At 43.4% G+C, this 144179-nt stretch overlaps 1 protein-coding gene across 1 annotated transcript; it reads right to left on the bottom strand.

Moving 5' to 3' along the window:
- Positions 1-33108: 33108 nt before the first annotated feature.
- On the bottom strand, positions 33109-95454 carry EMB3011 (RNA helicase family protein). Its single transcript, XM_086500965.1, has 16 exons — positions 95084-95454; positions 72487-72675; positions 72342-72403; positions 72126-72264; positions 71783-72010; positions 71551-71696; positions 71357-71457; positions 71165-71273; positions 70884-71061; positions 70565-70794; positions 69734-69913; positions 69567-69638; positions 35854-36030; positions 35713-35774; positions 35272-35424; positions 33109-34945 (listed from the first exon to the last, which is right to left on the bottom strand). The coding sequence occupies exons 1-16, from the start codon at positions 95202-95204 to the stop codon at positions 33352-33354; spliced, it is 3741 nt and encodes a 1246-aa protein (XP_086357091.1). The 5' UTR covers positions 95205-95454; the 3' UTR covers positions 33109-33351.
- Between the last annotated feature and the right edge of the window lie 48725 nt (positions 95455-144179).

A 144179-nucleotide genomic window follows, 5' to 3' on the forward strand; every position in this document is an offset into this window, starting at 1 on the left:
GTGAGAGATAGAGAAAGTAAGAGAGAGAGAAATTGGTACTGCAGTCTGCCCGCCAGGAGGTCAGAGAGAGAGAGAGTGCATGGCGGCTGCAGTTGAGGGTGGTGGGGGTTGGCTGCATGGCAAGCGGACGGTCTGTGGCATCCGTAAAGAAAGTGAGGGAGTGAATCTTCAGGGCACGCGAGGACCTGCTGCATGCAGGAGAGAGATAAAGAGAGAGAGAGATGGTTGGCACCAACTTAGCGGCTGCAGTTGATCTTCTATATGCAGACCTCTCGAGAGGTAATTGCAGACCGAGAGAAAGAAAAGTAGTGCCAGCGAGAAGTAGAGGGAGAGAGAGAAAACACGGGTTCAGAGAGAAATAGTTGTGGACTGAGAGAGATTTGAGAGAGGGGTGTTCGATTGCCTGAAATATTGAGATAGAGAGAGTGGGAGTAAGATTTAAGGGTATGCATCTATGATCAAAGTCAGACCAGCTAGGCCAAAAGAGCTGGTTGAGAATCTGTGGCCCAGGCCGGCGCATGCAGTGTGTGTGAGTGTGGGTGTGTGGTGGAGGTTTGTTATTTTCAAACCAGGAATGTACAGGCCGTGAAGAATATGCTGGCATGTAATTAGAGCCTTAAAAGGCTGGAGGAACTGAATTAGTGCTCAATACTGCATGGCGGGCTGCCTCCCAAAAAAAACAAAGTTGCATGAGGTCGCCCTCGCATGCATAGCTACTGTCATTAGTTGTAACAACTGTTGTAGTTAGTTGTCATCATCCACTGGCGCTGGCGTTATAGCACTGTAGATGATGGTCGACCTTGCGTGGTTATGGATTTCCTGCTTGGTACAGAATGAGTTTCCCTCGACAACTACTGCAATCAACAAAATTCGCTCCCTCTCTATGCCTTGTCATCGTTCACTTGCCGCAGCTCCTTGCTGTCCTCAAACGGTTCTTCCCCATGCATGCACTTAACAACCTAATGCTACGCTTGCAGATGTCTCAAGTGTTCGTAATTTTTATTTATTTTTATTTTTATTTTTAATTATTGTTATATATATATTTTTAACCTCATAGGGTTGTTTCACACAAGTCATTAAAGTGATCTCGGAATTTTGGTTTTCTTTTCACGTTCAAGGCTCATTGAATGTATCTAGGAAGTCTATAGCAGCTGCTATGTCCATCCGAACTCAACTTCTGCGACATTAGAAAAAAACATTTCTCTAATTATTCATATTACTACTTGAGTTATTCTTCGTCTTCTTCTATTGCACCTGCTCTTCGTAATATCCTATCTAGGGTTATGCACTATTCCTTCTTTTTTTTTTTCATTGAGTGTCTCCTTATAATTTAGTTTAATCCATTATATTATTATGTTTTAATCAACATAATTATACTAACAATTGCTATAACATGAAAACAAAGAAGGGGCTCTCTTTAATTCCAAAAATCACTAATTATATCATGCAATCAACAATGATTATTGCAAATTGAAGCAATTGACAGAATCTACAAACGTAAGAAAGCAAAATACTTAGCTGCAGCTTGTCAAAATATGTAGTCTTGGAGCGTAGCCTATGCTCTGATACCACTGCTACAGTTGGAAGCCTGGCTGCCTTGCAAAATACTCGAAATAGCACATAGCAAGACATAAACGAATAAATATACATACCTGTCATCTCGCGCAAATCCATAATCGTGCACAACACAAACAGAGAGAGATACTAGAGAGCGGGAGAGGGCAAGAGAGCGCGTGCAAGAGCACCTCCTAGAGTGGAGTGCTACGCCAGCACGGTGAGAGAGAAGAGAGGAGAGGGGAGAAGAATACACAGACACTGGGTGCAATCTCCCCCCGTGCAAGAGTGACCATTTTCCTCTTGCACGTATTTGTTATATAGATTTCTTGAATGGTCAAATTGGTTACAAACTAGCCGGCCGGTCATAAATGGCCAAAGCTCATAAAAGAGCACTTGAATAATAAAATGTACATGATATACATATCCATTCGCATAGGCCAAGCTGGGTCTAGTCTTTTCCATCTGTCAGCTGCAATAAATAATAAAATATCAATTCTATAACAAATGAAGCTATGCTTTTCCTTCTACTGACATTAGTTTGCACTAAGCTCATTGGCTACTAATGTCTCGACCTAATACTAACCGTACCTTACTGAAAGCAGAGTAACCATGTGTGTACTAATATTGAGATGATTTTTAGTTTGGATTGGAAATGAGGTAAATTTCCTTCTAAAGCTTAACGAATAGAGCTCAGCATTATACATTAGTGGCTGATGTGGTATGCATGTTGGTTTTTTTTAGGTAACATTCCTGGCTGATGCGGTATACTTGCTGGATATGTTTTACTAACCTTTTGCTGGATTCTTAGTAAAGGAATGAATTTAAGAAAAATCAGGTCACTATGCAGGCCATACCATTTGTGTACTGAATTGGGTTTCTTAGGATGCCATGATAAGATGACTTGATTTATAAGTGTCGGATGCTTTTTAGCCTGACATGGTTATGCTTTCAAAGCCTTAAACACCTTTGTGGACCCTGCCTGAGGCAGTATAGGGTCTCGACCTAAGAATAAGGTCTCGACCTTGGGTTGATTGGCTGGGTAATTTTCTTCAATTATTGGTATGCTAAGGAAGCTATTCTATTCTTATTACTGACATTGGTTTTCTCTAAACTCATTGGCTACAAATGTCTTGCCCTAATACTAACCTTACCTTGCTTAAAGCAGAGTAACCATGTATGTGATGTTATAGAGATGAGTTTAAGTTTGGATTGGAAATGAGATAAACTTCCTTCTGAGTCTAACCGAATAGAGCTCAGCATTATGCAGTCTTGGTTGATGAGGTATATATGTTGGATATTTTTTGGTAACATTCGTGGCTGATGCGATATACTTGCTGGATATGGTTTGTACTGGCTTTTTGTTGGAGTTTTAAGGGTTTTTACATAAGCTCGACTTCAGATATAAAACTCTTGGGCTTTTCATATATATGACATAGATAATATATTTATCTTTGTTTGCTTCTCACTAAACATGCTGGTTTCATTAGACTCCTTAGTCTAGATCTAAAAGCTCACTTTACCTTGTTTTCTGGACCGAAACTGGTTATGGTGCTGATATGGCGCTATGTTTTGGGTTGAATTAATAACCAGATTGTATTATTGTCTCTTTGTTGGAAAGTGATGGTCTCTTTGCTGGATGCTTACTACCAATTTCCTTTATAGACCTTGCCTGACCAGAATAGGGTCTCGACCTAAGCATAGATATTATCAACCTTGGGTTGATTAGTTGGGAAATTTCCTTCTGGTGAATATCCTTTGTTGGTATGCTAATGAAACTGATCTTTTCCTACCACTGACATTGCTTTACACTAAAATCATTTGCTACATATGGATCGACCTAATGCTAACCTTATCTTGCTTAAAGCACAGTAACAATGTACATGTTGATAAAAGGATGAATTTAGTTTGAGGAAAACTTCCTTCTTAAACTAACTAATCTAGCTCAGCATAAAGCATTCTTGGTTGATGCGGTATACATGCTGGACATTTTTGGTAGTGGCTTTTTGCTGGATTCGTATGGTTTTACATAAGCTCGACTTCAGGTATAAAACTCCTGGTCTTTCATATATATGACATAGACTCAGTATGTATCCTTGTTTGCTTTGTACTAGACATGCAAGTCTTACTAAACTCCTTAGGCTAGATCTAAAGCTAACTTAACCTGGTTTACTGGACCCAAACTGGTAATGATGCGGATATGGGGACTACTGTTTGGTAAGAGATATTTCGGGTTTAGCAATAATAGCCTAGCATAGGGCTTCATGGATGTTGATGTATACATGCTACATAGATTGGATTACTGACTCTTTGCAAGATGGTTACGGTCTCTTGGCTGGACTTTTTCCTGTTTTTGAGTACTAAAACTCCTAATGCTTTCAGTTTTTTGGATATTCTCTACATAACATTATGTCTGGGAACATAGACAAGAGCTAGACCAGCTAATGGCATATAGAATTTCATAAACTAGGTTATCTTTTAACTTTCTGACTCAACGTGTTACTATAGCATGTGCAGATTACTTCAGGTATAATCATTGTAGTTGGACTCTCGGTTTTTTGAAAAACAATGATGGAATCCAGCCACTTGAGGACCGGAGGTCGCTCAAGATTATGGCAGTACCTGTCAGGGTTTCATATGTATAATTTTTTTAAAAAGAGAGTTTAATTATAATAATGCCAAAAAATGATTTTTCTACTATTATCAAGTTATACAAAGGTATAGTATGAGTACTTGGATGAGTACTACAGTTGATCCGATCAAGAGAGCACATATCTCAAAAAAGCTTAAGGCAGCTAGGGTAGATATATAGCCTCATTTGCGGCAAAGAACTAGGCATGGTCGAGGCAGAGAGCATATCTTAATTGAACCTGCAAGAATAAGGAGATAAATTATAAAAATGCTTAAATAAAAATCATTGGCAGTTTGTAGGCTGTTGAAGCTCTTTATGAAGTTGTAATTGACTACCAAAGTCTTTTTGAATTTCATTTTTTAAAGATAAGTTTATTTGCAAAGAAAATTGAACCTTTGTGACATGGATAACAACTAGGATGCCCATACATCACCTGCATACAGAGCCAATGCTAACAGAATGTTATGTTGTTCTATAGGTGCAGGTGAGGGATACTCTCTTTGGTTCAGCTTTTTGGTTGCTTTATGGTTTGGAGGATTAGGTACTGGTTCGCAGTTTGTAAAGGAATTTCTACCCTTTGGATGGTGACTTGTACCAACTTGATGATATTCATTTATACAAAATCATGCTATCTAAGGTTTGTTTTGTATAATAAACCTTGTATTTATTTGGGTACCTTGGTCTTTGAACATATGTATGTTCATCTGTGGGTAGTATATGTAGATAACTAAAATGCACACAATCTCATCGTGGCCTCATCTAGTAATCCTACTACCTCCCTAATTCACAGAGTCTCATTTGACAAATGGGTCAAAGTTTTGGTCAAAAACAGTAAGGAGGGAGTTTTTGTCATTACCAACCTTATTGCAAATGTCCCAACTATCTCTAAAGCACATAAAGAGGATTTGGCTAAGTTCTCGTCTGATGGTGTTGAACTTGCTAACCTTCTCAGAAAGCAGTGTGGACTCAACCCAAGTTTTGTCATGGTCCCGACTATTCCGATTCTCCCTTCTACCAACAGTCTTTTCTGTAGGGATGCAGCAGCTGCAGAAGCTGTTAAAGAATTTCAAAAAAAATTATGTTCTCTAAGTGAAACTTTACTTTTGGAATTAGTTCCTAAGGTATCCAGAATCTTTCCTTTTTAACCAATACGACAAGTGGAGGTTGAATCCTTAGGGGTGGAGCACAAACTTTGGTTACTCCCTAATAAAGGTTTTCTGGCTCCTATCTCAATAGAGACCTGGGTTTTCTTGGAAAAGCTACCTACTGCCACAATGGAGGACTCTCTACTGAAGATACTCAAAGGAGTCCAATGTTTAGACAAAGGAAAGCTAATTAAAGCTCCATTCAACATGAATTTTTTGGATTCCAAGAAGTGTAGTTCTAATGTAGGGCTTTATGTGAGAACCAAAGGACGCATGGAATTCAGTAAAAACAATGCTGATTATTATGCAGAATTAGTATGGAATATTTACAGACCTTATCTCAAGTGCCTTGCAGTTTTCTTGACCATAAAGAGTCATGTGAGTCTAGCATCATATGGTTCGACCATGCAGTTTGGTATGCCATCAACAATCTGGAATTTATATTCCCAAAAAAGCCTACATCCTTTCATCTTACTCTCATCTGTTCTTGATTAGGTGGACAAGCCAAGGAGTTAGTTTTGGCACACATTTCCTTCATACAATTTTGTACTTTGATGGTTGACATGCTCAAAGAGCTTGGGGCAAATGAACCAGGAATGCTCCTTACTACTTATGGTTTGAGAGTACTTGATTGAAGGTAGCACAAAAAAACATTATACCTAGTTAGCTTGGCATGAACAAAAGAGAGAGAGAATTAGAGAAATTGACAACAATTGAGGACCGGATTTACTTGGAGCTAGTCCCCCCTTCAAAAGGCTTTTGTATTATAGATTCTCCCTTGAAGAGAGACTTGGTATACTACATGCTTTGTGTTCCTTGAGACCTTCTTGATGCCATGAAGATGGTAAGATTTATGCACCAATATTATGCATGTAACTAACTTGCAAAAACATTAACTTGTCCTCGGTCTCAATCCCAAGACCTCAAACACCTTCAAAAGTGGAGAGAGCTAGCAGGGAGTGACGAAGATGAAGAGAACAAGATGTATCCCTACAAGAAAGAAGTAGTCTCCTCACATATAATCATTCTTAGAGCATAGCTTAGCATAGTGATAATGAAGATGGAGAAATTGATAAGCATTTCTTTGAGCATAACTATTGGTTGGATTTGCACTCCATAGCCAAGGGGTGTTGGTGTAGGCTCTCCACTTCTCAAGCTTGGATAAGGAGATGAGTTGTGTGCACAACACACAATGGGGGAGTGTGTGTGTGGTTTGTGGTGTGTGTGTGTGTGTGTGAGAGAGAGAGAGAGAGAGAGAGAGAGAGAGAGAGAGAGAATTTGATTTTGCTACTTTACTCTTGCTACAAGACTATTGGCTCAAGATTTGGGCTAGCCAATGAATGGCTCTAGTCATAACAAGCAAGGGGTGTAGCATTTTGACAAGTGTCCTCCTTTCCCCCTTTCAGAGAAAGATCTTAATTTATATAATTGTAGCATTTGGGCAAGTGCCCTCATTTCCCCCTTCAAGAGAAAGATCTTAATTATTTAATTGTAGAATTTGGACAAGTGTCCTCTTTTCCCCTTTGAGAGAAAGATCTCAATTATGTAATTGAATCTAAATTCTCATTGGACCTTTCTATAGGTCATCCAATAGGATTCAAACACATTATGAGGGCAATATTGCTAGGGGCTTGACATGTGCCTCTAATGCCTCTTGAGTCTTGGGCTTGCCTTGAGTGTGTGAGTGTGTGAGAGTGTTCTCTCTCATGCCCCTACCTTTAGGGATCATCTTTGACGTGAACACCTCAAGCACCTTAGTCATTAAGCACAACAAGCACCTTAGTCATCAAGCATGACAAGCACCTCAATCACCTTAGTTATTAAGCACAATAAGAACCTTAAGCACTTGCCTAGCTTGCCTACGTCTAAAGTACCTAAAGGTCCTAGGTTTAAGGAGTTTTAGCACTAACCTTTGGAGGCCTTTAATGAAGCTAAATTTAAAGTCTTTTAAGCTCCATTATCTGCTCATTTCTCTTTGGTATACCATCTCCTTTTTGGACCCTCAATGAGATGTAGCTTTCTCTCCTTTGGTCCCGTGCTGAGATAAGTCTAAAAGCACATACCTATATTTTAACTCTTGTTTCCATTCATTTTTCCACATTAAATGATCATTTCAATATGAGAAAATCATTTGGGATAGGTAGATATTAGATTTTATGACATTACCTCTCTCATGAAACCATAGTCATCCTCGACTATGAGGTAGAGAAGATAAAACCTTAGTCATTAGTCTATGGTTTTTAGCGGGTAGAGGATCCCTTTTTACCCTACGATATCATTCCAGAATGGATGACTAATCCATTTGGTGCTTGGCCGGGAGACTTAGATGCCGCAAGCATGTCTGCTCTTTAGTCCATATTATACTCCCAAAGTAGAGTGACAAATTCTACTTGGTGTTTGGGAGACGTCATCATCACAAACATGATTCTAAGCATGCAAACTACTTAAATTTATGCACAATAAAAAGAAAACTAGTCATATAAGACAAAATCATTGTTCATTTAAAAAGAATTTACATTTTCTTACTCTAGTGTAGCATTGTAAGGCATTGGCAAGGTTCATACTATCTTTCTTACTCTAGTGTAGCATTGTAAGGCATTGACAAGGTTCATACTATATAGTATCCTTAAGCTGTGTTCCTTTTTTGAATTTAATAAGATATTGTTGGATAATCTTACCATGTTTAGTACCTTGTCTTCATGTCAAAGGATGGATTTGGGCTTGAGCACCTCTTCTTGATCTTCGATCTCGGGCGGGTCCTCAATTATTGGTTCTCTTGGTGGCTCTCCTTTGTAAGGCTTAAGTAAGCTCACATGAAAAGCATTGTGTCTGAGGCCAATGATTGGGCAACTTTAGTTGATAGGCCATCTCGTTGATTGGTTTTAAGATTTGAAAAGGACCATAGTATCTTTTTTCTATCTTACCATAATACTTTTGGTGGCCCATACAATTTTTGCCCATAGTTTGCTTCAATCAAGATGTGGAAAACTTGACTAGGACCCAATCATTTTCCTTGAAAGTTAAGGCCCTTCTGTTCTTGTTAGCAACAGTGTTGTGAGATGGATATAGCCTCCTTAATCTTTTGAAAAGATTCTTGTAGGTCTCGGCTATACTCGTCAGCAGCAGCGAACATCTTCCCATGTACCTTAAGTAGCATAGGAATTTTAGGTCTTCTCTCAATGATCTCGAAAAGGTGCCTTCCCTCTAGTAGTATGGTAACACTGTATGCATACTCTACAAGGGGTAGGTACTTCTGCCATTGCGAGCGTTGATCTACTTCTATAACATAGGTCTTGAGTAGATCTAGAATTGTAAGGTTAGCTATTTCACTTTGGCCATCCGTTTGTGGGTGATAGGCTGAAGAGAAATTTAACCTTGTTCCTAGATTTTCAAAGAGACCTTTCCAAAAATTACTGGTCATTCTAGGATCACACTATGGATGTTGGCAAGCCATGGTGTTTGAAAATCTAGGATAAGAAAAGGGTTTCCATTTGATATGCCTTAATAGTATTTTTGACATGTATAAAGTGTGCTTATTTGCTAAAGCTTTCGACTATTGTCCATATTCTTGTATTCCCATGGATAGACTTGGGTAATCTAAAGATAAAATCCATGGATATTCTCTCCCATGGTGAATTCGGAATTGGCAATGACTGGAGTATTCCAAGTTGCTTCCCTCTATCATACTTGGTCTTTTGGCACATCACACATTTTGAAGCATATTCTTGTATGTCTACTTTCATGGTAGGCCAATAGAAATACATCTCTACTCCTCTAGGTTGAATCCCTCTATGTTCCGCATATGGAGGAGCATGGGATTTATACATTACTTTCTCACGAAGGGAGTTACTAATGCATAGCCTATTGCCAGGAGAAGATAACTATCCTGCAAGGTGAACGGTTCTTCTATCTTCCCTAAGGCAAGGGCTGAAATTATATCCTTGAAATCAGGATCATTAGCATACTTGTCTATCATAGAAGATAGATCATTGTGAGTTGCTATAGACGCTGCATTTACTCTTGATCATCATGATAGTGCATCTGCCACTTGATTGTGCTTACCAGCAATATAAGCAATATGAAAATTAAATTGCGAAAGAAAATTTTCCCACTTCATTTGTTTGTCGGAAAGCTTGTTTTGCGTCATGAAGTACTTAAGACTTTGGTGATCCGTTCGTAGGATGAATGGAGTCCCCAAAAGATAGTGCTTCCATGTGTCAAGGGCATGTAGAAAAGCTAGTAGCTCCTTTTCTGCCAAGCCCCCTCTTGTTAGGAATAAACAATGGGGTTCCCAACTAACTAGCAAGTAGCTTGATGTTATCCCACAGCCAGCTAAGAAGACCCACGAACTCCCCCTAGACAAGATGAATACCCCAAAGGGATTCTGCCGAGTCAAACACTGGTTCCCATGGCACCACACACACAGTGGTCCTGTTGAATACCAGGGGGGAGTTTATCTACAATTTTGGCCCCTTCAAAGCTCTCCATAAATCGGATTGAGTAGAATCCCTTGGCAAGGTATGTAGTGTTTTCAATAGCCCCTCCATGTCCAAGGATTTGTGGTCCTTGGATCCATTGATTCAACTCAAATCTGCTAGGGACTCTCCCATTGAAGCCAAACACGAGCGTAAGCTTGGCTTGCACGGCTAGTTGCTTTTTAATAAGTGCTGGCAGGATCACAACAGTGATGGCCTCTGTCACCTCCACTTGCTGTGACAAAGTCTTCTTTAGAGTGATAAATGGTTGATCTGCCAGCCCTTCTTCAAACTGCCCACTGCATTATGCTTGGGAACAAGTTCTCTTGCAACCGTTGGGGCTACCTTCAAGCTGTCTAGTTTTCTCTTAACTCCTGTTCAAGCCGGCCTTCAGCATTCTTTAGATTCTCTTGGCCCGCCTCACATTTTATCTTGGTAGCTGTGGATCCAGCGTAGTCTTTGGAGCTACAACTCTTTAGGATGCTTGCAAATGAGATACTTGGTCTCCTAGCAACATAAGTGATTGATCCCTTGGTCACCTCCGTATAAATCGGCCCCTGGGGCATGCCTGTCTTGAGGGCACTCACCTTGACGTTGATCTTTTGCGTAGAATGGACAGGCTCTTTTCCTTTGTCTTTAGCATTGAGGACCGAGTCCTCCGAGAGGGCGTTATTGGCCAACTGTGTCAGATCCCTTACCTGAGCTGCATCCTTCATAATGGCATCTTGTCGCAGTGCCAAGTCTTCCCCTTCGTCCACATCAAAAACTTCATCCTTCGACGGAATTTGCCTAGCCGCTAGCATTTTCGAGAACTTGCTAATGTCTTCCTCAATTAGTAAAACCTTCCGTGTTATGAAAAAGAAGAAAAAAGGGGGGCGGGGGGCAGCTTATGAGGCCAACAAGGACACAAGCTTTCACTCTCCAATGCATAGACACCCAGCCTGCACACCAACTCGCCATCGCTAAACTAGCTCACCGTCGTGACGTTACTGTTTTTCCAAACGCTCGATTCATGGATAGAAGGCGTCATGAGAGTTTGTTAGCAAGACTCTTAACAAATCAGGAATTTGAAGGAAAAGTCTTTCTACAAGTCCCCATCAGTGCTCCGACCACGCACCGTCTACACACCCTTCCTGCTATTTATACCTGCGTCTGCCTCTGCACAGGTCCAGATGATCTCCTTGCATCTCGTTAGGGACGGCACTCGGAGTGGATTTCCTTCTCGGTTTTCCCTCGGCACCACTACTTGCCTCCCTGTGTCTCTTGCAGGGCCGTCGAGCATCGTATTCAAGATACAAAGCCAGACACTGCTTTCATTCACCACCATCAGTAGACGATGGTATCTGAATCAAGAAACGTCGTCGTCTCTCTCTCTCTCTCACAGAAATTTTCTCATGTAGGAAAAGTCTTTCTCAGTGTTTTTCATACAATGCATAACATCGTGAGCTTCTGCTGGAGAGGCGCCGCATACCTAGCTAGGTACGATTGGGGGCAGGGGACCCCCCCGCCGGCCCGGTGGGGGGGCCGGGGGTCCCCTGCTCCCAATCGTACCTAGCAAGGTATGCGACGCCTCCCTCACAGAAGCTCATGATGTTGAGGTAAGTCACAATGTGGGAAATATTGCAAAAAATTGTTCAAAACTTCCTCTCTCTCTCTCTCTCTCTCTCTCTCTCTCTCTCTCTCTCGTGTATGGAGAGTTCTTTTCATTTTTGAAAAACTTACTAGAATGTCCCCAAAATTTGTGGAAATTCCCAAAAGACCCCTCAAATTTCAATTTTAGTTTAGAACACCTCTTCAATTTTATCAAAATATTCAATCTTTTGCTCATTAATCTTGAAAACATTTCTCCATATGCTTAAATTTGTATAGCAATATTGTCTCTCCATCGTTAGGTTATACTAGAAGTATGATTTGTGGTTGTATTGTGGGCTCTCAGATCAAATAGTTCATTATTTGTAGACACAAGTGACACCTATTTGTCAGCTTATTTCATAAATATGTTTGTCTAGGATACTTAAAGATCTATATCATAAAAAATGGATAAAGCATGTGAGATTGGAGCAGGTACAAGAGTATTTTGCGATTTTTGTAATTTGAGAGGTATTTGGGGAATTTCCACAAGATACATGGGCATTTATTTACTCCCCAAAAACATGAAAAATCTTGTTTAAGGTCAAAACTTGGATGTTCTCTTTACCATTGGTTGATGTAACTAGCACTCGGGCATCTGAGCTCATAGCCACCAACTTAAACCAAACTTGATAGAGCTCACACTCCTATCTTTAGATGTTTGGAAAAGTTCTACCGCCAAGGGAATACGACCCGTGCTTATTGTACTCCATATAAGAAAGGAATGAACATGAAGAGACTTCTTACAACAAGAAATTCCTTCACTACTAAATCTTTACTTTGAAGATTTGTTACTCTCAAATCCTAGAGTTGAAGCCTTAATTTTAATAATTGTTGTTTTCAATCACATCCATGTTGTGACACTACAAGAGGTACTTAATAGTAGCGACGCTCGAAGTGCGACGGTCAAATGTGAAAAACCACGGCGTCGCTAAGTTACAAGTAACTTAACGACGCCGTCAGGGCTAAAAAAAATAATCGAGAGCGTCCGAAAACTCAGATTTCATATCTGAGTTTTCGGTGCGCGCTCAAGCAAGCAAGGTAACGCGCTCTCCCTCTCTCTCTCTTTCTTCTCCACACACACACACACAAGGAGAGGAAGGAGAGCCAGGTATGCTCCTTCCCTCTCCTCACTCTCATGTTCCCTTCCCCTCTTTCTATCCCTCTCTCTCTCTCTCTCTCTCTCTCACACACACACACACACACACACACACATTGTGTTTTTGAGAGAGAGAGAGAGAGAGAGAGAGAGAGAGCACGAACATAAATAAAAAACGCACACACATGCATAAACAAAAAATGCACACACACATTGAGAGGAAAAAAGAGAGAGAGCATGCATAAACCAAAAACGCACACACACATGCATAAACAAAGAATGCACACACACATTGAGAGAGGAAAAGAGAGAGAGAGAGAGAGAGAGAGAGAGAGAGAGAGAGAGAGAGAGGAAGAAGAGAGTCTTAACATCGTAGGAAACTATCCCAAGAGACCTTAAAGATCTAGTCGACAAGAGTTGAACTCAAGACCTGTTATTCATGAGGAAAATGGCATAACCAATCTATCACATTTCGGTGATAGAAAAGTTATACCATTTTTCTCCTTTTTTTATTGGCGTGCACACACACCCACACACACACACACCAGAGAAGAAGAGAGTTTAATTTAACGTTGTAGAAAACTAATTAAAGAGACCTAAAGATCTAGCCGACGAGGAGTTGAACTCAAGACCTGTTATTCAAGAGGGAAATGGCATAACCAATCTACCACACTTGGGTGATAGAAAGGTTATACCATTTTTCTCTTTTTATTGGCACAAGAAGAGAGTTTTAACGTCGTAGGAAACTATCCCAAAAGACGTTAAAGATTAAGTTAGATGTAGACTTACGTTAAATTAGATTTAGGTTTATTTAAGTTAAATTAGATTAGATTTATGTTTATTTTTAGTTAGATTTACGTTTGATTAGATTTAGGTTTATTTACGTTAGATTTAAATTTACGTTATATTAGATTAGATTTAGGTTTATTTACGTTATTTACCTGTTATTGAAGAGGGAAATGACATAACCAATCTATCACACTTGGGTGATAGAAAGGTTATACCATTTTCTTCTTTTTATCGTTTAAAATAAAGCTAGATTTAGATTTACGTTAGATTAGATTTACGCTAGCCAACAGGCAGCAATATTGCAACCCAATAGACGTGTTCGCAGGCACTCTGGTCAAGCAGCATATGTGAGGCCACAAGATGTAGCCTCTGACAGCTCGGGGGATGATCATGCAGACCACATTCCCAACGAGGCAATGTTTGAGCCCGAGATTGATGAAATGATCGAGACGATCATGGATTCAGAAAGGCTTGTCTATGATGATATGAAAAGTGAAGGCGATACGCCATTGTATAATGGAGCACGTGTGTTTACATTGAAAGCGCTCCTGGTTCTTCTCAACATGCAGGCAAAGTTTGGATGGAGTGACACTAACGTCACAGCGCTTTTCAAGTGATCTATTACAATTAGTTTACTTTAATAAAACTCTAAATGTATAATGATCTGATAGATTTTTAGACAATTGTATCGTATTTTTATGTTGTGTAGATTGCTCAAAGAGCACATACTACCAGCTGATAATATGATGCCAGATTTCCGAGAGGAAGCAAGAAAGATTTTTCGAAACTTGGGGATGGATTACAATTCAATCCACGCTTGTCCTAATTGAGGTGTGCTACGGATTCCTGCAGATTGCGCAGCCTGGAACATATAGATGGAACATGGTCGGATTTTGCCAAGGAAGCTCGAAATTTGCACTTAGGCCTGGCTATGGATGTCGTAAATCCATTTGGTCAAAGATCAACATCTTACAGTGTATGGCCCGTTCTCATCGTCAACTACAACATTCCCCTGTGGTTGACTACGAAGAAGGGGCACCTATGGCTAAGCTTGATTGTACCGGGGCGATATAAAGTGAAGAATATGGATATGTATCTTCGTCCACTATTGGACGAGCTACAACAATTGTGGATTGGCATAGACGTGGTGGATATGAGCCGACACACAGGTCGACGGAATGCTTTAATCAGAGGCATTCTAATGTGGACCATGCATGACTATCCCGGACTAACAGAATGCTCGGGTGATTTATTTACACTCCTCACTCAGACAATGTAAATGTTGGTTTTTTTCAAGCTGATCTATTATCATGTGTATACATGCAGGGCTTCAAACAAGCGGATATAGAGCATGTGTCACATGTGGACCTAGACTGAATGCACGTAGGGCGCCCTCATTGAAGAAGAAAATCTACGAAGGTCATCAAGCGTATCTTCCAGAGAATCATGTGTTACGCTACGGCTTTTTGGGAAGAGAGCCACCGAGGATGTCTGCACAAGCATGGTTAGAGCAGAAGGAGATGTGTGATGATGGATTGCCCCCAAGGATGAAGAGACTATCTCTATGGTACGAGTTACCATACTGGCCCCAACTCATGATCAATCACTTGCTCAATCCAATGCACATATTCAAGAATGTGGGTAATCTACTATGGGATCATCTGACCGGCAAGAAAGATGCTTTGGGAGCCAGGGTTGACGTTAGAAATGTGGATCGTATGGAGAAATATTGGCCGCAAACAGCGTTCGATGGATCGATAAAACTCCCTAAAGCACCATGGATTTTCATAGGAGCCCAAGAAAGCAAAGCAAAAGAAACCATTCGATCTTTGCGGTCCCCCACTGGCGTAATGCACTCGCTCGAAACGTGTTTTACTAAAGAAGGAAAGCTTACCGGTTTGAAGTCACACGACTGGCATAAAATGTGTCAAGTATGTTCATAGTGGAATATATCATAGTGGGAATTGTGTAACAAATTCGTGTGTGGACTTTAATATCATTGCTGCACGTGTTTTGCAGTTTATTTTATCGGTTGCCATTGAGGGATGTTTGTCTCTTGACGTCTATAACACAATCTACAAACTTGCGAAGTTGGTGCAATGGATCTCACAAAAGGAGATCAACGTAGACTCCATACCATTCGCCAAACTAAACATTGCGGAGTTTGTGTGCATGTTTGAGAAACATTTTCCTACTACCATGCTAACCATTCAGGTGTATCTTCTTGTTCACATAATTGATGAGGTGGAAATAGCTGGCACAGTACATTCCAGATGGATGTTCTTTTTAGAACGTTTCATGAAAACGCTCAAGGGATATGTGCGTCAGAAGGCACGTCCGGAGGGTAGCATGGCAGAAGGTTGGCTGGTATCAGAGTCCCTAGTGTACATTGGAGAGTGGCTAGACGGATTTGATAAAGCCCGGGATATACTATGGCGAACCATAGATGATGAGCGCATATCTGGGATTGTCATGTGAAATATCGTTGTTGAGAAGAAGATGACGGAAGATCTAGAGACTAAAATCAACCGATATTGCATGCTTCACAATCCAGTGATGCAAAAGTGGATTTCACAATATGAGGATGCAAAGCAAGAGCGACAAAGGACATGAATCGAGTGGAGACGGGGAAGACGACCGCCGATGCACTATCCGACGGGTCTGGAGAGCCTACCAACATTCATGAGCTTAAGATGATTGCACAACCAATTGAAAAGCACACAACAGTGCGGTGAAGAAGCGACTGAGGAAGAGTGGGAGTACTCTCGAGGTTGTGCGACCAAGGTAAGTTTGCAATGTATGACTAGTGACTTTCTAGATGTTTGAACGGCCACTCATAATCTTTGTTGGTTGTAGTATAAGTCATACACAGCAGCATGGTGTAAAGGTCGATATTTTAGGGTGGAACGGATCGACAAAAAACGTTTTACTCAAGATTGTGGAATCATGGCAAAATTTGAACAGTGTAGTTGACGACGGTCCTCTGATGCAGATCCTGTGGTGGCGGAACTCACTTACTTCGGCACGCTACAAGAGATTTTGAGGATCGATTATAGAGGATTTTTTGTCGACTTGTTCGACGTGCAATGATTCAAGATAATCATGGAGGGTCGCAACGCTACTGTGTGTAGAGGAGAGTCTGGTTTTCTTGAGGTGGATTCAACTAAGAAATGGACTGACCTAAGAGACACTTTCGTACTACCCGAACATTGTGAACAAGTAAGTATATAAATAGTTAACATCTCATTTTAGAATTTATGTGCTTGGAAGCTCTCATGTAAGTTATGTGGCTCTGGTAGGTGATATTTCATCCTACAAAGTCTACATCAAACTGGTGGTACGTCATAGAGGTAGCCCCTCATAGTACACAGACGTATGAAGGCTACCATGTGCCAATCACAGCGGCATCAATGGAGGAGATCAGAGAAGATGCTCAGTCAGAAGCCGTTGAGGTGGTGCCAGACGAACATCAAGCTGCTACTCTCTATGGGGTGCATGTAGAGGATCTACAAAATGAAACGGAGGACATCTGTTTAAACGGAGAGCTCTATATAGATATAGGAAGTTATGCTAAGCTATGCGAGGATGAGAGAGAGATCTCTTAAAGCCATAAATATTGTATTTGAACAATTTTGCTACGTTTTGTAAAAAATATGGCTCTCTACGTACCTTCCATGTTGTATAACGCTCTTTTGATTTTGCGCTCACATCCTGGGCAATCCATGGCCACATGCAGCTCCACCACCTGGTTTTTCAAATGTAAGATTTGATTGTGCTCTCTCTCTCTCTCTCTCTCTCTCTCTCTCTCTCTCTCTCTCTCTCTTTCGATTGAAAATTCTGAGTTATCGACTTTCCTCTTCCATCACTCAAGTTGAATAGAAGAAGAACACGTCATTGCATCATTGTATTTAATGGTCTTTGTGTCCACTCCAGGTATGTATGCTCTAGGTATGTTCTCACAAGCAGGGACGACGAGCACCTCCTCCTCTCACCTCTCTCTCTCTCTCTCTCTCTCTCTCTACTTGTCCATGTTTTCTACTTCATTCATTCAATATTAAGTTTAAATGTTCGTGTGTTTAATGCAGGTATGGATGATGAGGAGTTTCTTTCTTCTTTGTCACCCCAGCAAACAGTGGTACGTGGAGCGTCATCGCTCTGACGCACCATCGCGCGTTCCTACTCCATCTGCATCTCCCTCTGTTTCGGAGCATTTAGCGCGCTCCAAAGCTTCAGTGTCGACAAGACGATCTTCACACTCGTTTAGGCGCCGGCGCTCTAGTGGTGGCGATGGCGGTTGTTGTGGGGATGCCTCCACCGATGCTTCGACACCGCCTCGTGTTCGACGAGGCTCTTTACCCTCCCCTTCTTTGTCCGTCCCGACACCAGTCATGACATCTCCATCGACACCAGGTTTTGCACGGTTGACTGTCGTTCCCCGCAGCTACACACCACTAGCTACTCCTCCAGGAGTCACTCCAGTGGACACTCCTCGCTTCGGGGCTCAGACTCCAGTGGAGACACCTGACGTCCGTACCCCCATTGACACGCCGCTAGAGACCCCTGCCGGGACACCTAGGTTCACGCCTCTGCGGCGAGAGGGCTTGCCTTACTCCGTTGACTTCAGCGGCGGCGTCATCTTGGATGATGAAGGCAAGAAGGTGATTTCGCGCATGTGCGGTCTTTGCTCTCGGTGTTTAGACACTACATACTAAACACCTGGAGTGAAGTACCGAATGATTTAAAAGACAGAGTCATCAGCATGCTTCATGACGAGTTTCCGTTCCAACACGGGATGATCGCTTCAATGAAGACGTGATGAAGGTTTGAATGCGCGAATACTGCAAGTACAAGCGTTCCGAAGTGCAAAAAGCAATCAAGCATGGGTGGAACAGACCATATTGGCTGGCCAAAGAAGATTGGAAGAATGCGAAGAGAGCAGCGCGCGAGAATCTCGACAAGTGGAAGCAACAAAAGGAGGCAGCCAGAGCGCGAGGAGAGGCAGGGAGCTCGCACCACTTGGGGAGCGGCGGGTGGGCATCATTTGCGGCCGATTTTGTAAGTGTTTTCGCATTGCTCTCTATGTTTGATAGTTTAGGGTTTGTGGGTTTTTAAATTCTAACATAATGGATTCTTTGTATGTTTTGACAGTGGTCGATGAGACAGGACGTGATCCCACACCGTATGAGCGTGAGTACGTAGGCACGAAGGGTTTAAACGCCCTTATGGACATTGTGAGTTCTCGTGGCGGCATGGTTAGTAGTAGGGTTTATTCTTTTCTATTTTTTGTATTGTTTTATAAACGTCACTATATGTTTATACTTACAAAAAGCTATCTTATCGTTTTTTTTTGCAGAATCCGACAGATGGGCCGCTTGGACGCGATGAGACGTCTGATTAGACGACGTCAGTTTAGCCATAGCTAGATAGCATTAGTTTCTTTTTGTCATAGCTTATGTATCATGAGACGACTTTTATAAGTCTTTTTGAAAACCATGATATTTTTTAAATAATGACAATGGTAAAAAGCTATCTTATCGTTTTTTTTTGTAGAATCCGACAGATGGGCCGCTTGGACGCGATGAGACGTCTGATTAGACGACGTCAGTTTAGCCATAGATAGCATTAGTTTCTTTTTGTCATAGCTTATGTATCATGAGACGACTTTTATAAGTCTTTTTGAAAACCATGATATTTTTTAAATAATGACAATGGTTTGTAGCTATTACATTTGCAAATTAAGTTTAACAATCAAGTGATTTTGCCTATGTGTACAATTGTCATTGATTTACTTTCATCAATTCACGCTTGTCAATTTTGTATCTTTATTTTGCAAACAATACGCACTATGGATGATGGAGTTAATGGTTATATTGTCTTGTGGGTGACTATTTTGGGTCTATATCTACCTTTGCACTTTTTTTCAAAGGTGAATCAATTAATGAAACATTCAATATGGTTGAATGCCCTGCCACCAAAAAACTTTTCTCTCGGGCGTCACTATGAACGTCGCTATATAAGGCTCTACAGCGTTGCTATAAGCGTCGCTATAGATGGCTCTGCAGCGTCGCTATAATCGTCGCTATATAAAGCTCTGCAACGTCGCTATAAGAGTCGCTATAGATGGCTCTGCAGCGTCGCTATAATCGTTGCTATAGGTGTCGCTATATAGCGACGTTTATAGCGGCATATATAACAACTGTCATAGCGGCGCTTCTAGCGATGTCCCCGGATCGACGCTAGTAGCGACGCTCTTAGCGATGCTGAGGGTGATATCAACCCAGTGTATTTCCGTCGCAAAAAGCGTCACAAGAGCACACAACCTCTTGTAGTGTGATTGGTTTGCTTTTTGTCTTGCGCCCCTCAAGGCATTAGTTTTAATTGCAAATAAGTGAGGGAAAAAATTGAAGCTTGTTTGATCTTAAGAGATGCCCCTCTCAGGGGTTTGTGCAAGAATTATACAATTTACGCTTTTATACAATTTCAATTTACATCAGAGTTGCGAAAGCGTTTTGTATAAGGGAAGAGTTCTGAGCACCCGACCTAGCATGGAGTTTAAGCCATGAGTTAGACTGCATCGAGAGGTTCTTAGCAATTAGTGCTACCCCCCCTGAATGTGTTTGAATGAAAGCGTATTCAAGAAAATGACCAAGTGGATGGTGAATATATGTGTACATTGCATTGCGGGAAGAGATAGTTAGATAGATTATCGTCCATGGAGGTCAGATATGACCTATGGGACAAAAAAACAAAACATTACAAAGGGTTTTGTCTACAGAGAGGAGTTGTTAAATAGATCTCAGTTAAGGAATGAGGGTCCAAAGAAGGGCAAAAAGGATGAAACCTAAGGAGGAGGACAAGTGAGGGGGTAGCCAATTTTGGAGCTCGAAACTCCTGGACAATGGCTTTATCTCCTCGTTAAACTGTCCATTTTCCTGCAGTGCGCGCTTCACGCACTTTTTGGAGTTCTACCTTCTTTAGCTTGAGTTGGGCGGGTGTAAGATCTTCTGCAAACCAAAGAGTGGTGCCTTTGAGAAGCCTCAATTGCTCGAGGAATTCGATTCGATCCGCTTTGTTACTGAAAGTGGGGACTGCATGGTTGGTGCGGTGTTCATGCGCAAGGGTCGTGATTGTTACTTGATTCCACTGTACTCCTACAGGGATTCTTGTTTGAATTTGGGCAAGGGACTCATTGAACTTGAGGTCCCTCTCCCCTGTCCAATCGCTTGGAAGCCCATCAATGCAATCTTTCGATAGACCTCCTCATGTACTTGACTCTTGAACTCCTTTGTGACCATGTTCTCTACTTCCCCTTTTGCTTTAATGAGCATGGCTTCCATTGGCTACGTTTGTTTGTTGCCTTCCTCCATTGCACCGAGACAAGCTTTGATCGCAATGAGTCTCTCTTTCAAATCCTTGTTTTCCTTGTGAAGTTTCTTGAGTTCATTCTGCAGGTAGGCAGTACCGTCGAACTTTAGGGGTGTCGCCACAACCCCGACGAAAGTCTTGCCTCGAGAAGAGGCTCAAGTGGCAAGGGAATGCCGGCTATGATAGAGCCACGTAGTGCTAATGTGACTTAAGTAAAAAGCGAGAGCTCTACCTGGGCCCAACGAGGGTGGCACCTCTGTGTCACGGGTCGTCGAGTAGAGGATTGGAGGCAACGGACCTAGAAATGAACAGCTTGCGTATAAGCGTATCAACAGACAACTGGTGCAAAAATGCGTAGAGATCGACTTAGGGGTGGAGAGGGGGGGGGGGGGGGGGATTTGCATCTAACCTCCTCTTGAGGGCGCCACCCCTACGTCCATAGTGGAGCAAGGAGGGTTCACGTTAGCAACGAGCGTTCACAATAGAGGAAGCTAGGTTGAGAGAGAGAGAGAGAGAGAGAGAGAGAGAGAGAGAGAGAGAGAGAGAGAGAGAGAGAGAGAGAGAGTGGAGGATGAAATAGAATGCATAGAGACCCAAGATAATGACAAAAGGGAATCTTTAAATGCCCCATCTGAATGAAACAAGCAAACCATGAACTAATACAATAACAAAATCTGTGTATACCATAACTTAAAAATATAAATGACTAAGTAGAAGCATGGGACCCTGTGTGGGATCAACATGTCCACCCATCCACATCCGCTCCTATTATGGACATAGAGAATGTCACTTCATCAAGAGTGAGCCAGAACACCTCCAACTTACCTAAGCCAAACATAAGACGAGGCCATTCGTCTCCTTTCATGAACTCGAGCTCTAAAAGGATTCCAAATGCTAATAGGTGGTAGGAAATCAATACGAACCATACCATTTTAGATTACATGCTTCCTTGGTGCCACACCGAATATTTAGGCCAAGTCAAAACAAGATTCCCAATACGTTAGTTGTGTAGTTCATTCAACCCCCGACCATTAGGAGAAATATGAACCTTGCATGGGCCTTGTAAGGAATCCTAATTTTTAAGGATTAAGGCTAATGGTGTGTAGGGTTAAGGGGACAAGGGCATTCAAGAAGCTAGTTTTGAATAGGCTTTTCTAGCCTTTTTTTTTAGACACATGTAGGATGTGGACCTAAGAGGTCACCTTCTCTCTCTAGCTTTTTGAAAGTGAAGGGAGTAAAGAGGTGTGGCCACATCATCAAAAACGTGGATCACTAAGAGCCAAAATTTGACTTTTTTAAAAAAAAGTTATTTTTACGTATTTTTGACTTAAAACTCCCCCCCAACATATATCCATATCAAAAAAGTATTTTTTGACATTTTTTTAAACTTACAAGCACTAAAAGTCCAATTTTTCAAAAAAAAAAACTCCAAAAAAAAAAAAAAAACCTTTCTTCTCTCTTCCTCCTCCCTCCTTTCTCCCTCTCCTCTCCCTCCCTGCCCCTTCTCTCCTCCTCCTCCCCTCTCTCCCTCTCTCCCACTGTCCCCTTCTCTCCTCCCATGTTCCTCCCTCTCCCTCCCTGCCCCCTTCTCTCCTCCTTCTCCACTCTCTCTCTCTCTCCCCCACTACCCCCTTGTCTTCTCCCATGTTCCTCTCTCTCCCTCCCCCCTCTCTCTTTTCATCCTTTGCTTCCTCATGCAACAACTACCATGGTGCTCAAGGACATCACAAATCGTATGCATACATATTTGCTTGTTCGCAACGTTTGCATCGAAGGCCGCACGTGAGGGTGAGCAGAGGTCATCCCAGGAACGTCGTAGCATCGGTGAGATGAATGTTGACGATTCTTCAATATCTTGCCAATACCATCACATATTTGAATAAAACACCCCTTTATGCAAGGTAACAATATACTTCTTACTTTTGATTGTGTTCTTCTTATCATAAACTTTGAAGTCTAAGGTGTTGCCTCTACTTGTTTTGTAGTGCTTGGCACAAAGGTTGCTTTTATGCACAAATAGTGAAAGGCTGCAGGTTAGAGAGGCCAAGTGTCACCACTTTTCCTCTAAAACAGTCTTCTTTGTTACATCTTGCAGGTAGGTGCTTCAAATCCATGCTTATTAGGGGTGGTAGTCTCATCCTAATGTATATTTTTATATTGTTTATTCCCAGCTAGATAGAAATACTTGCAAATTTGTACAACATATACTTAACAAGTGTCTTCATTATATAGCTTGCAAATGTTGAATTCATACATGTTTTTGTTACAAGGTGACCTCTTGCTATGCTAGTTGAGTGGCGTTGTTTGCAAGAACGGCTCAAGGAACTGGCATAACATGAAGCTTTTACGGTGGCACAAAGCTCTCCTCAGCGGCAATGTGGCTCCCACTATACCAAAAATCATTATGCTGACATGAAGAGATCCCTAGTAGGACAATGCAAAAACTTTTCATCAGCAGCAACACACTCTTTCCTAACATGAGGGCACTCCTACCAAAGATATCTTTATGTGATAGATCTTGACGGAATAAGCCTCGATTAGATTCCTACCATGCACTTGTGACACCAGACCTCTCCTTGAACCTTTTGATTTCTATGATTGTGGGAAGTCTAAGGGTGGTCTATTTTCAAATTTTTAGCAATAACTTTTTTTAAAAGGAAATTTTGGTTATTTTAAAGTTTGTACACGGTCTAGGAGTTCATTCTGATTGTTTTCCTTCAGTTTCAATTTTTGATCGAGGGCACTCCTTGGAAGCCACTTTTGAAGGTGTTAGGGTGAGATTTTGAGAAAGTTTTGTATGTAGGAAATGCAGTCCTTAACACAATAAAAAAAATTGGTTCTCTGAGTATTTTCAGATTCCATGGTTTTAATGCCCGTTCGAGCCCGTAGATTAAGGAAAAAGTAAGAAATGTCTGTTTTACATCATTTTTAAAGAAATTGCCAACTTGCACGTTGATTTTTGGAAAATCCGAGTAGGATATGATTTTTTTGCATCACACGATAGTCGGAGAGCGCGACGAGATGAACAAATTTATGTGAGACAAGCCCACACAGATTCAGAGCCAATTGAACACTAGAAGCTCTTGAAAACAGCCTAAAAGTCCATGCATAAAAATAAAGCCTGTACTTGTCATTTTAGGGCCCCAGGGACCCTCAACATGAGAGGCCACAAGGGCGCGCAAATCAGCAATCCAAAATTTGGATGGCTGATTTGCGCGCCCTTGTGGCCCCTCATGTTGAGGGTCCCTCGGGCCCTAAAATGACAAGTACAGGCTTTATTTTTATGCATAGCAAACTCCCCCCCCCCCCCCACAATGGTAAATAGCTAAACATTGTATCATGCCATGCATAAAAATAAATCTTGTACTTGTCATTTTAGGGCCCCAGGGACCCTCAACATGAGGGGCCACAAGGGCGCGCAAATCAGCCATCCAAAATTTTTGGATGGCTGATTTGCGCGCCCTTGTGGCCCCTCATGTTGAGGGTCCCTGGGGCCCTAAAATGACAAGTACAGGCTTTTTTTTATGCATAGCCATGAGATAGAATTGGGCAAATTGATGTATTCATAGCAAACTCCCCCCCCACAATGGCAAATAGCTAAACATTGTATCATGCCATGCATAAAAATAAATCTTGTACTTGTCATTTTAGGGCCCCAGGGACCCTCAACATGAGGGGCCACAAGGGCGCGCAAATCAGCCATCCAAAATTTTGGATGGCCAGTTTGCGCGCCCTTGTGGCCCCTCTTGTTGAGGGTCCCTGGGCCCCTAAAATGACAAGTACAAGCATTTTGGATGGCCAGTTTGCGCGCCCTTGTGGCCCCTCTTGTTGAGGGTCCCTGGGCTCCTAAAATGACAAGTACAAGCTTTTTTTAATGCATGGCCATGAGATAGAACTGGGCAGTTTAATGTGTTCATAGCAACCCCTCCCCCCCCCAAATGGCAGATACCTAAACCTTGTATCATGCTTATCAACCATTTTTTACTTCCTTGTGTCCATCCCCTGTTCTTGGAAATATCTTGGTCCCTATTTGTGCCTGGATGGGCATTCTACGCGCCGTTGTGGTCCCTCTTGTTGAGGGTCTCTGGGGCTTCAAAATGACAAATAGGGGCTTTGTTTTAATGTATGGCCATGAGATAGAGTTGTAGTGTTTGATGTCCGGAGTATTCACTATGTCAAATTTTCCTATATCATGTCCGTTCACCACAATGGATTGAAAGTAGCCCTTATAGGCCTTACCTACACATGTTTCTGTAACTTTACAAGAATATAAATTCCCTTCTGTTGAACACATGTGCTATGTTACATATACTTTAGTGAACTCGCAAGGTCAAAGGCCTCACAAATTTTGTGCACTCAGAACATTTAGCACTAGAAATCAACCAAACAAGGAGCCAATTTTTACTTCCTTGTGTTCACCTCGTGTTCTTGGAAATGTTTTGGTTAAGCCATTTCTTTGGTATTTAAAACCACATGTGACCCCTATTGTTATAGTATCCGACCAAAGGTTTCTTGATTAGCAGTTATATAGGTTCGAGTGATACATATCTTCTATGTTAACAATGCATGTATCTATAATTTATGTTTACACTTTCTCTATCCAAATGAGCTACATAGTAAAAATCAAATCCGCAATTCAACAATTAAGTTCACAAGGTGATAGATATTGGTATGATCTTTAACAATACCAAATAAATAGCTACCAATAGCGAATGAATAGGGATATTTAAGAAGGTTTGATACCAAAAACTTGTCAACACTACTCAAAAAGGTGGAAACTCAAAGGCTTTATAATATATATGATGAAACAAGAATCAATAATAATTCACCCCTATATATCTACACCTCCATCTCAAGTTGTCATTTCTCTAAGTCAAGCTTGGCATAGGAATAGTATGGAAACAATAACATTTTGGAAAGCAAGAATTTAGCTTTCTCAACTTTTGAAATGTTGCTATTGATATATATTCAACATCCCCAAATGAGGACATCTTGACAAAGGTTATGATCCACTTAATAAGAATAACCATTAGTGATTAAACTGAAATCAAAATATTGCATGAATTTCTTCATGGTAGAATGATTAAGACTTGAAACTTCAAACATCTTACAGACAAATCAGAATATCCAAAAAAATCAACAATATTTCTCAAATCTGTATGAAACTCCAGTAATCTAAATAAAATACTCTCACTCAGTGCGACACCATTTAACAAAAAGAAATATTTATATTGCATTTATAGAGGAATCCAGCCTCATAAAAATAATTACAAATGGAGACAATGTTGTTGCTGTTAGGCTTCTCTTACAAGCATTTGTCTTTCTCATCTAGAGATTCATATACACGAGTATTTGTGTGTCTATGACACTAGGGAAGATAGTAGTACTATAGGGATGGCTTTTCTAAGAGCTCCTAGAGAGTACCTATTGGTTCAAGATTCTACAAAAATCCTACTATTCTTATCAAAATCTTTTAACACGGTAGTGAAAGGTTCCTCACGGAACAAAAATAGGGTGATTTCCATCTCTGCACATGGTTGCTTGCTCATGTCCTCTCAAAACAAGTTGACTCTGTAAGTAAACAACAGATTATGTGAGCACAAAGTTATAAAGTACACAATGATATCATTCTAATAATCTAATGACAACTATACAAAGAATAAATTATAAGAAAAATCTTTGATGACTCTCCATAGATAACACAACTTACTTATATTGTGAGACTCAATCACATGCTACAAAACTATAGATGGCGCACCAAAGTCATCAACAAAATAGCACCACCCAATGTTATGAGGTGTGAAGCCTAAACATTGAAAGCCATAAAGAGGTTAATTCCCTCCAGCATGATAAACTTAAAGATGGAGATGATCTTAAGCTCTGAATGTAAGCTACAAGGGTAGTTTTCTCACCATTCTATCTTTATGTTGGAGATGAATCCTTGCAATGCCCATGCACTATTCACACCTCCTGTTCTTGTGGTATGCAAGTCATGTGAGTTGATGCTTTTTCCACCTTCGGGAGTAGAGGTTTCCATGTAGTGCGAATGAATGAAAGTAGAAGGAGGAGAATCTTGTTTCATGCTGTAATGGAGGTGGGAGAAGGGAGAGGAGCTAGCTTGGTGTGGAACTATGTGGTGGGCAAGGGGAAGAGATGGGGAAGAAGCTTGCTTGGTGCTACAATGGAGATGGGAGAAAGCTAGTAGAGAGATAATGTTGGACTATAGGGGGTGCATGTGGTTGTTGCAGCCATGGAGAGCTTGAAAAAGGGTTTGTAGAGAGAGAAAATCACTTTTAGCTATAGAATAGGTTTGGAAAGACTTTGGAGGGTGGAAAATGATGTTTTGAAATTTTTTGAAAAATTTTAATTTTTTGGAATTTTTTAGTGCACGTTTTTTACTTTTGGAGGTCAAAAATACTTTTTTGACCATGAAATAGGTTAAGGGACCTTTTAAGGAGGGAAAACTTGAAATTTGAAATTTTTTGAAATTTTGAAATTTTTAGTGTATTTTTAAATCCGGGCCAAAAAGTGGGGGAAAAAAGGTCAAAGTGGTCCCCCCCCCCCTCCCTTTCCCCTAGCCACCTCCCTTACCTTCTCACTAGGTAAGAGGCCATTAAGAGGTGTAAAGCTACCTTGTCCCCCTACTTTTTTGAGGGTATAGAGTGTGTCCACCACCCTCTTCCTATTGGCTGGCCTCTAATTAACCTTAATCCCAAAGGGTCCCTAGAGGGTTCATATTTTTCCTAATGCGCACTAGCCATGTAGATCATCCTAATAGGAAAAGAAGATCTAAGCTCCACACCTCTGATCCAACAAAGCCCCATGTCATCGACTCTTTTGTCTAAGGCTAAGGGATGAAAGAAGCTTAATCTTGTATCAATAATGTCATGAGAAACATAACACATGAGTCCAATCAAAATAGAATTGTGTATATGTACAAACAATCCTTTCCAAAGCAGTCAGACTAAACGAAGTCTCTACCCTTACACATCTTCCGTAATCCATCAAAATCACTTCAAAATCCAATCCAAAAACCATGAATCATAATTCAATCCCATCACATGGGTGAGCACTCAACCCTACTTTGGGTGATGTACATCCAACCTGTAAAACCACTTTAGCACGTAACATGGCTGCAAAATTTTTGATAGCACAACCACCATAACCAAAGAAAATAATCGAAGAGCCACACCGGATTTCACAATCAAAAATCACAATCAAAACCATGAGAGGGATCCTCAACCCTTGACCATAAATCATATTCCTCATTGAACCAACTCCCACACTCAAAATTTTTGACTATACATGCTACAGTCAAATCGAGCCAATGCACATGGTCCTTAAAGAATGAATTTTTATGCGTTAAAAAAAGTTCGACCAAGAATCAAATATAATTTTAAAATCCCATTTTGATAATGTTTAACCATGCATAAGTGAAGTAGTATTACCACACCTCGCCCTCCTTGCACATACAACTAGCGTTGACCTAGAAGGATGAAAAGGAGTACACGTATGCACATAAGACATCCACATCCATCCTTGAAGTTCCATACATCATATGCCATCAACACATCGATCCAATTATGATGCAAAACAGTCCCATCACTTTGTTCAACCATATACCATAATTTCACATGTAGGTAAAAAATAACTTTTTTCTATGATGACATGCAAAAGAAAGTGTTTGACCTCATATCAATGCATCAAGCTCATATCTATAACATAGACTAATACCTTATCACATCAATGCACCCATATAAGACTCATGCTAACAGTCGTGATGTAAAAACAAAGCCACTTTATACAAAACTGCCCGTACGGTTTGGGTTGACTAACCATATATCCAAACATAAGTTTATGGTTATCAAATACATGGAATCAACTCATTTAAAAAATCATAAAATATATATGGACCACTCACCAAACTCGTGAGTCTATATCATACTCTCCCTAGGTAGCACCCCTACATGTATAGGTAATCAATCCCGTACAAAGAACGATTAGTAACTCACACTCATGAAGTGATACTGGTGATCTAAATATATTTATCAGCAAGTATAATCAAGGTTTTAATTTGGTTGAGTGGGTTTTCTCATGCGACAAATTTATATAGTGGTTCTCCAAGGAGCTTGGAGTCCACAATTTTGACTTTGCAGTGGGCAATAAGTTGTACTTTGACCATAACTCTTCGATCGGGATGAAATTTCACGTGACACATGAAGGATAAAATGCTCTAAATGATGTATTTAATCTTTGATTCGAAGGACGCGAGCTGATTCATAGCGGTTTAGGAGATACGACCAACACAGTGTCCCTACCGTGTATATAACGTGAAAGCAAAAAGTGCTTTTTATGCATCTGCATGATCATAAATACACCGTATGCATGTATCAGCATGCTAAACATGATGAAACAAGCATGCAACATCCTTGTACATATTCAACAAGACCATACATGTCTATGTATACACAAAAGCAACCACCAAGAGCATAATTTCTCGGGAAGGGAAGTGGAGAGAGAAAGAGATGATGGCTATGCAATTTAGAGCTTCTTACTGTGATCAAGAAATAATTAACGATGGTCATTGATTTGTCGTAAGAAAGTGGTGATAAGATCTACATAGAGGATCTCACCACGAAGTTGATGTAGAGCGAATACATCATGAAAGAAGAAGAGAATATAGTAAGCAAATAGAGAGAGGTAGTTCCTCTTCTTTTTTTCTTGCAAGCAAGAGAGAGATTCTTATAAAGATGGTGATGAAGAGCTTGCACCACTCCATATAATATGTATGTAGAGTTTCATTATATTCTATGCAATTGGCGACATTGAAAATTAAGTGGAATAACTCCTTTTATAACTCACCGACTAGCTCGAGGGATGGAGAGCTTGCACCACTCCATATAATACGTACATAAAGTTTCATTTCTATGCAATTTACAACACTAAAAATTTAGTAGAATAGCTTATTTTATAACTCACCGACGGAACTGACTGGAGTGATTCTCAAGGCAAATCTGAGCGTCCTCTCTTTTGCCAAACTTAGCCCCTGTTATTTGGGTTTTTAGCTAAAAACATGACAACTTTTGCACCTAAAGTTTGAGGCCAATGGCTCGACCCTCCACCAACCCCTTTACAATTGAAAGCAAAGCATTAAAATATTTGAACAATTCATGTAAGATCACCCTAGTATAGTCAAATTTCTTAATTTCTTACTAGAGCTTGTATGCTGAAAAATTCATAACAATTATATCCCCTTTTTTTTTCCTTCAACGAAGGCAAATTTCAAATGGACAATAACCCATCTAGTAGGCTCCCAAGGCCTTCCCACAAGGCACCAACCATAGGAATTTTGAGCCCTTGATCTACAATCACCCTAGAGTAGTATGTGTGGCTAATTTTGGTTTGGGCTCATTAGATGGAATTAAGGGAGATTCCATCTTTGAGCTTCAAAGGGAAAAGGAGTAAGCCACTTGGCGGAGAAAGATGTTTTGGAGGAGAGGGAGAAAGTGTATGCGTGCCACATAGGACAAGTGGGGGAGGACCAATGGAATAAGGACATGCACAATAATGCTCTCTCTCTCTCTCTCTCTCTCTCTCTCTCTCTCTCTCTCTCTCTCTCTCTCTCAGGCAGCTGTATCTCTCTTTTTGTTGTTGGAGGAGTTCTAGGATGCAAGGCATGTGAGGCTGCCAAGACGGTGCACAGAGAATGGCAGAGAGGAAGGGGGGCTTCTGACGACGAGTTATTTTAAGAATATAGGCCATGGTATATTGCTGGCTTGCATCACTTATTTTGCCCCTTCATCCGTTTTGTGATGAATTAGTAAGAATCTGGAAAGATTCTCTCAAAGGTTCAAGGGGAAAACGAGAGGAGCCGGCACGTGGTTGAATCTACGTAGTTGGAGAAGGAAAGTGGGAGATATGGCACGTGGACTGAAAAAGGTTTTTTTTCATTGTAGGTTTTCACAACACAACGTGTGAGATGTGGGCGATGCAATGGCGTGTTGCGATAGGAGCAGGTCGTCGAGGAGATGAAGCAACCGGGTGTATTGCGTGCTCACTGGCGTTCTTGATTTGCTCCATTTGGCTGCGAGGGGAAAAAGCGGGAGTCTTTTTCAGTGTTTTTCACACAATGCATAACATCATGAGCTTCTGCTCGAGAGGCACGCATTCCTAGCTAGGTACGATTGGGGGCAGGGGACCACCATCTAGCCCCCCCACCGGGCTGGCGGTCCCCTGCCCCCAATCGTACCTAGCTAGGTATGCCGTGACTCCCTGACAGAAGCTCATGATTTGATGTTGAGGTAAATCACAATGTGGCAATTATCGTGAGAATTTGTTCAAAACTTCTTGCGTGTGCATATTTGTCCTAGAAATTTACACAGTGAAGCTGACATATAGGCAATTCTAGCAATGAAGTGATCTTGCACACAAGCCTAGTTTGTTGGCCACTTATGACATGATCAAAACCATTGGGGACCATATAATGCTAAAACAAGGACTGTACTTACATAGAGGTGTTATTACCTATGAACTTGTATAATCCCATATGCCAATGGCTTCTCGGTCTCTCCTTTTTCTACTTTTATTATTGTATTTTTGTTCTTCGCTTTGCCTTTATAACAATCTATTTATTCCAATCTTGCACATTGCATGTTTTTGGTTGTGAGATATTGCTACTGGCTCTACTCTTTTTGTTTTTCATTAGATAGAATCTACACAAGATCCCTTATGATCTCCAATTAGCATGTCCATGCACGTCACCATCTAAAACCAACCTTAATGAGTAACATTTAAACTCATCACATAGATACTATGAAACTCAAGCTAAACCACTAGGCTATACGCCTTGCATGCCCTTAGGCCTCCCTTAAGCACTAAAAAAAACAAATATGCCCCCCCCCCCCCCCCCCCCCCCCCCCCCCCCCCCCCTACCCTATCCCCCCCCCCACCCCCCCCACACCCAAACTAATTAATTAATGCCTTTGTGAAAAAGTTGTTTCGGGGACCTACTGGCCTAGTCTCAACATGAACAAAGTACTTCCTAGAAATGATAAAATACCTAGTGAAATGTCTGTTGAAAATGAGGTGAATTTTGCTTTCAAAGAATGGTATTTTAGTGCAAAGCTATAATCCAATGTGAATTAATATATTCAATCAAGTTGGGCTCTAATGTAGCGTAAATCGTATAAACCAAATCCAATTACTCATGCATCAAGGTAAGATACAATATTTTTTATTCTTTTTCCGACACACCAAAGGACCCACAGGGGGAGGTGCTTATCCCTTCCAAAAAGCACTTCCAAAAATTAGCCATGTTACATGGTCGGGCAGGGGTTGCGTACCGTCGACGGGCTAGAGCCACACGTAGGCATCACCATCGCTACCAAATTGATGCACCACATGCTGGGAACGACGTAGAGAATTCGTAGCAACCAACTTGGACCTCCTCCTCAAGTGACCCACCCTAGGAGGAGGATGCAATTGAGTGTCCAAGGGCAAGAGCCCTAGCAACCTGTCTAGAGTGTGACCCAAAGGGGGATTTGAACCCAAAACCCATAGGTTGAGAGGCCAAAGCCTTACCATTAGACCAACTCTTTGGGGACCACCACAACAAAATGCAAATGAATTTATTGATGCTCAATTTCGGTTCTTGTTAAGTAACTAGCTAGAACTCATTGATAATGGGGAGAACTTTTTACAATTTGAAGCCAAACTCGCTCACATGGAAAAGGGAAGATTCCTAGTGGGCACAATTTTGCAATGTAAACAAATCTACTTGAATAACATGTGCAACATGCGATTGATTACACACAGAACATATTCTACTTTGTGGTGATCAAGTGCATGAAACTTGTATACCAAACCTCCGCATACTTAGTATAACATGTCAAGGGGAGTTGGCCTAGCAGTAAAGGGAAAGGCGAGGGGCTTTAAGCACCCCCACGCACCCGCCATGGTTCAACCCTTGCAACATGTGGGTGTTGTAAAACTAGCCATTCAAACTGAAAATAAAAAAAGACATAATGCACTCAAAACAATCTTTTGAGTCTGTGCTCCTTTTTATTGACAACATGGGGGCTTTCTTTATAGGTCTAGTTCTTATCATAGCAAGCTGAAAAGTCTTAGCCAAGGTCTTTACTCAAAGATCAGCAAAAACAACTAGCAGTCTTTGCTTGCAATAAATTTGGGTTTGAGATGTTAGTAGGTTTAGAAGGCCATCTTGAATTCTCACCTTGCTCGATATACCCTCTCTCTCTCTCTCTCTCTCTCTCTCTCTCTCTCTCATGTGTGTGCATGCACGGGTACGCTTGCGCGCACACCCAAGCTTAAAAGGTGCAAATATTATTAGGTGTAGATAAATATCCAACGGCCACACCCCACCAAAACTTCCATACATCGACTAGAAAAACCGAACAGGTAGACACCAACAATTAGTTCTTCCTCCTCAGCATTCAGTTCCTCAAGAAGTCATTTGACTTCTTATGTCAAAAAATCTGACATTAATTTTCTTTCGCTGCCAAAAGATTTGACATTGAGTATGTGCAATAACCTGTACAAAGAATGGTTCAAGAAGGTACAAATAGTGAAGCCACCAACTAAATGATGACAAATAGTCTACCTGTGTATAAAACATACATTACACCCTACATTGATTGACAACATTCACAACCCAAATTTCCTTATTGATGGTATCTTGGACTGCTTCATTCCAGGGGTGACAATAGATTGACTATGTAAAGTACGAGCGTTTTTCTCTTTCTCTAGCTTCTTGGCTAGCAAATCCAGCTGTTTCTTTCGTAGCTCCTCCATTTCCTGCTCCATGACCGTCTTCTCCTCATTTTTCTTGCGCCTCTGCTCAATCCGAGACGTATTTGAATCCTTGACAGAGAAAAACATTGGTCCCAGCTCAGCTAGCCAAGCAGGCTCAACGGCAGTGACACACTGCATGTACTCCTTGGTTGTGAGGACCAGCTCATGGTAGACTATGTACTCAGGTGTATAACCAAGCCCATACAAAGAACTACTTGCATGCAAATGGCAAGGCATTCCCGTTCGGCAATTGACATAGTCTCCTACACCTTTCAATCGAGCAGCGTTATGAAAGTAAGCCGAACAAATCGCCTTGCGAACCACATCCCAGTCCGATCCACAGGAAGAAAGAGGGATTTTTTGGGCCTTCAGTATATCCAGAAGCTGGGAGCGCACTTCCCGCGCTTTCCTTAAACCTTTCACCTGTAGAAAATGATCATTGCACCAGTCACCACGATATTGATTTGCTTTCCACTGCTTGTAGACATTTAGCAAGGTGAGATGATCACTCTCGGGCACAAAAAACTTCTCTCTAGCTGCATCGCTTTCTTCGGCACGATCTTTAGGCCTGAAAAAAACTGAAGGAACAGAGAGCATCGATACGACAGTCAGAACCTCATTCAAGCACTGCAGCTCATCTCCCATTAACAACATTTTCGCCAGGGGAGGATCGAGAGGAAATTCCACCATCTTCCTCCCACAGGGTGAGAGGTTACCCACATTATCCAAAGCGCCAAGAACCCATAACTGATACATGGAGTTCAAAATGTTATCCTGTGGAGGAGGATCCATGAAGTCAAAATCCAAGAGATTTTCTATGTTTAGAGATTTGAGTAGCAGGACTACATTTCCCAAATTTGTTCGTTGGATTTCAGGAACAGGATTGGGTAGCATCTCATTTAGATATGCCGTTTCTGTGTAGAGACGATAGCAAGTACCAGGCCCAGTCCTACCGGCCCTACCTGCCCTTTGATTGGCTGCTGCCTGGCTACAAGGAAACACCTGAAGAGAATCCATACCCATCCGGGGATTGTAGACCTTGAATTTCCCATATCCAGAATCAATCACATAAAGAATCCCATCAACGGTGAGAGACGTCTCTGCAATATTCGTAGCTACAACACACTTGCGCACACCCTCTTCCGCTTTCTGAAAAATCTTAGCTTGCAAATCAGATGGAAGTTGAGAATAAATAGGCAATATCGCCAACGGGGCAGCAGAATTTTTGGCACTGGCTTCCAACTGCTGCATACGTTCTGCCAACGAATAGCAAGCTGTTTCTATTTCATCCTGGCCAGTCAAAAAGATGAGAATGTCACCCGCACCACACGTCATATGAATCACCATAGCTTGTTTTACAGCAGCGTCAACGTAGTCTTCAGATGGAGTCTTGCTAAACATGATATTCACAGGGAAAGTACGTCCTGGTATGTGGAACACGGGGACACTGCATTCAAGGACAGTCTTTTAGCAATATGAGTGACTAAAAATTACACATTTTCCATATACACAAGTCAAAAATTAATCGCAAATACATTTTGTTTCTGGCACGCACAAATCTTAGAGCACATACTTTCAACTTTAACATCCACGTCATGCATGCCCAAAATTGACTCACATGAAGCAAACTACGCTCGCGCACTTAAAATTGGAACACACACTACCAATGAGAATGCACTTCATTGAGGGCGGACTAATTGCCATCCAGAAAACATTGCAATTTGACATAACTATGTGCAACACATCTGGTATAATGAAAAAGTGACAACTTACCTCCCAAAAAAGTCCGAGAACTTTTGGGCATTAAGCGTGGCAGAGGTCACAATGAGTTTAAAATCTCTGCGACGGGCCACCACTTGTTTCAATATCCCAAACAGAACATCGGTATTCAAGGATCTCTCATGTGCTTCATCCATGATAATAGCACTACAAAACTCAACCCTCCACATTCTTAGACGAAAACTTTACAGGTCATATAATATTTAACCAGCAACTTGACCTAACATATACAAAGAAAAAGAAGAAAGTAATGTAATTAAGCTTCCTAATAATTAGCCTTTATGGGAATTATTTGTTGCTTTTTTGTCATCCCAAATATGAAGTCAAATTCCAAAGAAAGTAAAGTACGACAAGCTAGGACCGAAGTAGAGGTAATAAACTTGACATGATGTATATGTACCAGGAAAGCAGAGAGCCTGTCAACAAAGGAACTACCTGTACTGATCAAGATCAGCTTCACGTAATGTCTCACGCAAAAGAACCCCGTCTGTCATGTACTGCACATAAGAAACCGCCATTACTTTCCTTCATTTCTGAACATTGTCGTCACTAATTACACATACAAGTACGCCATACCTTAATGATTGTGTTTGGCCCTGTCACATCTTCAAAGCGGATGGCATATCCAACCTTGTCCCCCAGCTCGCAGTCCATCTCTTCGCTCACTCTTTTCGCAACACTCATGGCTGCTACCCGCCGTGGCTGGGTACATCCTATCATGCCATAAGTTGAAAGTCCGTCCTCATGCAGATACTGTAAAACAAAGATCCATAATATAAAAAATTCACATGGTCCATAAAGTTTTAAATTTGGTAGGCTGCATCAGCAGCAATTACCCCCTAGATTCAAAAGGCTACAAAAAAATCGTTAATGTTGTATGGGTTTTCTTGCCGGGTAAGCGTGTGTGTATGCGCGTACGTGTGCCTGGGTGTATGTGTGTGTTTTTTCTTGGTTATAGTTCAGGGTTTTGTGTGCTGGTTTGTGTGAGTGCTTGTCTGCTTGCGGGTTGGTTCATGAGTGTGTGCGTCAGGAACGTGTGTGTGTGTGTGTGTGTGTGAAACCGGCCTGTTCAATCCAAAAAGGGCGGTAGACTTTACTTTAAACCTTGATTTAGCTTTCACCCATTATTAGTCGTCTATTTTACCTGTACTTTCAAGACACAACAAAGGAGAGAGGGATACAGGCTGCTAGATTGCACCTGTATGAGTAGACGGACACCAGATTGGCCCCTAACTTAGGCGCCCCTTTTGGTATTTCTTTATTGTTCAAAAGAGGGAATAAACGCTGTGGTTCCCTACAAGCTGCCCCGCACAAACTCGGCTGAATTTCCACTGTTCCAGCCCGATTTTGGCAACATAACTGTACTAGAACCCTTCACAGTCAGTATTCCCACGCATTGGCCGACTTTCCCGACGCATACGGGCACTTTGCAAAACCTGGCGAGAATCTGCAGCACGCTGAATTCTCTGTTTTCAGCCCTGAAAATGCGCCAGATCACCTGTACAGCGGTCCCCTTGCGTCCCCGAACCTCCTGGGGGTATTAGGGTCTGTTTAGGGCCAAAACCCTAAACCTGCAAAAATACACAGCAGGCTGTAATTTACTGTTTCGGGCTCCGTTTCGCGTGCCGGTCGCATCCGTAGCAAGTCCTCGAGCTCCCGCACCTGTAGGGCTACTTGCCCTTTGAATCGGACGAGATTTCTGGCGTGAAACCTCTCCGAATTCACCTGTACCTGCGGGGGGATTAGCCGCTAGCTAATCCAGTACCTGTGCAAGAGGCTCTTGCCTCGGCAATCGCGCATGAACCCACACAACTGTACATTGGTCAAGTGAAGAGCCCACTAGTGTGGCATAACATACTGCCAAAGGGGAGAGAGAGGGCAGTGCGTAGCGTGCAGGGCATCACTCCTGGCACCGCACTGTGCATTAGAGGGAAAGCAAGCACTCCATAGCTCTTAACCTGTGACAAAAACTGAAAATGAGGCTCTCCCCCTCCTAAATTCAGCGCCACTTCTTGTTGCATGAGGCAAGTGCACCAGAAGGTGCCACTTGGCACATTTATAAGCATTTTCCCGTTTCGGGGTTGCCGTCTAAAAATATCCCAACCGGTTGCCCAGTTGACTTCACGGCAGAGTAAGAAAATGTTCCCCTTGTCATTCCGGAGGTAATGACGTCAACACATTTTCAGGTCCCAAAATAGCAGTTCCCTAAATTTTAGGAGATACTGCCATTGTATCTTTCTAGGTCATCCGACCCTCTTTGTACACTGCGGCCACATCCAGAACTGAAATGTAGCCTTTGTAGCAAAGGATTCCACTTTGGCTAGTCAATGACCCCACTTTGGCTAACCATACTCTTTGTCCAACCTTAGTGCTCTCTTGCCCTCAGGCCTGGACTCCCTCTGGACAGTTCCACACTAGCTATGCAATGCAGGGCAGTTAGATTTCCCGAGGGGTGTTTCCAAAAAGTGAAAGTAAATAGATAATAAGAAAGAAATCAACAAAAAGGATAGATAGTAGTCACACGCTGGTGACATACCCCCCTCTTGAAATCTCAAACGTCCTCGTTTGCATCTATGTCGTACAAGCTCCTAGTCAACATTGATGTATTCAACACCTGTCGACACACGTACGACACATACATGCTCATTGTCAACCCTGGTGTATTCAACACCTTGTTGACTCATGTATTGCCTGCGTGTGAACCCTGTCCCAATGACATAGTGGTAGCTGCGCACTGTGCCATTGCTTTGAGTCACTAACTTTCCAATGACAAAATGGTAGCTACACATTTTGCCACTGTCTTATAGTACATGTTGGATCCCGTAACACTTTCGAGCATACCCAAACCGACAATTTAAGAATGCAGTTACACATGTACTCTTCAATAGAAGCAATCACTGTATCCTTGACAAACTGACAAGAAATACTCACTTCTATAGCACTAACCAAACTTTTGGACATTCCATAAGAGCAATTGCCAAACTGACAATCTGTACAACTCTAACATTCATGTAACAGGTATTTCATTTGAGCTCACTTTAAATAACATGTACATCATTTGTTTCAGAAGCCATTGTCACACTGACAATCCATGTAGCTTTGAAACTCAAGGGGTCAAGGTAGGTTGCAAACCGAAGGCTTCAAGGTAAAGTGATAACACAATTGGTGACTCTGCAAGTTCACCTTCTTCCATCCACTTAGCATCCATTGGTGGATAGTTTCTGAACTTTACCAAGTATCGCCTAGCAACCTTGCCTTTCACTTTTCTTTCTTTATGTGCCAAAATCTGTTCAGGGACCAAGATCTCGTCAAGTTCCTTGACTTCCGGCTGATCTTCAACTGGCATATCTTCTGGCACATCACCCACATAGGGTCTGAGAAGACTCACATGAAACGCATTGTGAATCTTCCAACTGTCAGGCAATTTCAGCCTATATGCAACATCACTGATTATGTCGCACACTTGAAAAGGCCCATAGTAACGCATGCTGAGCTTTGGAAACAGTCTCTCCTTGCCCTTCATCTTCTTTAACCGTGCCTTTTCAAAGCGTAAAAGCACCCAATCACCAAGTGAATATACCACTTCACGACGATGACGATCAGCTGCTTTCTTTTGTTTTGCGTGAGTCCTTTCTAAGGCCACTTTGACCTTCTTGTACATTTCATCCATGTCCTGAACATACTTATCTGCTTCAAATATCTTGTCCTTTGTATGCAGTATGGGAGTAACTTTCTTGCCACCTTCAACTATCTCAAAGGGTGCCTTGCCAGTTGATGAATGCACTGTATTATTGTATGCATACTCCACCAATGGCAAATACTGCTCCCATTTTCCTTTATGCTCTGACACATAGCACTTCAACAGATCTAGGACAGTAGAATTTGCCTCTTCTGACTACCCATCTGTTTGAGGATGAAATGACGAAGAGAATTTGAGCGTTGTGCCCATATTCTCAAACAAACCTCTCCAGAACAAACTTGTCATGCGTGGATCACGGTCGCTAACAATCGACTGTGGCATGCCATGATACTTGAAAATATTGCTCATAAACAAGCGTGCCATCTGATCTGGCTTTATCTTCTTCCTGACAGGAATAAAATGAGCCTGTTTGCTGAATCTGCAAATAATGGTCCAAATACCATCGTTTCCTGTCTGCGTTCTCGGAAGATCAAAGATAAAATCCATAGCAATACTTTCCCATGGTTTATCTGGAATAGGTAGTGGTTGCAATAACCCTGGTGCCTTTTGCCTGTCAAACTTGACCTTTTGGCATATTAGGCATTCTCGCACAAAGGCATCCACATCCCTTCTCAATGTAGGCCAATAGAAGAATGTCTCAACCGCTTTAACTGTAGCATCAATACCACGATGCCCTGCATACGGTGGGACATGACTTTCTTCCATAACTTTGCGTCGCAATGGCTTTGTCACACACAATCTGCCATGCATCATCATGAACCCATCTTTAAGAAGATAGTGTTCATGACGTTGTCCATCCATTAGCTGCTCGAAGACCCTTGCAAAATCTTCATCATTTTCATACTGTTCTCTCATATCATCAAGTTCATGATGATAAGGAATCGACACAACTAAAATTTGTGGCTTCCTTGACAAGGCATCAGCCACAACGTTCTTCTTGCCTTCCACATGCACAATCTGAAAATGGAACATGGACAAGATATTTGCCCATCGCATATGCTTCTCAGATAACTTTGTTTGTGTCAAGAAGTATCGCAAGGTCTGATGGTTCGTTTGGACAACAAAATCTGCACCTAGCAGGTAGTGTTTCCAACTTAAGAGCGCATGAATCACAGCCAGTAACTCTTTCTCATAGACCTGCATGGTCATCTCTGGCCCTTGCAAAATTCTGCTCTCATAGGCTACTACCCTGCCATCTTGCATTAGCACTGCACCAATGCTACTACCGCAGGCGTCACACTGGACCACAAATGACTTCCTAAGATCTGGCAACACAATGATTGGATCCGAAGTCATCTTTTCCTTTAAGAGATTAAAAGCTGAAATCTCTTTTTGTGTCCATCTAAAGGTGACTGCCTTCTTTTGAAGAGCATGTAAAGGTGAAGCAATCTCAGCGAAATTTTGGATAAACCTTCTGTAATAGGAGCATAGTCCCAAAAAGCTTCGGACATCATGCACCGTCTTCAAATTTGGCCATGACTTGATCGCTTCAACTTTTGCAGGATCCATTCTGACACCATCCTTTGAGACAATGTGTCCCAGAAAGTGAATCTCTTCCAGAAAAAACTCACTTTTCTTTGCATTGATGAGCAACCTATGACTGCGTAGCTCTTTGAACACAATGGCCAAGTGATGCCTATGCTCCTCTTCATTCTTTGAGTAGACTATCATGTCATTAAAGAATGTACCAACAAACTGCTGGTGTGGACGGAAAATTCTGTCCATCATCCTATTGAACGTAGCAGGAGCATTTGTGAGACCAAAGGGCATCACTAAAAATTCGTAAAGGCCAAAGGTCGTTCTAAAAGCAGTCTTGTGAACATCCTCTGATCTAATGCGGATCTGATGGTACCCACTCTTTAGATCTATCCTGCTAAACATAGCTGCTCCTTCTAATTTGTCCATAATATCATCAATTCTAGGTATAGGGAACCTATTCTTGATGGTATTCTTGTTCAGTGCATGGTAGTCAATGCACATACGCCATGAGCCATCCTTTTTCTGCACCAATAACACTGGAGAACAAAATGGAGATGAACTGGGCTGAATCAGCCCCTTTTCTAACAGCTCCTGTACTTGGCCCATTATCTCTTTCTGCTGAGCCGCACTAACCCTGTACGGAGGCTTATTTGGTGGGCTACTGCCTGGCACCAAATCTATCGCATGGTCCTCGGGTCTCTCTGGCGGTAATTGAGACGGTAATGAATCGGAAAAGCAGTCACTATACTGTTGTAAAAACATTGACCTTTCTTTATCTAGCACAGATAAATTTGATTCATCACAATCTGACACTTCACGTGCAAAAACCAAGTACGCAGAAAGATGCTTTTTCATTACAGAAGTAATAGCAGAAGCTGATACAATAGGAATAGACTCCCCTTTAAGCTTTACATCCAGAATGTGAGTCTTTCCCCTGCTCTGTACAGTGATCTTTTTGTTGTAGGCATCCATGATTCCCTGTACACGAAACAACCAAGGAATACCTAACAACACATCACATCCGTCCAGTGGCATGATGTAAAATTCTTCAGCATCTACATAGGACTGGATATGTAGACGCAACTTTCCAATGATGGGCGTCACACCCTCTGTATGGCCAGGACATGCCAAACCTGCCTCTGCTGTATACCCCATCTCTTCAGGTCTGATTCCCAACTTTGAAGCCAATTCTGGGAAAATGAAGTTGGCTTTGGCACCTGGATCAAAGAAGATAAGCACTGTTTGATCCCTAACCTTTCCCCATGCTCTGCAAAGCTCACTTGCATCTGAATTTGGCTTGTCGCCCACCATATCTGGCACTAGACCAGCCATGGGCTTCTTTCCTTTCCTGTCTTCCTTGTCATCAGAATCAGCTGGCCTTTTCTTTGTAGGACAGTTGTAAGCAATGTGGCCAGGCTGCTCACATATAAAGCATTTGTTCTCTGTCCTCAGGACCTTCTTTTGCTCTTCTGACTTGCGAGGAAAACATCTTTTCCATTTCTTTGCTGGTCCTTTTTCTGATTCAGCCGTAGCTTTGTCTTTCCCTGCGTTGGCCGACTCCTGAGTCCCTTTAGGAGCCTCATTGGGAACGTGCTTCTTGGCTGAATTTTTCTTGCCTGATCCTGCCTTGACGCCAGTGTTAAATTCACAATCTTCTCCCTTGAGCAAACCATTCCCAGTGTTTGCTACCTCGATGAGCTGCGTCAAAGTAGTGACTTTTGTCTTCGTGCAGTATTTTCTCAATCCTTTGGGTAGGCCACAACAGTATTTTTCAATCTGTTCTGTCAATGGCACAAACCTATAGGAAGTTACTGGAAGTAGAGCTTTCCAAAACTTCCGATTGTAATCATCCAGATTCCTGCAAGTGGCAGCATTAAGCTGGTGCCATTCTGTCATGACATCTGCTTCAAAGTCATCAGATAACCATGCTGCTGCAAAAATCTGCTTAAAGTAAATCCATGTGGACGGAGCTTGCCCTTGAAGCAATAAAGTTGTCCATCATTGTCCCGCATTCCCTGTCAAGAAAGTGGCTGCCTTGCGGACCTTTGAAGCCTCTGTAAAGTTTCCCCCTGCATAGGCCTTGTCAAACTGCTGGAGGAATGAAAGAGCCTTCTTCCTATCATCAAACCCTGTAAAGGTCGTGAATGACACCTTTGCCACCTTCTTTGTACGGAGTTGGCCTCTCCAGCGGCGTTAAATTGTCATATGGAAGTGACTGAAACATGGGAACACTATTAGGGTTCATCTGTGTTCCTTGGCCGCTATTAACTTGACCTGGAAACGCCATATTTGGCTGCTGATTTGTAATTCCAGCCATACCAAAATTTGCTTGTGGCATCCCAAATTGGCCCTGAGTGCTCTGAAACCCTGGTTGCATACCTGTGACACCATACATGGGGTTAGGCATCATTGTTTGAGCACCCCCAAACACTGTTCCTGGCGTGTAAAACTGATTTCCAGGTGCATGACCAGCCATGCTCTGGAATACCGATCCACCTCCAAAATAGCCAGGGTGTACTGAAGGTGGTGGAAAGACCTGTTGCATAGCCTGTAGGTTGCTTCCCTGCCCATTAGAACCAGCTATAGGCTGCTGAAAGGTGGCGGGCCGAACTGGTACAGCTTGAAAGACTGGCATCTCAGCCACCTGTTCTTGCACCTTAGGCATAGGTTGTGGAGACTGCATGTTCTCCGTCAAGTGTACAGGTGTTTCCATTGACTGTGCAGTATGAATCACCTGTGCTCGAGCCTTAACAGGCTTTTGAATATGATCCAGTGACCCAACTTGCTGAGACGGAACAGGAGGTTGCAGAAAGGCTAAAAACCTCGGATTCTGCATTACTTGTGTGAACATAGCCACAGCAGTAGCCAACTGGGTCCTGATTATATCGTCATCTGTCTGTGGTGGTCTTGAGGACTCACCCACTTCATGTGTCTGTTGACCCTGTGAAGAGGAAACCTCTTCAGTCACATCATCTGGTCTGTCAGCCATAATTGCAATTCCCTGTGTCTGGTCTATGATCCCCTGTGTCTTCAAGCCCAAAACTGACCAAGGCTCACTTCTATGGGAAAAAGTGATTTAATCCCGTCGATGGAACCATGTAACCGGCCTGTTCAATCCAAAAAGGGCGGTAGACTTTACTTTAAACCTTGATTTAGCTTTCACCCATTATTAGTCGTCTATTTTACGTGTACTTTCAAGACACAACAAAGGGGAGAGGGATACAGGCTGCTAGATTGCACCTGTATGAGTAGACGGACACCAGATTGGCCCCTAACTTAGGCGCCCCTTTTGGTATTTCTTTATTGTTCAAAAGAGGGAATAAACGCTGTGGTTCCCTACAAGCTGCCCCGCACAAACTCGGCTGAATTTCCACTGTTCCAGCCCGATTTTGGCAGCATAATTGTACTAGAACCCTTCACAGTCAGTATTCCCACGCATTGGCCGACTTTCCCGACGCATACGGGCACTTTGCAAAACCTGGCGAGAATCTGCAGCACGCTGAATTCTCTGTTTTCAGCCCTGAAAATGCGCCAGATCACCTGTACAGCGGTCCCCTTGCGTCCCCGAACCTCCTAGGGGTATTAGGGTCCGTTTAGGGCCAAAACCCTAAACCTGCAAAAATACACAGCAGGCTGTAATTTACTGTTTCGGGCTCCGTTTCGCGTGCCGGTCGCATCTGTAGCAAGTCCTCGAGCTCCCGCACCTGTAGGGCTACTTGCCCTTCAACGCTACGCAATTTCTTCAGTGTGTGTGTGGGTCCTGCTTTATTTTAATCCTTTGTCACTTGGGGCCCCATCGAACGGGGACCCCATAAGTTGGTAGGACTTCTTCTTCTGTTACTTGTTCTTCTTAGAGTTTAGGCCCCTCGGTCGGCATCTGCAAGTTGGCTCCATTCTTTAGGCTTTGACACGTCAGCAGTTTGTTACATCTCCCCTTCTTGAAAGAGAGTAATCGTCCGCGATTACAGCATATCTGCAAAACAACTCAAGTTAGCTCAAAATTTCCGAGGGACATTCCGAAGGACAATCAATTTGCTCTTTTTATTAAGGAGTTAGCTTCTCCTTTCGGCTGTTTTGATCAAGGAGTTAGCTTCTCCTTTCTTCCAGATCGGAACTCTTGATATTCCGGCGTAGTAAAATTAGCCAGCACACCCAGATCGTACTGATCTTCCATGGGTGTCTTGATGCACTAAAATTACATACCCAGCAATCTCATCCAATTAGGAATATTCAATAATTGGCACATCACAATGCAACACAAATGCTCACATATGCATGTTACAAGACAGAGAAACATAAAGTCGCCAATTAACACTCCTCCCGCATAACCTAACAAGGTCCGGACCGGGAGATAGTCAATGACTCCCTCATCACTCCTCCCGCATAACCTAAAAAGGTCCGGGCCGGGAGATATATAGGCCTTTTACAACCAAACGCCCCCCAAACCACAGCCTGCGTCGTTTGGAGGTGCTGAGAGTAACCACTGCTCAGACTTCTTAATACTCCTCCCGCATAACCATCCAGGTCCGCGCCAGGAGTCACAACAACAATTACTTTACAAGCATACAACCAAACGCTCCCCAGGCATCGGCCTGCGTCGTTCGGAGGTCTTCTAGCATATAATGAAACGCTCCCTAGACATCAGTCTACGTCGTTTCGAGGTTCAAACAATACCAAAACAATATTTCTCACTTCTCCACTCGGGAGTAAAATCACCAATCAATGAAACCAATATTAAAACCAGAGTCAAACATTTCAAATCGGCACCAAAACAGGTTCAAAACAAATACCATCCATTTCAAACAAATTTCAAACAAGATCACCAAACAAGTTCTCATACAGAAGTCAAACTTGAAAAGCAATCTCGACATCAATCGAGCTCGAAAAGTCGACTGACTTTCCATCCCTGAAACCTGCACCAAAAAATTAGGGTTAGGTTCATTCCGTAAGGTCGTAGCCGAGCACAGCATGGTCCATCAGCTCTTGGACAGACAATGTTTCTTTGGCGGCGATGGTAGTCCCAAGATAGCAATCGTACTGGACCTCCAAGGTCATCTACTTGTGAAGAGACATCTACTAGGAGATGTCGAGAAATTTCAAGTTATAATCTGCTAGGGTTTCCATGGCAAGCATTTCAGGATACCCCACTTTGCCAGAAGTTGCACTCTGAAGGAAGATGTCAAAAACCATATAACTTCGGGCAAATTTTTTTGCTTGAAAGCTTGACACGTACTTGGAGTATGTTGATTGGTAGTTGTAGACATCAACATCTGCATGGCATTGCTTTTGAGAAAAATAGTGACTTGAAACAAATATGGATCCTTCTCTTGCAAGTGATCTTAATTGGCTTATGCCCTGTAAGACATGAGTGGTGAAGACGGGAGCGCACCCGATGCGCGATGAAGTAAGGGTGGCAGTGGCTAATAAGTCCGGGTTGGAGGGCGAAGATCCCTCAAATAAAATTCCAATAGCTCTATCTACTCTTTTGCAGGACCGGTATGCTTTCAAAAAAGCACACGCCTAATGCTTTGATACCACTGTCACAAGACGGGCGCCACATGCCAATAGAAAAGAGCAGACTAAAAAAGACTTAACACTTCAATAACAACTGAACTGAAAGAGAGAGACGACACGGGACACGAAGTGGCGGAATTCCACCCCAAAGAGTATTGGCCCCAAACCTTGGCGCCCCTTTCGGTATTTCTTTATATTGCATCAACACAATACAAGCTCTTACTCCAGACTCTGCACCTTCTCCAGGAAGCATGCAAGAGAATGTGTCACGAGATGGCAACTGCTAACCTTAGCTGTTGGTTTCTTTCCAATGATTTTTGTTCAATTTTTGAGACCCTCTTTTTGAAGTAGCAAATGGACGGACATTGTATGGCCAATGTGAACGGTAGTTTCACCCGCAGACGGGAAGTTGGTCGGCACTGGAACTCGTAAAGTAAAAGGATGTCTAGGCTCAGTTCAAGATCATGTAGGTCCTCCCGTCGCTCTTAGCAAGTTGGTGGATACTAGGAAGTGAACTCAATAAAGGCATAAAGTCAAGGTGGCATCACCAACAGAAAGTATCCGACAATTGGGCCACATTGCACTTTTGGATGCGGTTCCAATGAGGATAGATAGTCAGAAGACCACCGGGAGCCCAACGGAAGCATCTCCTAAAATATAGGGAACTGCTATTCTGGGCCATGAAATCTGTTCGCGTCATTAGCTTCAGAATGACAAGAGGAACATTTTATTACTCTGCTGCAAAGTCAACTGATGCACAAGTTGAGAGATTTTTAAGCAAGAAGCCCAATGAGGGGAAATTGCATGTATGAGTGCCAAGTGGCACTTTTTGGCCAATTTACCAAGTTTGGGAGAAAAGAACTCGTAACTGACTCTTTGGAGCAGTTTTGGAGGCTGTTATCTTTGATTTTCAGCCATTTCTCTCCATTTTTGAGCTTCCCATGACTTTACCTAGGACCAAGGAGCTCATTTTCAGCATTGGAAGGCATCAGATGCGTGTTTACAGGGCTGTTTTGCTGCGTTTTCAGAGCTACGCAGGTTTTGGAAGCCATGGAAATCTTCCCTTTTTGCATCTATTTGTTCACAGATGCATTACAGGTCAAGGGCAACAGAGGAGGCGCTCGATTTATGCTGGGGGGATGCTTCATTGAGAACCTGTCACAGGTTAAGAGCTATGGAGTGCTTTCTTTCCCTCTCATGTACAGTGTGGTGCTAGGAGTGATGCCCTGCACGCTAGACACTGCTCTCTATCTCTCCCCTACGTGCAGTTATGTGATGCCCCACAAGAGGGCTCTTCATTTGACTGATGTACAGCTGTGTGGTTTCATGCTTTTGTGCTGAGGCAAGAGCCTCCTTGAGCAAGAACAGGGGTAGCTAGCTGCTACTCCAAAGCAGGCACCGATGAGGGTCATAACCTCACCGTACAAGTGCGTTTTCAGCGCTGTGTATGCGCTGTAAATTGACTGTTTTTCAGCCATACGGACGCCAGAACCATTGGGAATAGTGCCCCACTGGCAGAGGACAGTTAGGGGACTGTTTGGGGCTGAAAACAAGGCAAAAATCACTAAATACAACGTGCTGAATTTACTGTTTTTGGGCAAAAGTCAAAGGGTTTATGCCAGTGGAAGTGAGTTCTAGCAGGGGAATTGGTTTCGCGCAAGTTTTGGAGCTGTTATGCTACCGAAATTTGGTCAAATCAAGTGGTATCTAGTTGGATACAGGTAAAGGATTCCTAGGACTCTACTTTGTAATTTACCCTCTCAAAGAATAAAGAAATACCGAAAGGGGCGCCAATTTTGGGGCCTACAGGTTGTCGGCGTCTGCTCGGAGCATTCTAGCTTCCGAGCCGTGTGTGTACTTAGGTGTTAATCCCCGTCATAGGTTACCTTTGCAAAGTACTCTGTGTGTGTCTAAAGTAAAGAATTTCGGGTGAAAGCCAACGCCTACCGCCCCACGGGCCGGTTTCAGAATGAGCCCTAATCTCATATTTAAAGGCCCTTGGCCTAAGAAGCAATTTACAGTAAAAAGCCTTCAAACTTAAAAGCATCTGGTCCAAAAGCAAAGCCAAAAACTGTCACTGTTATTTACGGAAATCCGTACAACCTGCCACGTCATCATGTCAGTGCAATTTTCGGAAATTGCCACGTCATTAGCAGCTACGCAATTTCTTCAGTGTGTATGTGTGGGCCCTTCTTTATTTTAATCCTTTGTCACTTGAAGCCCCATCGAACGGGGTCCCCATAAGTTGGTAGGACTTCTTCTTCTGTTACTTGTTCTTCTTAGGGTTTAGGCCCCTCGGCTGGCATCAGCAAGTTGGCTCCATTCTTTAGGCTTTGACACGTGCAGCAGGTTGTTACATCGTCCAGATCGGAACTCTTGATATTCCAGCGTAGTAAAATTAGCCATCACACCCAGACCGCACTGATCTTTCACCGGTATCTTGATGCACTAAAATTACATGCCTAGGCAATCTCATCCAATCAGGAATATTCAGTGGTTGGCACATCACAATGCAACACAAACGCTCACATATGCATGTTACAAGACATAGAAACATAAAGTCGCCGATGAACACCCCTCCCGCATAACCTAACAAGCTCCGGGCCGGGAGATATTCAACGACTATCTCATCACTCCTCCCGCATAACCTAAAAAGGTCCGAGCCGGGAGATATAGAGGCCTTTTACAACCAAACGCCCCCCAGACCATAGCCTGCGTCGTTTGGAGGTGTTGAGAGTAACCATTGCTCAGACTTCTTAATACTCCTCCCGCATAACCATCCAGGTCCGAGCCATAAGTAAAACAACACTTTTCAATCATTCAATACTCCCCCCGCACATAACCACAAGGGTCCGGGCCATGAGTATGAACAAGTATTCTCAAACATCATTTCTCACTACTTCACCTAGGAGTAAAATCACCAATCATTGAAACCAGTATTAAAACCGGAGTCAAACATTCCAAATCAGCACCAAGACAGGTTCAAAACAGATACCATCCATTTCAAACAAATTCCAAAGAGGATCACTAAACAAGTTCTTAAACAGATTTCAAACTTAAAAAGCAATCTCGACATCAGTCGAGCTCGATAAGTCGACTGACTTTCCATCCCTGAAACCTGCACCAAAAAATTAGGGTTAGGTTCATTCCATAGGGTCGTAGTCGAGCACAGCATGGTCCATCAGCTCTTGGACAGACTGTTTTCTTTGGCGACGATGGTAGTCCCAAGTTAGCAATCGCACTGGACCTCCAAGGTCATCTGCTAGTGAAGAGACATCTATTGAGAGATGTCGAGAAATTTCAAGTTATAATCTGCTAGGGTTTCCATGGTAAGCATTTCAGGATACCCCACTCTGCCAGAAGTTGCACTCCGAAGGAAGATGTGAGAAACCATATAACTTCGGGCAAAATAATTTTCTTGAAAGCTTGCCAAGTCCTTGGGGTGTGCAGCTTGGTAGCTATAGACATCAACATCTGCATGGCACTACTTCTGAAAAAAACAGTGACTCGAAACAAATCTGGATCCTTCTCTTGCAAGTGATCTTTATGGCTTATGCCCTGTAAGACATGAGTGGTGAAGACGGGTGTGTGCCCGATGCGTGATGAAGTAAAGGTGGGAGTGGCTAATAAGTCTGGGATCGGAGCACGAACCTAAAATTTCCAATGAGCTTTGGAAGTGCGATCTTGCTCTGTCTTCTCTTTGGTGGGACCGGTATGCTTTCAGAAAAGCACACGCTTGAAGATTTGATACCACTGTCACAAGACGGGCACCACGTGCCAAAAGAAAAGAACAGACTGAATAGACTTTTAGCACTTCAACAACAATTGAACTGAGAGAGAGAGAGAGAGAGACGACACGTGACACGGAGTGGCGGAATTGCACCCCAGAGAGTATTGGCCTCAAGCCTTGGTACCCCTTTCGGTATTTCTTTATATTACATCAACTCAGTACAAGCCGATACTCCAGGCTCTGCACCTTCTCCAGAAAGCATGAGCCCTTAGCACATATTTAAAGGCCCTTGGCCTATGAAAGCAGTTTACATGAAAAGCCTTCAAACTCAAAAGCTTCTGGTCCAAGAGCAATGGCAAAAAGCTGCCAACGTAAATCATGGAATTCCGTACAACTGCCACGTCAACAGTCAGCGCAAAACGCGGAAATCCGTACAGCCTGCCACGTCAGCACTGTCAGCCTAATTTTCGGAAATCTGCCACATCATCAGTTGGTACGCAAGACTTTCAGTGTGTGTGTGGGTCTTGCTTTATTTTAATCCTTTATGTCACTTGGGGCCCCATCGGACGGGGTCCCCATAAGTTGGTAGGACTTCTTCTTCTGTTACTTGTTCTTCTTAGGGTTTAGGCCCCTCGGCCGACATCTACAAGTTGGCTCCCTTCTTTAGGGCTTTGACACGTCAGCAGTTTGTGACAGCAATGGTGGAGTTCAATCGCGACACAACTGCATGCTCCAAGGACATGGCAAGCTCAAGACAATTTTTGCACGGAGTTATATGACTTCTCTCTTTGTAGTCCAGATTTTGTCAGAGTGGGGCAACTTGAAAATACTTGCCACAGAGACCATGGAAGGTTATAACCAAGGGTTTCTCAACGTCTTACCTTCCGGTGTCTTTCTTCACATAGATTTCCTTTAAGGACCAGTGTGAGAGATATACATTGGATTGCCATCACCTTTACACGAATTTGTCTACCCAAACAAGTATCGACAATGCAAGAGCTTGTGGACCATGCCGCGGTCGGCTACAAACTTATGAAAGGAAAGCTAGAATTCACTACAAAAACAACTCCGTTAAACAATCAGAACTCCCGGCAATAACAAACAAATCCTCGGGAATCTCGTGAAAGTCAACCTCAAAGGCCTCATTTGACACGTCGTCAATGAGAAACCCTGTTACAAGAAGCCCGATGCTTCGAATGTTTTCAAACAGGACATGTGTTCAATACATGTCTTCAACAAGCCTCCACATCTTCGAAGCAACCTTCCCCTTCAACGGAAGATAGATCTCCACGGCCACCTCCGGCTAAGAGAGCTCACCGTGCCATCGAACTTGTACCTAATAAACCTCGAGAGTTCCAACGAATTGTGCACAGCATATGCAAAGTCAACGGCTTGAAAGCCTTAATTTTCTTTGATCCTGGAGCTACTAAAAATTTCATCCATCCAAAATTCCTACAGCAGATGGACTTTGATTTTGATTCACAAGGACGCGAAATTGAAGCCAAGCTAGCTACCGAACAAAACCACAGAGTGGTCCCGCTAATTGGGGTTCTTCCAATGACTATCCAAGGCTACCATGAAAAAGTCGACTTCCACATTATAAACCTCATGCAGAAGGACAAGCCAATAGTCCTCAAAGTTCGGTTGTTCGAAAAAAAAACCCAAATGAATTTTCTAGTTGATTTATAGTTAGATATTCTTGAACTTTGTTTGAGAAAGTACTGTTTGGAATTTGTTTGAGATGGATTGTATCGTTTTGAACTTGTCTTAGTGCCGATTTGAATTGTTTAACTCTGGTTTTAGCTATTGGTTTCAATGATCGGTGATTTACTCCTGGGTAGAGTAGTGAGAAATGTTGTTTGATAATGTATGAACCTTGGAACGACACAAACTGGATACCTGAGGAGCTTTTTGTTGTATGCTTGAAAACCTCCGAACGACACTGATGGGATGTTTGGGGAGCATTTTGTTGTACACTGGAAAACCTTTTAACGACGTAGATGGGATGTCTAGGGAGTGTTTAATTGTATGCTTGAAACCTCCAAGCAACGCCGGCTACAATCTGGGAAGCGTTTGGTTAAATCAATCCTTTAAGCTCATGGCCTGGACCTTTTTAGGTTATTTGCGGGGGGAGTGAAAAGGTAGTCGTTGAGTAGCTTCATCCCGCAGACCATTTGTCTCGGGGGAGTGCTTAGCAGCGCTATTCGTTATCTTGTAGCACGCATATGGGAGCGTTGTGTTGCTTTGTGATGTGTCAACCACTAAATATTCCTGAATAGGTGAGATTGCCTGGGTATGTAGTCTGAGTGCATCAAGACACCCGTTAAAAATCAGCGCGGTCTAGGTGTGATGGCTGATTTTGCTACGCCAGAACATCAAGAGCTCCAATCTGGGATGAGAAATCTGATTGTCCCTCGGAAATTTTTGAGCTACCTTGAGTTGTATTGCAAATATACGGTAATCGAGGACAATTACTCTTCTTTCAAGAAGGGGGAATGTCACAAAGTGCTGACGTGTCAAGCCACGGAAGACTCTTCGAGCGTAACCCTAGCCGACCTGCAGATCCCGGCTGAGGGGCCTAAACCCTAGAAACAATTGAAAAAGCACGAGTTCTCACCAACTTACAAATCCTTGCCGAGTTACTAAAAGAAGGTTTGACCAACTTATGGGACCCCGTCCAATGCGCCCAAAAATAATAAAATATAGCGGGACACACCCACACAGAAGATTAGCGTTAAGGTTGTTGACCTGGCACTTGCTGTATGGAAGCCACAAATAGCGCTCAAATGCTAACATGGCTTGCAGTACAAAATTCCATGAATTGCGCTAACATGGAAGATTGTGCGGACACTCCCATAAATTGCGCTAACATGGCAGGCTGTCAGACACTCCCATAAATTGCGCGACAGATGCTGGTGTCGCAGATTTTACGGACAGCCACACTGGCGCTAGCTTTTGAGAGAACCAATGCTTTTAGACTATATGATTTCCATGTACTGCTTTTGGAAAGGCCTTGGGCCTTTAAATAGAAGGGTGGGGCTCTCTTCTCTGACTACCTTGCAGTAGCAGAAGCAGGAGCAAGAGTAAGAGCAAGGCAGAGTCGTGCCATCTCTTGTGTACTAAGTTGAAGCAATATAAAGAAATACCGAAAGGAACGCCAAGGTTTGGGGACAATGCTCTCTTGGGGTGGAACTCCGCCACTCCGCGTCTCGTGTGTCATGCATCATAGCTTCACAGCTCACAACAGCTTGCACAAGTCCTCCCCCCCCCCTCTCTCTCTCTCTCTCTCTCTCTCTCTCTCTCTCTCTCTCTCTCTCTCTCTCTCTCTCTCTCTCTCACAAACCCAATGGAAGCCCAGGCCCACATACGAACACCCATGCCCCACATGGCACGAAGAGCCATCTCTTTGATGCGCACAAGGTCACATATGCTCAAAATAGAAACAGAGGGCTGGCTGAAAATTGATGCTTCTAAACGGATATGCACATCATGTACAATGCAAGCTCCCGAAGATGAAGCACATGTGACATTGGAATGCACAGAATACGCTCACATCTGGGCTAATTTTCAACCACTTCTAAGCGGTTGCTCTACCTTTGCGGACCTATTATCCAAGACAAACCCCTCCCCTACAACTCTCGGAACATACCTCACCCGCATACTTGAGCATCAAAAGACACTCATAGGAACACAAAAAGAGAATAACACACACCACACCATACAGCCCCGTGAGGGGAGACTATGTATCACTTTGAGGTCCCATGGGTCATTTCTGGCCCCCCGCGGACGTTAATACCAAATCAAATCAAATCTCTCTCTCTCTCTCTCTCTCTCTCTCTCTCTCTCTCTCTCTCTCTCTCTCTCTCTCTCTCTCTCTCTCTCTCTCTCTCTCTCTCTCTCTCTCTCTCTCTCGTCTCTCTCTCTCTCTCTTTGGAAAAATCAGGGCTGTATATTATTGAGTACAATATAATCCCCAGCGGATGCCAAAATAGCCTATCACGTGGGGTGTACAAGCTGAATGTAAGGGTGAGAGCCACTATAGTGACAACTCGACTAGAACAATCTCATGGTGGTCTCTGTGATGAGTGGAGGAGAAACCATCGAGGGGGGGCATAATGCCATGTAATCTGTGTGATGCCTGTAGCCTAATACAACCAACCATCTCTCTCTCTCTCTCTCTCTCTCTCTCTCTCTCTCTCTCTCTCTCTCTCTCTCTCTCTCTCTCTCTCTCTCTCTCTCTCTTTTCGGTATGTATGTGGATGAGGTTTCTGACTACATTGACAGCGATGGGGATAAAGGTGCTCAGTTGGCAGGGACATGGATTCCACTTTTGTTATATGCTGATGACATAGTGTTGATCTCCAAATCCCCAGAGGGAATGCAACGTCAATTGGATGCTTTGCATACGTTTGCCCACGAAAGTGGTTTGTCTGTCAACCTCGGTAAAACCAAGGTTATGGTGTTTAATACCACCCCACAGTGGATCAGGAGGTCAGCACCTACATTCACATACGGCCAAGAGACCGTGGAGTACACAAACGCTTACACTTACCTTGGAGTGGTTTTTAGCGGACGTGCATTCTCACTCAGAAGAGCAGCAGAGACCAGACTTACTAGAGCCCACGCAGCATTGGGTAGATTGGAGAGGATGTGCTTGCAGGTTCAGTTTCAAGAGCCCCGGACCAAGCTCTGGCTCTTTGACACCTTGGTGGCTTCAGCATTGCTCTATGGAACCGAGATATGGGACCTTCACTGGATCACCACGGGAGGCCAGGTCGCTTAGACGGATGGGGGAACATGGAGAAACCTCTCGTCTCTATGATCTCGCGGCTCATTAGAGCCAAGGCATCAATACCACGGGCCATTATCCGAGCAGAGGTAGCGGCCCCCCCACTTGTGGTGGAGGCGCTCACCAGATTAGTCTCCTTCATAAACCGCACATGGGCACTTCCTAGAAACAGATATGCTCGCATAGCACTTGAATCCTCTCTACAGTTAGCCATACAAGGAGATACAACATGCTGGTATGGGGAGATGACATCATGGTTTCAGGCACATGGGTTCAACATAGACAGGCTGCCACCATTCCATTACTCATCGGATGCACCATCCCTCACTCTTACACAGTCAGAGATCACCAAGCTCATCCGCCAAGACCTGACCCAGCTAGACACCAAGAGGACATGGATACAACCAGCACAGGAATTGGGCACGAAGATGGCTTTCTACAGAGACCACCTCCTCCAGCTTACGGAAGATGGTTTTGTGGAGAGACCCAGATACATGGATACCCACTTGTCTCATGGGATACGATGTGCTATTGGCTAGTTACGCACATCTTCTCACCGGTTGCGGATTGAGACTGGGAGATACAACGGAGTACCAGCAGAGGACAGGACATGCTGTCACAAAGTGATGACGTGGCAGACAGCAGAAACCCTAAAATTCCTGCAAACCCTAATTTTTGCCAGAAACCCTAAATTCCGCAAATCGCGGAGGCGGATTATTAACAAAAAAAAAAAAAAGGAAAATGATGAGCGACGCGAATTTTGCTTTTGCTTTTTTTTTTTTATGAAAAAAAGAGAAAAGACTCTCTAAGAGAGAGAGAGAACTGATGCTTTTGATTTTAAAAGCTTTTGGGGCTCTGCTTTTGGGCATCCCTTGTAACCTTTAAATTAGTGGTGAGGGCCTCACTTCTCAGGGCATCTGGACGCAGAGTCTGAGAGTGAAACCCTAACCGCTCTCTTGTACTTTGATGATTGATTAATATAAAAAGAAATACCGAAAGGGGCGCCAGTCTTTGGGGCCAATATCTCTAGGCACGGAACTCCGTCGGGCCAGTGCAAATCTATTGTGATCTGTGAATTGTTTTGAAGTGGTTATTTGGTGCTGTCGAGGTTGATTCTTGACTTGGAGTGTCCAAGTCTGTTACAGTGGTATCAGAGCACGGCCGATTTCTCTTCTACGGAAAATCCGATCCCCGAATTTTTTTTCCGCGGCACCTATGGCTTCAGGCAATGATCAGTCGACTCCCTCTGCATCTGGAGATGCGGACTGGGATCACAACGAAGATTCAGACAGAGAGTATGGCCCGCCTCAGCCTACTCAGGCGGAGCAAAGAGAGATGGAGCGTCGTCAATTGATTGGCGATGCAACAAAGATGATGCTCAATTTTGCCAAGGACCCGAAGATGGCAAAATATATGAACCAGACCTCTTTGAAAGAGGTACAGATGGAGTGGCAGAGAACCACAACACCACTCCCGAAACCCGCTCTCAAGAAACCTTCTGCCTCCAAGAAAATATACGGAGCAGGAACTGGAGAACGTGGTTGATGCACGGATTGCTCAGCTTTTCGACGTGCAAAAGAAAGACAAAAAGCACGGCAAAAAGCAGAAGAAAGGCACTGACTTCCCGGGATATTTGGGTCGTCGGTTGACATTTGACAAGGCAAAGAAACGGAAGAAGCGTGTTCGATTTGAAGGAGTACCCAGTTCTTCCTCTTCTTCTTCTTCTGACAGTTCTTCTAGCTCCTCGGATTAGAGCGAAGAAGACAAAAAAAGCAAAAAGCGAAGCAAGACACAAAGCTTCGGAAAGGGCAAGAAAAAGGCAAAGAAGGCTACATCTCGCCCAGAGACTGACAGTTCTACTGAGGACTCGTCTACAAACAGCTCAAATTCCGATGACGGAAAGTTTTATGCGAACAAGAAGAATTTTTTACAAGGCCAACCAGTATGACTTTCTCGAAGATAAAAGCAAGAAAGTCCGAGAGTTTAAGGAAGGTGGCCACTCGATCAAGTTTGATACTTTTCAGGATACTCAGATGCTTCGAAGGCTTTGTCTTTTATACAACAGTTTGACATCGCTTTCGCGGGAGGACGCTATTCAGAGCACTCCAAGATTCGGAGAGCTGCCTCTTACTTTAAGGGGAATGCTCGTACTTGGTGGTCCACGCTTCTATTAAGCAAGACTGTGCCAGTTACATGGCTGAAATTCAAGAGGCTTTTTATTTCTTCTTGGTTGACTCAAGAGTTTGAGCGAGATATACGAGCTACTTGGAACCATCTCCGGATGACCAAGAGCGATACAGTGAATTCTTATTGTGAAAGATTCTGGAGCTCTTTTCTACCCGCCTCTTCATTCAAGAAGATCTCGTTCAGAGAACAGATTGAGCGGTTTACCTTGGGTTTACCTACAGAGATCCGAAATCACTGCTTGGAACAGAAGTCAGCTTCTGTTCAGGAGTTGATGAGTCATGCGAAGCGGGGCTTTGCCATTCACTCTGGCAGTCTAACCTACCCCACAGATGAAGCCATGACACAACGAGCCGAACAGACTTCTGGGAATGAAAGTAGAATGAAAAAGAGCAACCCAGAGAAAAAAAAGGATGCACGACCCAAGCTTACTCCTGAGGAGAGAGCTCGCTTCATCAGAGAGGGGAAGTGCTTTGGATGCGGGGAACATGGACATATTTCCGCGAAGTGCCCTGATAAGGCACAGAAAGAACAGAATGATAAAGACGACGACAGGTCTGAGAGTTCGAGAGCAGCTGAGGAATGTGGCAGAAAAGGCAGATAGAAAAGCAGAACTGGTACCACATGGCGTGGGACCTGCACCGAATCTAATGAATGAAAGTACAAACTTTGCCGCTTTTGGGGCAAAGTGAAGGATCAGGAAGCTCTTTTGAAGGAGCCAAGGCCAACTTCTTTTCACTTGGAATTGGCGGCTCGATTTGGAACTACGCCACAGACTGACGCCACAGGCGGAAGTAGTTCAACTGGCACCCGGATGGGATATTGCCATTACACCGAGCATTGGCAAACTTCGTTTGCAATGACAGGGGTGTTCAAGGCACGCGAGTGACGTTCTACTCGGGATCCCTTGGTACCACAAGAACTACGCCGTGGTTGACTACCGGGCCGAGAAAGCGACTTTGATAAATGAAGGGCTTAGAGATTGTACTTGATGAACTTCAGTTTTCTTACTCATTCTTTTGGGAGAACTGAACGATGGATAAAGGTTGAATATGTTTTGACCTGAAGAAAAGAACGCCAAGATTTTTTTTCTCCACGCTCATGCCGATTGCTTTTGAGAGGGCCTGAAGATCATACCATTGATCTGATACCTCGTAGTACACCACCGAACCTGCCACCCTACAATGTGAGCCGAGCACAGAATGAAGAGATTATGAACCAAGTGAAAGACCTCTTGGAAAAGGGTCTTGTCCAGCCTAGTACTTCACCGTATTGCTCTCCAGTGTTGTTGGTTTTGAAGAAAGACGGATCTTGGAGAATGTGCATCGATTATAGCACTCTCAACGAAATCACCATCAAGAACAGATTTCCGATTCCTAGGATCGATGATATACTCGACAGGTTACAGGGATCCTCATGCTTTAGCAGGATTGACTTGAAGAGTGGATATCATAAGATCAGGATAGCGCCAGGAGATGTCTACAAGATAGCTTTTCGGACGACTTTTGGGTTATTTGAGTTTTTGGTGATGCCTTTTGGCTTAACCAATGCTCCTGCGACATTTAACCGGATGATGGATAGGAATTTTCGAGAGTACAGGCTATTTGTTGGCACTTTCTTTGACGACATCATTGTTTTCTCGAAGAATGAGGCAGAACACAGAGATCATCTGCTTCAAGTCTTTCAGGCATTACGAGATCACACGCTAGTGATTAATGCAAAAAAAAAAAAAGTGAATTTTTTCCTACCAGAGATACACTTTTTGGGACACATTGTGTCAGCAGCAGGAGTGCAAATGGACCCGGCCAAGATAGAGACTATCCGTGATTGGCCCGATTTGAGGAATGTCCATAAAGTTGGAAGCTTCTTGGGACTGTGTTCGTACTACAGGCGGTTCATACGAAAGTTTGCAGAGGTTGCTTCCCCTTTGCATACCTTGACACAGAAAAGAGTACCTTTTTCGTGGGGACCCACAGAGGTGACTGCCTTTCGGACATTGAAAGAGAAATTGACTACGGGACCTATTTTGACTTTGCCGGACTTGCAGAAGTCATTTGAAGTATATTGTGATGCTTGTGGTCGTAGTCTGGGTGCGGCCTTGATGCAAGAAGACCATGTCATAGCTTACGAGAGCCGTTTGTTCTCTAGGCTGGAGATGACAGCACAGATCTATGGGAAGGAGCTTTTGGCGGTTATCCACGCTCTTGCTCAGTGGCGGCATTACCTACTCGGAGCGGATTTCACTATCTTTACAGACCATCAGAGTTGGCGCTACTACTTCTTGTCATAGAAGCAGCTTTCGGAAAAGCAGATGCGGTGGACGAACATCTTGTCATAGTTCCACTTCTAGATTGTCCATGTGCAGGGACAGAAGAATGTGGTGGCAGATGCTTTGTCTCGAAAACCGTTGGTTCTGGCTATTTCCGCGATACATCATAGGAGCTTCGAGGATATGGTCGATCAGTGTGCCACAGATATAGATTTTGCAAATATTTTCACACGGATACGGGATGGGGAGACAGTAGCTGGATACTCCCTTCGGGAATGCTACTTGATGAAAAAGACTATGTTGTGCGTTACACAGCCGTTGAGGGAAAAGGTTATGACTGATTGCCACTGTCCACCTTTTACGGGTCACCGCGGCATTGCTACCACCATGAAAGGGGTAGAGAGAGATTTCTTTTGGCAGAGACTGAAGAAGGATGTGGAAGAGTTTGTGCGCAGTTGCTTGGTATGCCAGAAGGTCAAGTTTGACAGGCATAAAGCACAGGGATTGTTACAGCCTTTTCCCATACCCACCCGCCCCTGGGAAAATATTGAAATGGATTTCATTTTTTTTTATCTCCTGAGAATACAGAATGATCACGATGATTTTCCGATTACATGGCACGCCTGAGACGATTGTCTCCGACAGAGACCCCAGATTTATGAGTTTGTCTTGGAAGGCAATTTGGGAGAACATTGGCACGCGGTTGCAGTTCTCGTCATCGTTCCACTTGCAGACTGACGGGCAATCTGAGATTGACAATTCAGTGATTTTAGATTTATTGAAGTCTTGTATCTCGCATCAGAAGACTCAATGGGAAAAGAACTTACCTTTGGTGGAATTTGCCTACAATAACATGATACACTCTTCGACGGGGAAGACGCCATGTGAGATTGTTGAAAGTGATGCGAAGGTTCCATCCTTCCTGAGCACGAAAGATTAGAAATTTGAAGCGGATGAATATTTGCGAGATTTGGATACGGCTTTTGCCAAGGTTCGCGAGACTTTGCAGAAGTCTCAAGAACGACAGAAAAAGGTAGCGGATCGCCATCGTCGCGACTGGAAACTGAAGGAGGATGATTGGGTGCTCTTACTTTTGAGAAGGCACGCCTAAGAAAGAAAAAGGGAAAGGAGAGGCTTTTTCCAAATCTTAGTATGTGATACTACGGACCTTTCCAGATTACTGACAAGATAAATGATGTCTCCTTCCGATTGAAACTGCCAGATACTTGGAGGATTCACAATGCATTGCATGTGAGTCTCTTGAAACCTGTTAAGGATGATGTGCCTGATGATGGGGAGCCTGATGAGCAACCCAAAGTGGAAGAAAACAAGGAGATCCTTGTTCCTGAACAGATTTTGGCACATAATGATACGAAGAAAGGTAAAGTCCGAAGGCGGTTCTTGGTTAAGTTCAAGAACTTTCCTGCATTTGATGCGAAGTGGTTGGAGGAGGAGGACCTAGCAGATACTTCTCGGATTGTGAAACTTTACCTCGATGTTTTGGTTTAGCATAGTCTACTCCAAACGGAACCCAGAATTCAGCTTGGTCGGAGATCTGGTGCAGTGGGATGCACAAGAGGGGAGTCACTCCGCTCCCTTGTCAACAGATGCCTCGATTTTGATACTAAAGTCACTGATGTCTCTTTGAGCTTTAGGGATACTGAGAGCTGACAGTATTCTGCTGGATGACTTTATGAAATGGAATTCCTGATTATGATACTGATTTGTTCTTGACTTCTTGTGAGTGCAGGCACTGATCGCCGAAATGACTGCAGCATTTTGATCTGATTGATCTCGAATAGACATGGTTGCAATAGGGGTTAGTCAATCGGACATCGTTGAGGTCCCGATTGGACCTAGATGTGATTGCTAGCTACATTGCCGATAAATCATGGTCTAAGATCCGAATGAATGTTGAATGTCATGTGATGTCCTGTGATGTCTGGTGATGTCTTGTGATGTCGTGTGATGTGACTGTCGATTTTGTACATGTGCTAGATGTGCGTTCCTAGTACGTAGGTACTAACAGTCAGTGTCTGCTAAGACGGTTTATGGCTTTTGTCGGTTTTGCAGGCGTAATCGCGGTCGATTACAATGCTTTCAAGAGGGGGGTATGTCACTAAGTGATGACGTGGCGGACAGCAGAAACCCTAATTTCTGCCAAAAACCCTAGAATTCTTGCAAACCCTAATTTTTGCCAAAAACCCTAAATTCCGCAAATCGCGGAGGCGGATTATTAACAAAAAAAAAAAATTTGGAAAATGATGAGCGAAGTGAATTTTGCTTTTGCTTTTTTTTTATGAAAAAAAGAGAAAAGACTCTCTAAGAGAGAGAGAGAACTGATGCTTATGATTTTAAAAGCTTTTGGGGCTCTGCTTTTGGGCATCCCTTGTAACCTTTAAATTAGTGGTGAGGGCCTCACTTCTCAGGGCATCTGGACGCAAAGTCTGAGAGTGAAACCCTAACCGCTCTCTTGTACTTTGATGATTGATTAATATAAAAGAAGATACACAAAGGGGCGCCAGTCTTTGGGGCCAATATCTCTAGGCACGGAACTCCGCCGGGCCAGTGCAAATCTATTGTGATCTGTGAATAGTTTTGAAGTGGTTATTTGGTGCTCTCGCGGTTGATTCTTGACTTGGAGTGTCCAAGTCTGTTACACATGCCCCTTGTGTAACATGGAACCTGAGACAGAGCTACACTATACATGCCGCTGCCCCGTCTACTACGAGATATGAGGCCGCTTCCATTGCTTGTTCAGAGAGGGTTTTGGACCACTCTCAAGAGTCATGGGATACGAAGATCAGAGATGTCTGGGTTTGTTCTTGCTCGAGCTGCGCAGACATAGAGATAGCCTGATGAATGGCGAGGCTAGCCAGTCTCAAAGACGGATCACAGACTTCTTCAGAGCAAACACAGGACAACCGCAAGAGCCACTCACTCCCACAGCAGAGCTCCCCCTCGTCTCACACCATAGGCACATTGATTGACCGAGCGATTGAACTGGGGAAATCCAGGCGCCCGCGACTGCGAAGAACTACACAGCATCGGCGGAGGCTACGACAGAAAATTCGGAGCACGCTGGCCGGGCATGCACGACGCCCGCTCAGACTACTAACCATGGAGGAAATTGATGAGATTCGCCAACGACCGATGCTAGATCTCTTGTGATTCAGCTATCCCAACAAGCCGCCCATTTTTCTGCTTAGTTTTTGCTTGACTCACATCGACCAACTTAGGACCCCATAGTATATATCTTTGTTTTGTACTGTTGTTAGGTTATTTTGTTACTCTGACTTTGTATCAGATCCACCACTTTGTAACTTTAAGGTCTCATAGGTCATTATGGCCTTTTGAAGACGTTAATATAACATTTCATCTCTCTCTCTCTCTCTCTCTCTCTCTCTCTCTCTCTCTCTCTCTCTCTCTCTCTCTCTCTCTCTCTCTCTCTCTCCCACCTCTGTAACAAACTGTTGACGTGTCAAAGCCTAAAGAATGGAGCCAACTTACAGATGATGTGGCTGCCCGAGAGCAGAAACCCTAACCCTAATTTCTGCCAAAAACCCTAACTACTGAAACCCTAATTCTGAAAACCCTAACCCCAAAACCTGCAAACCCTAATTCTGGAAACCCTAACCCTAAAACCTGTAAACCCTAATTCTAGAAACCCTAAGAAGAACAAGCAACAGAAGAAGAAGTCCTACCAACTTATGGGGACCCTGTTCGATGGGGCCCCAAGTGACATAAAGGCATTAAAAATAAAGCAGAACACACTCAAAAGACTTTGCACATCAAAATATGATGATGTGGCACCTGTACGGACGTCCCGGAATTCGCGGCGGATTTTTAGGGAAATTCCGAAATTTTAGGGAAGTGATTTTTTGGGGTCAGCTTTTCATATTTGATGCTTTTAGTCTTTGGGCCTTTAAATATGAGCCTTGGGGGCCCTCTCTGGCACTTTTTAGCATGCAGATTGCAGAGCAAATGCTCCTCGGCTGTTGTACTTTGTGAATCGGCAGTAATATAAAGAAATACCGAAAGGGGCTCCAAGGTTTGGGGCCAATACTCTCTAGGGTGGAATTCCGCCACTCCGTGTCGCGTGTCGTCTTTCTCTCTCTCTCTTTCAATTCAGTTGTTATTGAAGTGCTAAAAGTGTGTTCAATTTGTTATTTTCTATTGGCACGTGGTGCCCGTCTTGTGACAGTGGTATCAAAGCATCAGGCGTGTGCTTTTCTAAAAGCATACCGGTCCTACAAAAGAGGAGACAGAGCTATTGATGGAATTTTATTGGAGGTACCTTCGCCCTCCAACTCCAACCCGGGCTTATTAGCGACTCCCACCCTTACTTCATCGCGCATCGGGCGCGCTCCCGTCTTCACCACAGTGTCTTATAAGGCATAAGTCAATTAAGATCACTTGCAAGAGAAGGATCCAGATTTGTTTCAAGACACTCTTTTTTTTCTCGGAAGCAGTGCCATGCAGATGTTGATGTCTACAGCTACCAAGCACCATACTCCAAGTACTTGGCAAGCTTTCAGGAAAAAAAAAAATTTGTCCGAAGTTATATGGTTTCTGACATCTTCCTTCGGAGTGCAACTTCTACCAGAGTGGGGTTTCCTGAAATGCTTGCCATGGAAACCCTAGCAGATTATATCTTGAAATTTCTCGACATCTCTCAGTAGATGTCTCTTTACAAGCAGATGACCTTGGAGGTTTAGTGCGATTGCTATCTTGGGACTACCATCGCCGCCAAAGCAACATCGTTTGTCCAAGAGCTGACGGACCATGCTGTGCTCGGCTACGACCTCATGGAAGGAACCTAACCCTAATTTTTGGTGCAGGTTTCAAGATGGAAAGTCAATCGACTTTTCGAGCTCGACTGATGTCGAGAATGCTTTTTTAAGTTTCAAATTTGTTTGAGAACTTGTTTGTTGATCCTGTTTGAAATTTGTTTGAAATGGATGGTATCAGCTTTGAACCTGTTTTGGTGCAGAATTGAATTGTTTGACTCTGGTTTGATACTGGTTTCAATGATTGGTGATTTTACTCCCGGGTGGAGAAGTGAGAAATACTGTTTTGGTATTGTTTGAACCTCGGAAAGACGCAGGTCGATCCCTGGGGAGCGTTTCGTTGTATGTTTGAAAACCTCCGAACGACGCAGGCCGATGCCTAGGGAGCGTTTGGTTGTATGCTTGTAAAATAATTATTGTTGTGACTCTCGGCCCGGACCTGGATGGTTATGTGGGAGGAGTATTAAGAAGTCTGAGCAGTGGTTACTCTCAGTACCTCCAAACGACGCAGGCTGCGGTCTAGGGGGCGTTTGGTTGTAAAAGGCCTCTATATCTCCCGGCCCGGACCTTTTTAGGTTATGCGGGAGGAGTGATGAGGGAGTCGTTGAATATCTCCCGGCCCGGACCTTGTTAGGTTATGCGGGAGGAGTGTTCATCGGCGGCTTTATGTTTCTATGTCTTGTAACATGCATATGTGAGCATTAGTGTTGCATTGTGATGTGCCAACCACTGAATATTCCTAATTGGATGAGATTGCTTGGGTATGTAATTTTAGTGTATCAAGACACCCGTACAAGATAAGTACGGTCTGGGTGTGATGGCTAATTTTACTACGCCGGAATATCAAGAGTTCCGAACTGGACGAAAGGAGAAGCTAACTCCTTGATCAAAAGAGCAGAAAGGAGAAGCTAACTCCTTAATAAAAAGAGCAAACCGATTGTCCCTCGGAATGACCCTCAGAAATTTTTGAGCTAACTTGAGTTGTTTTGCAGATATGCTGTAATCGCAGACGATTACTCTCTTTCAAGAAGGGGAGATGTAACAAACTGCTGACATGTCAAAGCCTAAATAATAGAGCCAACTTACAGATGATGTGGCTGCTCGAGAGCAGAAACCCTAACCCTAATTTTTGCCAAAAACCCTAACTGCTGAAACCCTAATTCTGAAAACCCTAACCCTAAAACCTGCAAACCCTAATTCTAGAAACACTAAGAAGAACAAGCAACAGAAGAAGTCCTACCAACTTATGGGGACCCCGTCTGATGGGGCCCCAAGTGACATAAAGGCATTAAAAATAAAGCAGAACACACTCAAAAGACTTTGCACATCAAAATATGATGATGTGGCACCTGTACGGACGTCCCGGAATTCGAGGCGGATTTTTAGGGAAATCCCGAAATTTTAGAAAAGTGATTTTTTGGGGTCAGCTTTTCATATTTGATGCTTTTAGGCTTTGGGCCTTTAAATATGAGCCTTGGGGGCCCTCTCTGGCACTTTTTAGCATGCAGATTGCAGAGCAGGTGCTCCTCGGCTGTTGTACTTTATGAATCGACAATAATATAAAGAAATACCGAAAGGGGCGCCAAGGTTTGTAGCCAATACTCTCTGGGGTGGAATTCCGACACTCCGTGTCGCGTGTCGTCTCTCTCTCTCTTTCAGTTCAGTTGTTATTGAAGTGCTAAAAATGTGTTCAATCTGTTCTTTTCTATTGGCACGTGGTGCCCGTCTTGTGACAACCTCTTTCAGTTCAGTTGTTTGAATAGCTTAGACGTCTGTCTCATTTGTTCTTTTCCGTTGGCATGTGGTGCCTTCCCATTACATGATGTAAAAATTCTCATGTCATAATACCCCCGGCAATGAACCAAAGTTTGCCTATGATGCGTGTAATGACCACATCTCGCCTTGGTACCGCTAGAACTATCTCCATGGGTGGTCCTATTTCTTTTGGTGTGATTCCAAATCTAGCCGTCAATTCAATCGAGATGAAGTCCATCAAAGAAGATAAGGACTTCCTAATCTCGTATTTTTCCCCACGCTCTGCAGAGCTCCGTACTCTAGTCTGTCTGTTCTGGGTTTGTCCACACAAAATCCGGAACCAGTCCTACCTTTGTCCTCCCTTTCTTTGCACACTCCTGGGCCACTTTGGAACTCTCTGGTTTGTCCTCAGCTTGGTTATTTGACGCTTTGTTAGGACACTTCGCAAGAATGTGTCCTTGCTCTCCACTGCTTGCCCTTCTTGTTACCATTGAACAAAGTTTGTCCCTCTTGAGGGGGCACTAGCCTCTCCGAAGGGTATGTTAGTGTGTTGGCATGCATACGAAATCCCTGCTTGGCGAGGCCCATCAGTCTCTGAATGGAGTCAAACTTCTTTTGTACACAATACCACAATATCTCCTTGGGCAAACCGCAACAAAACCACTAACCTTGTTACTAGATAATTTGGTTTGTCCTCTGATTGATTATTTGACTCTTTGTTAGGACACTTCGCAAGAATGTGTCCTTGCTCTCCACAACCGTAACACTTGTCCTCTTTCAGCACGTTGCTCGATTGACAATCTTGGGCTGGTTGGTTTCTTCTTCTGCTGCTTGCCCTTCTTGTTACTGTTGAATAAAGTTTGCCCCTTTTGAGCCGGCACTAGCCTCTCTGAAGGGTATGTTAGCATGTCGGCATACATACGAAATCCCTGTTTGCGAGGCCCATCAGTCTTTGAATGGAGTCAAACTTCTTTTGTACACAATACCACCATATCTCCTTGGGCAAACCGCAACAAAACCACTCACCTTGTGTAAGGTGCAGCGGAAGTGAAAGTTGAACTTTGCTCAAGATGAGTGCTCCGAAAGGTTCCTTTTACTTATGGAAGGGAGAGCCTTCCGTTCCTTTAGTGAGAGAGTGCAATGGACACAACAAGTGGTGAACACTGTGAATGAAGGTGCTGAGACTGAGAGATAGAGAGAAAAGAATACGACACCAGAATGTTGTCAAACCCTCATCCGAAGGCCCCACTCTCTATGGCGAGAGCGGTCTACTATTGATTGCACAAATCTCTACAATGCTTTGGACTTGCCGAAGATGAAGACGACGACAAGACGGGCTGAAAACTGAAAACGCTAATGGCTGAAATCTGCAAATCTTTATCTGCTGAATTCTGACTCTATGTCGATGACAATGTCGATGACGACGATGCAACGACACGCTGAAAACGCAGATGCTGAAATCTGCATTTCTGGGCTGAATCTGCAAACTACGCGGGATCTGACCGTGCGGCGAGGATCTACTGCGGGAAGGTGAGATCTGCGAAGCTCGGGACTTCTATTGCAGTGTCTGACTGCTGAAAACTGAAAACGCTGGTGCTTCTGAAGGTCTTGTCGTGTAGAATCTGCAAAATGCTAGGGGCTGATCTGCAAATCAAAAACACTAGGGCTGAATTGGAGTCTGCTGAAATAATTCTAGTGGGTCTGTAGTCCTGCTATCGCCGGTTGTCCTGCAAATGCAAAAGGCTAGGGCTGATCTGCAATGGAAGGAAAACGCTGGCTGTTCTTGGCTGAAAATTCTAAGTCTGCAACTTGGGGGAGGGGGGGGTCTTGCTGAGAAGGTGCCTGTTGAACGCTGGGTTCCTGCTGGCTCTTCTGCCAGAAAGTGCTAGCGCTAGCTTTTCTTATATATATTCTTACCCAATTTGCCCTACCCAATTTCCCAACAAAAGACACTTAAAAATAATAAGTGAAAATTGGCTAAAATAGGGAAAATAGGTCTATGCACTGTAAAAATGCTCCTGATGGGTTCTGATGGAAATCTGATGATCATGCTGTGTGCAACAAGAGGATATGCATCTACTCTAAGTGTTTGGACATGCACAGTCTGCGAACAGACTCACAAAAGTGCCAGATCCCTTCCTAAGCTAGGCTAACTGAACTGAACCCAACCCCTGTCATGAAGTAGCTTGTCCATGTACAAATAGGGTTAGATGTGCACGTGACACCTTGTTACTAGGTAATTTTCTTAAAATAAGAGGCTGATAGAAAAGTATCCCAAAACCTCTACCAATAGTCGTCCAGGGTGTCTTCTTTGGTCATCCTCAGATGATTCCAGGCTGTGATCTTCTTATTCTTCTGTGAGACAAGCAAAAGTGAAGACACGTATGAATTTTAACCACTTTGTAGAAACTTTAACGACGCTTCCTAGAGCAACAGTAGGGTCGACCACTATGTTTAGGCATTCTCTTTCAAATAAGATGACGCTCTTCATACTTTAGAATGTTGGGAAAAACGTCTACACGAAAAGATAATGTCAAACTACTGTATAAATGCAAGAGCTCTATGGGTGTCTTTATAGCCTTAAAGCATGTCAACCTTCACTACTTGCCCACCCTCTTTAAAATCCTTGGTCTTCCTGCCTTTCATCTCAAGATGCTCATACTGGTTCGTGCGGAACTTTCAAAGTGTTTCCAATGATATCCAAGATTTCTTATGGGATTTGCTTTTCTTGGTTCACTTGTTCTTCTTGCTCTCTTGAGTCTTTCTCCGCTTTCGGTGCTTCTCGTCCTCCTCGTCAGAGTCGAAGAAAGAGGAACTCTCCGAGCTATCAAGAGGTGAAGATGAACTAGGGTCATCCGCAAAGCGCACATGCTTCTTGATTTGCTAGCTGTCTCAAAAGTAGATTTCTAGACCAAATAGCCAGGATAGTCTGCTGCACGACTCTTCTTTCAAGAGTTGTTCGTAGTCTTCATTACTTTATTGACCTGTTGCTCAACAACAGTATCAAATACATCTTGTGAGTACAATTTTTACTTATCTGCACTGTATATGGAAGCCTCTAAGCAATGCAAGCTGCAATCTGGGGAGCGTTGCGTTGCATATGAAAGCCTCTGCGCTGCGGTCTCAAGAGCATTTGGTTGTATTTGGATGACTTATGTTTGGTGACCGCATATGTGCATTTGTGTCAAGTGTATAGCATTTTGTGAAGCATATGAATTTGGTGCACCAATAGTTCCAATTTGGATGAGATAGAGTATGTGCATCAATTGTTCCAATTTGGATGAGGTATGTGCTCTTAGTGCATCAAGACACCCCTAAAAGCTCAGCACGGTCTGGGTGGGATGACTAATATTACTACGCCAAAATAACAGGAGTTCTGATGCAGATGAGATGACTTGATAAAAATCTGATTATGGAACTGTATGGTGTAATGCATGCTAGAGAATGTGCTGTCTGGTAATAACGGTCATTGGAATTTGGCATGTATGCACAACGACAGTGTCTGCTAAAGAATCAAATTGAGTTTTGCAGATCTAATCGCAGGTGATTACTCTTCCTTTAACGGGATGGAGGGGGAAGTATGTCATTATAGTAGCGCCCAAAAGTGATGACATGGCACGTTGTACGAAAATCCTAGACTTTGTGCCACAATTCACGGGATGCTGACGTGGCGGTCTACTCACAGAAAAAAGTGTTTTTCAATGCTAGCTTTTTGTATTTGATGCTTTTCAGGGGCTAGGGCCTTTAAATATGTGCCTTGGCAGAGCTCTCTGACATTCCAGCAGTTGCTAATTGCAGAACGGCTCTCCCCAGCAGTTGTACCTTTGCCAAGAGCAACATAAAAGAAATACCGAAAGGGGCGCGACGGTTTTGGGGCCAGTACATCTGAGAGTGGAACTTCGCCACTCCATGTCTACCTTCTGTTCTTTTCAATTGATAAAAACACAGCCCATTTTCTGCCCCAAGATTCTAAAGACTCAATTTTTACTTCTCGATTAATCATTGAATTTTTACTTTTTTGAGATTGTCAGCATCTAATGCATGCAATCAATATCATGATAACAAGAGTTGAGAAGCACCTGAGTGAGTTGAGTTGTTTTTCCTGATCCCGTTTCTCCAACAACTACTACTACTTGGTTTTCTCGAATAACCTGATTGTAGGAACCAAGTCCAGAAGCAAATGTCACAATACAGCAAAACAATGCCACCATATTGAAGGACCAAAGCTGCTTGGTTGAGATCTTACTTGAAGTAGTTCATCCCGAACAGAAAAGATGGGAAGATATGCGCGTTGTTCTGCTAAAGTTTTTGTCTTCGCAAACTCACTTACAGCTTCCCCTTTCTCCTTCAAGTGAACTGCAAACTTGGCATTTTCTTTGAAGTCCACTTCTCCATCATCTCCCACAATCTCTTTGTCAGCATCTATCTATTCAAGCAAGCTCCTTGTCAGAGTGTACGTATATAGACAATTCATGGACTTCTAAAGTACCAAGCACTCAAACCAACAAGAAAGAGAATCATGAAAGTGCTTAATTTGAGTAGTCTATATGGCTTGAAAATGTATGGCTGAGTTCTACCACATAAACCTGTTGTGCTTTGACTTTCTGACAAGCCTTTTCAGATTTTCCTTTCAAATATACACTCTTTGATCACTCTTGAAGTTATCAGACTCCTCTCTGACTTTTACCGTTGTCCATTAACGATAAAGAGGTTTTAACAAGAAGCAATGATCCCTGATAAGCCCTGTAGAACCCCCAAAGCAAATTACCCTTTATAGTTTCATACTCTGCTTTAAAGGAAACAAATCACTTGCTATAATCGGAATCAAAAAAAACAGATCTCAAGAACAAGAAAAAAGTGCAAACCATGAACAAGCGACAAAGTAGCTTTGACAAAGGAATTTTCATAACAGCAAGGGCTGTAACCAGAGACAAAGTAGCTTTGATGAGGGCACGTTCATGATAGCAAGCATCATAGCAAGGGCTGTAACCAGGGACTCAACTACCTCACAGCTGACTCCATGCATGAAGAGAATCTTTTGTGCAGTAGTGACATACGCAGTAGGCCCAATGGTTACCTGTTCAACGGTCTTCTTCACTCCAAGAATATCCCCAAGCTTTGAGCCAGCCAATTCCCAGAAGCGCTGACGTGACTTATTCATGTTTTGTTTTTCTCTAACATCTCTGACTAGCACTGAGCCTTTTCGTGCTATCAGTGCCATATCTGAAGTAGGATCTTTTACTGGCATCACTGGTTCCGCCTGTTTTGTGTATACCACCCTACCATCAAGAAAAGGCGGTTTTGTGTCTACAACAAACGCAGTGCAAGGCCTTCATTAGAGATGGTGGTGAACAAAAGCCTAATCAACAAATGTATCCAAAACATTCACAGCTCACCATGGACAAGCAGAATTACACGCGCCTCCTCTTCATTATCAATCTCGGTCTGCACCTCTGTTCCTCTAACAGCTCCAGATCTCAACAATTGTCGGTCTTCCCATTGGGCATTGTCTGCACTCAGCTGTGACATTTTTTTGCTCTGTGCAAGGGACATCCTGGTCCCATCACGTCGTGTCTGACATTCAGAAAGGCCAAAAAAATTAACCCATCTCACAGAACAAACTTAAGAGTGTAATGTCAGTCCCAAGCATTAAGATATGAAATTCAGAGCTAAATACCAAGCGTTTGGCCATTTCTGCCTCCCTTTTCTTAAACGTAGCTTCATCACCTAGAAAAGGTGCCACCATGTCCGAGTCCATCACTGATCCACCCTCTTCCCTATCATACCTGATAAAATCATGCATGCAAGGACATGAGAAAAGCAAGACTCCAACAAATTCTTGACAAAAGAAAAAAGCACTCACACTCACCACGAGCGATCTGCATCACGTTCAGCGTCTTCCATCTCTGTTTGTGAAAAATCATCTCTTTCATCTCTCTTCGACCATGCACTGTCATCAAAATCATCCTCCTGGCCGGATAATAATGATTGAAAATGGGAAATTTAAACAAAAGACAAGAAACAAACACTTTCCAACTCTTCCCCAAAATAAAAATGACATACCTCTTCAATCTGAAATGTTTTCTGAGACTGAAACCGTAATCGATGAGATCTTGCAGAGCCCTGAAAGTTGGGTGTCCTAGTGGATGCACCACCTGCTCGTATTGGTTCTGGAGATGGGGAAATCATGTCCCAAGGGGAGGGGGATGCTAATTTATGTATACAAAAGTTTGAGTGAGCCAGAGTTAATTCAAATCGTCACCAACCATGAGAAAAAGTAAAACAAACAGCATACCAGTGCCATACGGGGTATTCCCACCACCTTCCCAAGGAGAAACCAACCGAGATTCACAAGGTGAAGGAGGGATATAAGGCGATCGAAATGACTTTTCATGTAAGGGTGTTCTCCCTCGGCTCGGAGTATCATAAGCGGGTGTTCTAACCCGACTGGGTGTATCCTCATAAGAACGCCTACTAGGAGTGTCCTCCCACTCCCATCGTCCATCATCCCAGCCAGAGTTGGCTGCACATTCCAATAAAATCAGAATATATGAGATCAACCAAAACATTGGTCACATATGTTAAAAAAGAAAGTAAAAACAACTCGTAAACTCTTTTCAAGTTGTTAAATAGATGACCTGAGCTTCTGGATGACCGCGAATCGCGTTTGTAATTTTTTTCCTCGTAATCTGCCCCATGCCTACGGGGAGTTTCTCTTTCAGATCTATACGATGGTGTATGATTGTCTCTTGAGGTCCTCCTGTTTGAGGCAGAATCCTGCTACAAAGGTCAGAGATAGGTACAACCAGTAAACTGTAACATACCAAAAATGAATGAACTGCAACAATCTATACCGAGGGTCGATGCTCTCTCTCTCGCTCACTGACTACATTTGAATCTTTCTTCCTAGCTCCACCTGCAACAACAGGGACAATAAATTGCTTGTACAGAAAGTTCCGAGATTAATTCTTTTAAGACAACAAGAAAAAAAACACATACCAGATTGTACAGGTGAATCCTCTGTTTGTGTAACTCTATATTTGCGTGTATGTCCATGGTCCTTCTTGAAAGGATCGCTTGTCTCATCTTGTTCATGTGGAATATCATCTGATGCATCATCAGCAGCCATAGAGGATGTAAACTGACGCTTCCGATCTTGGCGCTTGTTTTCTGCTAAAACATCAAGCCCTGCAGATTGGGAATTACATGATTATCACGATATTGTTGCAGAATCTAGATACAAAAAATGCATATTTATGGCTACTCGACTTCAGGCCAAGCTTCCCTCACAATATGACTCTCTTTACTAGTCCCTTGTTTTCTCTGCTCGTGGTACCACTTATGAGAATCTTCTACCTCCTTTGCCGCAGATTTCTCAGCATCCTCAGGATCAAGATTGTGTCACAAATTCCTAACGTGTCAACCACTGAAGATGAAGAGGGTTTGGACTCCTTGATCATAACCCTAGCCAACTTACACATCCCAGCCGAGGAGCCTAAAACCCTAGAAACAGAAGAAGAAGTTCCAACATGCTAAAGACGGCCCAAAATCCCAAACGAAAGACAAAGGGGTTAGGGTTGAAATCCTAACCCTAAACAACTTGCAGACCAATGGCCGAGGGGCCTAACCCACTCAAAAGACCCCAACAGACAACTCACGCGAAAGCTAATGACGTGGCTTTCCGTGATTCGCACTGACAACTTTTCACCGTTGACTTTTGGACCATTTGCTTTTAGATGGATTGCTTTTCATGCGTAACGCTTTTAGGGATCAAGGACCTTTAAATATGTGCCAAGGGCTCACTCTCTAGCATTCCCAGTTGCAAAGGAGTAGAGCAGGGTCCATTGTACCTTGTTGAAGCAATATAAAGAAATACCGAAAGGGTCTGTTCCAGTCTGTCCTTTTAGTTGGCACGTGGTGCCCTCCCGTTACAGTGGTATCAGAGCTTCACGATTGTGCTTTTCCGGTCCCTCCAAGGGCTGAAATCGCAGGCTCTTTATGGCTGAAAAACGCTGCTCATACCTACTGAAAATCGCCATGCTTGAACTGTCAAAAATGCTAGAGATGTGGGGATCAAAAACGCTAGGTGATGGGCTATGCCGGCGGTGAAGATCTGATGCAAAAACGCCAAAGGGCTTGGCTTGCTGGCGATGGTGCATCTGCTGGACACGCTATGAGATGCTAAAGATGGAAACGCTAGGGGAGGTTCTTCTGGCTTGGAGGGAATCCACCAAGGGTCTTGTTGGAGAAGTTGCCTGCTGAGCTTGGCTCCTGTTGCCTCTTCTGCCAAATAGTGCTAGCTCTAGTTTGCTTATATACAAACTTAGCAATTGCCCTACCTACTTTCCAACAAAAGTCACTTAAAAATAATAAGTGAAAAATGTCAAAAATAGGGAAAATAGGCTAAATGCACTGGAAAATTCCCCTAAAGAAATCTGATGGATTCTGATGGGAATGCTTATGATCATGTTGTGTGCAACCAGAGGATATGCATCTACACTAAGTGTCTGGACATGCCCGGTCTGCGAATAGACTCACAAAAGTGTCAGATCACTTCCTATTCTAGACTGACTTGACTGAACTAAACCTTGGTCATGTTGTAGCTTGTCCACAGACACATAGGGTTGGATGTGTCACGTGACATCCCCTCCTTTTCAAAGTGAGGTACTGGTACCGAACTGTATGGCGTCAAGGGAGATCGCCAATAGCATCCGGAATCCTGGAAGGGACTCTTCGCCGGCCCACTTTGATGTGTGGGTCGTGCGGCTTGAACTTCATAAAGGTCTGCAACGCTTGCTTCTTTGGGCCGCGCCGAAAGTGACAAAAAGTCTTTTGTGGCTCCTTCGATGCTTCAACTTTGTCAAGTGTCATGCTTCTTTCTTCTTCAAGAATCTCCATGGCTGAAAATTCCTGAAACCATTTCCAACACAAAACCCTGTTCCATGTAAAGTGAGTGGAAAAAATCTTGTCTTCCTCAAAGATTGTGCATGCAATGTAGATGAACAAATAGACGGAGTGCTAAACCGTTCACCACACACACGCAAACAATGAGACCGAATCTTTCTCTTATGATCTAGAGCAATCAACTGTGGCAATTCACAACAGAAATACCCATGCTTGGTACTCATACTTTCATGTGCTCGTTCTACGAATGTGTCATGCCAAGGAAGAAACATGAACTGTGACTTCCTTGAATGCATACTTTTCAACTTTTCATGAACAATCCGCATACATTCGTGCTCATTCATGAGTGAAACGTGCTCAACGTACAACATGTCATGCCTAGGAAAAGAAATCACATAAAGACGCGGACTAAAATACAGGAAATGATCACGAATGAAACACTCGAACAATGCGTGCCTATCAATCATGCGAACACATAATACTTCCTGTGAGGGTTCTTTGGACCTAGGCGCGAGAGCCAAGGTCGGTTCTTCCTGAGGGGGTTCTTTGGACCTAGGCTCGAGAGCCAAGAGCAATCCTTCGTGATTGATCGAATCTGCAATGAGGTTAGCTTCACTAGAGAAAGTATCCACTAACACATCATCCTTGTGAACAACCACATCCTCTTCATGCAACTCGTCATGCTTGTGAGAAATCACATCTTGATCATCATAAAAATCATCATGCTTGTCATTGCCAACCAAATCATTATGCAAATCATTGGCATTCAAATCATCATGCTCATCATTATCATTCAATTCATCATGCTTCTCATAATCATGCAAATCATTTGTGTCATGCTTTGGAGAAGAAGAGACTGAGAGAGTCTCCTTTTCCTGATTCTGCGCAAACTGCGCCTGCACAATAGAAAAGAGTCGCCACAACTCTTTCATGTGTTGGTCGCTCTGTTCTTGGCTTGCTTTGTTCTCGCGCTCCAATTATGCTTGTCTTGCTTTAGTTTCGCGATCAAATTTGGCTTGACTTTCTTTGGCTTCCAAGTCATACTTACGCTCTATGGCTGCCACTTCTTCTTCGTAGTCACGATCTATGGCTGCCATTTCTTCTTCGTAGGCCTTTCTTTCTGCTTCTCTTTTTTTTTTTCCGAGAAAAAGATCCTTCTATTAGTTAATGAAAGCTGTCCGTAGGGCTACAACCACCTCTACAAGAGAGGGCTACAACAAACATGATGGGGAGACTCTCCCAATGAAAGAACAACATATGTACAATGAGGCTAAATCAAGGGATGGGAGGAGGGAGGAGCCACATAGGTGGTCGGTAGTGCCATCTGAGCACACCCTGGACAATGGTATAGAAAGGCCCAGGGCACCAAAGTCGAAAGCCTCGCGGCGCTCCCGCATGCGGTCGGAGCTGCCCTGAAGTCCCTCAAGCTGTCCTCTGAGAGTATGGATCAGCTCCTGCTGGTGGAAGATAGCTCAAACTGAAGTGCCAGGCCCGTGAGAGTGGACCAAGCCGCTGCCCCCCAATTGTACTGTCTAGTCGTGGAGAGAGTAGGCATCAGCTGAAGAACTCGTAGCCACACCTGCTGGGCCGAGGGACAGTCCCAAAGACAATGACGCTTACTCTCCACCAACTTGTCACCGGCTGCACATGCGGCCGAGAGACCACTATGCACAAGCCAGCTCCCTACTGCTGTAGCTCTGTGTGCAACCAGCCACTGGAACAAAGTGACACGCCTCGGCTGTCTGGAGTCCCACAGCCTCTGCCAAAAGGCTGCCAAGAACTCGGCTGTGAGGCCCTCCTCCTACCAATGACGTGCTGCAACGGGGCGGGCCTCTCTCTGTGCTGCAAGTATATGACGTCCAAGCCGAACAGTGTACTGAAAGAAGGGGACTCCTGGGTGGTCTGCAGAAGAGAAGGGGTCCCTCCATAGCCACTCACCAGGATCCCACTGTACTCGTGTCAGTGGAAAGCACTCCCAAGCCCATAGCCTCCAATGTCCAGTCTAGAGAGCTGCTCGGTCAGGGTCTATGACGCAAGTCCTCCCACAGATGCCCACAACTCGGATCCTCTGAAAACAGCACTGCTACCTGCGGGGCCTCTACTGCAACTCGCTGTAATCGTCCCCCACCCTGCCTCGAAGAATAGGGCTGGGACAGTCTATGAGCAGGCCCTTACTGAAATGAGAACCTCCAGTCGTGTGAAGGCTCCCATCCACCGGGGTGCTACTGGCTCGAGAGGCGTGAGCCACTCAGCTGGAACTGACTCTAAGATGTCCTGACAAATGCTCTGCACCCCTCTCATGCCCTGCAGCTGGAAACCCTGTACCTCCTCTGACAAACCTGTGAACTCTAGCCAGTCACCCAGAGAGCGCGCTGGACCTGCTACCATGGGACCCCAGGAAACATGAGGTCGACTACCAACCAAGTGGCCTCTCTGAGTGCTAACCATGGGATTCTATACGAGGGGCTGTCGTAGGCGCTCCTCCGTGCACATCGGTTGTCGCTGCTCCACGCCACGACGTAAGAGCTCCCAAGAACGAAGTAAACTCACAGCGAAACAGTCCTCCAGTCTCCTGCTCAAACCAACTCGGCGCATCTCTGTAAAGATCCATCTGGTCGAAGGTTGCCAAGGGCCTCCTGACTGAGGCACCCTGGCACGAAGCCTCTGCAACAAGAACTCCTTCCAGGGCTCTTCACCTGGAAGAAGTCCTCTGACTATGAACTTCCCTAGAAGGGCTCTGCTGTGCTGTGCTGGATCAATGATCCCAAGCCCTCCCTGAGAACAAGGAAGCGTGATGACCGACCAAGCCACCTTGGCTCGGGCCATCTGAGTGTCACGTCCTGACCAAAGGAAGTTCCTAATCAGCCTCTCTACCTGGCTGATACAAGCACTCGAGATGATCCAGCAAGAAGTGATGTACCACATAGTTGCCAACAGCACCTGGTTGGCAACTACTACTCTATCAGCCAGTGACAGACGTGCTGAGCTCCAATGTAACAGCTTTCTCCTAATGGACAGGAGAAGAGGAGCAATCTGCTGCTCGGGAGACAAGTCCAAACCAACCTGACAACCCAAGTATCGAACTGCAGTCCCTGGGGGAATCCACCTGAAACCCTCTCCCGGCATCCAATCTAGCATAGGAGCACTACCAACCGAGAAAGCCACTGTCTTTCTCCAGTTGATCAGTGCGCCCGATGCACAACAGAAGGTTTCTAGATCCTGCTCACATCTGTGAAGATTGGCCTCCTGGCCATCTAAGTACAAGGCTGAGTCATCGGCATACTCAGCGTCCAATAGCTCCTCTCCCCGAATAGGGAGTGCTAAGCCCCGAAGACCAACCTGCTGTGACACCAAAAATCTGCTCATCGCCTCCGCATAGAACAAAAAGAGAAAGGGGGCAAGAGGACAGCCCTGTCTGACCGAGCGTGTGAGCATGAAGCGCTCACCTCTCCCCCCTGCCAAAAGCACCTGACTGTGAGCCTGTCTGTACAAAGCTGACACCCCTCTGATCCAAGCATCTGAGAAGCCCATCCTACGAAGAGTGCCCTCTAGAAAGTCCCAGTCAACTCGGTCGTAGGCCTTCTCAAAATCGAGAAGAAGAATCGCAAGGTCCTCACCACGGAGCCGTGCCAGGGCAGAAGCCTCCTAAAAAGTAAAGATGTCAAGGATAATGCGTTCCTTGACAAAACCTGTCTCAGTCCCATGTATAAGGCTCTCTAAAAGTGGCTGAATCCTCAAACTCAGAGCCTTGGCAAGAATTTTGTAGACTGAGTTGAGGATGGTGATGGGGCGCCACTGACGAATCTCATCCAAGGAGCCACCCTCCTTGGGAATGAGGTAGATCAGGCCCTCACTCATGCTGTCAAGCATCACTCCTGTGTGCAAAATGTACTGAAAAGCACTACAAAGATCTGGGCCAAGCAGGTCCCAGTACTCCAAGAAAAAGCTGGGAGTCAACCCATCCTCACCTGGACAGCTACCACGAGGGAGGGCCCTCAGAGCTGTGTGCAGCTCCTCAAGCTGAAGTGGCATCTCTAGCCTCTGGCACATCTCCTCTGTCTTAGAAGACAAGGAATCTGTGCCCAAACCTGCTCCCTGCATGCGTCCTGCCGCTCTGACTGAGGCTCAGCCGACAATAACTCACAGTAAAAGTCAATAGCGACTGCACGCATATCCTCGGGCTCACAAGCAACTGACCCATCGGGCCTCCTCAACTGATTGACCTTGGCATGCGAGTGCCGAGGTCCCACTGTCTCAAAAAAAGCACCAGTCACTCTGTCACCCACCTGAGTCCACTGAGATGCCTGTCGATGGAAGGCAAACTCATGACGCCTCTCCTCTGTGCTAGCAAGCTCCTATCGAGCCTGCTGTGACTGCTCCTCCAACCATGGACTGTCTGGATGCTGCTCCTGCATCCTCTGTAGTGAAGCAATGCCCCGTCTGAGACGCTGCTCCGCCTCTCTCGTTGCAGCCCGGCGAGCCAGAGACTCCTGAAGAAAAAAGTGGCTAAGTTGAGCTAGGCCTGAGGCCACTCTGTCTGCAGGTGAATCCTGTCTGTCCATGCCCTCTGTCCAGAGAGCCTCTACCCTCTCTCTGAGTGTTGAGTCCAACAAGACCCTCTCTGGGATGCGGAGCATCGTGCTCCCACTCCTCTGCCTGTCTGCCACTGTGAGGATCACTGGTGCATGGTCCGAGAAGGAAGTCCCTGCCAGGATGCCCACTGAACCCCCCAAGTCACTGAAGTGGTCACTAGTGTAGAAGCGATCTATCCACGATAGATTAACTCCTCCCACTCTGCAGTCCGATCTAGAGAAGGCAAGACTGTCTGGGGGCCTCACAAAACCAGAGTGCTGCCATGTATCCGAGACCCTCAAAGTCATACAAAACCTCTCCCAAGCTGCCAACTCGACTCCATGCACAGTAGCATGGCTGCCACCAATCCTGTCAGAAGGGTCCTCCAACATGTTGAAGTCCCCTCCAATACACCAATGATCAGCCTGCGGCAAAGACTCAACAATCTGTGACCAAAACTCTGCACGAGCACTCGCCACATTGGGCGCATAGATGTTCAGGAAGCCCACAAGGCCACCCTGAACCTGCATAGTAATCCACTAAGCCCTGCCTGGCACAATAATCCCTCTGCCCACAATGGCCTGCTGCAGTGAGTCCGCAATAGTCATACATACCCCTCCCTGGATGCCTCCAGGTCCAAAAGCAGCTGACCAAAAGGTATCATAACGTCCACGCAAAATCTGACCACAACGCCAAATGCGGCTCACACACAGATGGTGCTCCTGAAGCATAAGGAGATCAATCTCTCCTCCCACAAGGCAACACAGAAGCTCCTAACGCAATCGGCCCCGTTGTCGCTGAAACTGGGGCCCACCTAGTCCCTGCACGTTCCATGAGACGATCCTCATGGGGAGCGAGAGAGAACAGATGCTGCCGCAGCAGCAAGACGGGCTATCTTCGAGGCAGGCTTGGATGGGGAGTAATCCGCATCCGAGCGTCCTCTAGATAGGCGTGACTGCAGTGAGTGCCTAGCCCAAGCCCAAGCAGAGTGAGCCGTGCGTAACGCAACCTCCTCTGTCCAGGAGTCCTCACGAATGTATACATAGCAAGGCAAACACTGCGTATCAGCAAAGAAGTACACCACAATGTGCCTGCATCCTGCTGAGTCTGGGGGTGTCACCGCAAACTTGGCCAATGGCCACAAAGTCTGCAGCATATCTGTAACTCCAAGTTCTCCCATGTGGTGAGAGAACTCTAAGACCTGTGTATGCAACCATCCCACCACTGAGTCAAGGGACCGCTCAGTCTCGGCCCTACCACAGAGGGGGAAGGAGAAACCAACTGCCGAGTCCAGGGCCTCTGTCCCCCTAGCGACGAGGAACAAAACATGGACCCTGAAACAGACTACCTCATGGTCTGCTGCGGAATCGCCGAGAAAACGAGTGAACCCGTAGTCGAAGAAGTCCCAGCGGCGTCTGATATCAATGCTTGTCAACCCACGAGGGATGGCTGCAAGGGAGGATGTCTGAATCTGCAGAGGGGGCCGCAAGAAGGGCTGGCCCTCTCTCGCTAGGCGACTCGCGGCAAAGGCGCTGCCAAGAGATCTCCTAGCCGCCAGAGAGGGACCAGTCTCCTAAGCCGACTAAGGAACTGGAGCAGGAGGGGGGGAGAGGGAGCTGGGGAGAGTGGAGGAGAAGAGGGGCGGGATGGGGCGACAGAGGTAGAGGGGCGAGGTGGAGAGGCGACGGGAGCAGAATCCGGGGAGGATGAGGCAAAGGGGGGGAACTCTGGGGGGGGGGGGGGGGGGGGGGGGGGGGGGGGGAAGCGGAGGTGGGGGCTGGCGAAGGGATCTGCTTCTGCTCGAGAGGACCAAAACGGTTCCCCGTGGGAACCCACTGCTGCTAAGTAGGTAGTTGAGGGCCACTCTGAGTGCCAGGCTAACGCTGTGGCCCCTGGCGTCGGCGGCCACGGGCCTGCTGAAACCGGCCCGTAGGGCGGTAGGCGTTGGCTTTCACCCGAAATTCTTTACTTTAACACACACACAGAGCACTTTGCAAAGGAGACCTGTAACGAGAATTAACACTTCATCACACACACGGCTCGGAAGCTAGAATGCTCCGAGCAGACGCCGACAACCTGTAGGCCCCAAAATTGGCGCCCCTTTCGGTATTTCTTTATTCTTTAGGAGGGTAAATTACAAGGTAAGGTCCTGGGAATCCTTCACGTGTATCCACCTAGATACCATTTGATTTGGCCAAATTTCGGCAGCATAACAGCCCCAAAACTTGCGCGAAACCAATTCCCCTGCTGGAACTCGCTTGCACTGTCGTATACCCTCTGATTCCTGTCCAAAAACAGTAAATTCAGCACGCTGTATTTACTGGTTTTTGCCCTGTTTTCAGCCCCAAACAGTCCCCTAACTGTCCTTTGCCAGTGGGGCACGATTCCCAATGATCCTGGCGTCCGTATGGCTGAAAAACAGTCAAATTACAGCGCATACACAGCGCTGATGTTGCACCTGTACGGTGAGGTTATGACCCTCACCAGTGCCTGCTTTGGAGCAGCAGTTAGCTACCCCTGTTCTTGCTCAAGGAGGCTCTTGCCTCAGCACAAAAGCATGAACCCACACAACTGTACATCAGTCAAATGAGTAGCCCTCTTGTGGGGCATCACATAACTGCACGTAGGGGAGAAAGAGAGCAGTATGTAGCGTGCGGGGCATCACTCCCGTCACCATACTGTGCATAGAGGGCAAGGTAAGCATTCCATAGCTTCTATACCTGTTGCAATCCGCCTGTGGCTGAAAATGGCGCCCCCTTTGATGATATGCAGCTCGTTTTTGCCTCCCAGAGTGGCAGAATCGCTCACAAGCTGACACGTCGCCCAGTTTCCGAGTTTGGGCTTTCCCTGCTAAAAATATCTCAACTGGTGTGTCAGTTGACTTCGCGGCAGAGTTGTAAAGTGTTCCCCTAGTCATACCGAAGGTAATGACGCGAACACATTTCGTGGCCCAAAATAGCAGTTCCCTAAATTTTAGGAGATGCTTCCGTTGGGCTCCCACTGGTCTTCTGACCATCTATCCTCATTGGGACCGCATCCAAAAATGCAATGTGGCCCAACTGTCGGATACTTTTTGTTGGAAGTCCCACCTTGACTTTACGCCTTAATTGAGTTCACTTCCTAGTATCCACCAACTTGCTAAGTGCGACGGGGGGACCTATATGATCTTGCTCTGAGCCTAGACATCCTCTTACCATACGAATTCCAGTGCCGACCACTTCCCGTCTGCGGGTGAATCTACCGTTCACATTGGCCATACAATGTCCGACCGTTTGCTACTTCAAGAAGAGGGTCTTAAACAAATAAAATAAACCCCATTGGAAAGAAACCAACAACCAAGGTTAGCAGTTGCCACATCTCTGTGACATGGTTAATAACTGCCACGTCCTCGTGACACCTGCTGCCACCCCTCCTCCGCTGGAGCCCCAGGCTCGGAGGGTGGCTCTGCATCTGTACGCTGTGCCGCTGGCTGTGGCTGCGGGCCAGCCCTGGCAGGCTGGGGCTGAGGCTGTGGTGCAGGTCGCGGCCTCCTCCGTGGACAGGCCTTCGCTAGATGGCCCAACCATCTATCGGCAAATGAAGCACTAGTTCAGGAGGCCCGAGTACTCCACACTCTGTCGAAACCAACCCCCACTAACCCGAGGTAAAAGGATAACCTTCGGGAGCATGTGGGTATCTCTGACCAAAACTCGAACTGAGGGAATGCCAACCGCCTTGGCAGCTATTGATGCTGCCGTGCGAGGTGTCTCCAGGACAGTCCCAATGGCGGAACCGATCCTGGAAAGAAGTGGTAGGTACTCCCTCCGTAAACCCGGAAAGCAGACTGAGATGGGGATGTCTGCCTCCTCTACTAGAACATTCGAAGCTGGGTCAAAACCATGTCGCCACTGTCGAAAGTGAGCACGTGAGGCTCGGATGGCCAGTGGACTCATAGCTATGACCTTGAACGCCATCTCGGAGGACTCAAACTCAATCTGATAGTAACCCCGTCCGAGAATCTGGACATCCAAAATCTTTCCCACCTCTGCGAGAAGGCAGGCCTGGAGAAGGTCTCGCAGCTCTCCTTTGCTAGGTCGGGTGCCAAGAATCTTGCAGATGACCGAGGTTGCATGCAATCGCTCTACCTCGGCGGCAAGGCTCGCTTACTCTGTAGGCGAGAGAGCAAGTCGAATGGTGGGCTCAGCGGGATCGGGCGAGGGGGCTTCTGGCGAGTCCCTTTGTGCCGAAGCTGGAGCCTCCATCTGTGTCTACTGCTGTGGCGTAAGAAGAGGACGATGGGAGGGTGCTGCAAAAGGGCGCGCCAACACTGCTCCAAGGAGCTGAAACAAATGCCGAAAGTGCCGAATCTGCAGAGAGTAACCGAGGTGGGGGGCCCAAACTGATGGGCAAACGGGCCGAGGGGGGGGGGAGGGGGGGGATAAAGCGGGCTGGGGCAAGCGGGCCAGCGGCGAAAAAGCTGGGCTGAGGGCGTGCGGCGGCAGCAGGGGCTGAGACAGGCGAGCGGGGGGCAGCGGGGACTGAGGACAGCGCGAGGGGGGGCAACGGGGGCTGAGGGCAGGCGGAAGGGGACAGGCGAGCAGGGGGCAGCGGGGGCTGAGGGCAGCGCGAGGGAGGGGGGAGGCCGGGTGGTGATGGCGATGGCGATGGCGATGGCGATGCGAGAGTGCACAGTGTGGGGGAGCAGGAGAGAGAGCCCACTTGCTGTCCTATGCAATGAGAGTGAAGGAGAAGGGAAGAGAGGCGGAGAAGAAGCTCACGCAGAGATGAACGTGAGAGAGAGAGAGAGAACGCTCGTAGATTGGGAAAAGTCACGCTATATTTCTTTTGGGCTTCACATTTGAGTATATGAGTAAGTGACTAGGGGGCCATTCACACTTGGACCCCCTCACTTATAAGTCTTTTTAACTTATAAGTTATAAGCACAAGGCACTTAGGCCTTTATTCCCTAACAACCTCCCACCTAAAGGCAATGTACCTTGGGAGATCAAAGAATCAACTAACTATGATACATCAGCTGATCATGCACTTACTCATCCAACACCCATCATCTGTCGGCAATATGCAAACCGCTCTGCTGGAAGACTCTTGGTCAAAAGATCTGCAGGATTGTCATCTGTGTGCACCTTGACAAGTGTAATGCTCTTGTCATCAAGCACACTCCTGATAAAATGATACTTCACCTCTATGTGCTTTGTCTTGGCATGAAAAACAGGATTCCTTGCAAGCATAATAGCACTCTGACTATCACAGTGTAGCACAGGAACCGGTGACTTAATGCCAAGCTCTTCTACCAAATGCATGAGCCACAAAGCTTCTTTGCATGCCTCAGTGGCAGCCACATACTCAGCCTCAGTGGTAGACAAAGCAACACATTTTTGCAGTCTAGAAATCCAAGAAACTGCACCTCCTGTGAATGTAAACACATATCCAGAGGTAGACTTCCTGCAATCTGGATGTCCAGCAAAATCTACATCTGTAAAGCCATGCACAGATGTCTCACTCTTCCCAAAACAAATGCACAAGTCTTTAGTGCCTTTCAAGTATCTCAAGATACACTTCACTGCTTCCCAATGCTTTTTGCTAGGATTGCTCATGTACCTGCTTACCACTCCCACCGCAAATGCAATGTCCGGACGTGTAGCAACCATAGCATACATCAAACTGCCAACGGCTGATGCATAAGGAATCTTGGCCATTTCAGCCCGCATATCATCTGTGTTTGGGCAGTCATGTGCAGTCAGTTTTACATATGGAGGCAGCGGAGTACCAAGTGCCTTTCCCCCATCCATATGAAAACGATGTAGCACCTTATTAACATAATCTCGTTGAGATAGATACAGACGCCTGTGAAGTCTATCTCGAGAGATACGCATGCCCAAAATATGATTAGCATCACCAAGATCCTTCATGTCAAAGCGATTTTTTAAGCTTTGCTGTAATGCATCCAACTCCGTGACATTTTTACCCGCAATAAGCATGTCATCAACATACAAAATCAACAATAGAAGAGATCCATCACTTGCGGATTTGATATACAAACAGTGATCAGAATTACTTCTTTTGTATCCTTGAGACCTCATGAATGTATCAAACTTGTGATACCATGCACGGGGAGACTGTTTCAAACCATACAAGCTCTTCAAGAGTCTACATACTTTCTTCTCTTGCCCCTTTGACACAAAACCTTTTGGCTGCATCATATAGATCATCTCAAGCAAATCGCCATGCAAAAACGCTGTTTTGACATCCATTTGCTTTAACTCCATATCTTCAGAAGCAACCAGGCCTAAAACAAAACGTAATGTGGCAAGCTTTACAACAGGAGAAAAAATCTCATCAAAATCAACACCATGCTTTTGCTTGTACCCTTTAGCAACCAAACGTGCCTTGTACTTAGAAGAAGCATCAGATGTGACCTTGGTCTTGTAAACCCATTTACATGGCAGAGCCTTGTGCCCTTTAGGCAAATCAACCAAGTCCCATGTATGGTTTTTCTCCAAAGACTGCATTTCCGAAACCATTGCTTTGAACCATTTCTTACTGTCTTCCCGTTGCATAGCCTCTTTATAGCAAGACGGCTCACCACAATCAGTAAGCATGACATAGTCCAAAGACGGTTCATATCTATCGGGGGGCCTTGTCACCCGAGTAGACCTACGCACCCAATGATCCATAACAGGTGGATTTTCAGCCTGTAAACCATCAAAAACAGCAGGTTGTTCAGCCGGTTGCATCGCAACAACGGGCGGTCTAGGAGCATCAACCTGTTCCCCTACCTGTGGTGCATCAATGGCAACTTGTTGGGGCTGATTTTCAGCAGCTAATGGCTGATTTTCAGCACCATTTTCAGCATGTAAAGGCTGCTGAACATTGGGCCTTCTTGGCTGTCCATATGTAACATCTTCACGAAAAACAACCCGGCGCACTTCCTCGACCTTTGTGGGCTGTTTGTGCATGCAATTCTCATTGAAGATGACATCATTGCTGCGTATGATTTTCCGTAATGCGGGATCCCATAATCTATACCCCATTTCACCATCCTCACCATATCCTAGGAAAATGCATTTATGAGACTTTGGTTCTAGTTTGGTACGCAGTTCACTCCGGATGTGAACATAGGCCTCACAACCAAACACTCTTAAATGTGCATATGAGGGTGGCTTGCCAGACCACACCTCCTCAGGCACCTTTCCACTCAAAGCCTTGCTAGGTGAGCGATTAATCAAGTGAATAGCTGTTTGTACAGCTTCTGCCCAAAAACCATGAGGTAATGCAGCATGTGACAGCATACTCCGAACTTTCTCTTGGATAGTCCGGTTCAACCTCTCTGCAACTCCATTCTGAGAGGGATTAAAAGGAGCCGTGAGCTCTCTTTTAATACCTTTAGTAGCACAAAAGTCAATAAATGCTTTTGATACATACTCCCCCCCATTGTCTGAGCGCAAAGACCTAAGCTTCTTGTCAGTTTGATTCTCAACAAACGCAAGAAACTTCTTGAAAGTATCCAAAACATCGCTTTTAGCACGTATTGGATACACCCACACCTTACGTGTAGCATCATCGATAAACGAGACAAAATATTTCTTTCCCCCTAAGGACAACTGTGGCATTTCACATACATCGGAATGCACTAAGTCTAACCTGTCAGACTTCAAAGAAAGTGACCTTTTGTGCGGTGTTTGACTATGCTTACCATAAATACAGTGCTCACAATGAGAAAAATCAGCATACCTCAAACACGGCAAATAACCACAACGAGACAGAGTTTCCATTCCTCTTTTACTCATGTGTCCCAACCGGCCATGCCACAAAGAAACACTTGGCTGCTCGGTTACGGCGACAACATGGTCACGCACACTAGATACATGCAAAGGATACAAAGTGTCCAATTTACAACCCTTGGCTACAATCCGGGCCCCTTTACAAATTTTCCACTTGCTATCACCAAAAGTGGTGTGATAGCCTGCATCATCTAGCTGCCCTGTACTAATCAAACTCTTCTTGAGTTGTGGCACATGACGCACTTTGTGCAAAACAAAAGTCATACCCTCAGCAAAGGAAAACTGGACACTGCCAATACCTGCAATGTCACATGCATAGTTATCTCCCAAAAAAACAGTGCCCTGCACCTCACCTGAGTACTGTGTAAACCAATCCCTATGAGGTGTTACATGAAAGGAGGCACCTGAATCAAGAATCCAAGTATGCATGTCCACATCAGAACCCATAGCAAGGGTATGTGCATCCACAGAAGAGGCATTGAGTACATCAGTGCTGCTGTCACTGTCACAACTACTAGCAACATTGATTTCCTCAATCAACACAGTGCTCTTCTTGGCATTTCCCTTGTCCTTTGCATCAGTTTCAGCACCCTTGTTCTTCTCTTTCTTCCACTCATAGCATTCCCGTTTATAATGCCCTTTCTTTCCACAATGATGACACACAACATCTTTCCTACGAGATTTGCTGCGTGCCCTGTCCTTACTGTCAGATTTCTCCCTCTGTTGAGACCTGCCTCTCAAGTGCAATGCATTAGAAGACCCACCTGTGGTGTTCTTCCTGTTCATCTCTTCCATCAAGAGAGAACTCTCTACATCTGCATACTTAAGGGACGCACTTGAGTTACTAAGAGCTGTCCGGAATACATCCCAACTCTCTGGCAATGTGCATAGCAGAAAAGTAGCTTTGAACTCCTCATCAATCGTGAATTTCAGCTCTGTCAGTTGGCTGAAAATAGAATTGAATTCATTGAGGTGCACTGACATGTGCGTGCCCTCCTTCATGCGGAGATCCATAAGCTTCTTAAGCCAATACACTTTACTGGCAGCACTCTGCTGTGCATACAACTCGTCTAAACGCTTCCACATGCCCCATGCTGTCTGCTCATTCTCTACATTGAAGAGTAAATTGTCAGACACCGAAAGCATGATCGTGGAGCGAGCCAACTCGTCCACTTCTTCCCATTCTTCAACCTCCATATCAACCGGTTTCACACCCTGTAACTTAATAGGTTTCGCCTGTTTCTTCTGCAACATCACATTATAACATTGCTTCTTCCATATAGCAAAGTTATGGGCACCTTCAAGCTTGCGAATGTGCAACAAATTGCCACTTTCACTGCTAGAAGCCATTCTGAGTGATTGCAAACACTGAAACCCTGTTTTGCCGACCTAAACACGCCCAAATGTGCGCAATCGGGCAAAAAACAGCTTGCTGTTACAGAAAAATAGCGAGCAAATTTCACGCGAAATCACCCCAAAACGGCGTACATTCACTGCCAAACCCTTACCAAAAGTTTCCACAAGGTGTATACATCATTTGCTTGCTAAAATTCCCTGTTTTAGGGCAAAAATCAGACCTGTAAACACCTGTTTTGCTGAATTTTCAGAACCTCGTTGGTGGAAACACCTGTAAGATTGACCTGTGAGACTTGCCCTAATGAAATTGCATCAAATTGACCCCGAAATTGGTCAATTTCAGCAGAAATAGGCTGCTGTTCGCCAGTTTTTGAAACCCTAATTTTGGGGAAACTGTCACCGGAGGTCGATTCTACACGATGAGAGGATCCCTTCGCGACAGAGTTAATCGAAAACGGTTGAATATCCTTCCCGCAGCGAGCAAGAACAGAATTCTGATCTGTGTTGCGAAGATGGCTCTCTTGGAAACCCTAAAGCTCTGATACCATGTGTGGGGGAGCAGGAGAGAGAGCCCACTTGCTGTCCTATGCAATGAGAGTGAAGGAGAAGGGAAGAGAGGCGGAGAAGAAGCTCACGCAGAGATGAACGTGAGAGAGAGAGAGAGAGAACGCTCGTAGATTGGGAAAAGTCACGCTATATTTCTTTTGGGCTTCACATTTGAGTATATGAGTAAGTGACTAGGGGGCCATTCACACTTGGGCCCCCTCACTTATAAGTCTTTTTAACTTATAAGTTATAAGCACAAGGCACTTAGGCCTTTATTCCCTAACACACAGCAACAGCGAGCGCCAGAGATCTAAAGCCTTCAAGAACTTCTTGTGCCTGTCTGCTTCTCTTTCTTCGCGTTCTAGCTTTCTTTCCATAAACAACTGCTTCAACTCCTCCATAGGAGTTAGTGCAATCTTTGTCGTAGATGGGGAAGGGGGAGGGTCGGAAAAACCTCCTAGTGGGGAAAATTCTTCTTCGCCTCTCTCATGCTCATCACCTCCAAGTGAAGTATCCATTCCGCTTCGAGTGATGACCATTCTGAAGTCGTGGGTTCTTGTGAGTTCTTAAGTTCTTAAGTTCACGAGGAACTTGGGTTCTTGGGAGTCTTGGGTTCTTAAGTTCACGAGGAACTTGGGTTCTTGGGGGCTTGAGGTTCTTGAGGGTTTCCTGTCACTCTTCAAAAACACGATTAGAAATCGACAATGCGACCTCAACAAGCAAAAAAAAAATTATGTGGTTCTTTTCTTGAGTGATACAGAACACTACCAAAGCTCTAATACCAATGTAAGGTGCAGCGGAATGAATGTTTGCGCTTTGCTCAAGATGAGTGCTCCGAATTGTGCTCAAGGTTCCTTTTGTTCTTATGGAAGCCTTCCGATCTTAATGAGAGAATGCTATGATCACAAACAAAGTGAATGGACACTATGCGTGCAAGTGTATGAGACTGAGAGATAGAGAGAGAAGAGAGATACGACACCAGAGACGTTGTAAAACCCTCCTCCGAAGGCCCCACTCTCATCGGCGAGAGTGGTCTACTTATGATTGCACAATCTGGTACAAATGGTATGCATGGGACTGATGCAAGTCTAGGCTATGTTGACGACGACGACGGGGATGACGAGGCCGACACTAGGGCTGAAATCTGCAATCTTTCTATCTGCTATCCAAAAACGCTATGGGCTGAAATCTGCTACAGTCCAAAAACGGTGATTTTGGGGGCTGTTTCTGTGGGTCTTTGTCGCTGAAAATCTGCAGGTTTAGGGCTGAAAACTGAGGTTTCTTTCAGCTGAAACTGATGGTCTTTCCGGGCTGAATCTGCTACCTTCTTCGGGCTGAAATCGCAGGCTCTTTATGGCTGAAAAACGCTGCTCATACCTACTGAAAATCGCCATGCTTGAACTGTCAAAAACGCTAGAGATGTGGGGATCAAAAACGCTAGGTGATGGGCTATGCCGGCGGTGAAGATCTGATGCAAAAACGCCAAAGGGCTGGGCTTGCTTGCTGGAAATGGTGCATCTGCTGGACACGCTATGAGATGCTGAAGATGGAAACGCTAGGGGAGCTTCTTCTGGCTTGAAGGGAATCCACCAAGGGTCTTGTTGGAGAAGTTGCCTGCTGAGCTTGGCTCCTGTTGCCTCTTCTGCCAAATAGTGCTAGCTCTAGTTTGCTTATATACAAACTTAGCAATTGCCCTACCTACTTTCCAACAAAAGTCACTTAAAAATAATAAGTGAAAAATGTCAAAAATAGGGAAAATAGGCTAAATGCACTGGAAAATTCCCCTGAAGTAATCTGATGGATTCTGATGGGAATGCTTATGATCATGCTGTGTGCAGCCAGAGGATATGCATCTACACTAAGTGTCTGGACATGCACGGTCTGCGAACACTCACAAAAGTACCAGATCACTTCCTATTCTAGACTGACTTGACTGAACTGAACCATGGTCATGCTGTAGCTTGTCCACGGACACAAAGAGTTGGATGTGTCACGTGACATCCATTATCCGGTTAAATGTCGCAGGAGCATTGGTTAAGCCAAAAGGCATCCCCAAAACTCAAATAACCCAAAAGTCATCCGAAAGGCTGTCTTGTAGACGTCTCCCGGTGCGATTCAAATCTGATGACATCCACTCTTCAAATCGATCCTGCTAAAGCACAAGGATCCCTGAAGTCGGTCAAGTATATCATCGATTCTAGGAATCGGAAATCTGTTTTTGATAATGACTTTGTTGAGCGCTCTATAATCGATGCACATTCTCCCAGATCCGTCTTTCTTCAAAACCAACAACACTAAAGAGCAATACGGTGAAGTACTAGGCTGGACAAGACCCTTTTCCAAGAGGTCTTTCACTTGGTTCATAATCTCTTCGTTCTGGGCTCAGCTCACACGATAAGGTGGCCGGTTCGGTGGTGTGCTTCTAGGTATCAAATCAATGGTATGATCTTCAGGACAAGCGGATGGTAACTCACCTGGCAGGCCCTCTGAAAAGCAATCAGCATGAGTGTGGAGAAAATCTTGGCGTTCTTTTGTTCATGTCAAAACATATTCGACCTTCATCCATCGTTCAGTTCTCTCTGAGCCCTTCATTTGTCAAAGTCGCATTCTCGGCTCAGTAGTCAACCACGGCGTTGTTATTGTGGTACCAAGGGATTTCGAGTAGAACGTCACAACCTTCCAAGGCAATTATGTAAAACTCCGCGTGCCCTAAACACCCCTGTCATTGCAAACGAAGTTTGCCAATGATCGGTGCAATGGCAACATCCCGTCCGGGTGCCACTCGAACTACCTCCGCCTGTGGCCTCAGTCTGTCGGACGTAATTCCAAATCGAGCCGCCAATTCAAGAAGTTGGCCTAGGCTCCTTCAAAAGAGCTTCTTGATCTTTCCATTTGCCTGGCAAAGTTTGTACTTCCATTCATTTGATTCGGTTCAAGCCCCACGCAACGTGGTACCAGTTCTGCTTTTTATCTGCCTTTTCTGCCACGTCCCTCAGCTGCTTTAGAACTTTATGGCCTTTCTTCATCATGTTCATTCGGTGCCTTTTCAGGGCACTTCCACGGAGATATGCCCAGTTTCCCCGCATTCAAAGCACTTCCCCTCCTTTATGTAGGGAGCCCTCTCTTGAGGAGTAAGCTTGGGTCGTGCATCCTTTTCTTTCTGTTCTGGGTTGCTCTTTCTTTTTCTACTTTCATTTTTTGAAGCCTGTTCGACTCTTTGTGTCATGATCTCATTTGTGGGGTAGGTCAGACTGCCATAGTGAATGGCAAAACCCCGTTTCGCATGACTCATCAACTCTTGAATGGAAGCTGACTTTTGTTCTAAGCAGTGATCTCGGATCGCTATAGGTAGACCCAAGGTAAACCGCTCAATCTGCTCCTTGAATGAGATCTTCTTAAATGAAAAGGCAGGTAGAAAAGAGCTTCAGAATCTCTCGCAATAAGCGTCCACTGTATCTTTCTTGGTCATCCGTAGAAAGATACAGTGGTATGTCGCGTTCATACTCTCGAGTCGGCCAAGAAGAAATAAAAAGCCGGTTCCCAGCAGTGGTATGTCACATTCATACTGGTATGTCACATTCATACTCTCGAGTCAGCCAAGAAGAAATAAAAAGCCTTTTGAATTTCAGCCATTTAACTGGCCTCGTCTTGTTCAATAGAAGTATGGACCACCAAGTTCGAGCATTCCCCTTAGAGTAAGAGGCAGCTCTCCGAATCTTAGAGTGCTCTAAGTAACGTCCTCCCGCGAATGCAATGCCAAACTGTTGTACAAAAGACAAAGCCTTCGAAGCATCTCTATAACCAGAAAAAGCGTCGAATTTAATTGACTGTCCACCTTCCTTAAACTCTCGGACTTTCTTGCTTTTGTCTTCCAGAAAGTCATACTGGTTGGCTTTATAAAAATTCTTCTTCTTTGCATAAAAGTTGCTGTCATCAGAGTCCGAAGTGTCTGAAGACGAGTCCTCAGTAGATTGTCAATCACAGGGCGAGATTTAGGCTTCTTTGCCTTTTTCTTGCCCTTTTCGAAGCGTTGCTGTTTGCTTCGCTTTTTACCTTTTTTGTCTTCTTCGCTCGAGTCAGATGAGCTAGAAGAACTATCGGAAGAAGAAAAAGAAGAACTGGGTACTCCTTCAAATCAAACACGCTTCTTCTGTTTCTTTGCCTTTTCAAAAGTCGACTGACGACCCAAATAACCCGGGAAGTCAATGCCTTTCTTCTGCTTTTTGCCATGCTTTTCAGCTTTGTTCTGCGCGTCAAAAAGCTGAGCAATTCGTGCATCAACCACCTCTTCTAATTCCTTGTCTGTATACTTCTTGGGAGTAGGAGGTTTCTTGAGAGCGGGTTTTAGGGGTGGTTTTGTGGTTTTCTGCCACTGCGTGTGCACCTCTTCGAAAGAAGTCTTGCTCATATATTTAGCCAATTTTGGGTCCTTGGCAAAATTAAGCATCATCTTTGTTGCATTGCCGATCAATTGTCGGCGCTCCATCTCTTGACACTCCGCTCGAGTAGGTTGAGGCGGGCCATACTCCTTGCCGGAATCTTCGTTGTGATCCCTTCCCGCATCTCCGGATGCAGAGGGAGTCGACTAATCTTTGCCTGAAGCCATAAGTGCCGCGGAAAAAAATTAGGGATCGAATTTCCCGTAGAAGAGAAATCAGTCGTGCTCTGATACCACTGTAACAGACTTGGACACTCCAAGTCGAGAATCTACCGCGACAGCACAAATAAACACTTCAAAACAGTTCACAGTTCACAATTGATTCGACACTGGCCCGGCGGAGCTCCGTTTCTAGAGATATTAGCCCCAAAGACTGGCGCCCCTTTCGGTATTTCTTTTTGTATTAATCTGTGTTCAAAGTACAAGAGTGCGGGCAGGCGCTCACACTCAAACTCTGCGTCCAAATGCTCTGAGTTGTGAGAGGCCTGCTCGCATATTTAAAGAGTACAAGGGATGCCAAAAGCAGAGCCCCAAAAGCTTCCCAAAAACTGAAAATCAAAAGCTTTTGAAAAATAAAGCAAAAGCTTTCTCTGTCTCTCATAATCTCTCTCTCTCTCTTGAGAGAGAATAAAGCAAACAAAGCAGTTCTCTCTCTTCAAATGCGTAGAAAAGCAATGCTCCAAAAGCTATCGTAACTTCTCACGAAAAGCTACCCGTGATTTGCACCGCAAAACGCGGAGACTGCCACGTCAGCATGGTTCGGATTCTGCGGGAGTGAGTGCCACGTCAGTAGGGTCAGCTGTGCAGGGTTCTGAAAACAGCCACGTCATCACTCCTCCATCATTTCCAGAGGATGTGTGTACTAGGCAGCCACCAGTCACCACCTGGGCAGTCACGTGACCAATTTGTAACACTACGTCCATAGTCTGTTCATGCGTTGCTATTGATTTCTCACTTGGGTGTCCAAGCCTGTTACAACTTATACCTCTCTCTCATCGTCTCTCTCTCTCTCTCTCTCTCTCTCTCTCTCTCTCTCTCTCTCTCTCTCTCTCTCTCTCTCTCTCTACACCACCAAGAGGAGAGCCGACGGAGTAGTCATTATAGCAGATCTTAGAGCCTACTCATACTAGAGGTACACTGCTTGACCGAGCCACTGAGCTTGGCAGATCCAGACGTCCACGACCTCGGGGGGTCTCCCACTACCGAGACGAAGGCTGCAACAGAAGATACAGATCACTCTAGCTCGACATGCAAGACGCCCAACCAGACTACTGACCATGGAGGAGGTCGATGAGATCCGACAGCGATCGATGAGAGATTTCATCTGAACCCACAAACCCCCCCCCCCCCCCCCCCCCCCCATATCCTTTCTCCTTAGTGTTTTAGTGTTAGTTCTTTGTAACTTTGTAATTTCCGTACTCAGACATGGTATCATATTCACCAATTGTAACTTTTTGGTCTCATAGGTCATTTTGGCCTTTTGAAGACGTTAATATAACATTTCACTTCATTTCATCCTCTCTCTCTCTCTCTCTCTCTCTCTCTCTCTCTCTCTCTCTCTCTCTCTCTCTCTCTCTCTCTCTCTCTCAGCCAGCAGACTACAAAAGGTTGGATAATGTAGTTGTTTGGAAACTTTCTAGAAAGCTCGAGACACGAAGCCACAAGCTAAACTAGTGCTCTCCAAGTTTAACATGAGGGGTTATGAAGTAAAACCTTAAATCAGTTGGCCGTTGGCATAGTGAGAACATGGGAGATCATTTCAGAGATTGTCCACAAGCTAAACTAAAGCTCTCCAAACTAACATGGGACATTTCAGAGATTGTCCACGGTACTAACCCGCAAGGAACAGAGTCCCTTTGAAAACAAAGATCATGAGCCTTAAAATTAATAATGTGTCACATACAGAGCATATAGCATGCATTAAGTTATGAGACTACAAGAAAAAGTACACACATATGTCTGCGCAAGCATATAAACAAGCTAAAGGGAAATAACAGACCTAGCATGGATTTGCGGGGGGCAGTTGCTTTGAAGACGATCCCTGACTTATTGGACTGCAGACCTCCTTTACCATCTTCAGGAGTCCCCATCAAAGCCTCTGATCGTCCAAAACCATCCATTTCACTTCCTTCAGAGCTTCAATTACTGCTTCCCCCACTACTCTATTACTTTCTGATAGGCTTCGACTACTGCTTCCTGGACCACGCTATGCAAAGCGTCCCGCCAACTTTGCTCCACTGAAGATAGTTAGGGTAAGGGGGAGCGCCTAAGAGAATAATTTGCGCTTTCGCCTGCGCTACACCATTTCGAGCTATGAGAGGCGCGATGAAGAGCCCATGGCGAGGACTATCTGCAGCAATATATTCAGCGTAAAAGATAGCCGACCGATGCCATTTTCTTTAAAAATAAATGAAAAGTTATTTATTTAAACAAGTGATAAAATCACGAGGCCTGCCTTGAAAAAGATGCAAGAAAAGTGAAAAAAAATGACTAGAGTGATCATGAACTCTAAATAGAAAAATCGCTAACATAACCACCACCATAAGAGCCAACCTAATCTACAAGCATTGTTGTGGGCAAATGCATGTATATGAATTAATATATGTGTATTGCAATCTGGCGAGCAGACGCATGAGCTACCAAAACAGAGAGAAATGAGAGGTTTCCATGCAGGTCCGTATCCCATTTGACATTCATAAGAATTGGGGCATGCATATGTGTGTGTGTGTGTGTGAGAGAGAGAGAGAGAGAGAGAGGCTGCCATGTAGTAGTTATGTAGCCCATTTGACATCCATAAGAATTGGGGCATGCTTATGCCTGCATGAGAGAGAGAGAGAGAGAGAGAGAGAGAGAGAGCACATTCTTAGAGAGCTAGGTAGGCCATGGACTTATTGACTCATTCTCCATCCTTCAAGCAAGCGACAACTGGGAAATTTTGGGGGACATTTGTGAGGGTTGAAATGGGAAATTGCACCCATGTCAAAACCATTGGAGGCAACATCGCTCTAGCAAGAGATTTTGTTTTTCTATACCCCGCAGGCCCACTCATCCCGATAAAGAACCCATGAATACTGCCGATGTTCTCCACCTTCTTGCATCACACATCCACAACCCCTGTTCCGCCATTTGCACTTGCAGCCCTAATGGCACAACAGTCCTCTACCATCCATCGATACTACATGCAGCCAGCCTACCGAGGCACGATAATCTTTGCTTGCTATCCAATTGCCCATGCTCTGTGTGATTCCATTTTTCGCCCTCATCGTGATCCATGATCACCACCACCTTCATCAATACTCTCTCTCTCTCTCTCTCTCTCTCTCTCTCTCTCTCTCTCTCTCTCTCTCTCTCTCTCTCTCTCTCTCTCTCTCTCTCTCTCTCTCTCTCTCTCTCTCTCTCTCTCTCTCTTTCACACACTCACACACACTTTTTTAAAAAAACTCACAATTGTGAGTGAATTATATTGATCTGCCCAAAAAATTACAAGGTCTTGTCATGCTCTTGTTGAGCCATGACATCATCCAGCGATTATAATTACATCGGCTATCAGGGCAGCCACCCCCACCAACCCACCGCCTCCTCCTCGATACACAAGGTCCATAAAGTTTTCCTTTTGAGATCTTTTATTTACCAATGGCCAAGGTTTTCCCCCGTCCTAGGCATTTCATCTGATGACAACATGGCACAAGTAGTCCTAGACCAATCCTTCAAGTGTTGCTTGCGCCCGAGCGTCCATATAAACACTTTACTTTCTTGAGTAATTTCTGTGAAGCTTGCCACCTCCGAAACTCCTCAAACACACGGTTGTTCCTTGTCTGCCATACATTATGTAAGAAGAAGTATCTGACAATTTGAGTGCTGACGAGGAGGGCAGGACTCCCTGAATTCTTGCCTCCAAGGAATAGGTCTGTCTTGAAGAAACTAATTTTCCATGTTCTTTGGATCCACTTGCATATTTTCCCTGCGAGGCCTTTAATAGTTGGGCAGTCCATGAATAGGTGGGTCAGATCTTCTCTAGCCATCCTACACCCCAAGCATCGATCTGACCCAATCCCTCTCTCTTGGATCTTCACCCCCGTCGGTAGAGCACCCAAACTACCTTCCATAGAAAGACCTTCATGTGTTGCGGAACCTTTGGCTTCCATATGTCCTCCATTACTTGCTCCCACCTTTCCTCCGGCCATTGCTTTTTCCACAGCTTGTTTAGGGGGCTAGATCAATTCTTCTTATGCATCATTGTCTGATAAATGCTTTTAGGATGGGGTTTTTCTAAGAGACTACTTCCAGGCCATTTCCAGACATTCCAGTCAAACACCGAATCATGGCATCACTAAATTGTCAAGCTCCTTCATCACTTTGTGGACAAGCAAGACCTCCAAGCTATTAAGTTGGTACCGAGTAACCAGAAGGTCAATGGTTTTCCAACTCTTGTTGCCACTATCCCAGAAGTGTCCAAGTCGCTTCAGACCCTTATTATTCAGTTTCTTGGCCGTCTCAATCCAATAGGGAGTTTGTGGCGGATCTACAACTTTGGACAGCCAGGGGGACCAATGCAAAATGGAGTTCTTGAAGTATCTGACTTCTTCCTGTTGGAATTAGGGTTGCAGAGAAACACACACAGCTTGGAGAAGACGAAGGAAGCTCAAGGCACACAATAGAGAGTGTGTTACTTAGTGTGCAATGGAAGGATAGATAGCCCTAGAGTGATGGGCGTATATACAATGCATGGGGGAAAAAACCTCCTAAAGAGGGAAAAATGCCCCGGTGGTTCTAGTGTGTTCACACACATCACTACCACATGTATATGGTAACAAATCCCCCCTGGAGTGATGTGGTGAACGAGAGCTGGCACATGAGTAAAGGGAAGTGCCATGCCCTGAGGACATGATCAGTCCACAAAGGGGAGTAAGCCCAAAGCTTTGCGGAAAGCTTCAAGCTTTTCACGAGACAATGCCTTTGTGAAAAGATCTGCAAGGTTGTCCTGTGTTGGCACATAAGCCAAGCTGATCTCTCCTGCTGAGAGCCTCTCCCTGACATCGTGGTAATGCACCTCAATGTGCTTTGTGCGAGCATGAAAAACTGGGTTCCTCGCAACTGCCAATGCGCTCTGACTGTCACTGTAGATAGTGTTGGCAGTGTCCTGTCCAACACCCAAATCAACCATAAGGCGTCTGAGCCATACACACTCAACCGTAGCTATGAAGACTGCCCTGTACTCAGCCTCACAACTCGAAGTGGCCACAGTAGGTTGCTTCTTGCTCAACCATGATATACATGAACTGCCAAGCATGAAACAAAAACCACTTGTGGACACTCGCGTGTCAAAACAACCAGCCCAATCTGTGTTCGAAAAAGCATGTAAGTCTGGCGGCAATGATCCCCCCTTGGGATAAAACAAGCCAAGATGTAAAGTGCCACTAAGGTAGCGGAAAATCCTCTTGACAGCCTGCCAATGCTTAGACCCTGGGCTATGCATAAATCTGCTAACCTGTGAGACTGCAAACTGAATATCCGGCTTCGTGTTGCATACATAAATGAGGCAGCCAACAGTTTGATAAAGAGTGACATCAGCAGGATCGCCAGCATCATGTAGACTCAACTTCAAACCTGTTTCCATGGGAGTGGCAATAGGTTTGCAATCCTCAAGTCCAAACTTACATAGCAATGTCTCTATGTAACTTTTCTAACACAAGGCAATACCACCATCACACTGCTTAAACTGTATACCCAAATAATGATGCAACAGCCCCAAATCTTTCATTTTGAAAGTAGCATTCAAATTAGCCTTAAATTCAGCAATATGTCTCTCATTTGGTCCAGTGATCAACAAATCATCAACATAAAGAACCACAATGAGAAGTACATCACCCTCACGCTTTACATACAATGTGCTTTCTGTTGGACTGTTACGAAAGCCTTGTTTGACCAAATGAGTGTCAGCTTTCTCATACCCAGCACGAGGAGATTGCTTCAACCCATACAAAGCCTTGTTACATTTGAACACTTTGTCCTCTTGTCCTTTTATGACAAAACCACGAGGCTGCGTTACATAAACTTCCTCAAATATGTCACCATTCAAGAAAGCAGTAACAATGTCTGCTTGATGTACATCCCAACCAAAATGAGCTGCCAATGCACATAGAAAACGCACAGTAGTCATACGACAAGTGGGAGCAAAAGTCTCTTCATAATCTATGCCTTTTTGCTGTGCATAACCCTTTGCAACAAGTCGAGCCTTATGGCGATCGATCTCACCATCCGGCTTGCGTTTCAACTTGTAAACCCACTTCGTACCAATGGCCTTTTTGCCAGGAGGCAAATCACATAAAGTCCATGTGTCATTCTCTATAAGTGCATCATATTCTGATTGCATGGCAGCCATCCTATTTTCTGAATTCTGTGCTTCATCAAAAGATAGAGGCTCCTCAACATCATGTAAGGTAGACACAGCCAAAGCATAACAATCTGATGCATAAGATGCATGGCCAGAGCCTAAACGAGTACGACTAGACAAAGGTGCATCCAATTTACTATCACGCAAAGTGTGCACCAGCCATTTTGGCATACCTCTAGCCTGCTCATTTTAAGCCCTTTCCTCATCAAGTACATCATGTACATTTGCATCAGTAATAGGCTGATCTAGAACATTTTCAGAAACCCCCATAGGCTGTACATTTGCCTCATTGGAACTTACATTCGTATTTCCACCACTGAAAAGAGGCAACAAAGTGTCATAAATGTCCTGTGAGCTTACATTACTGTCTCTGGTACATGACAGTAAGGGCTGAACAGAATCTTCCACAAACACTACATCCCGTGAAACCAGATTACGTTTTGTTTGCGGATGATACAACCTCTAACCTTTGCTTTCAGCATTATAACCAACAAAAATACATTTGACAGCCTTATCATCCAATTTTCTGCGCTGCACTTGTGGCACCAAAGCATATGCCAAACAGCCAAAAACACGCATGTGCTCAATAGAAGGCTTTTTATCATGCCATGCTTCATATGGATTAATAGACTGCAAAGCTTTCGTAGGACACCTGTTAAGTACATAAGTGGCACACATAATGGCCTCAAGCCAAAAAGAATGCGGCAAAGCTTGACTTTTGACCATACATCGTGCCATTTCCGTCAGTGACCTGTTTTTCCTCTCAACAACACCATTTTGCTGAGGTGTATAAGGCACTGTACATTGGTGTTTTATCCCAGGACTAGCCAGAAATGCATTAAATTCATGAGACATATACTCCCCCCCTCGATCAGAATGGAGGGTGCCCATAGTACATTTTGAGACATTTTCAGCCATAGCCAGAAATTGTTTGAAGCACATAAAAACTTCGGACTTCGCTTTAAGCTGAAATACCCATGCATGCCTGGAGTAATCATCAATGAAAGTCACAAAGTACAGGTAATTGCCCAAGGACGGAGTTTGCATGGGCCCACAAACATCACTATGCACAAGCTACAACCTGCATGTGGCCCGAAATGAACCATCATTTGGAAATTTAGAATGTTGCATCTTACCCAAAATACAGCCTTCACAAACATGTTTGACAGGTGCTTCAAGAGGCGGCAAAGAAGCAACCATATCAGATTTCTGCAAACGCAGCAAACTTGCAAAATTCAGATGACCAAAACGTGCATGCCAAAGTTTTGCATCTGAAATAGCCCTTGAATCTGCAACAGCATTTGCAAATTTTGTCCACACTTGTCATACAAAGTGAGCTTATACATCCCACGGCACAAAAGCCCAGATGCAACAATTTCATCACCAAAACTGAGATCATGAACTGTACATCTGTCATCCACAAATTTGACTACAAGTCAAAGTCTAGCAAGTGCGGATACAGACAAGAGATTCTTCTTGATCCCAGGTACATAAAGTGCATCAACAAGTGTGAAGGAACTGCCATTAGCAGCAGTGAGCACAATCGTTCCAACTCCCTGAACTGGATAAGAGGCGTTGTTGGCACAAGTGACTGAATTCCCATGAGGGACAGACTCAAGAGAGGTAAACAATTCACGATGTGAGGTAATGTGCTTTGTAGCACCACTGTCGAAATACCACACATATGAATCTTTAGCAACTGGCAAGCATGCATCATGGACAGCAGGATTGTAAGTGCACTCTGCGCTAAAAGCCCATTCAGCATCAACATTAGCATTACAGTCTCCTTTCACAAAAGACTCAACAATGGCTGCATTTGTAGTGGAACCAGCATTTGCAGTGGAACCACCCTCTTTCTTCTTAGCCTCTTTGGCCTTCAACTTAGGACATGACTTGATCAAGTGATCATTGGCTTTACAATAATGGCAACACATCTTCTTTTTGCCCTTATCACCAGAATTGCCAGATGAAGTATTGCTAGCAGAAGCATTAGGAACAAAAGTTTTGCCACTCGCAGCAGAACCATAAGAAGTTTTTGCATTACTGTTACCACCCTTTCTTTGAGAAGCAATAAAAGCCTGTTCAACTACACGCTGCCTAGTCCTGTTTTTTCTAGAAAGTGACTCTTGCAACAGCAATGTGCATAATGCATCAAACTTGACAACTTCACGATTTCCTTGGGTCATCAGTCTCCAAGTACTAGGAAAAGTCTAGTAGGAATCTGGTAAGGCATCAAGAACAGTCTGCACAAGGGAACTGTCCGAAATGACTTCACCTGCAGAAATAAGCTGCTCATTGATATCCTTAACACTAGCAAGGAAAGTGTCCATATCATCTTCCTCATGCATAATCTTCGACTCCAGCTCTTTACGCAGCAAAGCAATTTTAGCCTCATTGCGGCTTGGATAAAGACCTGCTAGAATATCCCAAGCCTGTTTTGCAGATTTTGCTAAACGGATGTGAGGAACAATGGTGCGCTTCACAGACAACGCAATCAATGCATGAGCCTGCGCATCCTTAACATCCCAACGAGCTTGTTCTGTTGTAGGCAAAACAACTCTAACAGCTACAATCCTTGCAGCAAAACCTGCAACATCCTCAACATTGCCTACATCCTCAGAACCAAGACGTACATCAATGCCCTGCACAATGTTCCAGACACCCTTTGACACAAGAACATGTTGCATCATATAAGCCCACATAGGGTAGTTGTCCCCATCCAACCTGTCCTCAACAGCAAACATCTTGAACACATTTGTGTTGTTGTTGTCAGCCATGGTAAATGCTGCACCTGATGTGAAAACTGCCCGAAAATAGGAGAAACGGAGCGGGAACAACCTTTGCTATATGAAGACTATAAGGCACCTGTTATGCAGAAAACGGCACTGACAGAAATTCTGCACAAAATGACGAAATAGCCTGTGCAGTACTACCTGTAGTGGAAACGGAGGCCGAAATGAGCCCAAATCAAAATTATGAGCAGACCTAGCTCTTTGAGCTTTCCCAAAATTTTTGTCGACCTACGAACGCTCGCCAAAGCTCACTGAAATCGGAGAAAGTGAGCAGGCGTGTGCTGGAGCAGCTGGCGACTAAGCCCGGGAGGGCGTAACCTGCTTTGATACCAATTGTTGGAATTAGGGTTGCAGAGAAACACACACAGCTTGGAGAAGACGAAGGAAGCTCAAGGCACACAATAGAGAGTGTGTTACTTAGTGTGCAATGGAAAGATAGATAGCCCTAGAGTGATGGGCGTATATACAATGGACGGGGGAAAAAACCTCCTAAAGAGGGAAAAAATGCCCCGGCGGTCCTAGTGTGTTCACACACATCACTACCACATGTATATGGTAACACTTCCCCCCACTTTAAGACTTCTGCTGCTCTCTTGCATTTTCTTATCAATTCTCCTGAGCTGCCCCCCAGTCTTAAGGTAGACCACTCCGGGGCTAACAGTTTGTCATGAACCTCCACCCCTCTCCACTTTCCACCATCCGAGCCAAGTTTAGCTGCTTCTATCATATCACTGACCATGACTGCCCAAACTTGATCCTGTTTACCCAGGGAAACAACAAACTTCTGCATGGGCCACAGGGTTGAGAATTCCGAGGCCTCCTTGATTCACCGGTCGAGCAACTGATTCCCACCCGGCCCATTGCCATTTAATCAAACAAACCTCCCCCTATCATCAAACACCGCTAGGAGTGATCACATTCCTTATATTTTAATTCTCTTGTTTTGCAAGTTGTCTTTTTATCGAGGTTGATAAGTGTTATAGGGAGGCCATGCAGAAAGCTGGAAGCGACAGCCCTCCACCATCACCTCTCTTGTCATCTCCATCGTGAACCTGCAACCCTTGAAAGAAAGCAAGTACTAGTGAGGATGGTTACAGGCTCTCGCATCCAATATCCAACACCACACCCTCTAGGTTTCTCAACTTGTCACACCCTTCCACAAGTCACGCAGGCTGACAACTTGCATTTCATGCAGGGAATGCAAGGAAGTCAGCTCCTCTAGTAGCGAACACCCCGACAAGCAAGCAAGCAACTCTGGAAGTGAAGCTCCCCCTCTCTCTCCCTCTCTCTCCAGAATTCAGCTCATGTGTCAAGAATTGTGAGCACCTCTTTGTCAATGTCGCCAATGAACGCCTCCTTGATGAGACGGTAAATATTGTCGATAACCCCTCTACCTTCATTGTTGCCCGAGATAAAGCTCTCAAGCTCATTGAAGCTTGGGGTGAATCGGCACCCGAGCTCCGAAACCTTCCCATGTTTGAAGAGACTTACAAGGTCAGCTTCCTATACTACAGTAAGCTGAGATACTTTTTTGAAATTTTCCTAGAGGGATATACTTCTCGAGTCAGACGTGCACATGGATTGAACGTGGATAGCAAGATTTGCATGTAACTTGAATTCTTGGAAATGAAGAGTAGAGCTGCATTGGATGTATCATATAGCAACTCAAACTAAACAGGGTGTGTGCAGTCATAATCTGGCTTGATTCCTGGGATAGTTTTTCCCAGGAAATTTGTAGCTGGTTGCAGTATATTGCTTAACATTGATGTGTTTAGACTCCGTCCTCTATGGTGCAGAGTTTGAAGTCTCGTGGAGTTAAATTCCCGTTGCAAGACTCAGAGAGCTTGGCACCCTTTTTCACCCGGCCTTCGCAGACTGTTGCTTCCAGTGAGAAAGTTCATAAAGTGCCAAGGACCTACAAAGAGATTTTAGGAGACACGCAGGATGATTTAGCTCTTCCATCAACTGAGGAACTTATTCATACTGCTGCTCGAAATTCATTAGACCTACTTTCAATTGTGCTGGCTACTTCACCAGAGCAAGAGGTATTTCAAGTATTTACTTGGGTACTGCATGATACAAAATTAAACAACATTAATTGTTAGTCAAAGGACAATTCAAGGCATGTGTTCCAACTATGTTCTTGCCTGCATTTTTTGAAATTTTGTTTGTGTGGATATTAGCTAAGCTACGTTGCCTGGGTGAGACACACTGAATGCTTTCACAACCAATTCAAGAACCACTAGCTACATCCTAATTACCCAAATGAATCCACAACTCAAAACTCTAACATTCTATGTATATTGTCAAAATAGACATCTCATGTGATCTTGTGCTTATGGGATGGCTTTCTTGGTTAAGTCTGGTGCCCCTTTTGGTAATTATTTTTATATTAATAAGTCACAGAGCACAATTTCCAGGGGGTCCACTCTGCAACTACTAAGGACAACAAGCACACACACACCTCCTTGTCTCAAAAATAGGGGTGCCCCTATGCCCCCGAGATAAACCCAGTTCTCGCACACACATGGCTGAGTTTTGGGCGTGGCGGCGTTACCCCTGTTCCTGGAAAAAGTTGGTGGGCGTTTTTCTACACACACTCCCCTTCCCTCCCTCTTCCATTTTCAAGAATCAAGAGGCAACATGTCCACACCCATGTGAGCTCCTCTGAACACCTCCTTTGCTGGGTGGCCAAAAGCAAGGCAGGGGCCATGTCGAGCGACTTGATCATATGAGTGCGTGCTTCTTCAAGCTGGGGCAGGTGCTCTCCGATCAAAGTTTGGCCTGTTTCAACATTTTCATGGTGAGAGCACTAAGCAGCAAAAGCATTTTCACGCTTCCAAGTGATCGAGAGAGAACCCGAGGGCGGGGGGGGGGGGGGGGGGGAGAGAGAGAGAGAGAGAGAGAGAGAGAGAGAGAGAGAGAGAGAGAGAGAGAGAGGGAGAGAATCATGACTTCTACATACTCTGTACGTCTTTAAAAAACCTCATCATCTCAAAAGATGGTCTTTTTAATAATCAATTTTCACACTAGATTTTTTAATTTAATCTATTTTCAAAATAACTTCCCCTTTTTCATTAGCAAAAAGGGAAACCATCACTAAGGCCTCCCCCCTTTGGGGCAGGCCAAAAAAGGAAGCAACGCTACAATAACAGTTGCGCTATCTGCAACACAAAAAAGCAGCTATCTGAATGAAAGTATACAAACTAAGTCGAAGCGTTTAATAAAAATAGGCATCGAGATTCGATTGTATAAAGTTCACGATTCCATATTGGCACCGCAGGATCAAATCAAAACCAACGTCCATTGTTTCTTGGAGCCAGTGTTAGAAAAAGCCCGGGGTCCAGTGTATTTTAACCGGGTTAAATCTTAAAATCCCAGTTAGATTTTGAACTTGTCTTGAAGAAAACCAGGAGGTTTTCACAAATTTTAGTGTAATTACCGACAAAAGCTTTAAATTTTGACCTAAAAACCGAGAGAATTTCAAGCTTGCTCTTATTTTCTTCGGTTAGGAAAAATGTATTTTTCTAGCCATGCTTGGAGCTTCTTCTCTCAGCCTTAGAGTAGGTCAAAAGCGCCCCTTCCTCTATATATTTTCTCTCGCAAGATTGGTAATTAATTGGAGAAAATTAAAATATGTAGTTTTGGGGGACGCATCTGATTCATAGATAGAACACCAAGTCGAATACAGAGCCAGATTTGCATCAACTTATAGGTTGAAGATTATGACATCTACACACCCAGGTTGGCTCTCTTGTTATTGAAACGTGCATTGCGTTCACACCATCATTATTTCATTTCCTCACCAATCATTCTACATGATTGTAATGTGGTTGTTTATTTACGTCGCTTTATTTTGCTTGATCCTTGGGTAGGGTTTATGGGAATTTATGTTTTGATGTTCTAGGTTTTGGGTCATCTAAGATTTCTTTTTCCTTCAATTAACGCGGAAGCCTAAATTTGCTTTGCTCAAACCTTCAAATTAAGAAACTTTTTAGTGAAAAAAATAGCATGGCAATGGGTAGTAGCGAGTTGTAATGTTTACCAAACTCATCAACTTGCACAAGTCTTTTTGGTTTTTTGGTAGGAGTCTATGAGGACTTTAGGAAGGGTATACAAGACTATTTCACTTGGTTGGCCAAAGGAGCAAAAAAAAAAAAGCTTCATGTGACAAAGTAACAAGTAAAAATATACATATCTCGGGACAAAAAATAAATAATGACTTCTTGAGCTTGGCAATAACTAGGGACAAAAAAAAGTAACAACTAACAAGTTTATACGTCCATCCGTAGACATAGATGAGTCATCAAAGTAGAAGATTTCTAACTTATCTTTCAACACAAGTAAAAAAATAAACACAATTAGAACGTTTGTCAAATTCGTATTTGGGTTAGGGATGAGTGGAGTGAATATGGTTCTTACGCGAGAGCGAGAGAGAGAGAGAGAGAGAGAGAGAGAGAGAAGCTAATACTAATAAGAGGACATATAACAAAAATTTAGATCTGCTTCTCTTTAAGCTTAATCAATATCCTATGTCTTCTGTATTTGTCTTAATGCTTGTTTTGTGTATGGCAGAGAGAACATATATTCACAACACTGGACGTTTCGATTGCACAAGCGGGATTCCATCTTGACAACACTGCAAGGTCTTGTTATCTACATCCAATTTCCCATGTCTATGCCTTTGCTTGGTGCAACACATAAACGTTGTGGGACAAGGCATGGCTTTCATTTCTTATAATTTTTGGAGAGACCACAGTTGCAGCTCTCCACCATACTTTTGTATGGCACCTCTTGTTTAACTATTCACATTGATTTTTTGTAGCTTGACTCAAACATTGTCCTCCGGCTTGCACAATTGGATGACATTCGTACACAATTATCAGGTCGGTAGTATAGTTTAGCCTATTTATGTTTTCTGTATTTTTTGAGTTTGTCAAAGCTTCCTTAAGTTTAGTTTAGCCACATGTTTTCCTCACCACTGCATGCTCAATCTCGATCATCTATCTATATCAAGTAGACACTCATTTCTGTCTCATAGTAAAGCAATTCAATTTATATATTGAAATACTCAATGCACTCTGTACATGTTTACTCTCTCTCTCTCTCTCTCTCTCTCTCTCTCTCTCATGTTCTACGAGAAATATAGGAAAATTGATTATGCTTGATTGAGAATAAGATGGGTGTCTCAAAGATGGGACCATGGTTGAGAATAAGATAGGTGTCTCAAAGATGGGACCATGGTGTAGAGACTAAATGGTCCATATTACTAGGATGAATGGTACAATATGCAAACAACTACCAAAGTAGGTTAAGGACTAGGTTAAGGTGCAACTCTTTTGCTCAATTCAAATACCCTCTTTCGTAGCCCTTTGTTGTATCGGGAGCGCTATGGGACACAACTTGCTTCTTCTCAGTGCTCATCAAGTCCCAAGCTGAGCTATTATTGGTTGGTTCTACTCATTTTCTCGTGTTCCACAACAAAACCCAACGGGACAACAATCACAATCAACCAACCACGTAACTAAATGTGCTCCAAAATCAATCAAATTATGTACGGCAAAAGCCCACCAAGCAAGACTAGTTCTAGTGTAACAAAACGGGGTGCGAATAGCGATACTGCTAGGGGGGAGTTATGGATCACTACAGCCAGCAAGGTTCAAACCAAGAATCAAACGTTTGAGATTTGTTGTAGCTCGCGTTGAACACGACAGCACTAGCCCATCTCTGTACCATAATTGGTGTTTAAGCGTTAAATCTTTTAGGGAGGGGGTCATCCTTGAACTGGACCCCATACTATTCTTGGCTCCTTTACCCTACTGGTGCATGATAGGCACTCAGGGAGCTTTCAACTCGAAGACAAAGGAGCTTGAAATAATCGAATTGAAATTTGATTAGCTTAAGCGACTCATAAGTTGGTCTGTTGTCATACTTTTAAAAAAATTCAATAGTAACCAAGTCAGAATCATGCAAGATTCTCCGCTTTCACGTCACGATCCCCCTTCATCCTCGCTTACTCTAACCCTACTAAAAACCCTAACCTAACCCTCCCCTTCCTCCCTCGTTTGCCCCCTCCCCTCCTTCACCCTTGCCTCCACAATCTCGCCTTGCTTCGCCCTGCTCAATGCTCATCCTTGCACAAGCGCTCTCGCCTTGCCTACCCTTCACCTTGCTCAACCGCTCCCCTCCTTCATTCTTGCGGTGCTCGCACTGCCTTACATCCTCGAGTTGCACGCGCGCACACACACACACACACATACACACACACACACACACACAAAGAGAGAGAGAGAGAGAGAGAGAGAGAGAGAGAGAGAGAGAGAGAGAGAGAGAGAGAGAGAGAGAGAGAGAGAGAGAGAGAGAGAGAGAGAGAGGTGATTGGCACTCCACCACTGTGCCCATGTCCAGTTCACAACCCTTTGGAGTGAAAGAGCCGTGGCTAGCATGCCATCATGGCCATTGTTGCTTCACAGCCTTCTACGATAGTTAAAAGAATCTTTGAAGCTAATTAACTTTTAAAAAAAACTTTTTTGAAATGGGTACCACCTACTTTTTTGGTAAGTCAAAGGTGCTTTTCTCAAATAAGGCCTAATGATTTAGCCACTTCGCTCAATCCTGAGCATAGAATAAAACTCAATCCAATGGCGCAGAGCACCAGTCCTACTATTGTCGAAAAAAGGAAAAAAAATAGAGTTGCACCAAGTAAAAAGAGAGCCGCCATCTCTAAAAGCACCAGCCGTGTTGTATAAAGACTAACCAACAAGTTTGTCAACCTGTCATCATTGGCATCATCACCCCCTTCTGCAAGCTCTCTCTCTCTCTCATAATCTGTTATCCGTTTTGAACATTATCTCTATTATCGCAGAACATCAAAGGCTTTATAATAACACCATCTTATTACATATGTAGCGAAATCAATTTCTTTTTGCCATTGGTCCTCTCTAATCTATGTTGTGAACAAAATATTGTGCACTCTCCTTAGAGTGGACACATATTTTACACATTGCAGTTGATGAAGCAACAATTTTTTGCACAAGAGCAAGCGCTGATTGGCTTCACTGTACAAATAAAAAACAATAGGAATGCTAGCCAAAGTTGAGCAATAGTACGATGGCCTCCTACGATTATGGCTTCTCATATAGTCAATTCAAGAGAGAGAATGTCCAGTTTCTATAAACGAGAAAGTGAGGTTGCTTATTCATAGGGTAGCCTTTAAATAGGCTTTCTACAAAGCTAGATATTTTGAAGGTCATTGTTACCATATACATGTGGTAGTGATGTGTGTGAACACACTAGGACCGTCGGGGCATTTTTTCCCTCTTTAGGAGGTTTTTTCCCCCGAGCATTATATATACACCCATCACTCTAGGGCTATCTATCTTTCCATTGCATACTAAGTAACACACTCTCTATTGTGTGCCTCGAGCTTCCTTCATCTTCTCCAAGCTGTGTGCGTTTCTCTACAACCCTAATTCCAACAATTGGTATTAGAGTAGGTTGAGTCCTCCCGAGCTTAGTTGCCAGCTGCTCCACCACACGCCTGCTCACTTTCTCCGATTTCAGTGAGCTTCAGCAAGCGTTCGTAGGTCGACAAAAATTTCGAGATAGCTCGTAGAGCTGAGTCTGCTCAAATTTTTTATTCGGGCTCCTTTCGGCCTCCGTTTCCACTACAAGCAGTACTGCACATGCTATTTCGTCATTTTGTGCAAAATTTCTGTCAGTGCTGTTTTTGCATAACAGGTGCCTCATAGTCTTCTACGGTTTGTGCTATATAGCACGTGTTGTTCCTGCTCCGTTTCTCCTATTTTCGGGTAGTTTTCACATCAGGTGCAACATTTACCATGGATGACAACACCACATATGTGTTCAAGATGTTTGCTGCTGAGGACAAGTTGGATGGGGACAACTACCCTATGTGGGCTTATATGATGCAACATGTTCTTGTGTCAAAGGGCGTGTGGAACATTGTGTAGGGCATTGATGTACGTCCTGGTTCTGAAGATGTAGGCGATGTTGAGGATGTTGCAAGTCTTGCTGCAAGGATTGCTGCTATTAGAGTTGTTTTGCCTACGGCAGAACAAGCTCGTTGGGATGTAAAGGATGCGCAAGCTCATGCATTGATTGCGTTGTCTGTGAAGCGCACCATTGTTCCTCACATTCGTTCAGGCTTGGGATATTCTAGCAGGTCTTTATGCAAGCCGAAATCAGGCTAAAATCGCTTTGCTGCATAAAGAGTTGGTGTCGAAGATTATGCACGAGGAAGATGATATGGACACTTTCCTTGCTGGTATCAAGGATATCAATGAGCAACTTATTTCTATAGGTGAAGTCATTTCAGACAGTTCCCTTGTGCAGACTGTTCTTGATGCCTTACCAAATTCCTACCAGACTTTTGCTAGTACTTGGAGATTGATGACCCAAGGAAATCCTGAAGTTGTCAAGTTTGATGCATTATGCACATTACTGTTGCAAGAGTCACTTTCTACAAAAAACAGAACTAGGCAGCCTGCAGTTGAACATGCTTTTATTGCTTCTCAAAGAAAGGGTGGTAACAGCAATGCGGCCACTTCTTATGGTTCTGCTGCGAGTGGCAAAACTTCTGTTCCTAATGCTTCTGCTGGCAGCAATTCATCTGGAAATTCTGGTGATAAGGGCAAAAAGAAGATGAGTTGCCATTATTGTAAAGCTAATGATCACTTGATCAAGTCGTGTCCTAAGTTGAAGGCCAAAGAGGCTAAGAAGAAAGAGGGTGGTTCCACTGCAAATGCTGGTTCCACTACAAATGCAGCCATTGTTGAGCCATTTGTGAAAGGAGACTGTATTGCTGATGTTGATGCAGAATGGAATTTTAACGCAGAGTGCACTTACAATCCTGCTATCCATGATGCATGCTCGTCAGTTGCTATAGATTCACATGTGTGGTGTTTTGACAGTGGTGCTACAAAGCATATTACCTCACATCGTGAATTGTTTACCTCTCTCGAGTCTATCCGTCATGGAAATTCAGTCACTTGTGCCAACAATGCCTCTTATCCAGTTCAGGGAGTTGGAAAGATTGTGCTTACTGCTGCAAATGGTAGTTCCTTCACACTTGTTGATGCACTTTATGTACCTGGGATTAAGAAGAATCTTTTGTTTGTATCCGCACTTGCTAGACTTGGACTTGTAGTCAAATTTGTGAATGACAGATGTAGAGTTCATGATCTCAGTTTTGGTGATGAAATTGTTGCATATGGCCTTTTTTGCTGTGGCTGTATAAGCTCACTTTGTATGACAAGTGTGGACAAAGTTTTGCAAATGCTGTTGCAGATTCAAGGGCTATTTCAGATGCAAAACTTTGGCATGCACGTTTTGGTCATCTGAATTTTGCAAGTTTGCTGCGTTTGCAGAAATCTGATATGGTTGCTTCTTTGCCGCCTCTTGAAGCACCTGTCAAACATGTTTGTGAAGGCTGTATTTTGGGTAAGATGCAACGTTCTAAGTTTCCAAAGGATGGTTCAATTCGGGCCACATGCAGGTTGTAGCTTGTGCATAGTGATGTTTGTGGGCCCATGCAAACTCCGTCCTTGGGCAATTACGTTTACTTCGTGACTTTCATTGATGATTACTCCAGGCATGCATGGGTATTTCCGCTTAAAGCGAAGTCCGAAGTTTTTATGTGCTTCAATTTTTTTTTGGCTATGGCTGAAAATCTCTCGAAATGTACTATGAGCACCCTCTGTTCCGATCGAGGTGGGGAGCATATGTCTCATGAATTTAATGCATTTCTGGCTAGTCGTGGGATAAAACACCAATGTACAGTGCCTTATACACCTCAGCAAAATGGTGTTGCTGAGAGGAAAAACAGGTCACTGACGGAAATGGCACGATGTATGGTCAAAAGTCAAGCTTTGCCGCATTCTTTTTGGCTTGAGGCCATTATGTGTGCCACTTATGTACTTAACAGGTGTCCTACGAAAGCTTTGCAGTCTATTACTCCATATGAAGCTTGGCATGATAGAAAGCCTTCTATTGAGCACATGCGTGTTTTTGGCTATTTGGCATATGCTTTGGTGCCACAAACACAACGCAGAAAATTGGATGATAAGGCTGTCAAATGTATTTTTGTTGGTTATAGTGCTGAAAGCAAAGGTTACAGGTTGTATCATCAGCAAACAAAACGTATTCTAGTTTCACGGGATGTAGTGTTTGTGGAAGATTCTGTTCAGTCCTTGCTGTCATGTACTAGAGACAGTAATGTAAGCTCACAGGACATTTATGACACTTTGTTGCCTCTTTTCAGTGGTGGAAATACGAATGTAATTTCCAATGAGGCAAATGTACAGCCTATGGGGTTTTTTGAAAATGTTACAGATCAGCCTATTACTGATGCAGATGTACATGATGTACTTGATGAGGAAAGGGCTGAAAATGAGCAGGCTAGAGGTATGCCAAAATGGCTGGTGCACACTTTGTGTGACAGTAAATTGGATGCACCTTTGTCTATTCGTACTCGTTCAGGCTCTCACCATGAATCTTATGCATCAGATTATTATGCTTTGGCTGTGTCTAGCTTACATGATGTTGAGGAGCCTCTGTCTTTTGATGAAGCACAAAATTCAAAAAATTGGATGGCTACCATGCAATCAGAATATGATGCACTTATAGAAAATGACACATAGACTTTATGTGATTTGCCTCGTGGCAAAAAGGCCATTGGTACGAAGTGGGTTTACAAGTTGAAACGCAAGCCGGATGGTGAGATCGATCGCCATAAGGCTCGACTTGTTGCAAAGGGTTATGCATAGCAAAAAGGCATAGATTATGAAGAGACTTTTGCTCCCACTTGTCGTATGACTACTGTGCTTTTTCTATGTGCATTGGCAGCTCATTTTGGCTGGGATGTACATCAATTAGACATTGTTACTGCTTTCTTGAATGGTGACATATTTGAGGAAGTTTATGTAACGCAGCCTCGCGGTTTTTTCATAAAAGGACAAGAGGACAAAGTGTGTAGATGTAAGAAGGCTTTGTATGGGTTGAAGCAATCTCCTCGTGCTCGGTATGAGAAAGCTAACACTCATTTGGTTAAACGAGGCTTTCGTAAAATAGTCCAACAGAAAGCACATTGTATGTAAAGCGTGAAGATGATGTACTTCTCATTGTGGTTCTTTATGTCGATGATTTGCTGATCACTGGACCAAATAAGAGACATATTGCTGTATTTAAGGCTGATTTGAATGCTACTTTCAAGATGAAAGATTTGGGGCTGTTGCATCATTACTTGGGTATACAGTTTAAGCAATGTGATGGTGGTATTGCCTTGTGTCAGAAAAGTTACATACAGACATTGCTATGTAAGTTTGGACTTGAGGATTGCAAACCTATTGCCACTACCATGGAAACAGGTTTGAAGTTGAGTCTACATGATGTTGGCGATCATGCTGATGTCACTCTTTACCAAACTGCTCTTGGCTGCCTCATTTATGTATGCAACACGAGGCTAGATATTCAGTTTGCAGTCTCACAGGTCAACAGATTTATGCATAGCCCAGGGTGTAAGCATTGGCAGGTTGTCAAGAGGATTTTCCGCTACCTTAGTGGCACTTTACATCTTGGCTTGTTTTATCCCAAGGGGGGATCATTGCCGCCAGACTTACATGCTTTTTCGGTCTCAGATTCAGTTGGTTGTTTTGACACGCGAGTGTCCACAAGTGGTTTTTGTTTCATGCTTGGCAGTTCATGTATATCATGGTTGAGCAAGAAGCAACCTACTGTGGCCACTTCCGTTTGTGAGGTTGAGTACAGGGCAGTCTTCACAGCTACGGTTGAGTGTGTATGGCTCAGACGCCTTATGGATGATTTGGGTGTTGGACAGGACACTGCCAACACTATCTACATTGACAGTTAGAGCGCATTGGCAGTTGCGAGGAACCCAGTTTTTCTTGCTCGCACAAAGCATATTGAGGTGCATTACCACTATGTCAGGGAGAGGCTCTCAGCAGGAGAGATCAGCTTGGCTTATGTGCCAACACAGGACAACCTTGCAGATCTTTTCACAAAGGCATTGTCTCGTGAGAAGCTTGAAGCTTTTCACAAAGCTTTGGGCTTACTCCCCTTTGTGGACTGATCATGTCCTTAGGGCATGGCACTTCCCTTTACTCATGTGCCAGCTCTCTTTCACCGCATCACTCCAAGGGGATTTGTTACCATATACATGTGGTAGTGATGTGTGTGAACACACTAGGACCGCCGGGGCATTTTTTCCCTCTTTAGGAGATTTTTTCCCCGAGCATTATATATACACCCATCACTCTAGGGCTATCTATCTTTCCATTGCATACTAAGTAACACAGTCTGTATTGTGTGCCTTGAGCTTCCTTCGTCTTCTCCAAGCTGTGTGCGTTTCTCTGCAACCCTAATTCCAACAGTCATAACACGTTATGTCTAGTAGAATCTCTTCAATAGGTAGGATATTTTCTTACGGTCCAATTTACAGATATCATGGATATCTACAAATATCTCAAGAGGGGGTTCAAACAAAAATGTTCAAGTTGGGCTTATCCCAAAAAACTGGATGGAGACAAAAGAATGTATAGTTGTTCATCTCTCTATGTGTCCTGGAAAAGAGAAAGTTGTACAATAACCATGCGGTGCATATCAGATACCTAAAAATGCTTACTTTGTCATAATCGTTGGTCCATACATGCTAACCCTAAAACGCTATCTCTTTACTAAATATTGATTACTCGCTGCTTTTGTAATGGAATATGGCTAATAACATGGATTGTAGAATGGTCCTGCTATTTGCGATAATTTTTCTATGAAACGTCTATAGTATGCACACATACTAATAAATCTTCGTAGTTCATGTAGATTCCTTGGATTAGGCCATCCTTTTACTACCTCTAACTTTGTTGGGTCCATACGCATATCATTTTGAGAGATAATGTGACCTAAGTATTGAATCTCTTGAAGGAAAAATTCACTCTTCTTTTGATTAATGAAACGTTTATTCTCCCTCAAAGCTTGAAAGATTACGTGGAGGTGTTGCTTATGCTCCTTGAGAGAATTGGAGTAGATGATGATATCATCAAAGAATACTCCAGTGAACTTGTGGTAGGGCCTAAAAATATTCTCCATTAAGCGGATGAATGTGGCCAGAGCATTTGTTAAGCCAAAAGACATGACAAGATATTCATAAAGACCAAATGTTGTAAAAAAGTGTCGAAAAGCATCTATAACAATATCCTTTTTTGTTAGCCTTATTAAGTCAATCCCACCCCCCAAAAAATGTAGTATCCTTGTTTGATGGTAGCCATTTTAAGTCAATCCAACACAAGTAGGTAAAAACCTTGTAGCTTATCAAAAGATCTACTACCCACGGCACTGTGAAATCTGGTTTTTGATAGCCGATACTCCCAATTTAGTGCTCTATAGTCCAAATACACATAACGGTAATTTGTATTGACTTCTTTTGAAAGGATGGTGAACAAAGTGAGGGAGAGGGTAACAAAAATCATATACACGGAAACTGAACATTTCATTGACTTATCAAAAGCAAGCGTATTTTCTAGGGGTATAGTACGAGCCGAGTCATTAGCATCTTTGTACATGTTCTTTTCCCTATAGTTGAAATAAATTTTCCTTTCAGGGAACTTCATATTGACAGCCATGCAGTTGAACCATGGTGCCCCTGGGATAACATCCTCATGTTGAACAGAGGGGAGATGAAAAAGTCGTCTTTGTTGACGTAGATTTGGACATGAAGCCTCAATTTCCTGATCAAGGGAGTAATTGTGGCTTCTTGTCGCTTGCAAGCTCCATCGACCTTAACGGTGTCTCCCATCTCATGAGCTTGTATGTCTAACTTAATGGTCAACTCCGTTGATATGAAGTTGTGAGTAGAGCCAGGGTCAAAAAGGATAAAGGCATCATGCTCCCTCACCTTTTCCCAAGCATAGGAAAGGGATGATCCTTTGCAATGAGTATTCTCTTTTGGAGCTTCAACCATGGAAGCTCTAGGAGTCTCATTGCGTGAATTTCTTTTGGGAAAAAACGATAACCATGTCCTTGCTCCCCACACTTGAAACATTTGTGATCTTTGCAAAAAGCCTCTAACTCTTCATGAGAGAGTTTATTTTTACCTTTGTAAACACATCTCTCCTTGGTTTTGTTGTGGTTGTTGTTGCTAGAATTGCCTTGGGAAGAATTTTGAGCATTGTTCTTCCCTCTAGGTTCATTTTGGTCTCTAGTTTTCATGGACTTAAAATTCCTTTTAGCCTCTTGTTGGAAATTGATTCGTGAAGCGACCCCAGTATGGTGAATCACTTCAGTGATAGTCCTAGGCCTTTGAGAGTTGACATACTCGGCCATATCTTCAAGTAGTCCTGCACAAAATTATTGCTTTTGTTCGACGAAGTCCATCTTTTGGTAGACGGTGGCTTTGCAATGTAAATCCCAAAACTTGTCCACATACTTGTGGATAGACTCATTGGGAGATAGCTTCAAACTTCACCATTCGGTAAGTATTGTGTCTTTGGTATCGGTTGCAAGAAACTGCTTCATTACGGAAACTCGTAGGGTTTTCCATGTCTTTGGAGCTTTGCCATTACCTTGTAGACTAGCACGCCATTTTCTGGCACTTTTGGAAATGCATACTACATGATGTAGCTTAGAGGACTCCGTGTAGCCCTTATCTCCAAAGGCTGCATCAAATTGTTGGATGAAGGCCAAAACTTTGTTGGTAGCACCAAAGGTGCCATCATAGGTGAGAAAAGAGATGCTCTTTTCTCCCTCCTTGAACTTCTTAAGCTTGTAGGACCTTTTCCAAGCAGCATAGGATTTGTGATGTCGTATCCTCAGGATTTGTGATGTCGTATCCTCTTGTACTCTCTAGGTGAAAAACCATTGCTTTTATTGGAAGAGGAGGAAGATGATGAAGATGGAGAAGATGGTGACCTTTTTCTGGCCTTTTTCTTCTTTAGATTCCTCTCTTTCTTCTCAGAATGACGAGGAGAAAGACTATATGACAATCCTTTCCTCTATGGAGGAGTTGGGGATGGAAACCAATAGATGTGATACAAATGTAACGAAATATGGCTAATAACATGGATTGTAGAGGAATTAAAGTAACAATAGTGAGCATTTCCTTAAGAGGATTCTTAATGAACATAAGGAGAGTACTTGATTGAAGGTAGCAAAATAAACATTATACCTAGTTAGCTTGGCATGAACAATACTTGCAAACGAGAGAGAGAATTATAGAAATTGACAACAGTAGGATTGGATTTACTTGGATCCGGTCCCCCCTCCAAAATTCTTTCGTATTATAGATTCTCCCTTGAAGAGAGACTTGGTATAATACATGTTTTGTGTTCCTTGAGACCTTGTTGATGCCATGAAGATGGTAAGCTTGGTGCACCAATATTATGCCCATAACTAACTTGCAAAAACATTAACTTGTCCCCGGCCTCAATCCCAAGACCTCAAACACATTCAAAGGTGGCGAGCGCTAGCAGGGAGTGAGGAAGATAAAGAGAAGAAGATGTTTCTCTACGAGAAAGAATTAGTCTCCTTACATATAATCACTCTTAGAGTATAGCTTAACATAATGATAATGACGATGGAGAGATTGATAAGCATTACTTTGAGCATAAATCTTGGTTGGATTTGCATTCCATAGCCAAGGGGTGTTGGTGTAGACTCTCCACTTCTCAAGCTTGTAGATGGTGATGACTTGTGTGCACAACACACAATGGGGGAGTGTGTCTGTGGCTTGTGAAGCATTTGAGAGAGAGAGAGAGAGAGAGAGAGAGAGAGAGAGAGAGATAGAGAGAATTTGATTTTGCTACTTTACTCTTTATACAAGCCTATTGGCTCAAGCCTTGGGCTAGCCAATGAATGGCTCTAGTCATAACAAGCAAGGGGTGTAGCATTTGGACAAGTGTCCTCCTTTCCTCCTTTGAGCGAAAGATCGTAATTATTTAATTATAGCATTTGGACAAGTGTCCTCCTTTCCCTTTTTAAGAGAAAGATCTAAATTATTTAATTGAATCTAAATTTTCATTGGACCTTCATCTATAGGTCATCCAATAGGATTCAAGCACTTTATGAGGGCAATATTGCTAGGAGCCTGACATGTGGCCTTGATGCCTCTCGAATCTTGGGCTTGCCTTGTGTGTGTGAGAGTGTTATCCCTCATGCCCCTACCTTTGGGGCTCATCTTTGACTTGAACACCTGAAGCACCTTAGTCATCAAGCACGACAAGCACCTCAAGCACCTTAGTCATTAAGCACGACAAGTGCCTCAAGCATAGGCTTAACTTGCCTAAGGTCTAAAGTACCTAAAGGTCCTGGGTCTAAGGACTTTTAACACTAACCTTTGGAGGTATTTAATGTAACTAACCCTAACGTCTTTTAAGCTCCATTACCTGCTCATTGCTCTTTGGTAGACCATCTCCTTTTTGGACCCTCAATGAGATGTAGCTTTCTGTTTATTTGGTCCCGTGCTGAGATAAGTCTAAAAGCACATATCTATATTCGAACTCTTGTTCCCATTTATTTTCCCACATAAATGATCAGTTCAATATGAGAAATCATTTGGGATAGGTAGATATTAGATTTTATGACAGCTTTTGTATTGTTGAGTGATGGAGACAACGGTGTGATAGAGTGATCCAACCCTTGGACCTCAAGGAGAAGGAGCATAGAGCGTCAGCACCTGAAATGCCAAAGAATTCTAAAGTGCAAGGAAAATCATGTGTCTTGGAAGTGTACCCAAATATCTTTACCAATGGCGAACCGAAAATAAATCTTGCCAAGGGTTAGCTAGCTAGAAACAAGACAATAAGGGGATGTTGGAGAAAGACAGATGTGTGATGGGCTGTGGGATGGATGCACAATTTCGTGGTGATGAACTGCTGGGAAGATTTGTAGGAGCTTATAGGATGATTCATGGCAGCAACATGTTTCACTAGGTTCCACTGGGGCTTTCTAACTAAGAACTCGTCTTTACAATCAACCGTACACCATCTACGACATAGAACATAAAGTTAGCTCTACTTCTCTTTAAGTTTAATCTATATCATGTATCTTTTGTATTTGTCTTAAGTCCTGTTTTGTGTCTGATAAAAAGGATGTATATTCATAATAGTGGATGTTTTGACTGCACAAGCACGACTCCAACTTGACAATACTGGAAGGTCCGTTATTTGCATCCAATTCCCCATGCCTATACATTTGCTTAGCCCAACACATAAATCCTATGGGGCAAGGCATGCCTTCCATTTCTTATAATTTATGGAGAGACCACAGTGCCAACTCTCCATCATACTTTTGTATGACACTTCTGCATGACGTGCTCTATATACTTAGTATTTTTAGTCTGTGACACTTCATTGCGAGACAAAATGTTTAACTAGTCACATTTGTTTCTGTAGCTTGACTCAAACATCGACTTGTAGCTTGGACAATAAAAAAAGACCTATACAAGATTGCCAGGTCAGTAAAGTGCTTCCTTTATTATTGCAGTCCATTGATGCTTTATCCATTTACTTGTTTTGGAATTCAGAGTGCTTCCTTTAGTTTACTTTACCTGCATGTTATTTTCACTAGTGAACACTCGATGTTGATGAACATCTGTACATATTAATTAGACATGCAATTCTTTGCATACGGTTGCTAGCCAATGCCTGTAATGTATACGAGTAGTAAATGCACCTTGTGCATCTTTACTTTATTCCTAAATAATTGATGTCATACTATATATGTCCTTGTTTCTCCCATACTAGGTCTCAATATGAGGATCTCAAGATCTACAAGACTACAATCCAAGCGTCAAAAAGCTAGGGAGCGAGTTGCAACCAGATTGAAACTAGCTCACTGTCCATATGTTAGGTCATGGTTTGAAATTAATGCGCTATGTAGAGATTGGACCATGTAGAGTGGCATATTTGCACACAATCTAGAAATATGTCCCTCTTGCATGACAACAAACCTCACATATAATGATAAATGAAATCATGTAGAGTGGCATTCTTGCACACAATCTAGAAATATGTCCCTCTTGCACGACAATAGGCCTCACATATAACGATAAATGAAATCATTAGAAAAATGAAGTAGACAATCTTGTTGTCCTCACTTCAGTATTATTGCTTGGTGCTTTGGAACATACAGAAGTCAACTACTCATGGACTACTTGCACTTCTTGTAAAAAATCTAATTTCCATCAAGATATGTTGTCGTCCATGCACATGACTACATACAACAAAATCTCTCTACATGACAACTACATACACAGACTACACATGCTATAGTGCAAGGATTTCTAGAGCGGAGGTCACTGCTTGATATCCACTAATATCTTGGTTGAGTAATGCTACTCTACACTCTACAACTCATGAACTTTCCACCTCAACCATATCAGATGTCCTTGATTTGAGCATCGAGAAGAATCCTATATTGCAAAGATATAAGTGCATGGCCAAACCGCACAAAAGAATAGGGTTGTGCATACTATTTGAAGACGTTCTAGGCAAAATGATACATCGCCATTCAGAACTACAACCCTTTGACCTCATGGATCAGGTTCAGAACAAAAGTAGTTTCTCAATTTTGGAAACATTGGTTGAGTCATCAAGATGACACGCATATACCACATCTAATACACATGAGTTTGTCTCCATGCAGGTTCTCAATGGAGATATGCTTCTTAGCCATGTTGCTTCCTTCATGCATAATGGCTTACCAAGACGGATGTCAGACTTCAAAGACATCACAATAGAGTAAGCTGTTTTTTCGTTCTTATTTCCATATGGACATGGCAAGTACAATGGACACATTCAATTGAACTACTACATTCAAATAAGAATCCACACCCTATTTTCCTTGTATACATTATACAAGCCATATCTCATGCTAATATACCAATAGAAGTAGGCAATTTTATTCCTGAACATCACAATAACTACCATTGTGCACATAGTATTGACAAGTGTAAAAGGGCACACAAGAATGCAAGCGACCAGGAAGCCATAGGAACATACTTCGCTTCAATCAGCAATGATTGCTGGTAGTCCATCCTAGCATAGAATTTGAACAACATGGTTGATGCATGGGGTTTACCAAACATATTCATTACATTCATAACAAATAAAGTGACCCCACCACAAAATGGAATGAGGCCCACACAATCAAGAATATAGCTCTAACATTCAACCCCAAGTTCTCTTGGAAAGATTGCCTAGTTGAATGCGTGTTGCTCTCCACATCGATTAAAATAGTTCATGAATTGCTACATCTTGCAGGGAAGTCAAATCCTAGACCGCATTCATTACCACCTTGTGTGGTATGAGATCCAAAACAGGGGATCTCTCCATGCCCATATTATTATGTGGGTGGATGAGAACGACATCAAGCAAACAACATCAGAGATTTTTGCTCATATCCTTGTCGCACTTTCCAATGATATGCATGCAAGGACACTTCACGAGGTCATCCTCAAGAAGCACAACAACAATGGTAAGTGAAAATATGAATTTCCGCATGATATCCAACCAAACCCCCCCTCTAGATCTAGATCCTCATTCCTGGAAGTGGATGTACTACTGGCCAAGTTGCAAAGATCAAAACGTGGTTCCTTACCATGCAACCATTCTTCTCCTTTGGGGCACTCATATGAACATCCAACACGCCACAAAAACCATCAATATCATATTATCTACTCAAGTACACAATGAAGACTGAAACAATTGGAACATTAAACATATCTATCGTGACAGTCGTAAAATTGGGCTTGGAAGGACTCGACAATATTAAACTACAACTGATAGTTGCTACACTTTTGATGAAGCCAATTTCTACCATAGAAGCTGCAGATTTCTATCAGAACAGAAAGCAACGTTGTTTTCTATATTGATTCATTACCTCCAGAACTTAGACAACATCTCCTGTCCAAATCACACAATGTTATAATGCACCCTGTTGATTTGTATTGTGCTAGACCAACCACCCTTGAAAAAAAATCTTTGAGTACCATAAAAACCACATTGTCACAAAACGGTCATCATTGAGTGCACAACCCATGCCTTTATTTATGGCAATGCCATCATACATCATAAAAAATTGGTCAGGTTCACCGAATACCATCTTGGACACCACACAGAGGCCTTCTTCTACAACATCTTGTTGCGTCATGTATGCTTCCGGAGAGAATCCAAGCTACTATTCCCAGATAATATGACAGGTTCTTACTTTGTAGAGTGTCAGACAAGGGATCTGATCCAAAGCAACGAGGACTTGGAGATGTACATTACAAAGTATACACTTCAAAATATGCTAGTTAGTGAACAAATTGAGCTTTTCCATATGATACTTTGTAAATGAAACAATGACATCTTTGACAAACAATACTTAACCATGGGACCACCATTGACTGAAGTCATTGGCCATTCTAAAGGAGTTCGCTGTTATCAATGATTTGAAACCCACAACGGAACAATTGAGCATATAAAATCAACTATTGACTGCCAAGAATGGATTGCACATTGTGACAGGCATACCAGGGAGCAAAAAAACACATTTAATAAGATATTTGATGTATGAATATGTTAAACAAAACATGAGCGTCATACTTACTGTATCCACCGGAGTGGAAACAACAAGACTTAGTAGATCGCATCCACAGTCCATTACTAGATCAAAATACTAACTAGGAATTAACGATATCCCCTCTCCATTCACAAGATCGATGAGAGAAATATGGACATAAGAGATACAGATATTATAATCATAGATGAGCTATCCATGCTCACATGAACTACTTATGACCTTGTCGTAAGACAAATCGTCAATGTAACAAGCGGTACATTGGCAACAATGTGTTGTTTTGCATGGTGACCTTGCCCAACTATCCCCAATTTGTAATAATGCATGGGAACTTTGTTACACATATCACAAGCTCAGTCCACTAGCTACATGCAACTTTCTAAAAGATGTCATGCTCTATAAGCATTGCAACGGATTATAAATGAGATGGAGGGTACCTTGGGTACATGTATTATAGATGAAATGCATGTGCATGACTACATCAACAACTCCACTACAATAATCTGTACTCAAAGATCAAACGTTCAACACTACAACAACCTTGTTTTGAATAAGTTGTACAATCAAACTGGGATTACATAGGTTGATATGAAGATAATTACAATTAACATAAATGTACTTCAACAGTGGATCCTAGACCCTAAGTTCAACGAGCTGGAGTCAATTGTAATTGGTGCTCACTGAAAACATCAACTTAACAATCGATGCATCAAATGGTGCAACATGTACTGTTGATGCGATAACACTTAACACAGACGGTCGAGTTACTTGTATCATTGTCCTCATTCATTATACTGGGAAAAATATGGTGCTCTATTGAAGCAAAATTTGATGAATGGAACATGGTACCCTAAATCCATATGCCCCTTGACACTTGCATACGCCATGACTGGACACAAGGCACAGGGTGCAACAACTTTTGACAAATTCTTCTTATCTTTAGAGATGCATTTGCACGAGGCCTTGCCTATGTCATGTTGTCACAAATCACAGACCATAAAAACATCAAAATTCTCAACCTACGAATTTCTGATATGTTCTACCCTATTCCGCTTGAGATTTTCCACGGAATTCATTGGAAACATTTCAACAGTTAAATATATATCCTGGTAGTTCTTTAAATTTTCCCATGGCTTTGTTTTGCAATGAAAATGAAAATTCATGAATGGAACAAGTGTGCAACAATTATTATGTAACTAACTGATGTCTCAAAAGTTGTTTCTTTATGTTGATTTTGCATGGTCATTGGGCTTTACTTAACTCTCTATAACCCTATTCTATTTTGATTTGTCTTTATTGTTGTGACATTCTCTCAACTCTTCCACACCCTTCTACTATTGATTTCTCATTACAAAATCTGATCATGTCACAATTGCACGCATCATGTACATTCTCAACAAAACAAAATGAGAAACTCAAAGGTATACTAGTCTATAAAACATGACACATGTTGTTCCTTCGATGCACACCAATGTACATACTGATAATATCTAGATACCCTTATAGAGACTTGTTAATCTTTTCAAGCGAAACATTTCCTCACAGAAGCAGCCATGACGGAGAAGCAAATGCAACTGATTAATATGGCAGGTTGTCGCCCAAACATTTACATTAAAGGTTTTACAAACTATATAGAAATGTGATCATTCATAGACAAATCCGTGAAAAAACACAACCAAAACAAAAGCATGGGCATCAAAAGAGCAGTAGGTTAGTTATACACACACATCAATATGATTATGATTTTGTTCATGCCATTGCTTTACTACCTACAACAAACACACTAAAATATTTCTTTATTCTTTTTATTCTTTTTAGGTTTCATGAAAGAGATCATCAACAGACCAGATAAAGAATTTGACATGCACAAGGATCTCATGACGGTTGAGGATGGTAATCGTTTACTTCAGACAAAGACAACAATAAAGCCCTACGTTCTTGAGATTCTCCACTATGCCTACGATGTCACCCTCGAGGACCTATTAGATACAACAACTAGTGATGCAAGTGAGATCCTAGAAAACTTCAAGAAACATTGCAATGATGAGGCACCATCAATCACAGACAAAAAGCTCACATGGCAACACGACAAGGATGTTTATAGAACACAATTCTGAAGTTTTGATCCATACGCCTTCATCAACATAGACAACCAGCTTATAGGTCGAATCACCTCAGACAATTTTCATCAAATATCTCACTCCAATATATACTCCACAATTCTTGAATTTCAACATCCAATCCAACACTACCCTTGTTCTTACTGTGTAGAACAGGATAGCAAGAGCCAAATTTTGCTGCTTGAACAAGACAATCCAACCAACAAAAGACAAAGGATATCGGATACACAGTATACTCCATCACATGCCACCAAAATGGACGCAAGTACATAGGTGTCACAAATAACTACAATAGAAGAATGGCCGAACACACTTGACATCAACCTTCAAAGATGTGGGGTGACATTCTGTGCTATCAACCATTCAATGAAAACATTTTTTGTGTGAAATACTTTCCATTTGGAGGAATTACCTGTAGCACGTATGCTACAAAAAGAATTCATCGGTAGACATAATAGCACAACCTCACTCGCAAGCTCACCCCCCTCACTACAAGAAATACACGTTCTAAAACAAACAAAGTGTTTTTTTTTTTTTTTTGCCATTGCTACACATGCTTGTTTAAAGGTGTCATTCTGCTAACACAACATCTTCTTTTTTTTCTCAATCAATTACACTCTTTTATGTAGTGTTACTCAAGACAATTTCTCTCGTACATTATTACCACCACGATCCACTTTTAAATTTCACATATAGTATATTGCTTCATCTTCAAAATACTTGCAACTTTACTGAAATCAACACCATCTTCAATTGCTACATATGTAGTGTTGCTCAAGACAATGTCTCTCTTACATTATTGCCACCATGGTCCACTTCAAAATTTCACATCTAGTAGATGCATTGTTAAAAAATACTTGCAACTTTATTTAAATTAACACCATCTTCAAGGTCCACCAAGCAAAACTAGTTGGCACTGCCTTTCAAGAGGAACGTAGTGAATTGATGCATATGATTTTTGAGCCCAGTGGGTTTCTTTTTCTTGAGTGGGGTTTTGGGATGGCTATGAAAATAGCCTCTCTCTCTCTCTCTCTCTCTCTCTCTCTCTCTCTCTCTCTCTCTCTCTATATATATATATATATATATATATATATATATATAAAAGGTCTTGCTCTGAAAGAAATATCGTCGTCTATTATCAAACGCACTTGAGGCAACAGCCTCAAAAAAAGCTTTTTGGTATTGAATCTCTTTAACATGTTGTTTGTGCATCTTTGGCTCATTAAAGATGACATTAGAACTCCTGATTATCTTACGAGATTCTGGGTTCCAGTGACGATGACCAATTTCTCCATCTACACCAAAACCAATGAAGATGCATTTATGTGACTTTGGATCAAACTTTGATCTAAGCTCTTTTGGCACATGAGCATATGCCTTGCAACCAAAGACACATAAATGGTTGTAATGTGGCTTCTTACCTGACCATAAATCTTCTAGAATCTTGTAATCCAATGGCATGGTAGGAGACCGATTAATAATATGATGCCCAAAAGCCTTGTGTAAATTTTTCATAGAAATAATAGCTAGAACACAATCCTATATAACACAGTTCATAAACTTAGTAACTTCATTCTGGGAAGATATGTATAATGTAGTAAACTACCACCAAATCCCTCTCTTTGCATAGAATTTTTCCATCTCTTTGGAACCATACTCCCCGCAGTTTGTCAGTCCACAAGCTGTAAGCTCTCCTTAAGCTTTTGTCCCAACTGATTCTCAACTAGTGCAAGGAACTTATCGAACGTAGGGAAAACCTCATCCTTATGTTTCAAACAATAAACCCGAAGTTACAAAGTAACTAGTCCCTCTAGAGACTTGCTTGGCATAAGATCACAAACACACTACGGATAAGCTTCAGTGGCTCACACACTTTCTATTCATGTAAGTGTTAGCAGCAAGCTAACTCGGATACCATTTTTTGGAGCTCTCATTGTAAAAACATTTATTATTTTGATGAATCGGAAATATTGTAACTCCTATTTTTTGGATAAACTTTGTAATTGATGAGCCGGGCTACAAGCTTCCAGATTGTATCAACCTGTCTTTACCTATCTTTAGTTAGAGCTCCCAGATTATTAGTTTTGACGACCAAAAACCTTGGCTAAGGTATAAAAGCCAATTTTTGTAAATTATTTTTAAGTTTTGGATAATGAAATACACAGCGTGAGCTAATGGTGCTCACTTCTCTTCTTCTCGCGCTTCCTACTCCCTCCCCTATTGTCCCATTGCAGTTGCGTCTGTTGCATTGAAACCGTAGATAAGAGCTCTACGCGTTGACGTAAGCATTCCACAGTATTTCGTAGCTTTTGGCGTCGTCGACCCGCGGTCTAATCTCATCATAAGTAGGAATTTACACTTCAAAATCAAAAACTAAGTATAGGCGGGGTATTGGGGCATCATTGCTAAGCATTTAGATGCATTCGGGGTCGAAAATGACTAGGTTAAAAATCCACTGTTGTTAATAATCACGATTTTTGTACTTGACCTAAAGTGGGATTTGAGACCATAAGCATGTGTGCTTAGGTCTTATAAACTTGTCCTAAAAGTTTTGTTACGTTTGGATGTTATTTGATGCTGTAACGGATGTGATTTGTTTGCCGATAAGCGATTGGCTTTTGGTGATTTTAGTCACTTGAGTGTAGCTTGAGTTAGATGGGAGTTGTTTGTTGTTTTTCAAGAGATTGACAACCTCTTGTAGCCTCTATGCACTAGTCGAGTCAGCTTCGTCCCATGGATTGAGAATTTAATCGTGGTTCTCGCTACGTCTGTAATAAGATAGGAGTGAGGTTAGACACCCGTCCCACAATGAGTAAATGAACGCTCCTAGTCTGGTTGCCATAAATGCATGTTCATTTACAAAAAAAGCTACTAAAATTCAAGATTTTTCATCATCAGGCAAAGTAGTCTTACACATTCTTAATGGCCCCTTACCTAGTGAGAAGGGTGGGGGTGGGGGGGCAGGTCAGCAGGCCAAGGGCCTAGAGCCCAGGGGCCAAGTCTGGACTCCACTCAGGGGTTACCTATATATTGACAAGAGGCTGAAATGAGAGTATGGAGTTCAAAACCCTACCTCACATTGGTATCTGAGCTAGAGCGAAAAGCAAGGTCATGGCTTGCATGCTCATGCAAAGAGGCCTAGACGAAGACATGGGGAAGACTAAGGAAGAAGGAAGGACATCACGTGTGCGTAGTCGCTTAGCAAGGGAAAGGACCGTAGTTGACTAGCATCGAATTGAGTGTGCCCTGGCTCGACGATTTTGTGTGGAGCATAGGACCATTTTTCGCTTCTTCCACTCATGCCCCACAGTTGGTTGTACTACTGCGGCATTCACTCTGGCGGTAGCTCCACGCCCTCGCCCTCTGTTCATCCTTCCTCGTCCTCCTCTTCCATTAGCTTGGCCACACCCACGGGTATTCAAGGGTATGGCATTGGCGTTGGTTGCCTGAATGTTCCTGGGGCAATTGGATCTGTAATGTCCATGCTCGCCGCAACCATAGCATCGAACATCGGGGAACTCCATGGTTGTGGTGGTAGCCACAATAGGGCGCTGGTTATACGCTTGGTTGGCTGGTCTGTTATCCCAAGCAGTGGTCCTTGACCTCTTTGCCCAATGATTCCTTGTGTTCTGATTAGCCTTTTGTACTTCGAGAGCTAGAGGTTTGGCCCTTAACAAGGCATCCTGTAGCGTCGTCGGCCTGAGAGCTTCCAGCCGAGTATTCAGGGGATCAATTAGTCCTTGACAGAACCTTGCCACCTGTTGTTCCAAGGTCATCTTAGGAGAATATCTCCGAAGAGTGACAAACTTTGCATAGTATTCTTCGACAGATGAATTCAACTGCCGAAGTGAAAAGAATTCATTCATCCTCAAGGTTCTATAGACAGGCGGTAAATAACGTCTTATTATTGCATCTTTGATGTCTTCCCAGGACTGGGAAGATCCCTTAATATCCATGTCCCTGCAATGTTTCTTCCACCATATCTTGGCATCGCCAGTCAAGCGGAACATCGCAAGCATGGTCTGATTTACGGGTTGGGTTCCCACAGCTTCAAAGTAGTCGTCCATGGCTTCCATACATACTTCTGCATCTCTCTCCACATTTGCCCCCTCGCCCTTAAATATCGGGGGTTGGGCTTGCTTAAGGAGGAGCTTCTTCTCTTGCGCTGCCGAGTACAGAGCAACAGGCGGTGCCTACATGGGTTATATGAATTCTTGATACATTACTTGGATTTCAAAATAGACACGAGACTTTAAATAAAATTCAAGATTCTACTTTATCAAGAGACAGAGATTCAGAGACAAAAAGCACTTTATTGATGAAAATTTATTACAATTGAAACCCCTCAAGGTTTAGGATAACTGATGATCAGCTTATTACATGGCTTTATGGATTGCGTATAAAATACGCTTAGGAGATGGTATTCACATGATGCACTACTTCATTCGTGTAATAGTTCCTATACTCATTCTTGAGTGGATAATAAACTAGGATATCAAGCCGGAGTTCTGCTTTCAGTAATGCAAAGGTTTTGACTCGGTTCGCTGGGATCACGTTGGTGACCTTCTCCAAGATACAGTCGTTGATGGTTTGATTGGAGTTGCCTGAAACAGTCCGGTTCAATCGTGTAGGCACCAAGTAGAATATCTCTATTACTCTCAACTCTTCTCCCCAACGTATCTTCTTCAAGTCGGTAGCCAGACATCCTAGCTTCCGAGCGTTGATGTAGTAAACCCCTCCTGGAAATGTCCAATCAAGTTCCCATCCTCTATCAATGCGAGTGGAGTGTGGCGTATAAGCCTTCAACAGTATCTCCATGACATCTCGCCTGAACTGGTAAACTGGGGATCTTCGAGCTTGCTCATAAATAAGATCAAACACTTGGAACTTCCGATATTCGAGCACGGGGTCTTCCTGCAACACCAATGCAAGGAATTCGGATCAACTACCTATATACTTTCAGTTCCTTTTAAATGTTCAAACAATACGACTTTATTTCCCAGCCTAACCTAGGCTCTGATACCAGGTGTGAGGTCCCCACCCCGCCGTTTCCAATGGCGGATCTGATGGTGAACCCGGTGGCCACTAGATCTATTACGGAGGCAAACAAAATGGTTCAGGGTTTGACTAGCGGACGATCTCTCATCACAAAGTGAGTCGAGTTCGAGCCTACTAGCAGGGAGATCTAGCTCCACCTCGCAGGGGAAGCGTACTTGAACTATCTAGCGATCCTAAGACCCACCTTCCAAGAGGAGAGAAGCCTCGAGTGCCTTTTTCCCCATGTTTCAGAGGCACATACTCTCGAGAATTCCCCGCTCTAGGGGCAATGAGCATTACTAATATCGAGTAAGCATTATGGGGACAGAGAGTTCCCGACCAATCGGGACCACCCATCTCGTAGGCATTGGCAACCTGAGCCAAGCCCCCACTATCCACCCCCACACTCACACTTCCTTGTGTGACCTAATTACTACCACAAAGGTTGTTCAACATAAACATTCCTTGTTTTAATTCCAAAGCACATTGTTCGTTAAGACAGCCCTTCAACCAGTATTGCAAACAACACCAAGACAGAATTCTAGTAAAAATTCTACTCAAAATTATTCATAAAAGTTCCAATGTTCTGGAGGTACAACATCCCCCCTCCAGCGAGAGTTCACTCCTCCCGTTGTCGCCTAGCTGCCCATACAACTAGGTATGTCCACTGCATAGAAAGCACGTCATGGACACTCCCACCGCATAGAAAGCAAGATGTGGGTTCCCACTGCATAGAAAGCAAGTCGTGGGTATCCACCGCATAGAAAGCAAATCGTGGATTCAAGAGTCCTTAACGAGGAACTCTACCCCCTGTGATCAGTAGGGGGGGTCAGGACTGATTCAACATTGGAAATAAAATGAACATGTCGAGCTAAATTTTCCCTAGCAGACATTCTTTCCTAATTGCAACCAGCATACCCATCAATCATTTCCTTCCTACTTTAGAACTTAATGTACAATGAATTCAATGCCGAGGTTTCCGTCGGATTTCTCCAACATGTTTGGGGATATTTTCATTCCTAACTAAACGTGTGCAATGTTAAATTAAACAACTTGAATGAAATTATGATCAACCTCTTCCATTTCTTCGTCGATGGCCCGTGAGATGGCCGTTATTTGTTCCTCCATGGGAGCTTTTCCCTTTCCGTTCACCTTGCTCGTTCCTGCCTCGTGGTCGTGGGCTCCACCAAAGCGAGTCCTCTTAACCGGGGCCATTTTAAACTCACTACTTTAAGTAATTAACTTGGGGAAAAGAGCTAATGTCCGTAAGCGTCATAACAAGCCAAATGATAGATTAGCAACATCAAACAATGCCTGCTACATGAGAGGTTTAGATTTTTCCATATAGCAATCATTATGGATGACACATAATCCTATGGGAACCGGCTCTAAAGATAATTACTCGGCTTACATGATTAAGAATAATAGGATTTCACTAATGGAATTACCAGAGAGATGAATTAAGCACGATTAATCTCTTTCCTAGCAATTAGAGGGTGCAGAATCACCGCATGCATAGGTGTGAGAAAAACCACCTCTTAGAGACTTAATGATAGATTAATCTTACCTTAATTATATCTTAATGCATAACAAAGATGGATCTAAATCAGCTACAATATCAATGCGTGATAGAAAGAGTGATTCTCATCAATCTACACAATTACCAGCTTATCGATTAATTTCTATGCTACCTAGAGAGAGAAAATTCTAATAATCGTGCACTAATCGTTAATTAAGAGTGATGAATGGCTGATAATTCAGCTATGGGATGATGATTACATAATAGAATATGGTTAAGGAGAATTTAGAGAGTGATTATAGAGAATTAGGACTAGGAATAAGCATAATAGACGAGAAATTTAGATGGTAATGAAAAGGATTTGCAGAAAGCATTAATTAAACCGTGGTTACCGTGATTAAGGGCTGATAATCCTCTTGATTCTCTGATCTAATCGAGCTTCTTGAGGCGAGAATTCGACAGCACCTCCCTCCTTGCTTCTCCTTCAAAAGGCGTGTGTTCCGGCAGCACCTTCCCAGAGTGTGTGTAGGTGTGTGTGTGTGTGTGTGCACTGTGTGTGTGTGTGTGTGTGTGTGTGTGTGTGTGTGCAGGCCTTTAAATAGGCTCCTACAGGCTGAAAATCGACCAGCCCTGCTATTAGCATCTGGAGGAGCACTCAGTTCACTGCATTGGCAAGTCTAGTTGCCTACTCACCAAGTGTCAGGTTGGCTAGTTTAATTGACTCTAAGACTTAGTTACTGGCTTGGAAACTCTCCTAGGACTCCCACAAAGCAAGAGGGCGCCCCCTCGCTGCTAAAGCTGATCTGGAGTGGGCTGGAGTCTGTTCCCACACAGTCCCGGGCCCCCGGTACCTCCCCGGACAATTTTTAGGAAAATTGGTTCTAGGCTAAAACGGGTCATACGAGTCGGATTTTGATGCCGAAAATTGCTATAGCAAGCTCTAACTAAGGCGTACTGGCCTGAGTACCTACCATATTTAGCAGCCCTCGAGGTCCGAAAATGCATTTTTTTGAAATTCATGGTACGGGTGCAGTTTTTCGAGACGATCAGAACTGGACGGGTCGGGTGACCAAAAACTTACTATTTTTGGATTTTTTTTACAAAAATTATTTTAATTCACATTTCAGAGCTTTAAAACATTCTAAACATCATGGCACTGACAGAATCTGAAAAACTGCTAAAAATAGTAACTTATTCCATTATATTCAGTTCATGGTACAAGGGTGCTCTTTTTGATCGGGGTCAGAGACCTTACACTGGGCACGTTGCTTCATTCTCCTTCTAGGTGTTATATCTTGAGAAGGTGGAGATTCAACAGTCCTCGATGACTCTCGTGCCCTACCACCATGCCCACTACCAGATGAGTTCCTGGAACGGCCAGGCATTCGTGGCCGTTTTCTTGTGCCTTTAAGCCATGACGGCTTCTCACATCCTTGGAGGGTGTTTTTGTTGGCAGGCGGGTGCTCTTTCGTGGTTTGTTTGGTGCGCGTCATTTCGTTGGTAAGAGCTCACCTGTTCTTAAGAAATGAGTGGTTTATGAGAGCATGCAATATTTATAAGGGCCCATTTAAAAAGGGCCCTGTTCACACTAATTTTTTTAAAAAAGTATTATTTTTTAAATAAACATGTCGTTAAGAGTTGGACCCTGCGTTCACGTTTAGTGACTTGCGCAGTATCCACTTTGATCCTTGTCGCACTCTGCATCGCCGCCATGCAGCATGCTTGGTGGGACCTTGCGACATTTGCCACTTGTTGTGCTATGCTCTTGACGCCTCCATTTCCGCACTTCAATAGCAATCTTGGATTGTCGCGCACGCTCCATTGTGAGCTTACGAGAAAATGTTGTGCAAAAAAACCAATTGAACATCTCCTCCAAATAATTGGATTGCACCATTCCACCACCATGTCGAGTATTTTTGAAGTACACTCCCCTTGCTCGATAATGGGACTTCTGATCCATGCCTTGAGTGCTAAAAATTTCAAGCGATCCATACTTGTGCATAAAAAATGCACCATGTGCAAACAAGATATTTTGTTTACACGAGTAAACGATCCACATTATTAAATAAAAACAATCCCTTGTAATGAATACACCATGTAAAATGACTTACCATGTAATGTGTGATGTTATTTTCACCCCAAGAAAGGGTGAAGACCTTGGTAAAATCCTCCAAGGCTTCTTGAAATGATTGGCGTTGTTCTTCTGTTGTGCTGTTAAGGTCCATAAGCTTGACCATTTTATCAAAATGTGCCCAAACTTGCTTGCGCTTGTTTGCAAGCTCGCCATTTGAATCATTGTCAGTAGTAGCTTTGCATGACTCCTTCCAAAGCTCCCAAAGGTTACCTGCCTGCTGGTTGGAGCTGTTTTGAGCATCATATCGACTTGGCTTTCCTTGGGAAACTTTCTTCAAAAAGTGTCTAGCTTTTTGTCCACTCATTGACACTTGTTGAGAAATTTCATGGGCCTCCCATGTGTTCTTTGCAGCAACGATAGACAGATTTCCACCATGACAGCCAATGGAATTCAAGAGTACCTCCACTCTTTCGATCGCTTCCTGGGACTTTTCCAACGGTTTCATTCTAAAAGCATAGTCAATGTGGAGCTTCAATAGCCTATCAAAAATGCGCATGAATGCATGTAATGTACAAAAATGTACATTCGATAGAGGAAATCGAAAGATTGGATTCCAAGCGTGGTCCTTTTGATCACGATCTGGGGCATTGAGCATGGGACATCTCAGAATAGATGCTTCCCATTCTCTACCTTCATCTCCGACATCACGACAATCTAACCCTCGTTCTCCATGCCCTTGCCATGGAAGCATGGAACCGGCCTTTGTAGTTCTCTTATGTGATTTTTGTCCATTAGGTTTGTACCCTCGAGTGCAAAATGGACAAGGCATGAGAGAAGAAGCCCCTTGTTTGCAGCCAAGCAAACACTTTATGGTCTTCAAATCCCCACCTAAGTGCCACTCCACATCATAACTACCAAAACCCTCAATCTCCAACTTCTGACCTGCAATTTGGGAGTGTATTACTTCTGTGATCCATGGAGTTCTCTCAAAAATCCATGAAAGTACTCCATTGGTCTCTTTGGGCACCTGAATAGCACCCAACCACCAAATGTCTTTCTCTGATTGCACGCTAAAAGATGGGGTGGGAGATGGCTCGACTAAATCCCTTCGCTTGGTTTGCAGAAGGGCCTCGCTCATTAGAGTGACACTTAGCCTCTCTAACCTTCGGCCTTTCACTATTTGACACTCATCGAGTTTCAGCACAAAAGCGACTTTTGTGCCAAGCACTACAAAATAAATAGTGCTAAGACCTTAAACTTCAGAGTCTATGATAAGAATAATACCAAAGAAAAAAGTAAAGTGTGTCACCTTCTTCAGGTAACTCGTAAAATCTAAGCATGGCTTCTTGAAGCCTTCTAAGATCCACGAAAATATTGTTCCACATTGTGTAAGGAAAGCCCTTCTCCGAAGGTCTTATGGATTGTTTCTTACCTTTTTCCCTTGTCTTTGTTGCGCACGAAGCATAAAGGAAAGTTGGCATTGTGTCCTCAATGTGTAGGTATGTCCCAATGCGGGAGAACACATCTTCGTTTGCGGCCTTCTTTGTGAGCTTGACCTTGTGAGGAACGGGAAATAGGTTTTCCACAATGCCATGTTCTTTGAGGGCATCCTTTAGGAGTTGGAAAATAGCCTGATAGGCTTTGGTGCTGATTCCAGCCTCATCACAAGCTTGTTGAACTTTATCATCACTAACAACATTTCTTAATTTACGCATAAGGTCCTTGGTGACTGCATCCTTAATGTGCTCATCTCCAGGTGATTGTAAGATAGAAATCACGTCCTAGGTATTGAGACAACTAGTGAGAAGGTTGACTCGATCATCTTGGCTTGTTCCACCACATGCCTCCTGGATGAAGTTTCTAGCAACAAATAAACATAAATGTTAGAAAATAGTGTGAAGTAAGAATGCATCATGCAAGTAAAGATCAAATCACCTTGTGGCTGTAACTCGTCGTTTGCGTGCTCCTCTCGAATGTGCAAGAGTTTCAATGGATGAATACGTGCGTTTGCGTTCCCTTGCACCAAGGGGTGCTTCTTTCAAGTATGTGATGGTGTTGGTAAGCTTCTGGATGTGGGACTCCTTTTCTTGCATTTGTTGTTCAAGAGTTTTAACTACCCTCTCCGAAGAGGCAACACTCTCTTGTAATGTCATCATCTTGAGGTGAAGAGCTTGACATTCGTGCATCCACATATGCAAAGAAGCACCTGCACCCATACACAACCGCTTGCAATAGCCTAACAAGCATGTTTCTCCCCTCCTAAGAAATTGAAGAAATGTGGAAAGGCTATTAAACGGTGGATGGAAGCGGCTTATAGGATCGTAAGGGTACAAATGGCCATCCACCCAAATGTCAACATTGGTCTCACAAGCGGTGCGACGTTCCTGTGATGACCTTTGATCACCTTCACTAGTGGTCTTTGGTGCAAATGCCGTGGGTAAGCGAATATGTATGCTTTTGGTGTGCGGAGTACGTGGTGGTGGAAGCAAACCATTTGTGATGTCCGTGAGCACCATGGAAGCTGTTGCGTGAGGAAGCAAATGATGAAAAGATAGAGGGGGAAGGGTAGAGAGGTTGAGGAAGATAGGAGGAGAGAAGGAGGGAGGGGGAGGAGAGAGAGATTGGGGAGGAGGAGGAAGGTAGGGGCACGGAGGGAGAGGAGAGGGAGAGAGAGAGAGAGGAGGGAGGAGGGAGGAGGGAGGAGGAAGGAAAATGTTTATTACTTTTTGGGGGAAAAGAGTTTTGAAAAAATGGACTTTCTAAGCTTGTGGGTTAAAAAATGGGTCAAAAAATGATTTTTGAATATGTATATATGTTGGGAGGGAGTTTTAAGTAAAAAACAAGTAAAAATGAATTTTTTAAAAAAAAGTCAAATTTTGTCTCTTTGTGACCCACGTTTTTGCTTATGTGGAGACACCCCTATGCTTCCTTCACTTTAAAAAAAGCTAGAGAGAGAAAGTAACCCTTTAGGTCCACATCCTACATTTGTCTTAAAAAAAGGCTAGAAAAGCCTACTCAAAACTACCTTCTTCAATGCCCTTGCCCCCTAAACCCCACACAACATTAGCCTTAATCCCTAAAAATTAGGATTCCTTACAAAGCCCATGCAAAGTTCATATTTCTCCTAATGGGCTTTGAGAGATCCGGAAGCATGAGGACTGGTTGAGAGGTAAGCTTCTATTTGATCTTGTCAAAAGCTTTTTGCTCCTTAGCAATCCATGAATACTTAATGTTCTTCTTTGTTAAGTCATGTAATGGTCATGTTATTCAAGAAAATTTTGTTATGCAGCGTCTATAGGATGCACACATACTAATAAAGCTTTTTAGCTCATGTAGATTCCTTGGATTAGGCCATGCTTTTATTACCTCTAACTTTGATGGATCCATACGGATACCATCTTGAGAGATAATATGACCTAATTATTGAATCTCTTGAAGGAAAAATTTGCTTTTCTTTTGGTTGAGAAAAAGCTTGTTCTCTCTCAATGCTTGAAAAATCACTTGGAGATGTTGCTTATGTTCCTCCAAGGACTTGGAGTAGATCATGATATCATCAAAAAACACTCCAGTGAATTGCAGTAGGGTCTAAATATTTTCTCCATCAAATGATTGAATGTGGCAGGTACATTGGTCAAGCCAAAAGGCATGACTAGATATTCATAAAGACCAAACGTTGTACAAAATGCGGTCTTTATCTTCCTCCACTATTCTTATTTGATGATAGCCACTTTTAAGGTCAATCCTATTGAAGTAGGTAGAGCCTTGTAGCTTATCAAACAAATCTTCTATCCGAGGTACAGGAAATCTGTTTCTGATAGTGATATGGTTTAGTGCACGATAGTCCACACACATGCGGTATGTACCATCTTTCTTTTGCACTAAAAGGACTGGAGAACAAAAGGGAGAGGAGCTAGGCCTCACCATCCCTTTGTCTATCAATTCTTATACTTGCCTCATAATATCCTCTTGTGAGCTTGGGAAACTTGATAAGGAGGCTTGTTAGGCGGTGAGCTTCCTGATAGGAGCTCAAATCATTGTCATCATCCCCTCGTTTTGGAGGTAAGTCAGTAGGGATATCATCGATGAATACATCTTGGAATCCTTTTAGAAAGTTAGAAAAGTCTAACTCTTCTTGATTCCTACCATTTTCATTTGATAAACCATTAGCGTCATTAGTGGATTCTTTGACAAAAATCATGTACGCAAAAATTGAGCTTTCATTGACTTATCAAAAGCTAATGAATTTACAAGTGGTATAATACGACCAGACTCATTAGCATCTATATACATGTTCTTTTCCTTGTAGGTGAAGTAGATTCTCTTTTTAGGGAACTTCATGTTGGTATCCATGCGATCAAACCATGGCGCCCCTAGGATAGCATCCTCATGTTGGGGAGAAGAGAGATGAACAAGTCTTCCAATCAAGGGAGTAATGGAGGCTTGTTGTCCCTTGAAAGATGTGTGAACCGTTACAATATCTCCCATCTCGAAAGCTTGAATGCCCAACTTGGTGGCCAAATCCATTGATATGAAGTTGTGAGTAGAGCCAGGGTCAAACAAGATGAAGGCACCATGCTTCCTTAACTTTCCCCAAGCATAGGAAAGAGATGATCCTTTGCAATGAGCATCCTCTTTTTGGAGCTTCGAAGGTGGAAGCCCTAGGAGTCTCATTGTGCGAGCATTTTTCTTGGGGCAAGAACGATAGCCATGTCCTTGCTCCCCACACTTAAAACACTTATGGTCCTTGCGAAAAGCTTCAAGCTCTTCATGAGAGAGTTTGTTTTACCTTTGTAAACTCCCTTCTCCTTGGACCTATTGTTGTTGTTGTAGGAAGTGCCTTGGGAAGAATTTTGGGCATTGGTTTTCCCCTTTTGCATCATTTTTGTCTTTGTTTTCCATGGGTTTGACATTCCATCTAGTCCCTTGTTGGAAATTGATGCGGGAAGCAACCATGGTGTGGTGGATTACTTCGGTGATAGAACCAGGCCGTTGGGAATTGACATACTCAGCCATTTCTTCAGGTAATCCTGCACAAACTTGTTGCTTTTTCACAGCAAATTCTATCTTTTGGAAGACAGTATCCTTGAGATGTAAATCCCAAAACTTGTCCACATATTTGTGAATAGACTCATGTGAGAGAAGCTTCAAACTGCGCCATTTGGTAAGTACTTTGCAAGGAATTGCTTCATGATGGAAACTCGTAGAGTTTTTGATGTCTTTGGGGCTTCACGTTGCCACGAAGGCTAGCCCACCATTGACGAGCCAATTTTTGGAAGTGCATAGCTACATGGCGTAGCTTGGAGGACTGCGTGAAGCCCTCGTATCCAAAGACCACATCAAATTGTTGGATGAAGGCCAATACTTTGTCGGTGGCACCAAAGGTGCCATCATAGGTGAGAAAAGAGATACCCTTTCCTCCCTCTTTGAACTTCTTGAGCTTTTGTGATCTTCACCATGCAAGGTATGATTTGCGATGTCCTCCCCTCTTGTATTCTCTACGAGAATATCCATAGCTTTCTTCGGGAGAGGAGGAAAGTGAAGAAGAAGGAGAAGAGTGTGACCTCTTTCTTGACCTTTTCTTCCTTTGTTTCCTCTCTTCCCTTTTGGAGTGACTAGGAGAAGGACTGTGTGTTGACCGTTTCCTCATGGGAGGAGTTGGCGATCGTCTAGACCGCCGTCTTCGTGGAGCCACGTCTTCAGAGGAACTTAGGGATTCATTACTTTCTTTTTATTTGGATTCCTCCTCTTGTATGGGAGAGAGTCTTCTTTTGGGGGTCTCATCAAGAGGCCTCCTAAGCTCTCTCTCCTCTTGGAGAGGAAGGGAAATCCCATAAGCACGAAGTTATTGAGTAACTTCGGCTTGCAAAGGAGGGTTGCCCATAGATTGATTCAACCTAGTAACAAGATAATTGATAAACATGGGGGCATCATCATTAGCACCTTTATATGCAAAATCAAAGTTATCAATGTTCATTCTACTCTCTTGGTTACTGTCAACCATGCTAATTGTACTTATGTGTTTACTTAGTTTACTCTTTGGCAACTCAAAACCTTAGTTGCTACTCCTCTTAGCCTTTGAAAATAAGCACTTAAGTATCTACACCCACGGCTCAAAGTGGTTAATTATAGAGATTAGTGGGGTGGGTATAGCATAGCAGAATTACCGAGGGATAGCTCCTTTCGTACTTATTATGGCTTAATAATGGTAAAGCCATAGGCAAGTCTAAAAAGACCCCATTATTAAAACCAAATCTCTCGAGGTGTGCACCATATCCCACATAGTGGGCTCAACAAACTTCCACTTACCTTAATATAATTAACAAAATCAACCATTAATAGGCTACTTAAGAACCTCTCTTCTTAAGCAAAAAAAGAGAAACCAAATATTGTGATACCAATGTAATGAAAATTGCCTATGAACTTTGAGAATAGCATAATTAAGAGAATTAGAGTGAGCATTTTTGTGAGATTACTTTGAGAACATGGAGGGTGAACTTAATTGATGGTAGCAACATAAACATAGTACTGAATTAACTTGGCATGAACAATACTTTTGCAAGAGAGAGAGTATTAGAGAACATGACAATAGTTGAGACCGGATTTACTTGCAGACGGTCCCCCCTGCAAAAGGCGTTTGTATTATAGATTCTCCCATCAAGTGAGACTTGTTACAATACAATCTTTGTGTTCCTTGTGACCTTGGTGATGCTATGAAGATGGAAAGCTTCATGTATCACGAGCTTAACATAAATTTTTCAAAAAGCATTAACTATCCCAATGCCTCAAACACCTTCGAAGGTGGAGAGAGCTAGCGGGGAATGAGGGTAGGGAAGAGGAAGAAGAATCATCCATAGGAGAAAGAAATAGTTCCTCACTTATCATCACTCTTATTGCTTAGCATAGCATAATAGCATAGTAATGAAGATGAAGAAGATGGAAAGCTTCAGCATTGAAGCATGGCTCTTGATTGGATTTGCATTCCATAGCCAAGAGTGTTGGTGTAGACTCTCCACTTTTCAACAAGCTTGGAGAAGGAGATGTAGCTCTTGCATTTTGCACTCCAGAGAATGAGAGAATGTGTGTGTGGGGGAGGGAGGGTATACCCCCCCTCTCATGCTTGGTCCACACCTCTCTCTCTCTCTCTCTCTCTCTCTCTCTATCTATCTATCTATCTCTCTCATATTATTTTATTATTTCATTTGGACATGTGTCCTCTTTTTCCCCTTTGAGAGAAAGAACTTAATTATTTATTTTTATGTATCTAAATTCTCATTGGACCCCTTCAAAACTATCTAATAGCATTCAAACACATCATGAGGGCTGCATGTGGAGGATCATTTAAACATGTGTCTTTTATGCTTATTAAGTCATTTTGTTGAATTGAATACTTCAAGGACTTAGTAAATCAAGCATGGAAACGTTCATGCCTCTTGAGAGTTATCTTTGAATTGAATACTTCAAGAACTTTAGTCATTTAAGCATGTGAGAAACACCTCAAGCTTTTGAGTAAGGTTCCCACTAACACTTAGCAAGCCAACAAGCACCTCATGCTTGGGTAGGATTCCCACCTCAAGGTCAGCCCTAGCTTGCCTAAGGTCAAAGGAATTTTGAACACTAACTTTTGGAGGTCTTTAATGAAGCTAACCCTACGGTCTTTAAGCTCCATTAGGTAGCATTGCTCTTTAACATACCATCTCTCATTTGGACCCCTTTTAACCTTGGCCCCGTGTTGAAACAGATCCATAAACACATGTCTATATTCTAACCCTTATTCCCGTTTATTCTCCCACATAAAATGATCAGTTTAATACAAGAAAAGCGTTTGGGTTGGTTAGATATTAGATTTTATGACAACAAGGAGAAAGGAGAGGAAAAGGAGAAAGCAGAGGACAAAGAGAAAGCAAAGAAAAAGGAGGCAGGAGAAAAGCGCGGTCTATACGTACGCCCTGTGAGTAGGCCTAAATATTTTTACGGGGGTGTCACTCTCATTGTAAAAGTAAACCCTATGTAATGTTATTTGATGCTAGAAATTAATGATGAGATAATCTTTTCAACAGTTGCCTCCTACTATTCCATTTTTATGTGTTACATAATTATGTATTGGGTTTTTTGTTAGGTAGCACACACTATAAAGTAGCAAGTAAGTATACAGTTAGCATATACCATGGTAGTTAGCATAATACTGTATGCTAGTTAGCACACCATATAGCAACTAGTTAGTATACAGTTAGCATATACTATGCTAGTTAACATACACTATATGCTAGTTAGCACACCATATAGTAGCTAGTTAGTATACAGTTAGCATATATTGTGCTAGTTAGCATAATACTATACGCTAGTTAGCACACCATATAGCAGCTAGTTAGTATACAATTAGCATATATAGTGCTAGTTAACATATACTGTATACGCTAGTCAGCATATATTGTTTGCTAGTTAGCAAACAGTATGTAGAATCTTGTTAGTAAGCAATTAGCATATTATGTGATAGTTAGCATACACTATATGCTAGTTAGCATATATGGTAGTGGGTATCCAGTTAGCATATATTTTTTGCTAGTTAGCATACACTATATGCTAGTTATCATATATTGTATGCTAATTACAATTGATACAATTGATACAGTGTGGATAGTATACAATTAACATATATTGTGTGAGTTAGCATACATTGTATGCTAGTTAGCATATACAGTATGCTAGTTCGCTTTATGCTAGCTAGAACACACTTTGTAGAAGCTTGTTAGTAAACAATTAGCATATATTGTGCTAGTTAGCATATACTGTATACTCTAGTCAGCATATTGTGAGATCCCCAACCCGCCAATACCAAGATCGGAATGGGATCCTAAACAGGTCTCTAGGTATGATAAAAACCAGAGTCTCTAAACAAGAAAATCCCAAGGAATAGACCTTTGCCATTGACAATGGCTTGGGTCTATAGCCTTAGAAGAAGACATAGTCCTCTCTCGCAGCGCAAATGGGACAACGTACTAAAAGTCCAAAAAACTATTTCGGCCCTATAACTTCCACAAAATTGGGCTAAGGTATCCTCAACCAACGCTTTTTTCCCCCTAATATATGTGAGGGCACAGCCGCTGGTGGACTCCTCTTCCAATTGAAGATGTGTTCCAAATGTTTTTTGTGCACGGGGATGGATAATTACCTGACTAATCATGTCCACCCGTCCATGATTGAAAACCTTAGTCAATCCCCACTTACCACCCCACACTGATATATGATTCTTTTGTTTTCTACTTACTATCACATTGTTTTAACACTTAAAATAATAGTTTCTTTTAACTTTCCATCACACTAATTTCTTCAATCAAGTATTAAAGACAGCATTGAAAGCATTTTTTTAGAAAACAGACATCTTTAAACTTAAGACAGGGTACTGTCAATCAAAACGTTGTCCATAATAACCATGACCAGTACTCTTCTTGTCTCAAGATCACCTAAGGGTGAAAAAAACGGCACCCATTCCTTATTCCTAATCCGGAGTGGATAAACCCCCACCCAAGGTTCCGGGTGCCCATACACCAAACCAGTTGCCCATACAACCGGGCGGCTTCCCTAGGATTAAAAAACGGTATCCTAACTTATGTAGAAACATCAAGACATAACACGAAGTAGAAACTCATCGTTCATGGGGGTAACCGACTTACCATGGCTAGAAAGCCATCATTATCATCAATTTATACCAAGGAGTCGGAGGTGTCTTGAGACAAGCTGTCTTAAGGATGATCAATCATATCTTTCCTAATTCAACCAGTTTTAACCCAAACAATTATGTCCTACATTATAAACAAATGCACGTTGAAAGTTACCTTCCATTTTTGGTCAAATATTCCTTTCCTGATTCTTACTCACTTCTTACGTACGCAATGCTAACTTATAAAAGAACTTAAAATATTTAAAGACTTAATTTTATAATGGAAAACCCACCTGGGATTGATCGGCCATCTAGTGCTACGGTGGCTCCTGAAGACTCTCCTTCATAGGCCTACTACTAGGCCCGTCTTCGTCGTCGTGCGACGCTCTAGTTCTTTTTAGAGCTACGTCCTCATAATCAGATGTAGGATTTTCTCGGGTCCTTTTAGGTGCCATAACTTCTTATCCTTATAAAAAGACTTAAATCTATTAGAGGTTTGATTGAATAATCTATTTTATTCCTTTTTACCCAAGAGTGGTTCCTTCAATTGCAAGAGGATTTGCCCTGAGAAGGGCATCGTGTATTGATGTATGCCTCATGGCTTCAATCCATACCTCTGCATCTCGTTCCACGTTGACCCCTTTACCTTTGAAGTTAGGGGGTTGCACTTGTTTGAGAAGAAACAAGCACGGTATAAACAACATAAGCAAGTATCTACATGATTTCGTAAGATCGATGGACTGACAATTTAAAGACTTATGACACGGCTAAGATTTAACTTCAGAATAGACACAAGATCAAGATATTCAATTCAAAAGACTTGGTTCTTCATTTATAAGGTGAATATTTACAAGGATAGCCTTACAAAAGAGCCTTAGGTATCTCATCCTAACTTGTTGTAAATTTTTGCGA

The sequence above is a fragment of the Adiantum capillus-veneris genome, chromosome 26 (assembly GCF_014529385.1).
Source record: "Adiantum capillus-veneris isolate H3 chromosome 26, ASM1452938v2, whole genome shotgun sequence".
In the NCBI taxonomy this organism is placed as follows: domain Eukaryota; kingdom Viridiplantae; phylum Streptophyta; class Polypodiopsida; order Polypodiales; family Pteridaceae; genus Adiantum; species Adiantum capillus-veneris.

Coding starts and splice junctions, on each gene's coding strand:
- EMB3011 (XM_086500965.1), bottom strand. CDS start 95,204: ATGGATGGTTTTGGACGATCAGAGGCTTTGATGGGGACTCCTGAAGAT. Junction 72,676..95,083: donor CCCCCGCAAATCCATGCTAG/GTCTGTTATTTC, acceptor CCCAATCTGCAG/GGCTTGATGTTTTAGCAGAA. Junction 71,458..71,550: donor AAACATTTCAGATTGAAGAG/GTATGTCATTTT, acceptor TTATCCGGCCAG/GAGGATGATTTTGATGACAG.